This window comes from Paramormyrops kingsleyae, chromosome 6 (genome assembly GCF_048594095.1).
Source record: "Paramormyrops kingsleyae isolate MSU_618 chromosome 6, PKINGS_0.4, whole genome shotgun sequence".
NCBI classification, from domain to species: Eukaryota; Metazoa; Chordata; class Actinopteri; order Osteoglossiformes; family Mormyridae; genus Paramormyrops; species Paramormyrops kingsleyae.
In genome coordinates, this window is record NC_132802.1 from 8,456,579 (window position 1) to 8,578,474 (window position 121,896).

Below are 121,896 nucleotides of genomic sequence, written 5' to 3' on the forward strand. Positions count from 1 at the left end.
GTACATGGAGCAGAGCTTGGAATCAGCAGGAAGAGGTACAGCTCACACTGCATCACTTGTCAGGACACCTGTTTTCAGTCAGCTATCCAGTACTTTAATTAACATACTAGGCTGGAATCATCTGGTAGCTTCTGAACTCCTAACCCAGAATAAATAACAGATGTGATATGAAAGGGATAAGATTGGAAAAGAAACAGGTTATCCAGACAGACAATCCAGACTTGAAACATAAACCATCTTTTATTGCTTTAATACTGATGTAAATTAGCTCAATATTACTGCTGCAGGTTTAACTGAAAATGGTCTGCTCTGAGGTGAAGACTGAAACAGCTTCCAGAGACCTGTCACAGCCCTGTCACATCAGTGAATCCTACTTCTCAAACACTGCACCACCTGCTGGCTCAGTGAAACATTGCAAACTCAGGAATGAATAGAATAAAGTGGAGACAAACAAATATGTAGTGCATAACACGACACACAGTACATACAAGTAACCCTGACCCCCTATACAGTTACAATGATTAGCCTAAAGCAGAACCGATCCATTGATGGAACTGTCTTATCCTTCATGCCCGACTGAAATGTTACAAACCTGGCTCAAGACAATGCAATGTGAAAGTGGAGACCACATGTGTATTTAGACTTAACTAATAACACCATCCATCCATCTTCTGTAACCACTTGTTCAATTTAGGGTCACATGGGGTCCAGAGCCTATCCCAGATGCTATGGGCACAAGGAAGGGAACAATCCAGGATGGGATGCCAACACATCACAGAGCACATTCACAACTTGGTTATTACAATTAACCTCAGAATGCTTCTGGCCTTTGGGGGGAAACACTATAATGACACGGGGAGAAAATGCAAACTCCAGATACATGGAACACTGGAATAGACTTGAACCCAGGTCCTCAAGGTGCGAGGCAATAGGCTGACTACTGCGCCACCACGCTGCCCCATCAGCTTATAATGGTGATTGAAAAATAAAGTGAATAAGCAAGAAATTATTGTAAGTGGAAGGTCAAAGGAAAAGTTTCGGGAAATCAGTATATGCTAAAGGATCCAAAAGGTGCTGGTCAGGACGGGAGAAGCCCCACAAGAGCAGGCCAGAGCTCTTTATCTCCCCCTAGAGGCGTGGGCGGGTAATTAAGAGTACTCGCCTACACTTGCTTGAAATCTCCACCCTGCAAGAGAAACAGAAAACATGGAAAGGACCAGGCAGGGCTGTGACACCAGTAAATCTCTTCCCAGTGCAGTCTGGTGAAGGTTTGCTCTGTGTTCCTCTGCCCTGTGACTGCAACTCCTTAGAACAGGGGTGCAAAGGGCTGCTGTGTATGCGGGTTTTCACTGCAGCTCCCTAATTAGATTACTAATTGGAGGGCTGATTGGCTGAAAGAGTCCTCACACCTGGGTTTGAACAGCTGACCTACAGGTTATCCCAAAAACCCGCATACCCACCGGCCCTTTGCGGGTAAGATTGGCCACCCCTGCCTTACAAGTACAGAAACCCACATATCTGAGAGGCAGCATCCCAGCCATATGACACCCGGTGACTGACAGACAGTGGGCTGTGTGTCTGTCACATAAGAACAGATCTACTTTACAGGACAAAGGGAAGCAAATGAGGTCTATAACACGTACATCTACTGGGAAAAAGAAATCAATTAGCTTATCAGAGCTGGGTGGCCAGAAATTATAAGTAAATCTATATCGAAGTTTCATTTTGGATTCTAATATAATTGTAATAATAAATAATCCTGAGCACAGAATACTGAAAAATCCATACATAATATTACCTTGCTGCATACCTCACTTACCTGGGTGACTAACATCACCCCACGTTGCCCCCTAGTGGAATTGAGTGGAATGACTTTTCTGCATTGGAGATGCTGTGAGAGATGAGCTGGCGAGATTTCATAGTGTTGTTACTTAACTGGTTTCTTCCCTAGTTAAGTTAAAACAGGGCACACACGTTGCAAACTTTTCAGCATAGACACAACAGCACATTGCCTCCTAGTGGAAATGAGTGGGATGACTTTGCTATTTTGCACCTTGAGGCAAGGCTGAGCTAGAATTCTTCGAAGTGAAAATAGGTCACAGTCTTTATAAACACTTTTTTTTAACAGCCAAGAGGAGAAATTACAGTTTGATGTTTCTGACTGCAGAGAAAGAGGCAAATAATTAAACACACACACATACATACACACACACACACACACACACACACACAAGCATTAACATAACTGGAGCTGTTCTCTAGCTCCAGTGGTCCACTAGGGGGCCTCAGCGAGGACCAAGGGGGACCATGAAATTTATATGAATATTGTAGACAAAATGCCTTTGGATTGGGTGGTAGTCTATATCAGGTGTATTCAACTAAAATTTAAAGAGGTCCAGTTAGAGAAAAATTCTTAAAGCAAAGGTCCAGGAGATCATAATGTCTAACTATTTAAGAGTGTGATATATATTTAAGTAGCCTATTAGTTGCATCAACATTGTATGTAATCAGTACCTGACTGTCAAATCAAATTAATTCAGTACAATTCAAAAACATTTTGACATTATTTATTGTCACATGACAAAGAACTTCGGCCAGCTGGCTGGAGTGTGGCAACCCTGAAAACGTACATTTTTTGTTTCACATATAACAGATAACATTAATTTATACATATTTTAAAATGCAGAAACTTCAACGAACATGAAATCAACAATAAACTACGTCTATTTATCCAACGTGTTATATAATACATACTGTATTTGAAAACTTTTCAGCTTTACGATTTCAGGATAGCGCAGCCACTCTGTTAGGAACATTACGCTTTTTGTTTGCGGGTGTAATTAGCTTCGCTGCTATTATTAACACGAAAGGCACATTAGCGCAGACAAAGGGCTGCATACGCCGAACTATACGTCTTGCTTGGCGGTCAAAGGCGTTTGACGTTCATTGGCGTGGGAAACGGCGGTTCTACTGCTAAACCACTACCGAAAAGACTACAAACGCTGCGCCGGTTAAAATAAAAGCGCCCCGTCAGGTTTTAAATAATAACTAAATGTTTTGGCTGTCGGTCCGGGTCCGGAACCAGAAGCTGTCCCATACGGACCCAGACTGTGGTCCGCCTGTTAGTGACCGCTGGTCTATATCAAATAGACAGTATATTGATATATTTTCAAAAGGAGATACAGGGTGTTCCACCTTAACTTGTGCACTCTTAAACCACACACCTGCAAACAATCTAATTTGGTATAGTCGTCTATTTCACCTGAAACACATAAACAATTACCAGACTAATACTCTAAGTAGGTTGCCTAGCCTTAACTGTCTCATTCTTAAAGATAGAAGCCAAAAGACAGGCCATCATTGATCTTGCTCGTGCCGGGAGATCTCCTAAGCAGATTGCAAGTGCCTTAAACTTACACAGAAACACTGTAAACAATGTAAAAAAAATGTACAGAGAGTCAGGAGATGTGAAGAAAAGGTCTACTGGCTCACGTAGAAGTGTTCGAAGCAAAGACGTCATTAGGAAGGTGAAAAACCGAATAAACACCAACCCATGGCGCTCAATATGCAAGATGACAAAGGATGTGGGTGTGAGCACTACGTCAATGCATCGCATAGTGAAAGAAGACCTTGGTGCCACTTCTAGGGCCATCACCAGCACCCACCTAATAACTGAAGATTCCAGAAAGAAAAGGGTAGACAGGGCGAAACTTCTCTTGCATGATGTTAAACACTCATCTGGCAGAGTCATCCTCTTCAGTGATGAAAAATTGTTTTGTGTTGATCGGGGTCTCAACCGTAGAAACAACCGTTATATTTCATCGGATGCAGTGAAGGATGTCCCTGATTGTGTGAAACATGTTTCCAAGACAAAAAACCCTGCCAAAGTCATGGTACTAAGGGTTGTTGCATCCAATGGCAAAAAGTGTCCACCTGTGTCCATTCCACAAAATGAGAGGGTGAATGCTCATGCCTATATCAAGATGTTGACAAAGCATGTGCTACCTTGGATTCAAAGGACCTTTCCCGATGGAAGACCCAAGAATTTTTGCAGCAGAACATGACCAACTTCTGGGGTAAGGACATGTGGCCTCCCAACTCAATCCCCTGGACTATAGTATCTGGGCATACATGGAGCAGGAGGCCTGCAAGAAACCACATTCATCAGTGCAAGCTCTGAGGGCATCCATCACCAGAACTTGGAGCAAAATGGATGAGGCATATGTAAGAAAGACGTGCCAGAGTTTTCGTCATAGGCTAGAGAGTGTAATTGAAAAAACGGGTGGAATTATTGAATAACATGTGTTACATAACTATAAACAATAACCTGTAACATTAAAAGTGTGATTTCAATGTTTCTGTTGTTTTATTTACTCTTACTTTCTGAATAAAGTGGTTGCACAAGTTAAGGTGGAACACCCTGTAAACACCAACCCATGGCGCTCAATATGCAAGATGACAAAGGATGTGGGTGTGAGCACTACGTCAATGCATCGCATAGTGAAAGAAGACCTTGGTGCCACTTCTAGGGCCATCACCAGCACCCACCTAATAACTGAAGATTCCAGAAAGAAAAGGGTAGACAGGGCGAAACTTCTCTTGCATGATGTTAAACACTCATCTGGCAGAGTCATCCTCTTCAGTGATGAAAAATTGTTTTGTGTTGATCGGGGTCTCAACCGTAGAAACAACCGTTATATTTCATCGGATGCAGTGAAGGATGTCCCTGATTGTGTGAAACATGTTTCCAAGACAAAAAACCCTGCCAAAGTCATGGTACTAAGGGTTGTTGCATCCAATGGCAAAAAGTGTCCACCTGTGTCCATTCCACAAAATGAGAGGGTGAATGCTCATGCCTATATCAAGATGTTGACAAAGCATGTGCTACCTTGGATTCAAAGGACCTTTCCCGATGGAAGACCCAAGAATTTTTGCAGCAGAACATGACCAACTTCTGGGGTAAGGACATGTGGCCTCCCAACTCAATCCCCTGGACTATAGTATCTGGGCATACATGGAGCAGGAGGCCTGCAAGAAACCACATTCATCAGTGCAAGCTCTGAGGGCATCCATCACCAGAACTTGGAGCAAAATGGATGAGGCATATGTAAGAAAGACGTGCCAGAGTTTTCGTCATAGGCTAGAGAGTGTAATTGAAAAAACGGGTGGAATTATTGAATAACATGTGTTACATAACTATAAACAATAACCTGTAACATTAAAAGTGTGATTTCAATGTTTCTGTTGTTTTATTTACTCTTACTTTCTGAATAAAGTGGTTGCACAAGTTAAGGTGGAACACCCTGTATTCGGTTTTTCACCTTCCTAATGACGTCTTTGCTTCGAACACTTCTACGTGAGCCAGTAGACCTTTTCTTCACATCTCCTGACTCTCTGTACATTTTTTTTACATTGTTTACAGTGTTTCTGTGTAAGTTTAAGGCACTTGCAATCTGCTTAGGAGATCTCCCGGCACGAGCAAGATCAATGATGGCCTGTCTTTTGGCTTCTATCTTTAAGAATGAGACAGTTAAGGCTAGGCAACCTACTTAGAGTATTAGTCTGGTAATTGTTTATGTGTTTCAGGTGAAATAGACGACTATACCAAATTAGATTGTTTGCAGGTGTGTGGTTTAAGAGTGCACAAGTTAAGGTGGAACACCCTGTAAAATCAAACCATTGAGTTAGCCTCTCATGTGGAAGTTGATGGCTGTCCATCCATCCATTTTCTGCTGCTTATCTTTGACTGGGTAGTGGGGGCAGCAGTCTATATAGGCCCTCCTGCCAGTTGGACATGACCAGGGAGGCGCCCAGGAGGCATCCTAGATAGATGCCCAAACCACCTCAGCTGGCTCCTTTCAACAGCTCTACTTTGAGTTCCTCCCGAATGTCCGAGCTCCTCACTCTGTCACTAAGGCTGAGCCCAGACACCCTGAAGCTAGTGATTGATAGCCTTGGTGTCCGACTCAGCTCCCTCTTCACCACAACAGAATGGTACAGCGTCTGCGTAACCGCTGACGCTGCACTGATCGGCCTGTTGATCTCCAGCACCCGTCTTCTGGTACCTGCGAAGAACACCCCGAAAGGCCAAATTCCATGTTCCTAGAACCAGATCTGGTACCTGATGATCGGTCTGCCGAGGCCCCAGCCATCAACTTCCACCTGATCTACAATGCACCCGGTCCCAACGGGACTCCCTGCAAATGGTGGGCCCACAGGAGTGCGGACACGTTATGTTTTTGGGCCATGCCCAGCCGGGCCCCATGGGTAGAGCCACCAGCCACCAGCTGGTTGCCTAAGAGCACCCACCCAGGCCTGGCTCCAGGGCAAGGCCCCAGTCTCCCCAATTCAGCCAAGGTCACGTGGTTTATTATGTTACTTTAAATAGGGAATATCATCTGGCCACTGACCTAGGACCAGTTTGCCTACAAGGGACACATGCCCCTGACATCATAACTCCTTAGATTGCAGAGGTACACAAACCCCTCCAGCATGATAAGATGTAAATTCATGGAGATGATTAGATAGATAGATAGATGATAGATAGATAGATAGATAGATAGATAGATAGATAGATAGATAGATAGATAGATGTCTTTATTGTCACTATACAAGTACAGCGAGATAGCGTTGAAGCAAAGAAACCAGCAGATGCATATAAGAAAAACAACATTAGGGAAGAGAAAAACTAAGTCTAGTAATTAACTAAAATAAAGTAGGTATTTTAAAAGAATAAAATAGAATATAAATGGTAGAATCAAATAAAAATGAAATATAAAATAAAATATAGTGTAATGTAATAATAAAATAAATATAAAAAGTAGGTAAAGTTTGAGTAAGATAAAATATAAGTCCACAGAATATTCACAGTATGAGTAGTACAGATTAAAGTGCCATGTGGTGCAAGTGACAGATGCAATGACAGAAAGTGGCACAGTGGTAACAGGGGTATGTACAGTTGAGTAAAGTGCATGAGTACTGCACCACAATTATTACACGGGCTAGATGCTCAATGTGATAAAGAGCGTAAGAATATTGCACAACAATTATTATTGCACTGAGGTAGACAGCATCATGGCGGCGACTGTGAGCTTGTAGTGTGTGTGCATGAATGCGCTTCCACGGACATGTCCAGTAGGTATGGGTGTGTGTGCGTGTGCAAACTAGTCAAATTCAGTCCAGTGAGTGATGTGAGTTCAGCATTTTGATGGCGTTGGGGTAGAAGCTGTTTCTGAACCGGGTTGTGCGTGTGAGCAGAGTCCTGTAGCGCTTTCCAGATGGCAGCAGTGTAAAGGATGTGTGTGCAGGGTGAGCTACATCTGAGATGATGTTCTTCACTCTGCGTCTGCACCGGGTGAGGTGAATCTCCTCCAGAGTTGGGATCTGGGTGCCAGTGATGGGTGTCTTAATGATGCGCTGGAGGGTCTTTCTGTGTTCTGCGGTGCAGTTGAGGTACCATGCTGTAACGCAATATGCGATGACTGGCTCTATGGTGCACCTATAGAAATTGATGAGCAGTTTCTGGGGTAATTGAGCCTTCCTCAGTGTCCTCAGGAAGTATAGCCTCTGAAGCCCCTTCTTAGTCATTGCTGTCGTGTTAATAGTCCATGACAGGTCCTGGCTGATGTAGACGCCTAGCAATTTGAAGCTCTGGACTACCTCTACCGCCTCTCCTCCAATGCTGATGGGGTGGTAAATGGTGCTGATGGAGGGGTAAAACATTGTTAAAAATATATAATTTATAATATCGGTTTTATTTTCTTGAAGGCTAATAACTTAATAACTCCATGTCTTGCTGTATGGCTGTGCGACATGGACGCTATCCAGTGAGCTGAGCCGAAGACTGGACTCCTTCGGTACTGTGTCTCTTCGGAGAATCCTTGGGTACCGCTGGTTTGACTTTATGTCGCATGAGCGGTTGCTAGAGGAGTCCCGAATGAGGTGCATTACCTGCATTGTGAGGGAGCGTCAGTTACGGCACTACGACCACGTGGCGCGTTTCCCTGAGGGTGATCCGGCTCGCAGGATCCTCACTGCTGAGGCCCCGAGCGGCTGGACCAGGCTAAGGGGACGCCCACGTGACACCAGACTGCGGCAGATGGATGGCCATTTCCGGAGGGTGGGACTGGACCACATACCTGCCTGGGGGATCGCTGACTGGGATCCTGAGGAGTTTCACTGTGTGGTGGGTGCGGCAACACACTGCATCAGCACATGTTCCCCAACCTGACCTGACCTAATAACTTAAAATTAGGGTCTTTCCATTTGTTTAGCACACTTTTAATGGGTGTTGGGCTTCTGATTTGAGAGCCATTTAGATTTGTTCATAAACATTCACCATGTGTTTATAGAGCAATGTCATGAATTGAGACAACAAAGAACAGTGACAGTGACAGTGCCACCAGATGTGACCCCCTTGCGGTCCCCTTAGTTTCATGTCTTCTGAGTTTAGTTTATAATAAAGTTCCCTTTTGTTACAAAGCCTCACTCTGGATCATTCACTATGCCCCGCTGTGACAGTGACTGAATTAAAATATGTTTATATTATTCAATGCCAATATCTGTCATCATTGCAGAACGCATTCAACAGATACAATATAATATGTACATGTTTTCCTGAACATAGGGGGTCCTTGGTTTAAAATAAAAAGGGGGAGAACTGCTGCTCCAGTCACAGTCATGTTTGACATCCCTGCTAAATGTTTTAAATGTGTTAAAGTGACCTTCTGGTATGTTGGGATACTTCTTCGGTTATAGAGCTGGAATTACATGATAGAATTCAACACAGATGTGTAGTTTGAGCCTTTCAGACTAACATTGAATCAAAATTCTAGAAAATATATTTCCATTACTGTAAATTTTCACATAAATGGGGGCGTTATAAAAAGGCAGTGAGCTTCTTTGATCCATCTTTATTTAAATAATTAGCAAGGTAAAAGACACATTATGTCGACATGTTACATATTTGTGTGTAATATATATAGTATTTAGTTATGCAATGTGGACAACCTTGGCAAAATTGGACAAACTTTTTAAAAAGAACCATTTTACATGTGTCAGTTGCTTGTATGATATTGCTGTCCCACAAATGTCATGCATTTATCAAAAAAAAAAATCTGTCCATAGGTGTTAAGAAGGATACTTCCCACTGAGCAAAGATAAGTCCAAAATTCTGTCACAACTTGGACTCAGAGCAGATTAAATAAATTTATCAACCTTCATGGACAAGGTGTGTGACAGAAAAGCTCAGCTCATGCTGGCCATCTGTCTTGCCAGGTTTTCTGCACTTTGGTCCCTGAGACCAAAAGTGCCAACACTCCTGGAAACAGGGAACCAGTGGGACTTGGGCCACTGACTGGATGGACGGCTTTCAGGATGAATTGGAGCAGAAGACAGACTCATTCACAGAGGACTGAGAGCCCAGATCAGGGACCTGGAGACCCAAAAGGGGCAAAACCAGAAAGCAAAACCACAAAAAACCCCAAAGACACGACTTTACTGTTTTTTTTTGACTCACTACAGTTTAGAAAAACACAGATTAAATTCACCATCTGAAGAAAAGGATGCAGATTTGCAGAAGTGTGACTGATTTTCAGATATGATAGGAATTAGTACATTTCTCTTTCAGATCATACCACAGAGAACCATGGGTAAGTGTTACAAACAAACACATCTTACTTTCACAAGATGTGAACCAAAGGACTGTGCAAATCAGAAAAAAATCATTTTTATGAGTAATATCAGAGTAACCAACACACAGAGAACTTTTAGTTTCTAAATTTCTGCAGGGATATTTAAAGAAGAGGTACATCAATATGAAAGGGATATTACAGTAAAAAAGTCAGAAACAATTCCCTTCCAATGACGAATATCACTTCCATTTATAAACATGAAACATCAACTTGTTCAAACGTCTATAAATACTAGGTCTGGTCCTCTTGTTCTTTGTACACGTATAATGCAAGGAAACGGACACAGAAACGCACTTTAAAGGTTTCAAACATAAAATTATACCTAACTATCTACAATCATTATTATTTTTTAATTACTTAAATACCAATTATAAAAGTTTCTTACTTTGCTTATTTTTTCAGACAGTTGCAACACTGGACATATTTGAACGAACCAGTTGTCGAAACTGTATATTATTTGAACGTATTGAAAATAAATTTACATTAAGAGGTTTCATACAATAATGTTAGGCATACTATGTGTTTATTATCATGTATTTATGATATATATTAAAAAACAATAACGGACCCAGTCACAAAAATATGCGTCACCTCATTCAGCCAACCCCCAAAAGCCATAATTCAGATGTGCCATATTACTGCTGTCGCACTGCTGTCACACTGCTGTCACACTGCTGTCATACTGATACCTATCTTATGGAAATTTGCAGTGAATCTTGGGTCGATTTAACTGGAAGAACACAAGGAGGATGATGAAGTGCTGTGCACTGTGGGAGTCTATTGCCTGCTCAGCAGCTTTCCCACAGTCAGATACATCACCCCCCCCCAATAATTAGCTGCCTCGCTGGTGCTTCCAGACCCTCCAGGGACATGCCCAGGACTGTGGGTCACCCACTGGTAGGGCTGCTTGATTTGTTCCTTGTTTCTGAAACCTGCTTTAGGAAGGAAAATTCTCTTAAGCCCCCAGTATCCCAGTACTGGTAGGTTTGTAACTCCAGTAGGATTATGGATGACTGTGCAGTCTACCCTTGTGATCAGGTGTGGACAGGCCCGTCATGCGTAATTCCAGGGCCCAAGACAAAATTACTTCTCAAGAGCCCCCTGTCACCTTTGCGGATAAGGCGAGCTGGGAAGCAGGCGAGTGAACCGGACCGACAGGTAGAGGGGTTTTATTAAGGGCAGAACACCAAACATTGCAACAATACACATGACAGATCTGGGAGACAGTGGGAGACGCGGACTAATATACACCGGACAAGGCAAGAGAAACAGGAAACAGGTGATGACAATCGGGGATTGACACGAGGTAACGAGGGGGCGTGGCACACACGAGGATCGTACGGAACTGGGCGTGACACCCCCATGACATATTTCCCCTCCCATCTGGGCCCTCTCCTGGGACAGATTCCCCAGCTCACCCTGGTTGTGTACATTCTAGCACCTGCTGAACCAGAAACAAATCATTTGGGATGAAAATAAAGGGAAACGTTTTAAATAATTGTCTGAGCATCACCCAGCTATTGCCATTTCACGTAACACCACTGTGATAGCAAACTGTTTAGAATTTAGGCATATTCTTAACAACAATGCGGTAAAACACACAATTGCCTCAGTGATGAGGTAAATAAAGTTCATAAGTCATGACGCGAGAGGAATAGGGGCATGAGTTCACATGTGAAGTCTGTGCTCTCTGGCTTTGTGATAACTAGCAGGTGATAAATCAGAATGGCTCTTGATAGCGAAACAAGCCAAAGCTCATTTTCCATGTTCGAACCCGAAAAGATGTGAGCAGAGCAGAACTTGGAAGGAGCGTATTTATGAATATTTAAACTCATAAAAAATTGCAAAACAATGTGGTTTTAAAACCATTGAGATAGGTGAAATAACATTTGTTCGCAAATTTACGTGCCTCAAATATCAGGCATCACAGTCATTTTGTAAAAGTGTAGACTGGATGTTGCATTCTAAAGAAAAGCCTAAGTTAGACCTAACTTAGGTACAGTGTTCACACGCCTATGGCGGAAGTTACGAACCAGACCCATCAGCGATAGGTGAAAATCCGCGATATAGAAAAACCATATAAATAAACAATTTTTTATAGTTTAAGCCTTAAAAAACCCCTCTCACACACTTTAAAAGCGATAGCTGAAAAAATAGCAGTGGTGCAATAGGGGATTACTGTCTTGACAAAAATGACGAACTTGTGGTTAAGGCTGCACATTTTTTATGTGGGGTGGAACAACCAATAAAAAATCATGATAATACTGTAATAAACAAAACTCTTTAACTTCAAAACTGTATGTTTAAACTTAATATCAAGGACAAAAGTTGCAGGTGCCCAAGCAGATGTAAGTTTGACTTTAAATGCGACGTCAGGTAGCGCAACTACAATTCATATTACTACTAATCATAAATACAAAAAAACTGAATAAATTACAATGGCTGTTGTATTGAAGAGTATTAAATGGTTAATTTATGAAAGTTTTCATTTGGAAAAAAATAATTGTAAAATGTAATATTTTTTGCTTCCACCCCGTGATATTTTTCAGTTGGTGAAAACCATTATCATTAATCCAGGTCAAACTATGGAATGAAATTCTTCACTATCAGGCATCGGTTCTCGGGCTTTTGTGCAGGACGGGATGCTTTTGACTTTAAACATTTGCACGGCACGGTGCATTTGTGTCTGTCTTGTGTGACACACTGTGTACTCGTGTCGGTTTTCTTACAGGATGTGCAGTAAGCCACAAGATGCAAAGCAGAAGAAGAAGTCACTCTGTAAAGGTTCCATTTTACTGCTTTTGAATCCGTCATTGAACCTCATTCAAGGAGGGTAAATGACTTGTGGATTTCGCATTCGGAACTAGGTGCAGTGAATGAGTTTTGTAGTGCTTGGGTCTGTTTTGGTTACATACCTATCTGGTGCCAGGATATGATGGTGATAGACAAAAGGCTTATATTACACTATATGGACAAAAGTATTGGGACACCTGGCCATTACACCTACGGAAAAATTTTTGACATCCAATTCTGAATGCATAGGCATCAATATGGAGTCGGACCCCCTTTTGTACCTGTAACAGCTGCCATTCTTCTGGGAAGGCTTTCCACAAGATTTTGGAATATGTCTATGGGAATTTTTGCCCCTTAATCCAGAAGAGCATTTGTGAGGCACTGATGTTGGAAGTGAAGGCCTGGCTCGCAGTCTCCATTCCAGTTCATCACAAAGGGGCACAGTCTTGCTGGAACAGAAAAGGACATTCCCCAAACTATTACCACAAAGGGGGAAGCACAGAATTGTCCAAAATGTCTTGGTAAGTTGAAGCATTAAGAGTCCCTTCCCTGGAACTAAGGGGCCTAGCCTGACCCCTGAAAAACACCCCCATACCTTTATCCCTCCTCCACCAAACCTTACAATTGGCACAATGCAGTCAGGCAGGTAACGCTCTCCGGGCATCTACAAAACCCAGACTCATCTATCAGACTGTCAGGGAGAGAAGCGTGATTTGTCACTCCTCAGTGAGAGCCCAGTGGTGGTGTGCTTTACACCACGCCATCCAACGCTAGCATTGCGCTTGGTGATGTGAGGTTTGCTTGCATCTGCTCACCCGTGGAAGCCCATTCCATGAAGTTCCCAGCGCATATTTTTTTGTGCTGTAGTTAATGCCAGAGGAAGTTTGGAACTCTGCACTTACTGATCGAGTTAACAGAGCCTTGGTGACTTTTATGCACTATGCACCTTTAACTTTAACAGCTTTAACAGAGTCAACATCCGCAAAGCTGCCGGTCCAGATGGAATTTCGGGGCGTGTACTGAAGGTGTGCAGCGAGCAGCTGTCTGCCGTCTTCACAGACATTTTTAACACCTCCCTGCAAAGCTCAACTGTCCCCATCTGCTTTAAAAACACCACCATTGTCCCAGTTCCCAAGAAGAACAAAGCCAGCTGCCTTAATGACTTTCGGCCTGTTGCACTAACCTCCATCACAATGAAATGCTTTGAAAGGCTGGTAATGAGGCACATCTTGAGCTCCATTCTGACCAGTCTGGACCCCCTCCAATTTGCATATCGTCACAATAGATCCACTGACGACGCCATTTCACACACCATCCACACCACCCTGGCTCACCTGGACAATAAGAACTGCTATGCCAGACTGTTGTTTGTGGACTTCAGCTCTGCATTCAACACAGTTATTCCCTCCAAGCTGATCCAGAAGCTGCGGGCGCTGGGACTCAGTGCTACTCTGTGCAACTGGGTTCTGGACTTTCTCACCAACAGACCACAGCATGTGAGGATCGGCAAAAACACCTCCACCACAATGATCCTCAACACTGGCACACCACAGGGAAGCGTTTTGAGCCCAATACTGTACTCCCTGTTTACACACGACTGTGTGTCCAGACACAGCTCCAACACTATCATCAAGTTTGCTGATGATACCACTGTTGTCGGCCTGATCAGCAACAATGACGAGACAGCCTACAGAGAGGAGGTGAGACTCTTGCCAGAGTGGTGTCAGGAGAACAACCTCTCTCTCAACGTCAGCAAAACCAAGGAGATGGTTTTGGATTTTAGGAGGCAGGATGCAGCTCATCCCCCTATCTACATCGGAGGAGGTGCCGTGGAAAGGGTCAGCAGCTTCAGGCTCCTTGGGGTCACCCTCAGTGCCAACCTCAAGTCCTCAGACCATACAGCAGCGGTCACCAAAAAAGCCCATCAACGACTTCACTGCCTCAGACGCCTAAAGAAGGCTGGGGTGTCCACCTCTGTCCTCACCAGCTTTTACAGGTGCACTGTGGAGTCCATCCTCACAGGGAGTATTGCGTCCTGGTACGGCAGCTGCACTGCTCAAGACAAGAAAGCTTTGCAGAGGGTGGTGAAAACAGCTCAGAAGATCACAGGCACACCACTCCCTGCAATAACGGACATCTATAGCACGCGCTGTCTCAGGAAAACCAAGAACATCCTGAAAGACCCCAGCCACCCTGCATTGGCACTTTTTACTTTCCTGCCATCAGGCAAGAGACTCAGGACAATTCACTCACGCACGACTCGATTCAGGAACAGTTTCTACCCCCCAGTGCCATCAGGCTATTCAACAATCAGTAATTGTGGTAAAATCCCTTACTGTGCAACTTCCTCCACACTATGCACTGTCACTGTATATTATGCACACTCAAACTATGCAACTTAGACTATTTATTATTATTTATTGCTGCTACACCACTTTGTCTTTGTCTTCTATGTCTTGTGTGAATCTTGTCTTATGTTCTGTCTGTGGGGGGGGGGGGGGGGGGGGGATTCTCAAGTAAGAATTTCATTGTGCTCTGTACGCTGTACTTGGTACACATGACAATAAACTTCAACTTCAACTTCAACTTCAACCTCTGTACTCCACTGTACATGGTCCACCACTTTGTGGCTGAGTTACTCTTGTTCCTAAACATCAGATCCCTAAAAAATATACCATGATGTGAAAGACAAAGGGGTGGGTTTTGTTTCGGGAAGTATGATGTCACGCAAGCACTTCCCACAGGCTGACGGAGAATTTTAATTGTGCTTGGAGAGAATGGCCAGATTACATTAGACTGCAGTGATCGCCAACCTTTTGTACAGCGCGAGCTTCTTTTACAAGCAAAATAATCCTGGGAGCTACCAAGCAGGGGTGATTCTGGGGGGGGAGCATGGGGGGGGGGGCAGTGTGACAACCCCCCTAAATATGTAAATATGTGGGCCCCCTAAATATGTATGCTACTTGGGTCTGAAATTAATGTATCATTATTGTTATTATAATTATTATTATTTACATTTATATATGTGGGCTTACATTTTCTGCACTGGGAACAGGCGAAACACAAACGTAAGCACATTTTCTTGACCGCCTATTAACATGGATGCGCTGGGGGGGTCGTGTCGCTTCAGCTGGAGAAAAGCGAAGTTAACAACAGAAAAAATAATGAAGCTTGTGGAAGCAAGTCGGTATAAAGGAGATATCAGAGTTACACATCTCTAAAAACTGAAGAAGGTGACTACAAAGCATTAAATACTGTAAATAACAGTTCTCAAAATTGCCTGTTGCTTCTTAATTCTTTGCCCCAGTTTGGCCCCCCACTTGAAATGATCTAGAATCAGCATTTCTTTTGATGAAGGGGGGGGGGGGTGTCCTCCTCAGCTAATAATTTTGTATGATTTAAGCAAAGGTGGGGGTGGAGGGTGTTGGACAATTGCAGTAGAAAGTGTCATAATGACAGAGACAATCCATCTATCGCTCCTTTCATCCATCTTTTATCCGTTTACACCAGAGGTCACCAACCTTTTTGAAACTGAGAGCTACTTCACGGGTACTGAGCCATACGAAGGGTCACCAGTTTGAAACGCCCTCCTAAACTTATCTAAACTTCATGTATAATAAACATGTTTTAAATGCTTTTTTTTTTTAGATTTTGTCATTTTCAAATATATTTATATGTAAATGTGATTAAAGAAGAATAGCAACAGGATAAAATTAAATTTTAGACGCTGCTCACTGGTAAGTTGTGCTATTTTTAGAACAGGTCTGCAGGCGACTCATGTGGTCTTTGGGGGCACCCTGGTGCCCGCGGACACCATGTTGGTTTACACTAACCAGCGTTGTGGAGCAGCCTGTACCATATCCCAGGTAGGAGGGCACAAATCATCCCTTGTTGAGGTAAGAGGAGGGCGGAAAGTTCCATGCATTTAAACAGTACTTTTTTACAAGTACAAAAGACATTAGCTATCTGGAGGTGCTTACGGACCATAGAGTCCAGGCACTAACTGCAAATGTAACACCCTGAATAAAGGGGAAATATAAATGAACACTCAAACACGATGCTTCCTCTGTGGTAGCATTACTGAGAATGAGGCAACGCGCCGAAAGTTTCCCCTTTCCGCCTTCCGCAGACCTAATCAATCAATCCGTTATGAGCGGAAGGGCTCAACAGGTAGATCGCAAATTAAATATAGATTAAATCGTTTTTTTTTGTTTTTTTTAAGCTTTTTACAGAGCTTTGGCATATTAACCTTTTTCAAGTAAACCTTTGTTTTTATCAGACATTATATGTTTATAATTATGAATTTATTATTTATTAAAATAACTTTTTTTCCAAAACTACTGTGTCACAGTTTCCTAATAAAATTAATATATCACACACTCCCCGACAAAATCAGATGTCGTTCCGACATCTCAAAATGTATGACTTCAAGGATTCCCAACCTGATATGTTCTAGTCATCTTAACTACGTCTTTGGGAGACTACCAATGTACTCCTCTATGCAGCATGGGTTGATACTGGTAAGTCATTTCATTTGCATGTGCTACATTATAGCATGTTGGGGTCCCAAGCTGGTCATAGGTGAATATTTTAGGGGCTCGCCTCTCTCTCTTAGGTAAGTCACGTACTTGCGCTGTGTCACCTTCACCTAAATCTGGATGCGGGGATACTGGGATCTCATCAGACTCATTCTGTGCTTCTTCAACTAGCTGAGCATCCTCACTCTGATCATCTTCCTGCAACACATTCTCCTGCTGTATCTCAGACTCATTCATGGTTGTCATGGATGTTTCTGCAATCACTGGTCTGTTATCACTCAGCACTGGTGTCCCTTGATCACTATCCTCTGGTATGCTGGAATGCTCAGTAGTCCTTCCCTCAGTGGTTGCTTGAGGCTGTACTACTGGCTTGTAGAAGTACACACATCCATCTCCGTCGGTTTCCTCTTCTCGGTCTGCATTCTCGGCATCTGTCTCAGTCTTTCTTTACCTTTGCTTTGATGCTGCTTTTGCCTGGGTCTCCAGGGGTAAGTGATCACATGGTAGCAACAGGTTGCGATGTATGGTTCTTGATCTTCCTCTCCCCTGCTCAGGCTTGATTTCATAAACTGGAGTGTCCTTTCCGACTTGGTGGATTACAACATGGATATTCTGTTCCCAGTGATTGCGAAGCTTTCCAGTGCCCCCTCTAGATGTCAAATTTCTAACAAGGACACGATCACTGAGCTTTTCATTTTCTCATCGTAATATATTTTATTTCTCTCTGTTGACTTCTTTGCATTCTCTTGTACTATGTCATATGCTTCCTGCATTTCTCGTTTCCATCTTGTCTGCCTCAGACGCCTGTCCCAATACTTTTGTCCTTATAGTGTAATATAAGCCTTTTGTCTATCACCATCATATCCTGGCACCAGATAGGTATGTAACCAGACGCTTGTCTGTTGTCTTTCTGTGGAGAATGCCATTTTCATCATCATGAAGTCTTTCCCACTCACGCAGTAGACACTTACTTTGCTTGCTGAGGGCATCAAGTCCATGTCCTGATGGCTTATTGTCCTTCACCTTACATTGTATTACTGGACCAATGTCCTTGTCATCTTGTTGTGCCTGTCGAATCTCAGCAACTGAGAATGGTTTACATGTCTCTTCACTCTCTGCTGTACATTGGAAGGAGGTAAGTATTGGGTAGACCGATGGTGAGCTGTAGTCTTGAGTCTCAACAGCTTGGGTTGTTGCTGCCACACAATCTGATGTAAACTCTTCAGTACACTGTCCAATCATCTCTTCCACATTTACAGGCATTCTTGACAGACTGTCAGCATCCACGTTTTCTTTACCGGGACGGTAACGGATCGTAAAATGGAAGTCTGCAAGCTCTGCTACCCACCTGCATCCGGTTGTGTTGAGCTTGGCACTTGACAGGACATATGTGAGCGGATTATTATCGCTGAATACCGTGAATGTAGGCGCATAATACAGGTAATCACAGAATTTTTCTGTGATCGCCCACTTCAAGGCAAGGAATTCCAATTTTCCCAAGTGAAGATGGTACTTACGTTCAGTGGCAGTCAATGTCCGGGAGCCATAAGCTATCACACGGAGTTTCCCATCTTGTCGTTGATATAAAACTGCCCCAAGACCTTGATTAGAGGCATCTGTATGGAGGATGAATGGTTGTGAGAAGTCTGGGAACCCGAGGACTGGTGGCTCAACCAGACAGTCTATTAGCCGTTCCAGAATGCATTGATGTTTTTCAGTCCACTCTATCGGTTTGTGTGACGGTACTCCTTTTCTCTTCCCTGTAAATCATCTTGTGTTTATCCTATTTTGGGGTACAATATCTTCTGTGGTCCCTTTCAGCAAGTCATAAAGTGGCCCCGCGATACGGGAGAAGTCCTGTATATACTGCCGGAAATAACTTAACAAGCCCAGGATTGCCCGTAGTTCTCCCACATTTCTTGGTTTCTTCTCCTTCAAAGCTCTCACTGCAAGGATGTCAGCTGGATCGATTTTGCTACCTTCAGGTGAAACAATCCTTCCCAGATAGTGGACCTCATGTTTAAATAATTCACACTTACTGGGTTTTAGTTTGATTCCATGCTTTCTCAACAGCTGAAGCACCTTCCTGACATGGTCCACATGGTCTTCAAATGACTGACTGTACACTAGAGTATCATTCAGGTAGGGGACACAGATGTTGTCTCGCACATCTTCCAAACACTCTTCCATACAGAATTCGAAGGTTGCCGGTGCGTTCATTAGCCCGAATGGAATCCTAATCCATTCATACAGGCCCCATGGTGTCACAAATGCAGTCAAAGGCCTGCTGCCTTCCTCCATAAAACCCTGGTGGTAGGCCTTCCCCTGATCTAGTAATGAAAACCATGAGTGGCTACCAAGACTGTCAAGGATGTCCTGTACCCGAGGAATCGGTTGTCAATCAGGATGGGTCTTCTTGTTTAGCTCTCGGTAGTCTACGCAGAGACGTAAGCTACCATCTTTTTTTCTTACGCAGACAACCGGTGAGGCATAAGATGAGTTGGACTTTTTAACCCATCTCTGTGCAATAAGGTTGTGCAGATAATCTTTCATTTCTTTATATAGAGGCTTGGGCACAGATAGGTAAGTACGCGCTACAGGATCCATATCCTTCAACGAGATTCTCAACTTCAGTTTCTCTATACATCCAATGTCATCATCTGATTTGGAGAAGGTGGAGCATTCCTTGCGAAGCATGTTCTGCACTACTTCTTTTTCAGATTCATTCAGATGGCTCAGGTCAATTGGTGGATCCCATGAAGGGTCAGTAACCTGCTCACTCTCTGCATTCACTTGACTCACTGAGGCGGGAAAGCGATGGTTGGGTTTCTCTAAAATGGTAGCTGGGTACACGGCCTGAACTTGCTGCATGGTACCCACCATAGTTTTTCCCAACAACTCAATATCGTGATCAGTGCGGTTTTGTACGTCGAGGGCAATATAAGATGGAACACCACTCCTGAGTTTTACTAAGGTCTCACAAAACTCAAGGCCCTCGGCCCACTGGGGATTTACATCAGGCTCAAAGAGAAGTGTAGTGTCCTTCTTTAGTGGTTGTGTTTGCACTTTACAATCAATCTGCACAGAGGTGTGTTTTGGTACAATGACTTTCCCTTTTGTTGTTTTCACGATATAGTCACATGACTGTTCAGCAGACACTAGATCAATGAAGGCAGCAACATTTTCTTCCTCAAGACTTGGGAAAGCCGCTCTTAATGTCTCATATAACTCCCGTCCTTCCATAGCATCCAGCTGTGCTGTAGTGATGGTCTTCACTATTCGCTCAATGACATTAAAGCCTAGGATGGGCTGTGAGAGTCTTCCACCCTTCATCACCAGCATGGGGACAACAAGTTCTTTGGGGTCAGCGTCATCTGCAGCCAATCCAAAAGTGACCTCAATGAAGCCAGTATAAGGCATGCTCTGCCCGTTAGCAGCCGTGATGTTCAAATAATCAGGTGCATCAAGTAACTCAGAGATATCCCTTAACTTCTCATTTGGCAGATGCCTCCCTTTCCATCTTTCATCAAGAATACACACTTGAGAACCTGTGTCCCATAAAGCTCGAGTTCTACAGCCTTGTATGTAGCACTCAACCATACACCGTTTCCCTACCAGAGCAACAAGACGAGACCGGCTGTCCTGTTTCTTGGGGCTGGTGGCATTCACCCTTACGTCAAAACTCTGGTTTACCTGTGAGTGAAGATGCCTGTTGCACTGATTTCTATGTATAAGCCAATGTTCAGCTTGACAGATTTTTAGAACAGTAGGCGTCTTTTTTACAGGAGGCACACCTCCCGAGTCTCTGGTCCCACCCAGGGATGCCACAGTGGGAGCAATGCTGCCGGGACATTCCACCATTGCTGGTTACTCCCTGTCCCGTGGGGGTAACTCTCTTCCATTTAAAGAATCCTCTTTATCTAGTCTGGATCCTCTTACCCTGCATCCTGCGAAGAAGTGCTCACTACTACCACAACTGTAGCAATGTGTGCAATATTCACTTCCACTCCGCTGGCAGCCGATGCATTTTATTAGGCGTGCACAGTTCAGGGCAGGATACTGACCCTGTGGTGCAAACCTTTGCTGATATTGGGCTGTGTCTCCTCTCCATCCTGGTCCTTGGGGAGGCCAGCAGTTTTGTGATGGATACTGGAACTGTGGAGGGGGAATGCACTCTTGTGCTACTGCTGGAGCCAAATATTGCGTCTGTGCTGGGTTAGGCTGTTGGATTGATTCTCTGACTTGTGCAACTTCAGCACCTAAAATTTTTCAATAATGCCATATCAGAATGCCATTTCTTTCAGTTCATTTAATACAGCAGACTGGGCTTTACTGGTATATTCCCAATGTGTGTTTTTACCTTTTTTATCTACCGGTGTGTCATCAGATTGAACTGAGTGCACAGTGGTTGGCCGTTTTTGGGTTTCTTTTTATTTTGCCTCTCTGCTTCATTTGCGCAGGAAATGTTAAGTTTCTCGAGGAGCAGCTCATCACTTCTTGTTTGTTGCAGGAATGGTTGGAGGTCGCTTCTAATGTTATCATTCTGCAGGCCTGTCAATACGGTATGGAGAAACATACTCTGTACAAGCACAGGATCATACTTTAAACCCGATTCTGCTTCTTGGGAAGCAAACAGGATTTTTTGTCTCAAATCTAGGACGCGGATCAAAAAGTTTTGTGGTGTTTCCTTACCAGAGATGGGGACAAGTCGCATATGATCAAGTCCAAGCAAGTTTCAAGTGTTAACCATCAAGTCTCGAGTCAAGTCTCAAGTCACAGTTAAGACAAATCAAGCAAATCAAGTCAAGTCAAGGGTTCACCCTAAGCAAGTCAAGTCGAGTCCTGATAAGTTTCAAGCCAAGTCAAGTCAAGTTGCAGTACTAAAACAAACAGAGGTTAAATTTTCGATACATGTTTATTTTTGCACAGAAAATTTTACAGAAAAGATTAACTTATATACATATATTATGTATCTTATTTGCATTGCTATATTTAAATTATATGCATATCTGTGCTACATTAATATAGCCCAGTGATGAAGTTATGAAGCTTAATCGTCATCTCTGCGGTGGACGCGCAATATACACGTTTCATACATAATATATAATCTGATATATTTGTTTTCTATTTGAACTGGTTTCATTGTTATACAGCACACAACATTTTGTTGTTATTGTGAGTGTACACAAAAAAATTATAGACACTTAACGTAACCGATTCGAACGATGAAATTATTCTTGTCTGTATGACCAAAAAGTTTTGAACGAGTTATTGAAGTGATTGCACCGACGCTTTCATCTTAGATTTTCATGCAGTATAATGTTACACGAGCTGCCATTCAACTAACCACACGCAGTCAGTCCATACAAACGCTTGAAAATGCGCACATTTAATATAGACATTATAGTTTACATGTAATATCGAGAAGCCCTTTCATTTCAAGTTGCACTCAACATTGAAATGTGGCTACGCCACTGGTAACTGGTAACCCAAATTACACATTCCCAAGAATCTTTACATCTCAAGGAATCGTACTGTGTTGTGATGAGTTGGTAGAACAGATGATAACCTGGGTCAAGCCTGCACGTAACGAGGCAGTATGTAACTGGCGGTCATTTGTGAAAATATCTAGCATGATCCTAAAATGCGGTATCTGGCTGGCGGGGCTGACTAAGTCTACGTGCAGCTTTGTCGCGTAGTCATCAAACGCTCCACTTTGCGTTAACATGAGAAACACAAGCCTGAGCACTATACGGCGATCACGTAAAGGCATAAACTAAGAGGTATAACTCAGAAAAATAACAATACAGACAACTTTTAAACGGCACAAACTATTGCGATCGGTTTGGTCGAAATCAGACGCAAATGGGGGGCTAACTTCACGCTGGTGTCACGTGACCATGTAAACAAACATTAATATCTCGGAAACTAAAGCAGCACAAACCAGCACAAACGCAGCACACACGATTGCGATCGGTCTGGTGGAAATCTGACGCAAATGGGGGGCCAACTTCACGCTGATGACGTCACCATGTAAACACATTTATATCTCAGAAACTAAAACAGCACAAACAAAAATTTTAACGGCACAATCCGGCACAAACGCGGCACATACGATTGAGACCAGTTTGGTTGAAATCTGAAACATATGGGGGGCCAACTTCACTCAGGTTCTCTACCTTCCCCTGTTCATCCTACCTGCTGTGTTCTGCCCTGCTGTTTCATCTACCCTGCCCGCTTCTCGTCCATCTTCGACCTGCCCGATCCCGTCCGACCTGCCCTTCTGCCCTGGCGATCCAACCCCGCTTCCTTCGTCATTTCCCCGTCCCGTCTCTCCGTGTAGGACTGACTCTCCTGTTTATCGACATCGGCCCGTTTTACGACTACCCGTTTGGATTCTCCCTTTGGCTCTGATCGTACCCGGCTTTCCAAATAAACCTGTCTCCTGCATTACGGGGCTCGCCTGTTCCTTGGCTGTACAGCGTAACTTCCGGGAAGTTGCGATTGGCTTAAATAGGTAACGGATCATCCTGCTGATTAAGCTGCGATTGTCTACCATTGTGTCGCCCTGCCCCAGTGGGCGTGACAGTAACGTTATAGCGTTTTATTTATGAGATGATCATCACATTTCTGATAAAAAAAACATGCAACCCAGGCCAAATTATGACAAACAGAAAAGATTAATTTAATTAATTAGTAATCGTTTTATTAAATTGACTATAAAGAATTCGACTTTCTTACCTTTCCTTGTGGTTTTTGAAATGCCGGATGAAATTTGATGTTGTGGTTGTCGTGTCTGATACTCTCGCGTTGCATTCTTTACATCTGGCAAATCTTTTTTTGTTAGTACGGTCTAGTTCAAAGTCCTTATAGCCAAACGTGACTATATGAGGAGCTCGACTATTGTCTGCCATGTTTGGCGCGGTTTGAGTTGTGCAGCGTTCTTCTTCTTGGTAACGTTAAGAGTTGTGCAGCGTTAAGGGCGCGGGCGCCAATTATGGTGCTGCTGAGTCATAATAATTTTATTAAATTATTTTACTTTATTAAACGAATTATATTTAAAAGTTCAAGTCATTGTCGAGTCTTCCACTTTAAGTCAAGTCAAGTCTCAAGTCACTTACTCTCAAGTCAAAGTCAAGTCAAGTCATTTTCTTACTTCAATCAAGCAAGTCTCAAGTCCTGAAAATTGTGACTCGAGTCTGACTCGAGTCAAGTCATGTGACTCGAGTCCCCCACCTCTGTTCCTTACTGCCTTGCACCTCTGAGGTGAGCTGCTTATACAGTTCTGTTGCACCTTTTTCTTGATAATGAAACCTGAGAATCCTCCTCAAAGTAGGTAATGTGAGGTTAGTCTTGCCTTCTAGGTAGCTGCGTAGTTGTAAGCCTGGTGCTATTGCCCGAATCACTGCATCAATAATTTCCAGTTCAGGAACTCCCTTGCTAATGCCCTGCTCAATTTGGTGAGCTAGACTGGAAAAGTTGAGCTTGTCCTTTTGGCCTGGGTCACCGATCTGGCCCGATATTTTGAATTCTCTGCCCCACTGTAAGGGGAGACAATGTTGGGGGGTCTGCTGAGCAGAGACACGGCCTGGGCTTGCACAATTATTTTCCCCACTCACTGACCTCGTGGCTGCATGGGTCTGATTTACTTTATCCTGTAGTGAAAGTGCTAATGCTAATTGTAGTGCCTCTATCTCTTTTTTTAATCGCTCTTCTTTTGAGGGCTGAGTGACCTGCTCTTGCACCAAATCTCTTTGTTTTGCACCTGAGGTTGCATGTTCTCGTGTACTATTTTGAGAACCCTGTTGCAACTCATTAACTTTATCATTCAACATCAATAACTCTGCCATGCCCTGATCCTCCAATTCACTTACCCCTTCTCTCTCTAAATATCTTGTAATATGTACAATGAGGGAAGAGCGGCTTTTGTCTGATACATTTTCAAATGCTGGACCATCACAAACTTCAATGTGTACAAAGCACCACCAACTTGTAGCTTCAAGTCCTCTAACTCAGGAACTTCCATTTCATTCTCTGACTCACGGACAGTGTCAGTGTGATGCACAACTATCTCTTTGCAGAATAGATGATGTAGCTCTCCTGGTGCCAGTGGTTAGCCTCAGATTGCATACAAGTCTCTCTCTACGCAGCAGTTGAGCCACCACACCCTACCGCCCACCCTGGTTATCAATGTATAGAGGGGTGAATGATGATCGGGGACGTCTATCTGGGGTAGCTGGTCCCCACCACATTCATCCCCGCGGACACCATGTTGGTTTACACTAACCAGCAGCCTGTACCATATCCCAGGTAGGAGGGCACAAATCATCCCTTGTTGAGGTAAGAGGAGGGCGGAAAGTTCCATGCATTTAAACAGTACTTTTTTTACAAATAAAATCCAGGTTATGCTCCTTAAAGATAAATCATTGGAATGTTAATGCCTTAACCTGTACACCAACTAATGTTCAGACTAATTAACATGAGCTGAAATGAAGTCATCGTAGTTAGTGAAATGGTGGGCGTACAAGTACAAAAGACATTAACTATCTGGAGGTGCTTACGGACCATAGAGTCCAGGCACTGACTGCAAATGTAACACCCTGAATAAAGGGGAAATATAAATGAACACTCAAACACGATGCTTCCTCTGTGGTAGCATTACTGAGAATGAGGCATCGTGCCGAAAGTTTCCCCTTTCCGCCTTCCACAGACCTAATCAATCAATCCGTTATGAGCGGAAAGGCTCAACAGGTAGATCGCAAATTAAATATAGATGAAATCTTTTTTTTTTAAGCTTTTTACAGAGCTTTGGCATATTAACCTTTTTCAAGTAAACCTTTGTTTTTATCAGACATTATATGTTTATAATTATGAATTTATTATTTATTAAAATAACTTTTTTTCCAAAACTACTGTGTCACAGTTTCCTAATAAAATTAACCTATCACACAAAGGCTTTCTAACCAAATAGGAACTTTCCAGCCTCAGTCTGATCTTCAACATGAATGTCTAACTGGATTGGGGTCAGGTGACTGACTTCGAATCAAGAACATTCCACTTTTTCAGACACAAAAAAATGTAAATATAATAAGCAGTTTGGATTTAGTAATCGCTGTATTCTATACTCCTAAAACAAAAACATATTACAATTTCAAGCAAGAAACATACCATCAAACATACATGACTTTTGAAAACAAAATAAGACAGTGCACAAAAAATGAACAATATAAACATTATGTTTTCCCTCTAAACACTAGACAATGTAAATCTTTCCATTGAAATCAAGGTAGCAATAGCTTAAATGTATCAATAAGAATAATATAATAATAATAATAATAATAATAACAGAAAGGGTCAATATGAAAAGCTGGCCATCACCATCAGGCAAACATTTTATATAAATCCATCAATATGTGATTTGTCTTCTTCGAGATCAAATCTAAGCAGGTTGTCTGTCAGGATTATTAATAATAACTATTCTGGTTAGCTGATCCAGAGATTCCCTCGCTCTTTTTCTGATTTTTCTAAAATGCACATGGACATCATCATAACAATTTAGATACATGAGTGGAATGATGGCAGGGTTCAAATACGCAAGGCCACGACACACCTGGTAAGCTATGTAGATTTTCCCAAAACTTTTGTAGCAAAGTCTTTCGTTTTGCAAGACCCTAGTTTGTAGGTTGAGGTTACGAAACACGTGAAAAGGGATATAACAAACAGCGTGCAAAAGAGTTATAGTTACCACAAGTCTCAGGCACTGTTCTTTCAGAGTAACATCGATGTCATTTCTTCTAGAAAGCACCACTGCCACATGTCCATAACACCCTAAAAAAACCAGCAGAGGGATGCCGAATCCAGTGACCGTCCACCAAATGCTGTACGACAGATACTCTTTGACGTGTTCATTCACTGTGGTGTCGAAGCAGAATCTTAGGATGTGCTTCGGTGTCTTCTCAAAGTATAAGTCAGGAATAATCTGAAGACAGACCATGCACCAGACAAAGACACTAAGAGCCACAGAATGTTTCTGAGTAATTTGTCCTTTCACTCTCATGGTGTGGACGATGCCCAGGTATCTGTAAACGCTGATGCAGGTGAGGAAACCGATGCTGCTATATAAATTCAAGTTAAAGCAAAATCTGGTGATTTTGCAGAAGGCTTGTCCAAAAATCCAGGATTTTTTCATTTCAGCATAGGCCAAAAAAGGCAAGGTGAAGATGTACAGCATGTCTGAAATTCCAAGGTTAAGGATAAAAATCTGAATATTCCCAATTTTTTTCCAGGTTTTAGACAAACATTTTAAACCCCAAGCATTTGCAAGCAGACCAACAACAAACCCCAGTCCATATATCGTTGGCAGGTAGACTTTTGTAAAGGATTTGTCAATTTTACAAGTGCCATTCTTCATCCCTTTCATTGTTATGTTCATGGTGAAGATGACAGTTTGAAGGATAGTGTCAAAGAACACTGGTACTGAAAAATGTGTCGCTTCTGTGCTTATGTAGAGTCTGCTGAATAGCAGGAAGTGTTTTTTTTTCATACTGCCCCGCTGTGGTTTGGTTTGGGTGCAGTGCTTTGTATCGTTTCTGTGTGCAGGATCTTTAGATTGACAGGAAGTGAGAATGTCTAATAAGGGAAAAACAAACTTAAAATTCTACATGTTTTACCAAAAATTAGATGGCAGCATGTTCAAACTGATGTACAGTACGCACAAATTTTAGCCTTTACTTCACAGTGGACTATACTGTAGTACCTATTTCACCAGGGACTCTAGCCTTTACCTCACAGGGGACTCTAGCCCCACATAAGGGGCTTTAGCCCTTACCTCAGAAGAGACGCTAGCCTCTATCATACTGGGTACTGTAGCCCTTACCTCACAGGGGACTCTAGCCCCACATAAGGGGCTTTAGCCCTTACCTCAGAAGAGACGCTAGCCTCTATCATACTGGGTACTGTAGCCCTTACCTCACAGGGGACTCTAGCCCCACATAAGGGGCTTTAACCCTTACCTCAGAAGAGACGCTAGCCTCTATCATACTGGGTACTGTAGCCCTTACCTCACAGGGGACTCTAGCCCCACATAAGGGGCTTTAGCCCTTACCTCAGAAGAGACGCTAGCCTCTATCATACTGGGTACTGTAGTCCTTACCTCACAGGGGACTCTAGCCCCACACAAGGGGCTTTAGCCCTTACCTCAGAAGAGACGCTAGCCTCTATCATACTGGGTACTGTAGCCCTTACCTCACAGGGGACTCTAGCCCCACATAAGGGGCTTTAGCCCTTACCTCAGAAGAGACGCTAGCCTCTATCATACTGGGTACTGTAGCCTTTACCTCACAGGGGACTCTAGCCCTACATAAGGGGCTTTAGCCCTTACCTCAGAAGAGACGCTAGCCTCTATCATACTGGGTACTGTAGCCCTTACCTCACAGGGGACTCTAGCCCCTACCACATAGGGGACTTTAACCGTTACCTCACAGGAAACTTTGCATCTGAAATTGGTGTTGGGTCACCATGAGTCAGCGAAACAGGGTCACTGCACCTTGAAATTGATTCTTTAAGTGTATTGAGGGATGTGACACCATCTGTCTATATTGAATTAAATGTGCCTCAAGAATCACCTCACTCTCAAAGTCAGGTCTTCCCTTCTTTTCTTAACGTCATAGCAATGGGCCACTGGACCTACCTGGTATTTTTTATACATTATTAAAAGTATTGCTCAAGAACCACACCTGTGTGGACTAGGGGTGCAACGGTACACTGGACCCATGGTTCGGTACGTATTGCGGTTTTTGTGTCACGGTTATGGTACGTTACAGTATTTATAGTATCCATTTATTTTAGACAAAATATGCTATCATTCCTTGAACTCTATATTTTTTATTTAAACATATAAAACTTTCCATTTACAAAAAAAAAAAAAAACCCGGTCTGGGGTGGGCATACTTATAGTACATTGGGGTTTACCGCAGTGGACGAGAGGGTAGCCTCCCTTCGCCTTTGGGTTGGGGGACGGGTCCTGACTGTTGTTGCGAACAGCCCCCCCGATCTGAGCCCGAGTTGTTGTTGGACTTCTGTGCTCGTCATGGATTGTCCATAATGAACACCATGTTCAAGCATAAGGGTGTCCATATGTGCACTTGGCACCAGGACACCCTGTCAGCCGGTCAGACCTGGCAGACCCAAGCGTATAGTACGGGTCTGCTGGGAACGTCTGGTGGAATCCCCTGTCAGAGGGAGTTTCAACTCCTACCTCCGGCAGAACTTCGCCCATGTGCCGGGGGAGGCGGGGAACATCGAGTCCGAATGGGCCATGTTCCGCGCCTCCATTGTGGAGGCGGCTGACTGGTGCTGTGGCCGTAAGATGGTCGGTGCTTGTCGCGGCGGCAATCCCCGAACCCGCTGGTGGACACCGGCGGTGAGGGATGCCGTCAAGCTGAAGAAGGAGTCCTATTGGGCCTTTTTAGCCTGTGGGACTGCGGAAGCAGCTGATGAGTATCGGCAGGCCAAGTGGAACCCGGCTTCGGCGGTCGCTGAGGCAAAAACTCGGGTATGGGAGGAGTTTGGCGAGGCCGTGGAGAACGACTTCCGGATGGCTTCGAGGAGATTCTGGTCCACCATCCAGCGTCTCAGGGCGGGAAAGCAGTGCAGCATCAACACTGTTTATGGTCAGATCTGGACGTTGAGTGTCGGTGGAAGGAATACTTCGAAGATCTCCTCAACCCCACCGACACAGCTTCCAATGAGGAAGCAGAGTCTGGGGACTTGGGGGTGGACTCGCCTATCTCTGGGGCAGAGGTTGCTGAGGTGGTTAAAAAGCTCCTCGGTGGCCGGGCCCCAGGGGTGGATGAGATCCGCCTGGAGTTCCTCAAGGCTCTGGATGTTGCGGGGCTGTCTTGGTTGACACGCATCTGAGGCATCGCGTGGACATCGGGAGCGGTGCCTCTGGATTGGCAGACCGGGGTGGTGGTCCCCCTCTTCAAGAAGGGGGACCGGAGGGTGTGTTCCAACTATTGGGGGATCACACTCCTCAGCCTCCCTGGTAAGGTCAATTCGGGGGTGCTGGAGAGGAGGGTCCATCGGATAGTCGAACCTCGGATTCAGAAGGAGCGGTGTGGTTTTTGCACTGGGCGTGGAACAGTGGACCAGCTCTATACTCTCGGCAGGGTCCTGGAGGGTGCGTGGGAGTTTGTCCAACCAGTCTACATGTGCTTTGTGCACTTGGAGAAGGCATTTGACCGCGTCCCTCGGGGAGTCCTATGGGGAGTGCTCCAGGAGTATGGCCTTATAAGGAATGAAAATCAGCACCTCCAAATCCGAGACCGTGGTCCTCAGCCGGAAAAGGGTGGAGTGCTCTCTCCGGGTTGGAGAGGAGGTCCTTCCCCAAGTGGAGGAGTTTATGTATCTCGGGGTCTTGTTCACGAGTGAGGGAAGGATGGAGCGGGAGATCGACAGGCGGATTGGTGCGGCATCTGCAGTGATGTGGGCGCTGCATTGGTCTGTCATGGTGAAATTTATGCTGATATTTATGCTCCACAATTTCTTTTATAAGATTATTATAATCATATAAGATCACACCAGTCTTCATTTAGGAATGGCAGTGATTTAAACCTTGGATCAAGGGCTGTAGCTTTGTGAAGGTACTCAGGAAGATCTGGTTCTTTGTATCTTTTTTCCAAGTCCTGTGTAATGGCTGCCTTGGCCTCCATGATGGTTCACTGTTCTCAGGAGCTGATGTTATAGATTTAAGAATCTTTGTCTTTAAAGGGAGAATCATTGATAGCGTTGGACGTTTCTTGTATTATCTGTAATGACTGGTATTGTGATATTTGGTCTCTCTAGCTTCCACTCAGTCGCAGCATTAATTCATTCTTGAGATAATTGTGCGCTTGTATGACTCTCATACAGGTGACGAGTTTGCAGCACGTAGCTCTTCATCTCCCAATCGTCACCGTAAGGTAACTTTCAGTTGCTCTGGAGGTCCAGCTATCAGTGGAGAGAGCCAGATACGGTGCCTGTGCTGATTCGGTTTCAATTTCCCTCCGCAATGTTTCATAGAGCCTGGGAATCACTGTGCTGCTGAAATGGGGAAGTTATAATGCGGTTCAATTGTTTTGATAAGGTGACGAAATCCCAAGTCATTAACTACTGAAAAGGGCTGCAAATCTTTCGCTATGAACAATCCCACTGCTTTCGTTATTTCTTTATGTCTAACTGAATTTGTGGCTAATTGTTGGTGGAAGGCAGCAGCGAGAGTTGGTGGATGTTGCGCTTTCACTAGTGAGTGCACTCTCCTAGCTAGTGAAACGGCTGGGTGGTGGCGACGTAAATGAAACATCATGTTAGAAGTGTTTCCATTTGAGTAGCCAACTCTTGCCAAACAATGCTTGCAGAATGTCTTTTGCTTGTTTACAGTCCTCTTACCCTCGTCATCGTACTGAACACTAAATCCAAAGTGTTCCCACACAGCGGATTTGAAACTTTGTGGTGCCCCTTCGTATTTGTTTCTCTCAGTCTCGCTACCGCTCGCCATAGTTGTGTCGAAGCTTAAATAATATTTGTTTTGGTTGTCCATCAGTTCTCGGGCTTGTATTTGCATGCAAAATGCTGATAGGCTGATCTTGGGGCTTGTACTTACATACAGAGCTCTGATAGGCTGTAACAAAATTATGCATACCGAAATGTCTCGGTTCACCTGCGCATACTGAACTGTTCAATATAATACCGTGTACCGTTGGACGCCTAGTGTGGACATAGCAGTATACTGTGACACCACAGGGCAGTCGTCAAGGACATTTTGTATTACTAACATGATTGAGTTGCTCCGCAAAGTCATGTACGTGTACTAGTCTTATAATATACAGTGTGTGTAATTATGTATTATTCAACCAGTTAATCAATTCAACCTCTACACTATAACAAGAAACAAATGGGATAACATTGTTCTTCATTACTTTTACAAAAACCTCCTAGAATTCTATATTAAATCCAGCTATTATTACGTTAAGGGCAGACAGAACCACCAAGAGAAGGCACACCACTTTGAGGGTCTTATCTAATTTAATGGTGTGCCTTCTGGCGTTGCAATGGGATCTGCCACATCACAGTATCTATTCCAGTGGTTTTGGGACAGGAAGCCTAATCTACCTTAATGACAACCCTAGTGACAGTGATGGGGGAAGCCTAAGAACAGTAAATGTACAGTAGCATACATTAGTAAATAATGAGCAATTAGTAAGTAATTTAAAATGTCTAAAATATACTTGGCCTAACTGGAGTCAGATTAGGTGAGACTTCATGATACAATATCTTTAGCATCAATGAGATAATATCATGGATGGTGCAGTGCTTGTCACTGTTGCCTCACACCTTTGGGACCCAGGTTTGAGTCTCCATGTGTGTGGAGATTGCATGTTCTCCCTGTGTCATTGCGGGGTTTCTTCCAGGTGCTCTGGTTCCCTCCCCCACCATGGTGCAAAAAAATCCTAAGGTGAAGTTACCGAATTGCCTGTAGGTGTGAATGGTATGTGTGCCCTGTGATGGGTTGGTGACCATCCTCAGTTGTACCCTGCCTTACACCTGTAACCTCCAGGATAGACTCTGGACCCCCTATGGCACAGGTGTCAAACTCCAGTCCTGGGGGGCCGGAGTCCTGCACATTTTTGGGTTTCCCCTCATTTAACACACCTGATTCAACTCCTTGTGCTAATTACCACACATCTCTTGAGCCGAATCATTTGTGGTGGAACAGGGAAAGAACTAAGCTACACAGGGCTCTGGCCCCCCAGGACTGGAGTTTGACACCCCTGCCCTACGGGATGGGTGGGTACAGAAGATTGGTCGGTGGGAAGTAATTTCACATAATATTAGAAATGTAAATTCAGAGATTTAAATTATGATTGATAGAGATATATCAACAGGGAAAAATGTCTCGGCTCACAAAAGCACAACCACAATCCACGCAAAAGTAAAATGTGCATACTTTTATTACACAAGGGGTAGAAAACATGAAAAGTACTAAACATTCATATAACAGGAGCAAGTCATTTAGAGACATTGTCATTTTTGTCATTGAGAAACAACTTTGATCGGGTATATTTCTTTAATGTACAAGGTGGCTGTATTATTTCAGCAATTACAGCGATTCCTATTTTATTTCTATTTTATTTTATGTATTATTTCAGTGAATGTTTTAGTGATTCCTATTTTAATGAATGTTCCACATCTGTTCAGTTCAATTTCAGATGCAAAACATAAGATATCATAACTTTAAAACTTTTCAAAACAGTGAAAAACAGTATCAAAGACTGAAACTTACAGTCAGACAAGGTAGTTTTGGATAATAGACCTAAAAGGGCAGCTGTTACTTCAAATGCATGCATGGATGGGTGTCCCTCGATGAATCGCCACCTTATTGTGGTGTTGGGGGGGGAGGGGGGGGCAGGGGAAATGCCCCTGGCAAGGACTCCCAAGGCAAATTGGTCCTAGGTGAGTGACCAGACTAGGTGCAGTTCAGACGAACCCCCATGAAGGAAAAGATTAGGAGCCCATGATTTACAATGGCAATTCGTGGTATGGTAAGTTAGTGACATGCTTTTCTTTTTCATCTGAAGGCTAAACCAGTGGAAAGGCTCATTTACACATTGGATACTAGATTCCATACATCCTTTTCTGTAGATTAGCAATTATGTAGCATTTTTGGGATCTCAGTGGCAGAAGTTATGGCCAGGGATTCAGTGATATATGATTAGCCCATAGTACAGGACTGGGCTGGCCATCTGGCATACTGGGCATTTTCCTGATGGGTCAATGGGGTTATGGGCCACCAAAATCTGCTCCTCAGACCAACAAATTCTACAACACAAGTTCTATTTGGCGTATCTATTTAGGTGATAAGTTCTATTTAGGTTTTCTATTTAATTTCAGGTACATTTAAATTTTTTGCTTTAGAAATATTGCTCTAAAGTGCATGTGTAGGTAGGTATAGGCCTGTATGGGCAAAAGCAACAGGGCTGATTTTTAATCCCAGTCCAGTCCTGCTGGAACATTACAAGGGAAGTTACTTCCAAGGACATGGATAGCAGATAAGGGTATGTAGGCATGTAGTGGGATTAAAATATGGAAAAGAGATGAATATGGGCACTTATAACTGGAATAACTGGAATATGGTGCGGATAGGCTCAGGCCTCCTGGGGGCAGTGTTGAGCAGCTGGGGACAGTGGTAGTGACAGGAACAGGAGTCGATGGCCATGACGGGATGGCTCAGCAGGCGACCTCGCGGGCAGCGGAACATCACCCAGACTGTGCGGGTGCGGTTCGGAGTGCAGCAGCGACCATCGGAGCAGATCCCACAGTACCGGGGGAGGTAGAGTCGTACGCTGTGACAGCCCAGGTACTCTAGCCGTACCAGCTGCGCAGACCTGTAGCTGGGCTCACAGCGCTTCGGCTGCTGGAACATGCAGAACACACTGCATTGAAACCTGTGTTGCAATGCTCAAGCCAATTAAAGTCAAGACTGTTTTCCAAATTGACGAGCAGATTTCCCAAACCCCCTCAGTCTACTTCTTTTTGTTGGTGTTTCGGAGATGAGACTACCAGTGACCTAAACTCAGGCTTCCTCATCATATGTTACAGTACTGGGAACCAAAACTCACTCAGTTGGAGTAAGTCAACAGGTGCCTGGGGGGGGGGGGGGGCTATGTGGTCTCCGGCTTATTATCCATCTTGAGTTAATGAAACTAGCCTAGCTTTTACTGCATAGTAAATAGTCACATGACACATGCAGTTAGAAGGTACAATGTGTAATGTTTACAAAACATACGGCTTGCCCTAACTTTAGGTCGGGGTCAGGTGGATATCATGGTTCCATTTTCCGGATGTGAACATTTGGAACACGGTTTCGGTTTCACCATTAGAATTCGATTCTAGTGCTTTCATTAACGCGGGGTTCCCCTGATGACATCTCTGTGACCTGGCCAGCTTTCCAAAACTTAGCCACTATTGTGAACCATTTACAATAATTATTTGTTCTTTCTGCTGTGAAAAAAGTTGTTCTCTGTGACTGTTTTTTTTTTTTCGACCACTTCACTTTCATGTGAATGCGAGCAAAAATAAATAGGCAAAGTCCAAGCTTTTAGTTGTTAGCCACCATCCTATCCAGAGTGTACTCCAGCCTCGTCACCTGTTCTGTACAGGATAGGCTCCAGAGACCCTAGCAACCCTGACCAGCATAAGAGGTTTACCTTTAACAAATTCCAGGGACAATTGACCAGGGACAATTGTGGAACAGAGTCAGTTGTTCAAAGGCATTCAATCATCTTCCCGCATGACCTAGATTCCCCCAAAGACCACTGTTGTTTAGCAAAGTAGTACAACTTTACTTTGAAAGGGAAAAAATGTTTTTCCAATGCGTCATTCTACTACATTTCATATAAAACTGAAAAGAGAATAAATTTAATTGTTATCAGTCTCCACTATTAAACTTCTTTTGTGGTACAGACTGCATGTGACCAAAGGACCAAATAGGGAATGGTAGGCAATGGAGGCCAAGGGAACTGGGGGGGCACCCACCTTAGAGACCCTGAGGGGAGCCCCCTGGCAGGGTCGCAGCTGGCACAGCCGACTACGCAGCTCCAAACGACAAGCCCGGTTCTGGTTGGAAACACGGGTGGATATTCCTGGGCCGCAGGTTTGGGAGCAGGGGCTCCACGCTGTGCTCTGCTCGATGCAGTTGGAAATAGGGATCCGGCTCTGACTGGAGACGTCCATCCTTGTGCCATTTAGCCTGTAGGCTAAATAAAAACTACTCATGTTTCGACTGCAACAAGCTCCTTTCCAAAAACATCCATTTTCATCAGATATAAGAATGCCTGGTTCTCAGTAACCCTTGGAGCCGCTGTCTGTCTGGGAAGTACAAGATTCCCAGCCCATTATCTCAAGCGTTATGCAAAACATTTTAAAGAAAGTGTTGGAATGCAAGATCAGCTCAAATCAGAGCAATGAACATGAAGGGAATAATATTCTTGACTTTCAGAGTCAGCCATTGTGCATTTTATGAGAAGTTTTTTTACTAAAATATATATTTCAGTTTTAAGCAGTTCTGTTATTTTGGATGTGGTCATTAGTTAAATCATCATTAAGTATTGTTACAAAGCAAGCATTAACACAGGTGTATTCCTGTTGCCTGTGTATTTCCTGTTTTCTCCCTTCCATAACTGTACATTTTAATATAACTAGAACTGATGAAGCTTCATCAGATTGTTTTTCTTTTCTCTTGCAGAATCACCTTGATCAATTTCTCACTGAAAAGTAACACTAACTCTAGGAATTATTTGGGCCCCAATTCAAAGCTTTAAAGAGTCAGCGTTTCCTTGGCCTTGCTCCTGCCTCAAATAAGCAGAGCCACCCTGCTTAAAGTAAACATCTCTGCAGGATGTTCAGTTTGACCGAAATGTGATGGGCAGCATCGTTTGACACCCAGTGTCATTTTTTTAAGGCAGCAGATTTTGAAGCTGCTCATCAGGCCTATTTGTGAGTCCTTGATCTTTGAGTCTTCGGCCAGACATTCATGACTCGTCTCCTGACTCATGGAAATCATGAAGCTCTGTGGTGAGATGTTCCCAAGGCTTTCCTCTGTCAGATGTTTTCTTACAGCCACTGTAAGGAGGTTTTTTTTTTTCCTTTTCATTATAGTAAGTAAACATCAGACCCATTGCCACAGGTGTATAAAACTCACCTAGCCATACAGTCAGTTTTACAAACATTTGTGAAACAATGGAGCTCATTGAATTCAAGTGTGTTACTGTCATAGGATGCTACCTTCCTGGTCAGTTCATGAAATTTCTTCCTTGCCAGATATTCCACAGTCAACTATAAGTGGAACTATTGCAAAGTGGAAACGTTTAGGAACAACAGAAACTTGCAGAGTGAGGAGGCGCATAATGTGTAAAAGGCACCAATGCCCTGGTGCTTGATGGTTAGGGATGCGCACTTGTAATCGAAAGATTGCAGGTTCGAATCCCCAACCAGCAAGGCACCACTGAGGTACCCTGAGCAAGGTTCCGCCCCCAAGCACTGCTCCCCGGGTGCTGAATTAGCTGCCCCCTGCTATGTCACAAAAGTCACATATGGGTTAAATGTAGAGGACACATTTTGTTGTTGTGCACTGTGTGCTGTGGTGTGGTGTGTTAACAATGACCGCTGATCACCTAATTCTAATTCTGTTGACTGCAAACTTCCTCTGGCATTAACTACAGCACAGGAACTGTGCCTGTGCCCTGGGATCTTCATGGAATGGGCTTCCATGGCCGAGCAGCTGCATGCAAGCCTCACATCCCCAAGCACAATGTCAAGCGTTGGATGGAGTGGTGCAAAGCACACTGCCACTGGACTCCTATTTTGTGGAGTGACAAATCATGCTTCTCTGTTTGCCAGTCTGATGGTTGAGTCTGGGTTTGGCAGATGCCAGGAGAACGTTACTTGCCTGATTGCATTGTGCCAACTGTAAAGTTTGGTGGACAAGGGATTTTGGTATGGGGGTGTTTGTCAGGGACTGGGCTAGACCCCTTTGTTCCAGTGAAGGGAATGCTTAATGCTTCAGACTTGGACATTGGAGAATTCTATGCTCCCAGCTTTGTGGTAACAGCTTGGGGAAGGTCATTTTCTGTTCCAGCAAGGTCCATAGAGACATGGTTGGGTGAGTTTGGTGAGGAAGAACTTGACTGGTCCACACAAAGCCCTGACCTCAACCCCGTCAAACACCTTTGAAATGAACTAGAATAGAGATTGCGAGCCAGAAATGCTCTTCTGGGTGAATGGGCAAAAATTCCCACAGACACACTCCAAAATCTTATGGAAAGTTTTCTCAGGAGAGTGGCAGCTGTTATAAATGCAAAGTGGGAGGGGGGGCAACTACATATTGATGCCTGTGGATTTAGAATGGGATGGGAAAGTCCCTGCAGGTGACTGTAATGGCTTGGTGTTCCAGTACTTATGTTCATATAGTATAGTTAACAAAAATTTGAAAGGACAAATGAAACAAAGCTCTTGTGATTAGCATGATGTGAGGGTGTGGATGGAGCTGGCGTACCTGGCAGGGTCTTCTGGAGGACGCTGTTGTCCCTGTTCTCACAGACCCATTCCTTACAGCACTTCCCTGGCAGCTGGATGTGCTGGGGATGTGGGCAGTCTGCACTGGGCAGCTGCACTTCGTCACTGCACAGGGGCACACAGGTCACACCCCCCCCGGCACAGCGGCACTGCAGGCCACATGACGGCTGGAACACCTGGCCCTCCTGGTACGTCTCTCCATTGAGCTCACAGCCCAATTCCTCCTGACCTGCGGTCCACAGGGGAAGATGGAAGCACCGGGAGATGATGCTCTGCTCGCTAGCTACACCAGAAGTCATGTGACACTTCGGGAAGCCTGGTTTTTACAGCGATGTCGGCATTGGCTCTGTCATCAATCACCTTGCCAGAAGGGCTTTAGGAGAAATATGTCAACACTTGCCATGGATACAAAAATTGTGATGTTTGCACAGCTCAAGATGCTGTAAAGGCCACATTCTTCCCAGACTCTACTTGGCGTGTCAACCTGGTGGAGCACCGGGTAAGGATGCCATCTCCTTTTTGGATCTTGGCTCTGGCATGGGACACTCGAGATCCCGCAGGTACTCACTGACACACTCTCCTGGACCGCCTGGAAAGCTAGCACTGTAGTCACACTGCAGTCCCCGTTGGGCATCGCACAGGAATTTGTCGTCACACGTCTGGCCTTGCTGCCTGGCACAGACCCGGCAGCAGCGGCAGCCGTCCAGGACCAGGGGGACACCGGCAGGGCAATGGGGCGGAGACCTGGGACAGTAGCAAGGGCCTCCACACATTTGGCAGCATACCTGACACAGAGGTGACAAAGTCAGCACCTCACCCCTCATTGGCTCACAGACCATCTTAGGCAGCTTGGTGATTGGCTATTTGAAGGGAACTAGAGGATTCCATTTCCAAAACTGACACTATGCTCATCCGGTACACTAATCAAATACTTTGACAAATATCTTGTGTCGGCAACACATTTTACGGTCTATTTGTGCTCAGATGTTTTATAGACATTGAATACAATCACAGCATGAGAATGTTACAAGACCTGAGACCCACATCCTTGGAATCTTATTTACAGACTAAACCTGTTTCCAGTTATTTTGGAGTACTCGAGCCAAACCTGCACACAAAAATTGTCGAGCTGAACTATTGCTATTCATTTTGGGAGATCAGATCACTTGCCAAGCCTTTTGTTTTTTTTTCTGGTAAGGGGGGTTGACAGATTGAACACTGTGTCCCTCATTTGCTCAAACATCAAAACACATAAAAATGTCATTGATCCATACTTCTGCTACGGTCACCATTGATAAGCCCAACTACTAGAGTCATCTATGAGCGATATTATTGTTGGACAGTAACTGTTGCTGATTCAAGCTGCCACAATTTTAATGTCCCTGCAATAAATTGCCAAGAAAATGACTTAACATGGATAAAATGTGTCATTCGTGGACTCTGGCAGTGAGATGTGCCTGGGATAGGCTTAGGAATGTTAATAGCTTAGCAGTAAACTAACCTATAGTTCATAGAGAACTATGAAAACACTATACATCACATCGTTATTGTTACATTTAGCAATATGTAGTATTAGTATTGTGATGTTATTAATATTGCATTATCATCCCACATTTACTTAGGGAACTTCTAATACATTTTATTATTCATGTCAATTTTTGTACTTTAATGTTAGACGCCATCTAGGATAAATCCCTACTGAAGATAATGTCTGGGATTCTAACTTGTTCCTAATCTGTCTGGTTCCTTAACCACACCTCCCCCTGCTGGCTGTAACCCGCAAAGCAGATTTTCAGGCTCACCTGTGAGAGTGCGCAGAAGAGCAGAATCCAGGATGGCACAGCGTGCCGCTGCATCGCGTCCCCCCTCCGGCTGGCCGACGAGTAGCTCTTCCGTCCTCCCAGAGTTCGCTGCTGCCGCTGTTCCTGCTGGTGTTTCCACTGACGTTTATAAAGGCCGGCCTCTGATGTCACGGACAGACTGCACTGTAAACAGCCACTGGATAGCGATCAGAAATGTTTTGAATTCCTCATCTCTCTTAGTCATTTCCACTCACTTCCAGCCAGCTCCCCCCCCCCCCCCCCCACAGTGTTTCATTCTGTTGAGATGAACTAAAACATTACATACACATTGTTGCCTGTTAGTATCTTTCAAAATAGGGGGTAAAATTATTTTAGATCATTGAATTGACTTGATTCACTAAAATGATTTGATTTTAATCATTTGCACTATCAATCATTACACTTAAAATTGAAGTACAAAACATTTCTGGAATACTTACTGATTTTTTATTTTTGAATGTCTTTTTCCATCCTCATTCTTGTAGCCTGTTGGGTTGGAGGCTTTGGTTCAGGCACCAAAGGTAGCTTTGGCTTCCTGGCACGCCGTGAGGGACAGAGCTGGTGTCTGAAGGTCCTCCAGGATGGCACCCCGTGGAAGCAGTGGGCAGAATTGTTTATTATGTTCTCCAGTCCTGTTTGCCGAAATTGCTTCCAGAGGGTCAAAGGTCATTTCTATGATGGAGCTGAGCTTCCTAATGAGTTTGTTTAGATATCTGGTATCATCTGAACTTAGCTGGCAGACCATAATATAGAGAGGTATACTGGCCAGTATGTCCAGCCACTTGATGCACATGTCAAGAGATCTGAGCCAACTCAGAATGTAGCGTCTGCTCTGGCTATTCTTGCATGGTGCCTCTGTGTTGGGTGTTCAGTCTAGCCCACTGTTCAGGTGGACCCCCAGGCACTGATTTCTGATGGAATCAACTGTTTGGTGTTGAAGACGCCTGCCAGCCAGCTCTGTGGGGTCTTTCAGTACCTGTTCTCCCACACCCTGAGTCTGCAGAAGGAACCCCTGCTCTGGAAGACATCTTGTGTGGTCTAAGGGTGTTCCAGCTCAATAAGGACATCAGACCACCATCTACATGCACTTTACGTATCTTGCTGCCCCATGCAACAGAATTCCAACCTGGGATCAATAAAGTCCATCTTTTGTTATTATCTTATCCTGCCCTAGAAACCACCAGCAACTCCTTTGTGTAGCGAATGTTGAGTAGCAGTTGGTTCTCCCTGCACCATAAGACAAAGTCCTTTATTAGACTCCTGTAGTCAGTAGCCTGTAATAGAAGAGTCATCAAAGAACTTTTGTCAGTAGCAGGAGTTTGGAGTTGATAGTGTCGCGGCGAAGTCTGGGAGCCTCCACACCTGCCATCTGTTAGTTGAATTCCCCTGAGCTTGATCCCAAGTTGGAGAGGCTGAATGGTATAGAATGTACCAGGCTTGTAGGTAGACATAAAGTCTGGGGGCGGGGGGTGGTATGTGTTGTTCCCCTCAGTAGATTTTGCGGAATCGGGGAAGGGGATTTTACTAACTGGCTACTTCTCTGGTAGGGAGCAAACAAATTTTGGGGAGTGGGAGGGGTGGTTCAAACCTGTTTCCTACAGTACATGGCTGTGTGTTTGGAATACACTCCAGTCGAAGCACATGGTTCTGACAATGGTACTGGCTTTGCCCAGATGTGAGTAGGCTGTATGGAGAGTATAGATCAGAAGAACATCCTCATCTATGTGTGCCTGTTAGCCAAGCTAGGTGGTCTGTGACCAGAATTTCTTCAGGACCAGCTTCTTCTCAAAAGGTCTTCATTATGCGTGAAGTGAGAGCAACTGTTCTGAAGTCCACATGGGTGCTGCAGTAACCCTGTTTTTGGCCCTCCAGTCACATAGGGTGTCATCTAGAGCCTTGGAGAGAATAGTTCCTGAATAGTTCCTGATGGGCCCCATACATCTTCAGCTGATTCTGTCTGATCCCACAGCCTTGCCTGTTTGGGGTTTCCCTAGCTCACTCCTCACCTGTGGAAGAGTCACTGGATCATTCCTCCAGAGTGAGGAATTTGCAGGGGGGTGTGAAGATAGTGGAGTCAATGTAGAGCCAGCAACACTTACAACCGACACACTGTGGCTGTTGGTGTTGGGAGGGGCCTGACTGGAGAGTGACAGTCATATCTACATATCTACTGCTGAAGAGACTGAGATATAGATACAGCCTTGTCTGTGCTCCCCTCCACCACGACGTTTCCAGCCAGCCTGTAAGCGGTGATGCTCCTCATCCCATTCCATGCTTCCTGCATGCTGTTCCACTTTAGCTTGTGCTCCAGCTTGTCACTGTAGCAGATTTTTCCCTCGCAGGGCTGCTTCATCAGTTCCACCTGCACACTCTCAATCTCCCTCTTGTCTCCAGACCTGAAGACCATCTTCTTCTTGTCGAGTAGGTCCTTTGGGTCTTTTGTGATCCACAGCTTATCATAAAAACAGTGAACGGTCTTGGTGGGGCGTGTGACGGAATTGGATGTCGTCCGTTAACAATGTGTCAGGTGTGTCCAGGTGTGGGATCCAGTCTTGCTGGATGCAGTTACAATGACATTTACTGATCTTTGGCTCAGAGTTCACTGGAGGAATTATACATGACGGTCAAGACAGGATTACTGACATTTTTGTTACACAATAAATGAAGAAACAAAGACAGTGATGAGGTGGGGGTGGGACAACATGAACAGCAGATGTGTGGTTCGGTCAATTAGGCATCAGTGCTTGTTTGAATCCCAGCCTTGGCGAAACAGTCACATATCTGTTGGGTCCTTGAGCAAGGCCCTTACTTTGGGTGTCATGCGAAACAATCAAGGACAATCATGACAATATAACTAGAAAGGGCATTTCCTGAAGAAAACGTTTGATTGCTGTGCACATAAAAGTAGAAGAAAGACACTGAGAAAGAAAGGATGAAGGAATAACACTTTTAATTAGCTGTTGAGTCTATATACAAAGTTTGATTGTTGTAGCTTTAAACCCATGAGGATGGATGGATGAATAAGGGTGAAATTGATGAGTGCCAACGATATGAAAGGCAAATTAAAGTCAATGGGAGGAAAACAGGTGAAAAAGAAGGAATGAATGAGGGCTAAGTGGATGGAAGTTAGTTGAATACTTTTGAGCTGCACACTAGATGTCTTCAGCAAGTTTGGAGGTTTTATGCTGAAGATTTACTGAATGTATGGAAAAAAATGATGGAAAGAGGGATGAAAAAGAGGGATGCAAGTGAAATATTGAATAGAAAAACACAAGCACACTTCTCCTTAATGGGTAGAACGTTTGATGGGTGGAGTGGCGTTTCTTGACTGTAGGATGACATAAGGTGCTAACATTTCGAGGAGGAAAAAGTAAAAAAATAAAAAAGTCAAATAATAACAATATATGATAGAACACAGTGATTGATATGCATGCACACAGAAATCATAGATTAATTATGTACATAAAAATAAAATAATGTAATGTGCTTAGTGCAAATAATGTGCATGGTGCAATGTAGCAGGAGCTTGGTGAGATGACTGAGAGAGTGGGACAGGTTACTGGCTGTTGATGTAGCCCACTGTCGCTGGGAAAGAACTATATATGTGTGTTTTTGTTCTTGATAGACCTCAACACCTTTCTAGAGAACTTTACCACACAGTGGTGTTTGTAAAGGTGATGTTTGTTGCTGTGCTGACATCCTGAAGCTATAACGTTTGACCTCCTTTTGTTGTTATGCCCTTTATTTTTTATCATTGCTAATTTCGCAATTTCTATCTTGTGGCTTTTGGCCTTTCACATAGAAACTGATCTTGCCAGCAAAGCAGTTACACCAGCACCTTATCATGTCGTTTCAGTGCAGAAGCCTGGTTGCCACAATTGTTTCTGATGCAGCTCGTAAACAGAGAAACCTCAGGAAGCTGAAAATACACTGAGACCTTTAGCCAGAGAAGTGTTTGTCACGACAGCAGTGGACAGAAGCAGCTGGGGGAGAGTGAAACTGTGTTACCAGGGAAATGAAGCCCATCAGCATGCCTGCCATGCTGAATCTAAGCTGTCGTTCAATTTGCGTGACTTTCCAGCAAACCAACAAAAACATGCTGTTATATTTGCAAGTTTAAAATATAACATATCATTTTAAATATAAATTAAATATACCAACATCAATTCAATGAGAAAACAAAATTATGTTTTTAAAGTCACAAAATACAGATACAAATAATACACATGAAAAGTTCACATTATTAACATACCGAGTTAGAGGACTGTCTCATTTCCTGGTGTTTAAATCAGTTACAGGGGAAGTGATCATTATTGAACCCCTTCTCACACAGCAAGATCCAGAGTATAGGAACAGGTTAGGACTGTTGCACCTTTTTTGGTAACTTTACTTGAGGGGACATGCATAATGTAGTACTACACTCTTACGTAATGCATTAATTAACCAGTAACTAAGAGTTAGTTATGTACTGACATGAATCTTCTAAATCAGGGGTGGCCAATCTTATTCGCAAAGGGCCGGTGTGTATGCAGGTTTTTGGGATAACCTTTAGGTCAGCTGTTCAAACCCAGGTGTGAGGACTCTTCAGCCAATCAGTCCTTTAATTGGTGACCTAATTAGGGAGTTACAGCGAAAACCTGCATACACACCAGCCCTTTGCGGATAAGATTGGCCACCCCTGTTCTAGATTCAGGTCTTCTCAAGTAAAGTGAGACCCCTTTTTTAATTACTTTGTTTCCTTCCATACACAGTCCCATGCAGTATTAATTAAACAGTGTTTTGGATTTCTCAAATAATGGTTAATGGGTGTGTCAGTTTGATGGTGAGGAGATTGACATAGCAGTTAGTATAGGTGTTTGTAGCTAACATGAAGAACTGAAACATGTGATTTCATGGCCTATTTTAATGATCAAATGGAGACGTGCAGAGGTGGGAGCTGAGATGAGCACCAATCACTTTTCATTCACTGATCATCCTGTGCAAAATATTATCACAGATAGGTTGAATCCATTTACTGCAGTGGAAGGAAACGCACCAAGCTCTATTTTCTTCTCACAATACTCATCTACTGTTTAATAATTATTACTCCTATACAGCACCTCAGACATTCCTTTCTGAAGCATTTGTTTTGTCTCATCTCTTCTAGAACATTCCAATCAAATGCAGTCGGCCATCTTTTCTTGGTGCGGCAAGCAGTGTTACTCTTTGCCGGTGGGTCCTTTGATTTATTTCAAAGCAAAAGAGACTTAAATATGTTTGTGAAGGTGGAGCCAAAGACTCCCCAATAATACATTCTACAAAACAGCATTTGCTGCATACAGAACATTCCAAAAAGGAACATCAAATGTAATTCTTAATTGGTCCTTGAGGTTTACCGCACTTCTTCCCTAAATCAACAGCTACATTTTTTTTGGGCAATTACATGTCAAGACTGCCAAGTCTCCTCTTATATCGAGGGTCTTTAAAGACATGCCTCATAATCTTTGATTGATGAGCATACATGTTGATGACTCTGGGCAGTAACTGCAGCATTACAAGATTATGGTCATTATTAGACTATTCATTTCATAACACTTTTTCATACAGAGACTTTTTTCTAAAATGAAGTTTCTGCTGCCCACTCTAAGTGACTCATTATCCCAGTAATGCACACTGGGTTGAGTTGCTGCCAAACTGCCAAGACTGCTGGCCAATGACTCAATGGTTCCAACTTCTGGCCTCCAGACAGAGGCTCTTTGATTTCAGAATGGTTCCTCCTGTCTTCCATACAAGTGAAAGCAGATGATTAATGACAACTGAGTTGTGCTTTTTCAGTTTAGCCACAGTCTTTGCGTTGATAGCCTTCAGCTCACTTTATTATGAACACTATGCTGTTCTTCAATTAAATGCCCTTGCCGATTCAATATTGCAATACTGATGGATACAATCGGGGCAATACCACTGTCTTGGGAGTCAGCCACACTCACGAGATGCACCTTTAATAACTTTATCTCTAGTAATTGGAAGTTGTTTCCCTCTGAGCTTTGAAGCTTGCAGTATTCTTCAGACTTAAAGTATTTTCCTGTGGGCAAAAACACAGAATCACAAGAGTTTTTATATTGAAACTGAAATGGATCTTTCGGGACTGTTGCTACAACCTTGTTGCATTGTTACAGATAATTTCCTCTCCGCTTTTCAATGTCAAAGGCCCAATCCCAATACCCCCCCTTAGCCCTACCCCTTAGCCCTACCCCTCCGTTTTGTGCGTACCCGCATAGGGTAGTGTTGTGCCATTTCTTTTTAGCAGTGAGGGGTAGTGGTGTTCAGCCCTCAAGACAGCCCTCGAAATGGAGATTTTTCAGATGCCGACTCGATACCGAGTGGAAGAAGAAAATTCCCACAATGCATTGCAATACACAACAAGAAAAGAAAAGATGGCTAGCGGTGTGGGGAAAGAAGCTCATAAATGTAATACATCTTTATAAATACGCTTGCAAAAAAATCAAATGTTTAGCGGAATATCTTAGTTTAATGTAAGTGAAATGGAGTATTAGGTTGAATTTTTCAAAAACAATTTTCTGAAAAGCGCTAATTCTGTGCGTAGAGACAGAGCAGTATCTCTGTAGTATTTAGTATGTATAGAGAAAGAACCGAGCAGGGGTGAGTTTCACAAAACCGTTGAGAATTAAGAACGTATTTATTCAGAGAGAGAGAGCATTCAAAGTCCTTTTTATGTAGTTTTTTTGGCTACGACACTTTTGGGAAACCGATTGTTGATACACATTACTTAACTTGAAAGTCCTCTTTCATTAAAGCTACCTAAATGGTATCAGAGCAAACAAATGATTTTACCTTTAAAATGTTCCATGTGTTCATGCATACAGGGCAATAAAACAAATAATCTGCACACATATAGCACATGTACTTTTAAAAAGTTATATTGTACCGCATGAGTCTGCATGGTAGTGCAGTGGTTAGCACTGTTGCCTCACACCTCTGGGACCTTATGAACATTGTGACACAGGTAAAGCGACAGGTAAAACTTTAGCCAGGCACTCTACCTGACACTAACACCAGTCGTTTTTAAACGATATCTCATAAAAATCCACAAGCATTAACGGGCGTCGCAGACGTCTTCTGCGAGTATTCATCAAGCGGAGTATGATGATTAAAATGCACGCAGTCGATAACGCCATACCTTGAGCCGGTGCTCTGTCGATATATGCTGCCTTGTCGAAAAATGCTACCGTAGTGCTAATCGATAGCCCTAACCCTAACCCCCCAAAACCCCTAAAACCATTACCTTAACCCTAACCCTAATCCCTAAAACCTAACCCTAATCCCAAGACGGTGGAACTGCACATGCGCAGAAAGGCTCGATAGCACGTCTCGATAGGTAGTATTTTATGACAGAACACCGGCATTGTTACAAACAAATGAAAAGTGTGAAACGTATGTGCAATGATCGACTGCTGATGACATAAGCAAGTGGTGTCCCGATTCCTAGCTAAAGATTTCAAGCCCTACTCCTTGTGGCTACGAACTGTGAAGTCAACATCGGAAGGGAGGGCCCTCGAAATCTAGTGGTAGGGCTAAGGGAGGAGAAATGGGATTGGGCCAAAGTGTCTGCAAAGGCTAACAAGTGAACCAGACAGGTCTGAAGGCCATGGACAAGATTGACAGAGCAAGTGTGAGACCTCCTGGAATTATCTTCCTAAATACATCACCCTAAGCAGCCCATATTCCCTCCTCAGTGTAACCTTGATGTTTGCAATAGGCAAGGTGGACAAATTTGAGTAAATGTCATGTTTATAAGGTTAGGAAAGGAGTATGTGCTGATTACAACACATTACCATACCCACCACAGGACAAACCACCTCAGGGATGAGAACCCCAGTGCAGCCATGATACCTCATCACCACACAAGTCTGAAAGGTACAGTGGGAGTCTTTTCTGGGGCTAGAGTGGCAAATCTCCTGCAAGTTGGAGGACCTGCTTGCAGGGCTGGATGTAGATTAACATCATACTCAGAACAAAGCAATTGCAGTTTAAGGGCCTTGCTCAAGGGCTCAAAAGAGTATAATCACTCCAGGAAATTATGGGATTTAAACCAACAACAACCTTCCAGTTGCTGGCACAGATCCCTAGCCTCAGAGCCACCACTCCATCCTGTCATGTTTGTAACAGTAAAATTTTTACACCCATGTTAGAATCCTCACTCACCCAGCAAGTCAGGCACCTCATCACAAGTTATCTACCACTTCTACCCTTCATGAAAAAGTTTGGCTGCGGTGGAGAAGGATTTTGTGGAATTACACTGTACAACAAAGGTTTTGCTTCTTGAACACGGTCGAGTTTTCCTTATAGATTTTTGACTGCTGATCACGAAAATCACATCCAAATTTGCCCATCACGTACCGTTTCATCGAAATCTTAAGTTTTGTCATGTATTTTTCTCATATTTGTGTCCAAAAATTTACATTTCTATAAGAGACCTATCAACAATGTTTTGTACAGTCTGAGAATGGAATCAGGCCAGGCTGGAAGCTGCTCTGTGGAAGTTTGTAGCCTAGGTGTGCCTGGACAGGCCGGAGCCAGCTTGACACTGCCTCAGCAGGCTATAAAAGTGGCCTGCATACACAGATGCTGCTCATTGGGTTAATATAGAACTGATAGTGTGTATGTATTGTTTCAGAATATAGCATTGCCTCAGTAGCAATGTAACAAGTAAATTAGATGCTATAGACATTTGCAGGATGATTGGTGTCGGTCGATATGTTTCGTCAATGTCTTAACAGCCGCAATACATTCTGCTATATTTGTTGCGAATATGCGCTTGCGCCTCACAGATGCTCATTGACTGCTCTCATGAAGAAAGCATATCATCTGTACAGCTGTAAAATCAGTGATCAAGACAAGTAATGGGTGCCTCACATTTGTTGTGCGACATGTGCTGTCTGTCTGAGACCCTGCCTCAGAGGCACTTGAAAGACAATGTCGTTTGCTGTCCCGATGATATGGCAAGAACAGAAAGACCATGTGACGGACTGTTACTTCTGTTTCTCTGCCAAAAACAAGTAGTTAATTGAATACCCTAATATACCTTCAGCAATGAGACCCCTGCCACATGACCACAGTCTTCCAATTCCCAAACCAGAGGAATGTACCTTAGACAAGCCAGATGAAGAAAATGTAATGCAGGGAACTGGCAGGGACATTGATCCGGATTTTGAACCGTGGTCCTCTGGTGATCCACATCTCATAACACAGTCAGAATTAAACAATCTGGTCAGAGATTTGGGTCTGTCAAAAGCAAAAGCACAATTGTTGGGTTCGAGACTGTTGGAATGGCATTTGATGTCACCAGGTACGAATATTTTTGCTGACTACTGTTTAACACGGTAACGTGATGTACCTGACATTGAATACAAATGAAAATCAAGAGCTAAACACTTCTAATTATGTTGAATTTAATAGTGTGTGAGAAACATGAACGCGATTAAATACGTTATTGCTGGTAAAGAGTAGAGTAGAGTTCCTACGTGATGCAGCAAAACCAAAATTATATTTGTGCATACCCAACAGGTACCTGTCTCAATCAGCAAAAGTTTTCAAAAAAATTGTCGTGCAGTGTTTCCAGATGTGTAAGCCTGGGAAAATGCATTATTAATTATAGATTGACTCAAAGACTGTACATGCTAGAAAGAAAGAGGAAGTCAGATTTGAATTCAGCAGCAAAAACCCCTTTAGAAACACCACTTTTTATTTCAGAAGCAGAAAAAAAGTTTAAATTTGTTGCCCACTGTTAGACCACTAGAATTCTTCTGTCTCTCACTGCCACGTGTGATATCCTCCTGAGACCCCACCCATTCATTTATGTCCATTGTAGTGGACATTTTGTTTTTGCATCTATCTTTTCACTGATGTAAGGAAACGTATTTATTCCTGCTGTACACTAAAGAGGACATGCTGTGAAATTAAAAATAAAAATAAATTTGAAAAAATCTAAATTGTAAGATGTCTTATTTCCTCCAAAGACAAATAACCTACACTTTTTTCCTTGGGTCTCAGGAGGATATTTGACTCATTTAGCTTGGTCAGTGGTCAGCATCATGCTTGCATGCACGGAACTTCTCCAGTGTTAGTATCACATGGTAAAGTTGCATATTCGATGCATGCTAAGAGTATGGTTGATGAGTGAGGCACTTGATGTCAAATACATACTTGTCTTCAATTCAAAGTGTTATGTCATTTAAAGCAAGATGTTGCTTCTCCAAGCATCTTAGCTTCTCAGTGATTGAGGCTTAGAGGACATCAGCTTTAGAGCCAGGCTGACAAATTTGTATTTTCATCATCAATGAAAATACAGTTGTGAAACTGCCAGGTGTCACTGGCTGCTATGGCTATTTGTGTTGCGGCTGGAAGGAGGAACTGCTCTTTTTCTCCTGCATGTTGCATCAGCAACCATCACGCTGCTGCAGCCTGAGTGGTGGGATATAGATTAATATAAATATTGCAGAACAGACCAAGTGCAAATAGTGCAAACAGGTAGACAGGGTGCAAACTATACTCTACACAAACAGATCATCCTTAAAAACAATACTAAGGAAATAAATAAATATAAATTATATAAAATACAAATAAATGAACGGAAGGTATATGTGCAATTACATGCACAAAAAGGGTAGCACTCTCTCTCTGTCTCTCTCTCTCTCTCTCTCTCTCACAGACACACACACACATATAGTCAAATACACCCACACACAGATCCACACACACAGTCAAATACATACACAGATACACACAAACACACACAGAAATACAGTCACAGAATTTCAAATAAAAAAAGTGTCTTTGTAGCACAATAATAGCGAAAGAGGCTATGGAATTTTTACAAAACACTGTTTACAGCTGAATCCCAGCTGCTACCACAATGTACCGGGCTATGTGGACTCAGGACTGTCCGACATGGAGCCCCACAACAGCCAAGAGGGAAAATGACACCTAGATTCTCAGCATTCCATCTGGATGTGTGAGAATCCCTTGGGAATCCTGGGGTACTCAATAAGGACACTATCATAATCTGAGGTGAGGGGAATGACGTATGATCGGAGCTGTGTACGCAAGCAGTGAAATATCAACTGCAGTCAGGAAACCCGACTTCCGCAAACTCCACCACTGTGTTAACAGGCGTGTAAAAATGTAGAGGCTTAAAAACTCAATATCACCTTTATTTTTGCCCAAGTTTTAAGGATCTGTGTTTACCGTCTCTGACATCAGCATTCTTAAGCAGAAGAAAGTGAGCGTCCGCTGAGATTAGTAAATAAAGTAATTATGCTATAATCTTAGAAGCTTATAGAAACTTGTCACTTTCTATGGATAAAAAAATGTCAGAATTGTTTCAATGCAAATGTCAAGAAATATTACACCAGGGGTTATGTTCCGATATTAATATTAATATGGTAGCACTGTTGTTCTGGGTGGAAGGAGTTTCAGTGCTTTCCCTGTGTTCCCCAGGTACTCTAATTTTCTCACACAGTCCAAGGGCATGCAGTTACGTTAAGTGGTGTCTCTAAATTGCACACAAAATATGTTTGTATTTATGTGAGCGTGGGTCCTGTGATGGACTGGCATCCCATCTACGGTGCATGCGACAGCTTGCACCCATGCTGCATTTGGCTGAGGATGTGGGTGGTTGCGGTCGGAGCATGCGTACGGCGGTGATATTCCACCAGGCCAGCAGAGGGCAGCTGGATTACGACAAACAGAAATACAAGCAGTGTTGTGAAACGGGTAAGCTTTTATAAACAGTTTTAAAGTTATTAGTCTAGGCTTGGGCAGTACTGCAGTATATTTTAATCTTTGTGACAAAATTTGCCCGCCTGGCACATTTTATCACAAAGATTTCAAAATGCCACAATTCTGCTGGTTATTAAAATACTGTGTACTTCAGTGTAATGTATAGACAGTATGAAAAATTAGATATGGATGTTACCTCCAACCCTCCTCATACAGCTAGAGCAGGGGTGTCAAACTGCAGTCCTGGGGGGCCGGAGCCCTGTGTAGCTTAGTTCTTTCCCTGTTCCTCCACAAATTACTCAGCTCAAGAGATGTGTGGTAATTAGCACAAGGAGTTGAATCAAGTGTGTTAAATGAGGGGAAACCCAAAAATGCGCAGGGCTCTGGCCCCCAGGACTGGATTTTGACACCCGTGAGCTAGAGGGTGTAACACAAAGCAGTATTTCTTGGTTAGCTAGGCTAAGTTGGAAGTCACGATAATCCAATAAAAGCGTAGGTAAGGAGCATTCCTCTGGACTGTGAATGTCCGCACTGCCACCTACTACAAATACTCGACAGCTACACACGGACCAACCACAGTCAGCCCCTGATAATGAACTTTACGTCACATACCCTCGTCGCAAGCACGTTGAGATCCAGTAACAGCCGTGTTTAAGTTTAATATAAAAAAGATAGTTTTGGGAAATAATGGCAATGTGCATTTCATAACCTGAGCATGAGAATGCCATTGCTTGCGAATTTTATGAATCACATCCTACTGTGTCCGGGATATTGCGTTTATTGCTTGAGGTGTTAATGGATGAGAGGTGATTTTGGTTCCTAATTTTAATACTTTGTTATTATAGAAATAAATACCTTAAATGATAAGCTGTTCCCTTTATCAGCTTATCTGCCTGTTTCCTGCTCCCACGCTCCCCCCCCCCCCCTTGCCCTCCTCACCCACCACAAAAGCAAATGGGGTTTGATCCTCTGTTGTTCAAATTTATATGCAGTCAATGGATTTCGGCAATACCTAATCCAAAGTGAGTAGGTGGGTGATGGGGAAGGAGTAAGCTGGAGTGCCAATGTCCAGAAAGCTAAAGGTTGTGTCTTAATAGTGTTTTGTTTCCTCCCGTGTCTGTTTCAAAAGCTCATTGTTGTCCTCTTGAAAGTTCACAGAGGAGATGAGGGAGGGAGTCTGAAATATTGGGACCGACCCCACAGTGCATGCTCACATGATGTTTGTGACTCAGTGGTCACTGGGAGCATGCAGCCACTTGAGGTGAAAGTTCAGTGATTACCAATATTGTTAGAATAGTTTATTATATGTGTACACCGTGAAAATTTCAAATGACTGGCACAATTTTTGCATGTGGCATGGTATCTGTGGTCATTTTTTGTGATAGCACAGTGCATTAGGCTGACGCTGACAAGCAAGCTTCTATATCAAACATTCACTTGGCTGTCAACAACGTATATAGATAAATGTGTTGTGATTTTTTTTATGTATAAGCCCCTAAGTGTTTTTTTTTTTTTTTTTCCTTTTGCCAAATAATTACTGCCTCTGTAGCTTATTTACTTTCATTCTTACATTTCGGCCATTTTTGTAACATTTATTTTGAGTATATACATTTTTGGCTGATGAGTTGTCTAGTTTTTTTGATAGGGTTGCGATTCTGGTGTAATGCACAATTAATAACTTTGGGTATTCAATGAATTAAAATGCATCCTAAACTACTCGTGCACCACCCATTTCTTGTAACTCGTCGAAAATATTAAAACCAAAGCAAACAAACAAACACAAGAACCCGATTAATCTGTATAACCACTTCCTCTGAAGAAGCTGCGAGTCAAAATCAGACTGTTCACTCTCTCTACATAAATAGACTCACTGAGTCCTTGACAGATGTGACATTTTAAATATTTTTCTGCTGGCCCAAAAGATAAAACAGTAGTAAATGGTTTTTCAAATGGGCTGTGTTATTCGATGACATCAGATTAGCAGAATATTAGTTTAGCTAACTATTTAGAGTTCTGTATGCTTTCCCAGAATAATCAAGCTCATTTTACGTCAATAATGTGCTATATGAGTTTTAATATAAGTTTAGATTAATCTTGTAACATAAGGCTGCAAAGTTTTAACATAATAGGGTCTCTCTCACAGCACAAAACAGCTCCCAGGTTGGCCAAATTTGCCCAGGGGAACGCCCCACCCTGGTTGGCAACATTATTTACCCTAATCCAGGCACATCTGCCCCTTACAAAGTCTTTGCATGGCACTATTTGACAATATCACAAACCACATTACTTTTACAATATGAGTAAATGGGATTACTCCATCACTCCAAATCTTCTGTGGTGAATCCAGTTTATTACCCAGAAAATGTTATTTAAAAAATCTTAAAAATCCAGGTATGATTTGAGTGATCAAATAAATGGGTTAAACTATTAATTATTTATATTATGTGACTTTGGATGTGAGTCACTCCAAAATGAAAGGCTGACTGTAGAAAAATAGTAGACTTACAGCAATGGGTTCCCAAACCTTTCAGCCTGACCTCCAATATAATGGGGGGGGGGGGGGTCCTTGATTAATTTGTCATACTTGACTGGTTGTGATTACAATAGATTTTTTTTTTTTTTAAAACCTTTTTTCCAATTCCTTATTGCGACGCAGCTCCAACTTTCAGAACCCCTGGACTAGGTCGTTGTTTTAAAAGGAGGTCAGAGATTATCACAGGTTGACCTCTAGTGGGGAAAAACTGAAAATACAGTGTCTTGCAAAAATGTTGAACTCATTAAAATGATCAGAATTGCCTGAACTACAAATGATTCATACGCAAAATCTTCCTGTCAGTATTTTTTTGTGTTGTAGTCAAGACCGCCTAAACCGAGACCAAGACATTGCCGAGACAGGAGGGTATCAAGACCAAGACACTGTCGAGACTTGAGGTTACCAAGACCAAGACCAAGACTGGTTAAGACCAAGACCAAGACCGAAAACAGACTAGGGCTAGAATCGACATCACATTACTCAGATCAACTGTAGAGAAAAAAGGCATTGCTGTAAAGTGTCATTCCTCGTTAAATCAAATTCATGTTATCTTTTCAATTATATTGTCCATATGTCCATATGTCTCTCATTTAAAATCTCCCAGATTTGTCATAGTTACGAGGCCTGATGGAAAATAATATTCTCAGCAATCCTCTCCTATAACCATTTTATCAGACCTCGTCAAGGGAAAGAGATGGGATGTACCAGAAAGATGTTCATATTAAGTCTCTTATACCAGGGAGAGAGGCCTCGGGTAAGCTACAGTATGAATACGGCTATGTAATGATCCTCTGCTTTGAATTGAAGAGAATGAGCCTCCAGATTGACTTGCACCTCCAAGACTGTGCTTTCTAATGAATGTAAAATACCTAATTTATTTGAATTATAACTATGCTATTAGTGCTGGGCGATAAAACGATCTCGATTTTTTATCGTTAAAAAATAAGGACGATCACGATGATACACACAGACTATAAAACTCGATCAACCAAATTTGTTCCTTTATAGGGAATGCGCTGAGACAGACAACTCGATGGCCTATCGAGCAGAGGTTTACTGAACGCCAGCACAACAGCCAATCACTGACGACGGTTTAATTTTGCCCATCCTCCCTTAAAGAAGCAATGGGTGGGCGGCTGCAGGGGTGGAGTATAAACTGACTGCAGCCAAGTCGGACAACTTCTACTCAGTGTTGCCAACTTAGCAACTTTGTCGCTATATTTAGCGAGTTTTTAGACCTCTCTGGCGACTCGTTTTCAAAAAAGCAACTAGCGACAAATCTAGCGACTTTTTCTAGTGTTATTGGAGCCCAGCTGCAGTCAGAGCAGGAGATGTTCACCTTTCCGCTTCCAGACTACAAATGAATTGCGCATGCGCGAAGCCACCACTGGCTGATCCTGCCCTGGCTTACTGCCAAAAACTCCGCCAAGTATGACAGTGTTTAAGAATAAGTAATTCCCCCAGAGTGTCTCTTTGGGGTCACTTTTGCCGGTCCCAAGCCCGGATATAGGAAGAGGGTTGGAATTATGATATAAAAAAACAAGAATCGACAGAAGAAAGTTCATTTGTAGTTCTAAACGTATTTAGGGTGTTTTTTAACCACCTTTTGTCTCTCCCACGACATTATTCCTCTCTCCTACAGCGTCCATTATAATTACATGCACATTATGCAAATTAGGCGATGGCGTCATTTAGCGACTTCAAGCGACATTCCTTGCTGAGGAGTTGACAACAGTGCTTCTACTCCTCGTAGTCTGTGAAACCGGACTGCAATGGCAGCATTGCCATAAGGGTGTAGATAAATCTATACAAATATCACCTGCATGCCTTCACAGATTGGACGATTAAACAACAACATTACAGTAACTAACAATAAATAAACCACTAACTTTCGTGTACTGTTAGAGCATTAATGTAATTTATTTAAAATTTATTTTACCAGGTAAATGAACTGAAACCAGTTCTCACTGCTTTACGTGCTTTTCGGGAGAAATAGCAGATAACGCATTGGAACTTCCTGGGATACAAACGTCATGCGTGTGACTAAAATCTTCAGCCAATAAGGGCAAAGTTGTGTCGTCACGGAGGCGGTTCCAGTTTGTGCTGCACGGTCTGTCTCGAGTCGTCTTGCTCTTCGCGAGGATTTTGTACCATGTGATATGGTGAAGCGTGACGTTTTGGTCAGACAAAAAAAATCTAAACATGATTTAGCATTTTTTTGAATAACTGTTTTTTGTTTGGTTTAGATACTTTTCTACCTCAGAATTTTAAAAAGTTTTTTTTTTTTTTTTTTTGCATGTTTTCTCATGTCATAGTAGGGTTGTTCCCTGCCTTGTGCACATAGCCGCCGGGACACCCTCGGGACACGCTTGGGAAACGCTCTGGACCGAGCCCCCCCCCCGGTGACCCTGAATAGAAGTTACAGAATACAAACTGAGGGATAATGATAAAACATTTGAATGTTTTTTTCAAGTTTAGAGGTTAGAGTCAACATCTGCAACTAGACATACTGAATGTTTGATCAGCATGAAACTCACAATTTTTTCTCTCTTTCACCATGTCTGTCTTTACTATAGTACCCAGAACAGTTCAACCCAGACTGGTGAGGAAGTCTTAAGTCAATTTCTGTAGTGCCAAGAACATTGAGGAAATCTATAGCATTTCTACCAAGATCAGTCATGCAGTGTTTGGCATTTTTATTTTTTTTTTCCCTCCTCCACCCCCCCTCTGCGGAGGACTACTTTATTTGTATTTTTATTTATTTATTTATTTATTTTATTTTATTTATTTATTTATTTTTTTAAATTTAATTTTCTAAGTTTTTTTTTTTTTTTTTTTTTTTTTTTTGGTTCCTCAAAAGAAGGAGAGGGAGGGGGGGAGGGAACAAAGGAGAAGAAGGGGGGAAGAGAGAGAGAGGGATAGAGAGGAAAAGAAAAAAGAAAGAAAAAAGGAGAGAAAAGGAAAAAAAAAACAAAACAGATAATCTGCTTCCATGTCTGCTGAAAAGAGAAAGACAACATACAACACCTGTACTAACCACAACAACCATCAAACGTTAAATGTTATTGAACAGTACACACAACCCGCATTACAACACATGCCCAGAAGCGACAGCCGGTCAAGACAGTGTGTGTCCGTGAGCACGTGTCTGTGAGCACCTGTGTGCACACCTGTGTGTGTCAGCGCGCTGGTGTTCCTAAGGTTTCTCCATGTAACTGTCTAGTAGTGTGTGTGGGGAGCCACAGCCCCGCCCACCCAGGACATGAAGCCGACATGGAGGAGACCCGGGCCCCAGACATCCAGAGGCCCCTCAGGGCACGGGAACACCAGGAGGACCACCGCAGGGACGATTGCAGCCCCCACCCAGAAAAAGGCAGAGGAGCGCTCCGGAGGGGGGCCATCCGGCAGCCACATCGCAGGAGCCCCAGGGGGCCGTGGCGACGAGCACGCAGGCCCCACCGGCAGCCGGCCACACCAGGACAGACCGGACCCCGGGCCCAGAGGACCAAGGGCCCCCCCACCCCCCAGCTGGGACCCGACAGAGCCGGAAGGACCAGGCCCCGACAGGCAACCGCCGAGAGTGAGTCAGCACACACCAGAGCATCCAGCCCCGGACATCGAGAACCACCAACGCATCGGCAGCCGGGGGCCCCATCCACCAGCAGGGAGTGTGGTGGGGGGCAATAGAGCCTGAGATGTTATTTCAGGTGGAGTCTAAGACCCAACCTGACACCTGCGTAAAGACAAACAGGCGCACACATACACAAGCATACGTTCCCACCCTCATGCACACATAATCAAATATTCACCCATTCGCCCAACATAAAGACACACAGAAATGAACGCCGTACACACACTCACACTCCCCATATATACTCTATACTCCGAGATCCAGGCACCACCACCCCCAGAGGGGCAATCCGTCACCAGACCTCGGAGATGGATCCCTTTTTTCCTCTGGCATGGGGACAATAAGACCACCCCGGACCCCACAGCAGCCGAGAAGCACCAGCCCAGACCCCGACCGGACGGCCAGCCCCCCCCAGCCCCCGGCTCCAGATGGCGAACAGAGAACGGGGGTGTGAAAAGACCCCATGCTTCCCTCCGCCCTCTCATATGTGGTGTTGGTGCGTGTTGTTCTAAAGTGTTTTAAAACAGGGGAAGGGCATGGTGCTAACCACCCTCTGCCAATCAGCAGCTGGTGTCAGCTCGGCCACTCCCCAGAACCCTCAATGTCTATGTGCAACTTAAAATTGAGAAGTGGGCACTGGCACCAGAGGTAAAGCTGAATGAACAGACCGCCCTCTGGACGCCATTCCGTGTGCCCACCCCCAAGGCCCTAAATGTATGTGTCATGAGAGAGTAAGTAATGAGAGTGTCTAAGTTGTGATATGTGATTGAGACACAGGTGGTCACGGGGGGACAGAGGAGGAATACCTCCCCTGCATCCCAGCGACGCACCTGCACCTCAGAGCCCTACGTGTGTGTTGGGGTGACAGAGCGGGAGGAGGGAAGCATTTAGGGATGGGGAGGAAAGGATCGGGGGGGGCAGAGGACCCCCCCTTCTGGAGCCAGCTCCCCCGCTGACCCCCATAAGCACCTCCGTTCTCCTGAAATTCACCCAGGGCGGGAGGGCCCAGGCCTATCCAATCCGGGGCCCAGAGCAGCGGCACCGCCGGGCACCATAGAGCCCGGGGCAGCCAACCAGACCCCATCACAGAGGAAAAACTACACCCACCCCAGAATTTTAAAAAGTTTTAAGAGACCAAAAATAGAGGAAGATACTTGTTGCAGTCAGTTCTGTCCTGCTTTATTTTATGTTTGCCCTTTAACATATTTGCAATATTATACAGTTTTGCACATTGTTACATTATTATATGGTTTTGTTCATTTGAGCTATGTTTCTTTGAATACTTGAAAATCAATAACCTTTTATAATTTTAAGGGAATTTTGTATGTAAACAGTAAAATTTGTAGGAAAATAAGTATTTGTTTACTAATATTGTTTATTTCAATGTATTCATTCTATTTGTCAGAATAAGGTTATTTTTATTATTATTTTGATTATTACATTATTACATGGAACAGCATTGTGAAACTATAATAAGAACATAAGAACTATACAAACGAGAGGAGGCCATTCGGCCCATCGAGCTCGCTTGGGGAGAACTTAACTAATAGCTCAGAGTTGTTAAAATCGTATTAAAGGAACCCAAGGATTCAGCTTGCACTACGTTATCAGGAAGACTATTCCATACTCTGACTACACGCTGTGTAAAGAAGTGCTTCCTTAAATCCAGTTTGAAATGTTCTCCCGCTAATTTCCACCTATGGCCACGAGTTCTTGTATTTGAACTAATGCTGAAGTAACTATTCGGTTGAACAGCATCCAAACCTGTTAGAATCTTATAGACCTGGATCATGTCCCCCCTCAGTCTCCTTTGCTTGAGGCTGAACAGATTTAGCTCAAATAACCTTTCCTCGTATGACATTCCTCTAAGACCAGGAATCATTCTTGTGGCCCTACGCTGCACCTTTTCTAAGGCCGCTATGTCCTTTTTAAGATATGGTGACCAAACCTGTACACAATATTCTAGGTGAGGTCTCACCAAGGAATTGTATAATCTTAGCATTACCTCCCTTGACTTAAACTCCACACACCTGGAGATATACCCCAACATCCTATTGGCCTTTTTTATTGCTTCCCCGCACTGGCGAGAATGAGACATGGAAGCATCAACATACACACCAAGGTCTTTCTCATAATCAGCTACCTTTATTTCAGTAGGTCCCATAAAATACCTGTACTTTATATTTCTGTTCCCTACATGGAGTACCTTACATTTGTCTATGTTAAATTTCATCTGGCAGGTGTCAGCCCAGTCACTAATTAAATTAAGATCCCGCTGTAGCTGCTGAGCCGCTAGTTCAGTATCTGCTACACCACCCACCTTGGTGTCATCTGCAAATTTCACCAGTTTACTGTATATATTGGTGTCTATATCATTTATGTAAATTAGGAACAAAAGTGGTCCTAAAATTGAACCCTGCGGTACCCCACTATGAACGCAGGCCCACTGTGACATTGAGCCTCTTATAACTACTCGCTGCTTCCTATCCGTTAACCAGTTATCAATCCAGGTCGCTACAGTTCCTAAAATACCTGTCGCTTTGAGTTTAAGTGAGAGCCTCATGTGGGGAACAACATCAAAAGCCTTTTGGAAATCTAAGTAGATGACATCATAGGCCTTCTTATCATCAACTTCTTTGTAGCTTCCTCAAAAAACTCCAACAGATTTGTTAAACAGGATCTACCTCTCCTAAATCCATGCTGGCTATCCCTCAAAATGTTATTTGAGTCCAGGTAATCTACCATTTTCTCTTTACCGGTTATACAAGTTAGACTGATTGGCCTATAGTTTGACAAATTACTTCTATCCCCTTTTTTGAAAATGGGCGTTATGTTGGCATGCTTCCAATCAGAAGGTACCACACCTTCAGATAAGGATTTTTGAAACAGTAATGTTAAGGGTCGGCAAATAATATCCCTCATCTCTTTTAACACTATAGGTAAGATGCTATCAGGGCCCTGTGATTTATTTATTTTGAGCTTTGCTAGGCTTTGCAAAACATCAGCTTCAGTTATATATATATTAGTTATAGACGATGTTGGATTAGTAATAAGAACTGGTAAGTTACTAGTGTCCTCAACTGTGAATACCCGTGCAAAACTATCATTGAACTCATTTACTATGTCAATGTCGTTTTCAATTATAAGACCCTTACTATCCTGCAGATTAGTAATTTCAGCTTTTAGAGCTCTTTTAGAGTTAAAATACTGGAAGAAACTTTTAACGTCATCCTTAGCTTCCAATGCGATCTTCCTTTCGACATATAATATTGATAATTATCGATATCGGTCAATACAGGAAAAAATATCGTAATAATTTTATTTGCATATCGCCCAGCTCTATATGCTATAGACTTCGCAGACATTTTTGAACATTTCTTTGCCGACTTCACTATGATGCGATGTGTATGATGTGTGTGGACTGTGAAGCACTGGCAGTGTCCGTTGAGAAAATGTATACAATGTAACGTTTTTTAAAGTAGATGCATCTGACTGGTTGCATTTGAATTGAGGTGCGTAATAAATAATGATACTGTTCTGTGAGGATGTGCTGTTTTCTCTTTTTTTCCCCATCCCATCGAGACCGCTATGTCAGAGACCAAGACAAGACCGAGACCAAATAGAGTTGAGACCAAGACAAGTCTATCACTGTAAATTTTCCAAATTTTTAAATTATATGTCAGCACGTTTTAAAAAGAAATAAAAAACTGAAAAATGCAACGTGCATTTATAAGTAATTGCAGTTGTGTTTTCCAGAATCACAATGTGAGATTGGGCGTTTCTCAATACCAAGAACCCAAAGATCATACTTGTGGTTTTGGCAAGACCGATGTGATGTTCTCGCTAACCTGCCTCTTAACTTAAAATCATGTGATTGGTCTTATTTGGCTTGTTTGGCTAGGATGCTGTCACTACAGGATCGGAATTAACTGTGGATGCCTGAGCTGAAAGCCAAATGCTAAAGCAATAAAAACTAACTAAAACTGGCTAAAAAAAATAGCAAAAACATTATTTGTACGTCCAGTTGCTGTGAGGAGCTTTGCCAGTGTCAATACAAACAAAAGTTATCAGCCATTTTATGAACACGAATGCAAATAAATGAGATGGACCTTAACTTTCCATTACTGTTAAGGGTGCAGGTTTGGCAGATGACTGACAGTCCTTTATTAGTTGAATGGTTTAATCTTTTAATAGTTTAGCACGCTTGATTCAGATCGGCAACGCATGTATGACGACTCCATGGTTGACTGAGATCTTACTGTACTCTGTAGTTCTGTTCTTAGTGTTGGAGCTGGGGTTGGGCAATGGAAAATGATGTAGAATGGGTACATGAGATTACAAGTATGGTCAAGTATGCATTTCGAGAAAGACCTATTGTGAACATCTATAATCAGAGTTTCGGTTTCTCTGTGAAGGTATTTTAGAAGCCCATGTAGATTATGTGGTGTGATATGTTGGGAATGTGGTGCTCACTGTGGTTGTATCACATAAATTGTGATGTTTCTGAGAACCTGTATAACCCAGGGGTGCCACCACAATTCATGGACACCCAGTCATTGACCAAAAATACCTCATATAGCGACACCATTCCAAAGGTTTGTTTTGGTCTGTTTGATAGGGAAAATATAATCCTACATTGTAATGTCATTTCCAATTGTTTGAATACAATGATAATTGATTATTTGCTCTACAGTATAATAGCTTATTCTATTAGTTATTACACAATACTGTAAACCTTCAGTTTTTACATAAAATTATAGTTTTAAAATGTATTGTAAAATGTATCCTGTACTTGTACACTTAAACCACCCTAGTTATTAAAAATACAGAAATGTTAGTGTGCAATAATACTTTTACTATTACAGTTTCCATCAATTACATCATCTAAATTTAATGAGTCATCTCTGCATCAGTGAAAAGAATAAAATTTAAATAATCTAGCTGCTCCTCTTCATAAAATTGTATATGGACAACTTAAGCAAAAAGCAGTGGTTACCAAAAGTGTTTATAAAACTTTTTGGAATTCGCCCTCTAGTGGTTCGGACGCATACGTCCGAGTTTTCAATAACAAAGAAAAATGATGTTCAATAAAAGAAACAAATGTGTAAAAAATCAACCAAAAACGGCTTGTTACAGTACAAGAAACCTTTATTATAATATATGTACAAAGTTGCACAATTTTTGTGCCATGGTTATTTTGTAACAAGTTAAAACAAAATGACCATGGCAACCATCTTTAAACGGGTCGAGTGTCCGGAAGTGAAATATAAGTGTTAATAAAATGAAAACTAAGCATTATCATCTCTTTTTATTAATCAATTATAGCACTGACTGAATATGAAAGTGTTATTAACGCACATAAACAAAAGGCTCAGCGGGGTCACTATCAGTTCAGAAAAATCATATGAGCCACATCTCCTCAAAACAGCCACATAATGTGTAAAATATTACATTTATTTTTCATTGTTTTAAAAGGTAGATTTTTATTCTTTTGTAATAAGGACAGAAACCTGAGGAAATATAAATTGCTGGAGTTTACAGTATATTTCCAGAAACTATAGTACTCAGCTTGTCAGATACTCCCTCTGATCCTTTTGTCAATGACCTTTTTTCATATGACATTCCGGATCATTTAGCACTCAGAGAGAAATGGCTGATGGGAATTATATTTGCTATCAGTTGCCAAGGGACACACCACAAAAGGGTTATCAACAGTACTCTTGTTTCATGCACTCGTGCATTTTAACGGCTCATACTTCCATGGAACACTGATACAGTATACACAATATAGGTAATGTACTTCCTCTTTAATATTTTCTTAGAATTAAGTGTAGCCCCCATAGCTCTGCTATAATGGCACTGGCCCAGTCTTATCATAAATCTCACCAAGTAGGCAAATATTTAACCTAGTATTCTGTTTTAATATCCCAGCTGTGGAAAAATTCAGAGAGCACTCTATATTTTTAAACAAATCTGCAATTTTAAATCCCGGTTTAATGGTGGTTCTGCTGGCAGAAGGCTACGCTGAGCAGCAGGTTGCTTCCAGGTTCAAAATTTCTAAGACAGCAGTACAGAAGAACAAGGTGAAGCAGGAGACACTGGGAACGACGAGAAACAAGTCAGGTAAAGGGTGGAAGCGACTTTCTAATGCCAGAGATGACCGTCAGCTCATCCGACAATTTCTCATGAATCATAGGATGACATCAAGTGACCTTCAAGAACCCATCGCAACCTTCTCACAAACTCTTTGCTCATCTGGTAAGGGGTTCTGTGGCCTCACAGTCAGCAGAGTGAGGCTTATAAACAGCTTTTTTCCTGAGACACTTCAACTGCTGAACAGTCTGACACTGAATAACTGTGGACTCATTACTCTGAAACGGTGGTTACCGGCATTTCTTGTTTATGTCTTACAACATCATTTTTATTTTATGTTTACACACTACATGGACAAAAGTATTGGGACACCTGACCATTACACCTACAGGAATTTTTATGACATCCCATTATAAATGCCTAGGCATCAATATGGAGTTGGTCCCCCCTTTGCAGCTACAACAGCTGCCACCTTTCTGGGAAGCCTTTCTGCAAGATTTTGGAGCATGTTTGTGGGAATTTTTGCCCATTCATCCAGAAGAGCATTTGTGAGGTGAGACACTGATGTTGGAAGTGAAGGCCTGGCTCACAATCTCCATTCTAGTTCATCTCAAAGGTGTTTGATGGGGTTGAGGTCAGGGCTCTGTGAAGGCCAATCAAGTTCTTCTACATCAAATTCACCCAACCATGTCTTTATGGACCTTGCTTTGTGCGGCGGGGCACAGTCATGCTGGAACATAAAAGGAACAGAACCTTCCCCAAACTGTTACCACAAAGGGGGAAGCACAGAATTGTCCAAAATGTCTTGGTAAGCTGAAGCATTAAGAGTTCCCTTCACTGGTACCAGGGGACCTAACACAACCCCTGAAAAACAACCACTTACCATTGTCCCTCCTCCACCGAACTTTACAGATGGCATAATGCCTTCAGGTAGGTAACGTTCTCCAGGCATCTCCCAAACCCAAAATCGTCCATCAGACTGCCAGACAGAGAAGCGTGATTCATCACTACACAGAATACATTTCTACTGCTCCATAGTTCAGCAGTGACATGTTTTACACCACTCCATTCGACGCTTGGCATTGCGTTCGGTAACGTGAGACTTGCATGCAGCTGCTTGGCCATGGAAGCCCATTGCATGAAGCTCCCAGCTCACAGTTTTGTGCTGAGGATAATGGCAGAGGGAGAATGGAACTCTGTAGTTGTCGAGTCATCAGATTGCTGGCAACTTCTTTGCATCAGCACTCAGTGACCCCACTCTGTTACTTTACATGGTCTGCCACTTCATAGCAGTTTCTGTTGTTCCTAAACGCTTCCACTTTGCAATAATACTACTTACAGTTGAGTGTGGAATAGGTAGCAGGGAAGACATTTCATAAACTGACTTATTGTAAAGGTGGCGTCCTATGACAGTAACATGCCTGAATTCACTGAGCTTTTCAGAATGACCCATTCTTTCACAGATGATTGTAAACCTGACTGCATGGCTAGGTGCTTGATTTTATACACCTGTGGCAAAGGGCCTGAATGAAACACTGGAATTCAGTGACTAAGACGTGTGTCACAATAGTCACAATAGTCTCAATATGTATTTAGCACCTGTGGGATTTGCATATTCCAGCATGCTCGTGGGCAACTGTATTTAGCCCCTTGTAGTGTTACTGTTAATTCTTGTTGTACTCTCCTCTTATGGCATGTATGTTTGCCTGTGCCTTATATGAACCGTGTCCGATCCTCATATGTCTTTAGGTTTGCATAAATCTCCCACCGTGTGTGTACCACAGAGTTTGGCATCTGACCTTCCTGTGTTTCCCTAATGTGTTTGTTGGATGCTAATTATAGTCCTGTTAATGACTAAATATAAGAATGTGTTCTCCCCAGCAAGCAGGTCTCCTCATCATATAAATATGATATTTTAACTTTTTTTATTGTCAGTTATTGTGAATCTGTTATCACCATACTGCTTTGCCTGTAGGAATGGGGTATCCAAACGGGGAAAGGAAACTTTTACAGTACAATTATACAATCCCAAGTCTAACATCATGTAATTTAGGTAATGTAAGCCACGATCACAGCATGAATTAAACTTTGCTGTTGTCTGTATCCTATAGTGACACCTCCAGGTCATACTGTGGTCCGACTGACAAAAACAGTCTCAACGCGGGCACCCAAAACTTTATTTCCATACAAAGAGAGTGTTATAAGAGAAATGTACTGGAAACACAAAATAAACTAAACCATGCAGAAGAAGTTAGAACAGCTCGTAAAACTACACATGATTTCATGCTCCTTAGGGAAACACGTTTTACTCGCAGACAAAGAATGGTACCATCGTCGTATAGTACCATCTTGTTTCGCAAAAGGAATAATGAGATTAAGATTAAATCGTTTAGGACATATGGCTTAAACCAGCCGAAGTAGTACGGCGAGTTTCTTCGTTAAACGCTTATCTGCGACGTACTTTGGTTATACAGTTTGTTATACAGTTTCAGAGGCGGGATATGTGGTTAGATATATGTAGGAAGGCATACCGATCGGGTGTGTATGACCTGTAACAAATCGGACTCGGCGACTCGCCTTTCAGCCTGTTCACTGATCTAACGTCTGTTTTACAAGTTCTATTATGGATAAGCAATGCAAAAGAGATACGTTTAACAAGGCCAAGGTAAGAAAAGCTGAAACGTATCAAGTTAAAACGTGCAAGATCATGCAGTAACTTATTCTTGTGTCGAAGTAGTTGCCGTAATAAATTTTATAAAACGATCACGCATGTCTCAGGTTCATGAATCTGCAGGCTGTTGTTAACGATTCCTCTCATCAGACATCTGAATTAAATATTCATAAAGTAACTTGTAAGTTTGAAGTGCAGAATTATCCTCATAAAATAAATATACTTTAAAAAAAACTTCACTACAGTTAAAAACTAGTTGTCCTAGTTTTCTCACTGCAAATTTTGTCAAAATGTGGCGGTTGCTTCTTGTAGTTCTGTTGTTCTCATTTTTGTTTTACAATAATAACCGTTTGGCTGCTAATGCTCCAGCAAGAGAAGACAATAGGTTTAACTTCATTTGCATGAAGGGTAACGGTAATAGCCTAGTGGTGTGGCGCTCCGGAGTCTCCTTAAAACACATACTAAACGTGTGAATAGTACAGCCCTTGTAGATGTGTGTTTTTAAAAGATCCATATATAGCAAAGAGTATTATTTTACTTCCGTCTTCCTCCTGTGTGTTTAGCCGTTGTCTGTGCTGTCTGTTTGGTGCCTCAAGACCCCATATACAGAATAGTAAGATTGACGATTAGTTGAAGGCTAATTGCATTAAATTGAAGAATGTTGCTTTAAATTAACATCAGTGATTACACCTTTTTTAATTTTTTTTACAAGCAGTTCACCTGTGACAGTTGCATTCGTAGTGCTACCGTAGCCTACTCCATCTACTAGGCACTCATATTTTTACTGATGTTTATGAATGGCTGAAGGGTGTAAAAAATATCAGTCTATCAGTGGAGCTGCAGTCTGCTGCGTCCCAACAAAGACCCAAAATCAGCTAATGTTAACGATCATAAAATGACTAACGCACGACAATTACATACATATATAGGCCTATGCATAATGCAGTTTGAGAAGGTTTTTTCCACCGGTATCAAAGTAAACGAATATATGAGAAATATATTACACTACGTTTAGGATTTGTTTATGAGCGAGCAAATAATACAGTCTTCTGCTGCATAACGACATTTCGGCCAATGACGGACCGCATATACGACGCTATAGTCTCATTTAGCTTGCATTTAGCATTTTGCACTTTATCAACTTGCACAGTCTACAAAAGAGCGGTTCAGGATGCATTTCACTACGTGTATAACGATGTGTGTGACAATTAAAGAATCTTGAATAAGATTATAAAGGATCTGAAAAATTCGCGTCGTTTAGGGACGTTACAGCTGTCGTGACGTCATAACGCAGCGTGTTCCTCACGTGTTTGTGGTGTAACACCGGTGTAAACAAACCTACTTATCATATTATTCCTGTTTTTACTATACGTTTTAATGTTTTGATAGTGGTGATTGTATACACAATACGTAAGGCAGTGGAACTAGAGTTTGTTGCCAGCACCTGTCCAAGCACATCTGTGAAGGGTAAATATTCTCCTCTGGCTTTTAGATACACCAAACTTCTTCAGGCTGCTGTTGTTAAACTCCATCCCCTGTTGTGAAGGATAAGTTGTTGGACAGTGCAAAAAAAAAAGCAGGAAGTCAAGAAGTCCATACCATGTCGGAGGCTAGTGCACATTACAACAGCCTATAGTGTCTTCAGAGAAAGATCACAGAGTTGACCTTTGGAGGCACAAAACACTTAGTATGCCAGAAAACTGATATCTGATAGGTCGTTATCTCGTGATAGGCTTCCTAACCAGAGAGAGAACACGTTGACTTCCCAAATGCTTACATTATGACATTATGCTGACTGCAACAGTGGGGAAGTTATCTACAGTGATGTGTAAATGGGTGATCTTATCAGCTTCCACTTGGTTTAGTTCTTTAGACACGTTTTTTTTTATGACTAAAATGTAATAATAGTGGCATTTTCAGTTTGGGTCATTAAAACTAAATATTAATGTTTACATTATGCTTACATATTGCTCATGTTGCAAAGGATCTATAGTCATGTTTACTAAATAATTTTTTTTTTGATAATTTGATCATTTTGAAATAAACATGTATGTTTGGCATTTCAAAACAATGGAATAATTATTGAAATGACTGTATTTAAAACTTTTGTACTTTTACAGCTTTTAATGCATTCTGCAAAATGAACAAATTCAATGGACTGCATTTATATAGTGCTTTTCTACTCAAAGTGCTTTACAACTCATGCCTCACATTCACCCATCCACACACCGGTGGCGGAGGCTGCCATGAGGCACCAACCAGCTCACCGGGAGCAATTTGGGGTTCAGTGTCTTGCTCAAGGACACTTTGATGGGGTCAGGAGGAACCAGGGCTCGAACCGGCAACCCGCCAGTTGCCGAACGATAGCACTGCCTCCTGTGCCACCATCTTCCACCATGAAGTGCTAGAAGTACATTTGACATTTTTAGTTCGCAAAATTGTTTTAGAAAGAAAGAAAGAAAAAGAAACTTTATTAATCCTGAAGGAAATTGCAGTCTGGCATCTCGTGGATTTTTAAAATCTCAGTGTCAATTTTGAAAGAAAATAATGTTACAAGATGTATAATGTTCCCGTTAGAGGGGAGTTCCACCAAAAATTATTTCCTCTTTTCTTCAGTCTTTCTTCAGTTTTGTGTTCATCACACGTGGTATTTTGCAGTTTCGTAAAGTTCCCAGTAAGCATTTCAACATCCTGGAGTATACTTCCTGATTTTCATAGCACAAAGTAGTAGGCAACCAAAAAATAACAGAGCAGCATTAGGCCAAAAGCGGATATTTAAGTGTACTTAATAAAATTCAGAACCTTCTTTTGAGGATACTAACAGTTTAGGAAATAAGGGATCTTCCGCCATTCCCTTTTTTCATTTCGACATCATTAAAAGCTTCAGCGGAGGCCTTTCCCCCATTTCACAATGCAGATTCATGCCCAGCATTCATGATGTTCAGTTCAGAATTAGGTGTTGGCAGGCAACACGGTTTGTATTAAGATGATGGTTTAGAACGTTTCTGTAGTGAAAACTCAGTGCTTGGAGTTCCTGCGTCAAAAGCTGTTGTGCTCATTCATTGGATGGATAGGTTAGGATAGGTTTACCATATTTATGTATTACTGTATTGTACTTGTACTCCATAGTAAATATTTTGACCTGAGGGTAGAAACTTGATTAGAATCTTTGTTGCAATTTATTGCATAAGTTTTTTATTGCACTTTTTGACTGCGTAAAAAAGTTGGTAATGTATTCCGATACATTACCAACATTTCATGCCTGATAAAAACTAGTGTGGTTTATTTATGTATATTGATTATTTCTATATTTGGTTTTATAGTCTCTTCTCAAAGGCAGTTCCTCCATAAATACCCCTGTCTACCTTATGTAGTGTACAGTTCAACAATGCAGTTGCACGTTTACAGCGTTTATGGGTTTACTTTATGATGATGCACAGGTCAGAGGTCAAGGAGAGTCTTCTTAAATAAAAATGAAACTAGGACCTGCCCTTGCCAATCCCACTAAACCAGATGTGCATATTTTATTTATGTTTGCCATAGATTGTCACTTTATTTACTCAGAGTTTGAATGTAAAATTAAGAATTGTAACTTAATTATTTCCTGAGTCAGATTACTGCGTTATTGCATAGCTAATTTGAAAAGTCTCTATGGAGGGTTATTTGTATAATAAAGTATTTTTTACTGTTGTGGAATTGGATTCCATCGTATATTTAAAACAGATGTTCTTCTAAATGATTGTTTTGTTTAGTGGTCTCTTTCTGGTGCTTTTGTTTTCCACAATGTGCTGGGCCTTTTAGTCAGCTTGTGTAGTGTATAATCAGGCATGCAGAAAGCAATTGCTTGTCACATGGACATCGTGGATCTGTCCCAAACCTTTTGTGGGTTTTAGTCATCTGCTTTGTAAAAAGGAAAAATCTATGTTTGACGCCTTGTGATCAGGCCTGGATTAATGGTCAGATTTGCCTAGGCTACAGCCTAGGGGCCCAGAGAGATCAGGGGCCTCTATTGGCCTTCTAGATTTTTTTATTATTATTATTATTATTATTATTAGAAGTGATCAGTTATTGATGGTTGAATTGTTTGGGAGATGGTGATTGGTTCACACTGAATGGGGAGACCAATTCTAAATGTATCTCTCTTTTAGTGCTCTTTTTATACCGTGTGCTTTTTCTGGTGTAGGTGTAGTCTAGTCTGTTTCTGTGGCACAGGTCTGTCTTTATCAAAAATGCATGTATTCTAATAGTAAGAAATTGTTTTATATTCTCTTGGAATTTGCCCCACTTTGTATAGGGTCTATGCTGTGTATGGTAAATGTGTTTTGAGAGCACACTGTGGATGCAGTTGACATGCACTGGATCAGAGTGAAATGTGTTAAGGTTGCCGCTATTGAGACGTGTTTTTTAATGGGGTCTCTGTTGGGCTTATTCTGGTTGCTGCATATGACTGATGTGAAAGTGGAAGCTTGCCAGTTGGTTGTTCTTTTAATGTGACTGTTGTCCTTTGATACAGTCTCACATCCTCTTTGACTTTGTTATAATTATTTTATAGCTAATAATATTTAATAGTTTGATACTTAATTGTTATATTAGAGGAGCCTGCTGAGAGTGTAGCCTGAGGGCCCCTGAACCCGTTAATCCGCTACTGCTTGTCATGCTTCAGCCACCTGTGTCTCGCCTCCTTTGTCGCTGTTGTCTTGGAGTCTGTATCAAGAAGCAGGATTTCTTACATAGCCGGATAACTTGTTGGATTTAAGGTAGTCTGGGCTAAATGTAAGTGAACAATGATAAAGTCCATTGAGCTGGGTTACCCACTGCTGCCTAAAGACATTCATGATGAATTGCCCATGGTGTGCTCCATGATAGTCTGGTTTCCCGAACACAACCTTTTTCATTGGCCTGGAAGGTGTGTAAATGCTTATCTCATCAATAAGCAGCCATAGAGAGCATTTACAATGAATCAGATAAAATTACAGCAATGGGTACATGTGACTATTGCTCAACTAGCCCTTATCCAAAAAGAAAAAAAAACTGAAATTGAAAAACTCCCATACAGGCAGGTTATATAAAACGGTGGTAAACGAAACATAAATAGCTTCTTTTTTTCTTTATTAAACAGTTGTTTACTGAACAAAGTATGACTGTCTTTCTTAAATAGAAAGACTGTCAATACTGCTGTCACCTACTAATAAAAAACTAAAATTTACCTAAGAGTAAATCAAAACAAATATTCTCTCTAATAAATAAAAATAAAACAAATATCCATTAAGGTACACGTTTAAAAAATTAACTGCACCTGATCTGTATTGTATTCATATTAGAAGCTTTCAGCTTTATATTAGAACTGCAACACAAATCAGCATCTAAAAACTACCTGTGCCGTACTTGTATTCATGTTAACAGCTTACAGCTTCACATTGGGACGTTCGCGCACATGAATAATGCTGCGGCTTCAACCGCCCCTTTGAGAATGTTGCTCAGGGGAAACACAGAAACACACAAAAGTTCCGCATTTGCTGCATTCCTTTGGTACATATGCATACCGAGCTGAAAGATCCATACCGAAAAGGTTCAGTACGAATATGTGTACCGTTACACCACTCTGACAGAGCATATATATTATTTGACCCGATCCCGATCAGCCTCTCTGTGAACCAAAAAAACTCACATCAACACAGAAACAGGCAAGAGTTCTTGTCCAGATCAGCTGTTTTAAATGTATTAATAGGTGAAAATCTTTCAGCTCCGTCTGTACAAAAGTGGTCTGCATTTGAAGGGTCTGATGTTGAACAAACCAAACACAGCTAAGCAAGTCAAGCATTTTTAACAAACCAAAAATGGCACCGTGGCAAAATAATTCCAGCACACGTATTAGAAAAAGCCCATGAGATGAGAGCAATATGTGAAAGTATCGGAAGAAAATTGTCGCAAACATTGAAATTGGGAAACATCGATCAGTTTGAAGAAAAGATTAAATGAATAATTATTGTTCTTAAACTGTACTATATGAATGTCTTTGTCACTTTCAGCTTATTACAAACATCCCCCAGCTGTTGTGTGAGGGAAGAACATTATTTGGCTGGGACATCTGTTCATCTGTCATACTAACTCACATACGAGAGCACAGTCTTGGCTATTATCTTCTCACGCAACCTCTTATGGCATCCCCACCCATTTCATTGGCTGGTATTCAGTCATGTGGGTCCCATGCTAGATGGGACCAGATGGAGGTCTTACACAACATCACCACAAACTTTCAGACCTCTCTTCTGGAAGCTCCATAGCCAGGAAGACTTTTATGCTTGGAAATCATGTTTGCAAAAGCGTTTTAAAAACAGTCTCCCGCGTTTGATTAAATCCAGGCCCTTCCTGAAATCTAGACATTATTATCAGTTATATAGTAGTATTGTGATGATCTATGTTTATAAGAACCAGGAGTATGATTTACAGGCATAAATATTTGTTTAATTTTTATTGATAATATTTGTTTCAATTTAATTTATTGCAGTGTGTGTTTTGCCAGCTCGTGATATGTGTATGTATGCAGTTAGAAGGCATTTAGACAAGTGTTGCATACCAATGTGTCTTTTGTTTGTGCTTGGCTTGCATCCTGAGACTTATCTCACACCAGCTGTGAGGCAACCCGCCAGCCCACAACTGAAACGTTTTGTGTGATTGTTCTGTGGCTCTTTATCCCACCAGGTTGAGTTACATGTACACCTAGATGGTGCCTTCAAGTTGTCCACCATTTTGGATGTGGCAAAGTAAGTGGAAAATGTTGCTCGCACAACTTAGAGCACCAATTCTTTCAACATATTATCATGCTTGAATAAGAATCTTCTTTATAGTGCAATTCCAGCATTATGGATGTAACATTTAGACTCATGTTGGCAAACAAAAAATGCCTTAGCGATTATTGTCAATGAGTCACTTTGCATATCTTTTAATGTAAACTCTTAGGTTGAATATGGACAAATCATCAAACTCAAATATATATTTGCATGTTAGAAATGCATAGCATTTTATTGCATTATGGGTGTGACATCAAATAGACCTTTGCGTGGAATTGCCTTATATATTAAAATCCATAAATGTGTAGATATGCATGTGTAGATATGCATGTGTAGATATGCATTGGTGTTGTTAAAAATGAGATGCTCTGAAAAAATAAGCTGTAGAGTCTTAGAGGGTCCTGTTTTCTCTTCCTCATTTGACCACCATCCATCCCAACGGCCCCCATCGTAGAAGACGGGGCATCACCCTCCCCGCCACCGAGGATGAGTTTCGGATAGTGTGCACGATGAGCGAGCCTTCCTCGCTCACCAACTTCCTGTCCAAGTTCGAGCAGTACATGCATGTCATCGCGTGAGTCTCTCGCTTGCTCTCCTGACCCTTGCAGACCACGGGCTTCCGCACAACTGGAAACTGGAGCAGCAGGCGGTCCAGGTCAAGCTTCAGAAATGATTGCAGTAGCTGCGTTAGCAGCAGTTACTGTCCAGTATGTCCAGCACTGCTGTGAAATTCAAACTGGCAAAATGCCAGTTTTACATTACATTACATTACATTCCTAATGGAGCAAACAATGCTGAAATATTTTTGGGGAGGGCCTGTATTTTTCTTTTTTTCCAGCCAATTTTTTATGCTTTCTGAGTTGTGCAAGCTTGATCTAGATTAGCTAGGTTTGGTGCTGTCTTATCTGGAAGTTTTTGACAGACGATGCAGGTTCGTCATGCTTAGTGACTGAGTGCTGTAGATAATAGTATACTTCCGTGCTGGGAGGAAGCTATGTTCCTGTTTTCTGTTGCATCAAAGCAAGAAAGCTCATTTTTGTTATCGCGGCTGGCTGAAATGCACACTATCGTTTGAACCGTTTCTACTTTCAGAATCTCAGATGATAGACGTGTTTTGGGTTTTGTTGGTATGTGTTGCATCTTCGGATCAGTTCTCCTGAAGCTACAGTGTAAAGGCTAGTCATCCCCACGTGCTGAGCACTAAAATCCTCATGCTAATTCATTGGAGCTTTTTATTTCGCTCCAGATGCTAAGCGTGCTTAACTCGCATCGCCCCAATGTGCTGGCGTTTGCTTTGGGTCATGGTGGGTTAAGTGTGTAATACTGGCCTCTTGCAGCAGGCTGCCACTCTGAAGACAATGTCGTTGTGTTCAGGTTCTGTCAGTTTGATTAGCCCTCCATTCAGAAATGAATTTCAGGTCAGCAGCAGTGGTCTTTACTGGGACCGTTTTTAGTGTGGCTTAGGCATCCCAAGACTATGGAACATGGATATATGTCGGTAACACAATAATTGGTCAATGGACTAAACTTGTTGGGATACATTATTCAGCTTTTTCAAAACCTTTAACAAAATACTAAAGCTAGTTGTATTGTATTTGTTCTCTTTATATTATAAATGTCATTGATTAGTTCAGCAGCTGGAGTATTTTTAGTAAATATTCCTCATCAGTTCATCCATCCGTCTCCCAAGGTAATTGGCGGGTGGAGATGTGGAGCACCCTGGACAGGAGCCCATTGCACACTTATAACGTTTGCCGGTTTTAATCTTTATAGGAGCTGATGTTTTATTAAGGAATATGGATTTGTGAGTGATTCCTTAACCCGTTTCTACCCCTACAGTGGAGACAGGGAAGCCATTAAAAGAGTAGCATATGAGTTTGTGGAGACAAAAGCCAAGGAGGGTGTGGTTTATGTGGAGGTGAGGTACAGCCCCCACCTCCTGGCCAACTCTGTGGAACCAATACCGTGGAAGCAGGAGAAGTAAGTGGTCTGTGTACAATGTACGAATGAGCAACCCTGCGTCCTTTCCCCAGGGAAATAATAATAATAATAATGTAATAATATCCTTAGTTTTTTTGTATACAAATTCAGATTCCCCCCCCCCCAGTAATATTTAAAGAAAGCAAAAATGTTAATGTAGGCATTATGAGAGAAATCCCCTGATTGAGTAAATGAATTTATTTATTTATTTATTTTAATACTGACTGTGATTTTACAGAAAGTCAGTCAGTGTGTAAGGCACTGCCTCATTACCTCAGGGTAAACGCCGCGATCTGCACACAGCTTCCACTGACGGCTGGCCTTGTGCTTCCGCTTGCAGGGGGGACCTGACGCCCGATGAAGTTGTCCGTCTAGTTAACCAGGGCCTCAAAGAGGGGGAGAAGGCCTTCGGGATCAAAGCCAGGTCCATTCTGTGCTGTATGCGGCACATGCCAAGTAATGCCCAGCTACCTACCCCCTCCCATCTGCATCATCTGTTAATCATTTAAGACCCCCTCCTCACCATCTGTCCTGGCTGTCAGTTAGATAAGGACGGCGTTATATCTCTTCTGCCCCTCTAGGTAACACCCACTCCATAAGTGTCACAAACATCTAAAGCCAAGATGGACACACAGCTGTCTGCGATTGTAGCTCCAAACATCCAAATATGGTTAAATTCTTGTTAATTTGATGGATGGCACAGTTACCCTTCACTGTTGGGCATCTCCTGGTTTCATTCACACCTCATATTCTCATAGCGGTTGACTTTTGAGCTCCTCACTGCCTGTAGGCATAGACTTTTCTTTCTTCTGTTGCCTTTAGTGAATGGGGTATTTTGTTTGGTACAAATCACTGGCTCGCTTGTTTTTAAGTTCTTTTCATGCTACACACTCCCTTTTGCTCTCAAGGCTCTGGGGGCCTTTACTGGTGCTTTTTTGTGTATTTAAATTGCATCATTTTCTTCTGTGCTTTACTTCAACTTCAGCAGAATGAACATTTTGGCCGAGAGTTTTGACAAAGATGTATTAAGACCAGGAATGCAGAGTTAAACAGGAGACCAGAAAATAAATGTAGAGCTTTTTTCCATGTAGTGAGTTACAGTTTTTCTCGATTGCTCTGTCACGTTTCTCAAATGACAGTCAACATTTGCAAAACAGCTAATGTGATCTCCACACCATAATGTCACTTCTGCACAGCAGAACGTCCCTCTCTCATTGTTTCACACACATTTCTAAAAGTTTCAGTACATGTACGCAAATGGTCTTGTACAATTCATCATTCTTCAGTTGCTTTAATCTTGTTAGTCAAAATGGATTATGTAGTTTCCCATTGTAATAAATTTACGCCCATAACTGTACATCTATGTGATCATTGTGTTAGCCATGATGTGCAAAACTGCTAACCAAGCTTTCAAAGATATATTCCTTAAAGTGCAGTGATGCACTGTTGTTGTATTTATGGTTTCCACAATACATGATTGTGTTGCTGTTCTGTGTTCATATTACATACTGTAATATGGAGCTGAGCAAGGAGGAAATTAGTGTCTTCGCCATGAATAAGTATCAATTTGCTAAAGGAGAATGATCAGTCAGTGACAATAAGAAAGTGGGAACTGATTATCATTCGGAATTGTGGAGCTCAGGAACATACTTACTAGGGTTGTGACGATGAGGAAATTTCCCCACCGGTTAATGGACATGTGACAACACGTACCGGTAATACCGGTATCACCGTGGGGGTGGGGGTTTCCTCTTTTCCTCTTTTTTTCCTGCTTTTAAATAGCTTATAAATGCGTGCGTATTATACTTTCACTTTTAATTTTGCGGGAATTGGCAATTCGGCGTCAATTGTTTGAATGGACGACAACGAAACTACAACAAAAACAAAATCACTGATATTAAACAGAACTTTTATTAACATACTGTAACACAACAAAAAACACAACAATGCTACAGGCTGAAAAAACTGTGGAAGTTGGAACCAAACAAATAACAACCATAGAACGTTTATTACGTAGCCTATGTTAGAACGTTTTTAAAACGAATAAGAAAATAAAATAGAAAGATAAATAAATAAAGTATAAATAAGATTAAACGAATGAACAAGAAACGAATATAAAAGAAAAACTTCCAAAATGACATTAGGCTACAAAAATGACAAGTCAGCAGTCTTTAAAAAAAATAAATAAATGTGGGGACGGTATCACGGTGGAAAAGTGATGTCACCGGTGTTGCGTCTTAAAACCGGTAACACCGTCAACACCGTCTATCGTGGCAAGCCTAATACTTACACTCACATTTTGGAAATACAGTAGTACCTCGGAACTCGAACTTTATCTGTTCAGAACTCCGGATCGAATCCTAAAAAGTTCAAGATCTGATCCAATTTTCCCCATAAGAAATAATGGAAAACCAATTAATTGGTTCCTGGGCCCAAAAAATACACTTTATTATTTTTTTTTTTTAGCATTTAAACACAAAATGAGCCGGATAAAACAAGAAGAACATATACTGGACTAAACACATCTAAACACATTTATCAAAACAATAATTTGTAAAGTAAGAAAGTATATGTATCCAAACAATGTGTCCTGCCCCGATCGTGCGCTCCTTCTGTGTGCCACGCCCCCTCGTTAACCTCGTGTGGAATCCCCGTGTGATCATTTGTTTCTGGTTGTTGTCATTAGTCCTCTGTATGTAGTCCGCGTTTCAGTTTGTTCCCCCAGTCCAGTCATTGTATTTTTCGTCTGCGTTTTGCCTGCCTTACCTGTAATTAAACCCCGTATTCCCCGATACCCTGACGTCTGCGCCTTTGTCTCCATTCCGTCCCAGCTCAGCACGACAATATTATTATAATTAAATGTATTAATGGTTTATTATTAATATTAAAATAATGAATAAGAAATATTTATTTTTAAATGTATTTTATTATATAATAATATTCACTGTTACTGTCTATCATTGTCTAAATGTATTTTTACTGTGTAAATATATGTATTCAGCTAGTGTAAACATGCAGGATGCTATCACAGCTAATGCAAGGCTGAGACTGAAGCGATACCCTGTGTTTCCGCTGAGAGACGTGCCGCGTGACTCATTTCCCCGCACATACAAGTTATCTTAGGTCGGCGTTCGCGGTTTGACTTCTGAGATTCAGATTGAGCTCTAGGTAATTTTTTTTCGAACTGGTTGGTTCGACTTTTAAGAAATTCGAGTTCTAATGAGTTTGAGAACTGAGGTACCACTGTATATCTAAGTATTTTGTCTCTCATGGTTAAAACAATGCTGATCGTACTTTTCATTTTGGTGGCACTGACTAATTAAATGGTGGAATCATTTGCTTTTGAGACATTAGTTAATTGTTTTGGGTAGGTCACAGGCTTTTGCAGCTAAACCATAGTGTTGTGCTGTATGCATGAACTGTTTTGAGAAATGCTCTTAGAATCATGAGAATGTTAAATATGTTTCATGAAATGTGCCAAAGCAATCAAAAAAACTGTAAAAATTTAGAGTTACAAAAATTTAAAGTGCTGCTGAACTTTATATTAAATTTATAATTTTAAATATTATAAGGAGAAATTTAGGCAGAAGTGCTGAATGTGAATTTGTCTGCTGCCTGTGATCATGACTTCCTGCTGGCTCTTTATGGATTTGTGATTGCAGATTGGTCCATGGAAGTGATTGAGATGTGTAAGAAGTACCGCAATGACGGAGTGGTAGCAATTGACCTGGCTGGTGATGAGTCCTTGAACTGTGTGGCCAACCCAGGGCACAGGAAGGCATATGAGGTAAGAATAGCTCAGCTAAAGATACTTTCCTAGCTTCTGCATTGCACTCCATCTGTCTGTTTGTCTATTTATCTATTTATCTGTCTATCTAATCTATTTAATTTTATTTTATTTACCGTGACTCTCTAGGGGTCCCCAGGGACTGGCATCGGGAAACACTGGCCTAGGATAGTCTATGCATTAATTCATGCCTCTCTGGAGATAATTTTAATGTAATTGACATCATTATAATTACTACATTATTTTCTCCCAAATCCATTAATTTTAGCAGCCAGTCATTTCCAGATTTGCAAAAGGGTAAAAATGTAACAATGTCAATTGACCGACACCTGGGATGGAGAACAGAAATGTCCATATTTATTGAGATGAGTATTTATGTTGGTTAAAATAATTGCCAGGGAGTACATGTGTTACAGTTTTAACTATAATAAATCCATTATTACCCTTTTTCTTGACTGCTTTGGCACATTTAAATGAAACATACGTAACATTCTCACGGCTATAAAACATTAACAGAAAAACATTTATCAAAACGGTTTATGCATTATGGTTTAGTTGCGCAGGGCTGTAAATCACCAAAAACAATTAAATAATGTCTCAAAAGCAAATAATTCTATCAATGAACTAGTCAGTGCTGCCAAAATGAAAATTACCTTCAGCATTTGAGATTCAAAATGCTTAGATATATTGTCAAACTACAGTATCAGGGTAAGTCTGCTCCTGAGCTCCAATACTCTGAATAATTGTTTCCTACTTTCTCAATGTCCCTGAACTAAAAGTTTTCTTTAGGAAACTGATACTTACTCATATCAGAGACACCAGTTTCAGCATTGCGAGGCTCTACATTATACTGTGTGAAGTTCACTGGGAAGCTTTTGCAGATCTCAAGACACAGTTCAATAGCAAACAAAAAAGTCACACAGCAAAAACACAAAAACAGCAAAATGGCAACACAAGAATAACAAAATTACAACAAAACCAGGTACTTTGGGAACCAAAAAAAAAATATAGCAATGCCTCACTTTAGTTTTAGGCTTAAAATTATTACTGTAGGAAATTACATAATCTATTTGATCAACAAGACTAACGCAGCTGAAAACTGTGCCAAATGATGACTGTTACGTGTGTGCAGGCAGGCAAGGAGAGCCGGTAATACGGACAAACAGGGTTTATTTACTGGACAGGAGGCACACCAGGCAAAACGAGCACTAAACATCACAAATGACAGATCTAGGGAAACTCACGCAGATGCGGACTAAATACACAAGACAGGTTGAACTGAACAAGCAACAGGTGATTACAATCGGGGTAGTACACGTAGGTAATGAGGGGCGTGGCACACACGAGGATCATACGAGCCGGGCGTGACAATGACAATTATACAGAAAAACTTGCATAGACATGCTAATACATTTGGGAATTTGTGTGAAGCAATAAGAAATGATGTTCTGCTGTGCAGAAGTGACATTATGGTGTGGGGATTACACTTGTTGTTTGCCCCCCGTTAATTACCGTTAATGTTAATTGTCATTTGAGAAGTGTGCCAAAGCAAATGAGAAATACTATAATACGTCATCATTTTCAGGATTGAGTAGGTTGAAAGCTGGCGTTTTCATACAGTCATTTTGACCTTTTGAATGTTGACTTTTTCCAGTGTTGAGAGCTTCTTCCATTTATGGTGGTGTTTGCGAAGGGCGTGGGTGTAGATGACTGTTAGGCAATGAAGAGGTTGCTGGTCGGTCGGTCTGAACCACAGACTGGCTGATCGGAAGGGAAGCGCTCTAACCTGGAAGCCATGATGGGATCTGGCGCTCCATCGTAATTGAAGGGGCCTGGCTGCACTTTCGGGAAGGTCAGCCGGAACAATAGGGGATTAGGTCCTGGAGCAGGGTTTCCATGGAGATAATTCTTAAGATGAGGCAAATTCTTTGCATGCTGAATCGAAATGTTCCAGCCTGTCGTGTCGGTGATGCCAGGGTCACTGAAGTTGGGGGGACTTGCTGATGCAAGGATCAGATTCTTCATTGACATTGTTTTATATTTACCTCACAAATCAAATCTGTCCAATGTCCAATGAACAGGGTTAAGGTCAGAGGTCAGAATGGAATGCCGCGCATAGGTGAGGCATCATTCATACCTTTCTCAGATAACTAGGTAAAAGTACAGCACTTGACTGATCTTAATCACCTCAATTATGGGAATACTGAGTCAATGTAAAATGAATTTATTATCAGCTTAATTATTTATTATGTGGCTGTCAGCGACCTATTGCACTGAGATTCAGGGTTATTTTGAGGCTAAAACCAAGGCATCTACAGGACACTTGCCAGTGGCCATAGTTATCTGAGCTACTCATCAGGCTATTGAAAGCTTCTGGTACACTGAGGGAAGCCACACTGCTTTCAAACACAGAAAGACACAGAAAACTGTCTGAGAAAGCGCCAGTAGAATTCAGTTTAATCTATTTTCCTGTAGCGTCTTTCATAACCGGGTCACCTCAAGGCATTTGCCCAGAATGCACGGCAGCCTGCTACTACAAAATGGTGTGTGAAAGCAGAAGGATGCCAGAAGACCACGGAGGGGAGGAACCAAAAACTTGGCAGAAACCAAAAAAAGTTGGGAGGAAAAAAACTTCTGTGGCTCCATGGTCAACTGGCAGCTCAGTGCCCCCCCCAACCCCCCTGGCAGGCTAACATTATACAATATAGAGAAAGTGAGCCTGTTTTATTAAAAGCAAGGGGCGATGTGGTCATAGCCCATCTGAGAGCCAAATCTCCAAGCAAATATATAAAGTTGAAATTGAAATGCTTAGAAATGTCAAAGATTAATATAATAAGCATATTATGGTGTTTCAGGGAGGTGTCCAATACAGGAATGCTGCGCTGTATAACACAAGATACAACTGCTGGACCAAATATGACTTCAGGCAAGCCAGAGCTGGTTTTATCAGGGCTTATAAAACACCCATAAGCATCTGAGAAATGTTCGAAACCGCAGGGACACACCAAAGCGTCAGCGTAAGGGTAATACATAGTCTCAGTCATTTACTTAGAAGTGTCCCTGGGCTGACATTGGCCGTTTTCCACACCAAGATGTTTATAGGTATTGCATACGTCTCAGGAGAGAACATCCACACATAAACTCTGATTTGCCAGGCAACTGCCTTTATTTAGAGAATTCTGCACACAGATGTGTAACATCTGCTTGAATCGTTTGCAAAATGAACGCCAAGAAAAACAGTTTGTCTGTCTCCGTCACCTCCTTCCATGGCTCAGACAGACCGCCGAGTTACTGATTCTTTTACAACTTTACATAGAACTTAGTTATGCTGCATCTTTCCATTCTAATCAACCAAACACCACTGAGAGAAAGAAGCTTGATTTCATTAAATTATGTAATTGAATTAGATCAGATGAGTATGAAAGCAGATGCACCTCTGCCCTCCGGTGTGGACTGCACAGCCTACGACTGACGGATCAAAGCTATGCTGTCCTTTTTCCAAATGGAATTTCACTGTATAACCTTTTATGTTTTTTAAATAATACACACCCAATCTACTGACCTGTTGATCTGAAGTTCAAGTCTGTAAATAAGGCAAATGGCTTCTCATATTAAAAATATTTATAGCTTGATTGAAATAAGTATATTTTTGACAGACCCTTCGAAATAGTATCCAGCCTATCTAGTATCCAGTCTATCCCCTGCTAATTCTAAATTATGGTTTCATGGTAGTTTCAGGAATCTAGGTTTGTAATGAATTGCTCAGGCTATATGTGCTGTGGTCTGTGAAGCTGGGCTTCTGAGGAGTTCAGTCAGGCCTTCAGTTAAACTGACTGGGCGGTTCCTGTTGCTTTCGGATATTTGTGGTGTTTAGCGTCCCGATTTGACCTAGCCATTTGTGAAAACAAGTCCCGCAAAGACTAGGAAATGAACAGTAAACAATAGCCACAGGATTATAAAAGAATATGGTCAGGCTTGAAAAGAAGAGTCACTCGCTCCCATTTGTCCGTCGTTTTCATACGAAACCCCGGGTCCTATGAGGCCTGCTTTTGCTGTCAACATGCTGCTTCCACAAATCAACATGTTTTTGCGGACTTGCTGTGCACAGGAAGCTGTCAGAAGCAATATTCACCGCACTGTCCATGCAGGAGAAGCGGGTCCAGCCAGTGTAGTGAGGGAGGTAAGTTCTCAGAGTCTTCAGTCTTGTTTTATACCTTAGGTCAACACGTTTACCCAGAGCACTGCTGCTGAAGCCTTTAGCACATTAGGTAGCAATGTACAATGGAGGAGCAGCATCAATAGATTACCAGCAAATACACAGCAGATTCATTGTAAACGAATGTTAGGAAGGGACTGGGTTAGAATGATGCTGAGCTACAATAAACGCCTAACAAAAGGCTCAAGCAGCACTGAGGCTCTCAGATGACCTTTTGTCTTACTGTCCTGCTCTGGACGGCGTCCTCGGACTATGCCGTTTCTCAGTGAGACAAATTACCGTGTCGAACGCTAAAGGTCCTGAGAGAGTACTGTATGCCTACAGTCATTGCTTAATCTCCCTTTACTTACACCCAGGCTGTAGAAGTCCTGAAAGCAGAACGGATAGGACATGGTTATAACACAGTCAACGATCAGCAATTGTATAAAAAACTTCTGGAGGAGAAAATGCATTTTGAGGTGAGTGTGATTGTTTGCAAATGTAATTAACTGTGCATTATTAACATATCTTTTTGCTACACTGCATCCATCCAACACTCAACCAGTACCGGGACACTGAGGCAGACACAGCATCTACTCTATATTTTTAGACATAATCAGAGAACTCCACCCATAGACAGTCATTCAAACCCGCAGCCCTGGAGATGGAAGGCTGCAATGTTACCACTGAGCCACCATACCAAAATAACGCCGTCCACTATGACTGTGATGAGTTCACCGATCACAAAAAACAGGCAGCAGCTATTGTGGTGGCGAAGGACATGGATGGTAACCAGCCCCACAAAAGTATAAACGCAAGCTTAATATAAATAGAGGGCAGATCTGAAATTTACAATAGCAGTATATTAAATAAAACAGTGAGTAACTACGCAAAGCTGGTTAGCAGCTGTAACAGATGAGTAAATAGCTCCCTCTGGTGGACAGGGTCAATGTAGCTGAGCAACATTTTTTGCATACTTTTCTGGTTTTATCATTGATAGTGCCAGCGTGTCCCTGTACATTCTAATGGCGTACAGTCATCCTTACTGTTTTAATCTGACAGCTTTGAGTTGCCCTAGATTTACAAGATTGTTACACTTGTCTAAATATTCTTGAAACACCATAATGGATACCTTTAAGCACAGAAAACCGTGAAACCGAGTACCTAAGAAATGAACAAACCTCTTTTATGGTTACTGGATGGATTCATAATTTTCTAACATGCATGTTTTCCCCAAAGATTGCATTTTTTTTTGCAGTGAGTGCTTTTATGGTGTATGTTTCAGACACGTGAATGTGTTTTGTCCTTAGATGTGCCCTTACTCTAGCAAGATAACAGGAGCATGTGATCCAGACTTCACAAAGCATCCTCTCAACAGGTAGGTTACCAAGTTAAAATTCTACTTTTTATTATCATTATTATTGTTATTAAAATTATTTGACTGATACAAAACAAATGAGGCAACCATATCTCCCAGCTGATTTTGATGGTGAAAAGACATCGCAATGGATTCTGAGCCGATGCTGATTGCTTTTTGTGTTCCATTAAAAGGTTTAAGAAAGATAATGCCAATTTCTCTCTGAACACGGATGACCCTTTAATATTCGACTCGTCCTTGGAAACTGACTATCAGATCGCAAAGGAATACATGTCTTTTACCGAAGAAGACTTTAAGAGAGTGGTAAGTAGACATGCTCGATTGTGCATTGTGCGTGTCTTTGGATCACAGACATTGTACACAACTTTCAGGGAATCTTAAGACATGAAGACCTGTTTCCATTTTTATTCCAGAATATAAATGCTGCCAAATCCTGTTTCTTGCCAGAAAAGGAGAAGAAGGAGCTGCTTCATCTCTTGTACCAGGACTATGGAATGATTGAGAAGACTAGCTTTTGAACAGCAATTTAAAAAAAAAACCTTAAAAATACTTTCAAGATAACAGCCCACTGGCTGCTCCCACATAAAGCCCAAAACTGAAGGTTGGCCAGTGATGGAAATTGCGAGTGCAGCCTAGATTAATCTGCAACTCGTCACTAATTAATATATTAATCCAAATGTGTTATTTTAAGTGGACGATTTGACAATAATGCAGCTCGTCTGCATAATTGCAGCTGCAAAATGCTGCTTGATTTGACCAATATTTTTGGCACAACTTTAACTTTAGCTATTTAGAAAACGATCAATCAAAATCAGATCAGTTGGATTTTTGGCAATCTGTTGGTGATTAGGTAATTAGAACAAACACAAAAAAATCTAACGTAGGTCAGGTAGAACTTTTCACAGGATATTGTAAATGTGCATCTTAAAACAAGATCTAATATTATGTAAAGATGTCTGTACAATATGACAAACCATATTACATAAAGTTATCCATGGTCGTGGTGATGTAATACTATAGTATCATAATATTTTTAAAACGTATCATATTTTTGGCTGTGTATGTCTGTGCTAAAGCGTGCCTCATTACTGCTCATAATATAAATGATGGCATTAGGAAAGGTGAGGTGTTTGTGGGGGAATAGCTTTATTATGGTGATTAGTGGTTCATGACTCTAAGTCAGAATCACAAGGGGGCTTCAGTATATCCCAGGCAGCACAAGACACAAAACCTATATAATTACAGGCTTCCAGTCTGGTTTACACTTCAGTGGATAGTTCATCTGGGTAAATTCAGCTGCCATGACTTTCTAAGTCAGGCTCTTATTGTGTCAGAGCTGCACAGAATTTCCTCTTCGTTAAACAGGAGGAGAACAATTACATTCCTTACGGCCTGATGGCTGTTGTGATTTTTAACTTTTTTATATTAAAGCAATTGTACACAGAGACCATCTGCATCTCATTTCTCAGGTAAACAAGCCCTCCACTGTATACCCCCTCCCCCCCCTCCAACGGGGGGGGGGGGTATACACTCCACAGTGGTGCATCGCCACACCCCACCTGTGAAACTGGTGAAAGATGATGATTCTGACTAACTTGTTACTCACTAAATAAGAACTAATGAAATTTTGGCTGAATTGAAATGATCCTCCTATGAACATTTATGATTGTTGACAGGAATGTTAATGTTTAAAACATTTAAATACCAGCTGATAGAAGGACCATTTTGCGGTAAGAAAAGCAATATATTTCTGAAATAATCATCTTCGTTACAGTCCGCATAGCATTTAAATGGAAACCACATCAACAAATACAGATTAAAAAGATACCTGGGCAGTATACACACACACACACACAGATATACATGAAAACTGTAGGCTTAAATATGAATGATACATCAGGTTACAGTATGCCAAAGTGTTTTTATGTAGTACTTTACATCTACAGTAGGTGGCAATATTCTGTCACTTAAGATGTGAACTTTACAAAATAGATTACAGCTCCTCAAGTGGTCTTATAACTGAAGTCGGTGTCTTTTTAGGTAGATCTATGCACATATAATGTAATTTTTTTGTCTAATGCATTTATTTTGAGTTTGATTTATTCTTGAATGATTTGTTTACTGCTTGAAAAAGTTCCGCAATTATGAAGTACTTTGGTGCACCTGTGGATGTGAGCTACAATGCACTGTCATAAAATGATTTTTCATTATAAATTGTCGTGTTGTGTTGTTCTTATCAGAATTTTCACTTGATGTATAGTTTACTGTCCAAGGAAGGATTTAATGAAGGGCTAAATAAAGATTGGGATGGATGGATGGATAGATAGATAGATAGATAGATAGATAGATAGATAGATAGATAGATAGATAGATAGATAGATAGATAAATGATGGATGGATGGATGGATATAGAGAATTCAAACACTATTACTGAAAGTAAAATTTGTATGTTGAACAGTGCATCTGATAATAGTGTTCTGATAATATTAACTGCAGCTTGAAGAACACTTACCTGAACACAATTACTGGCTTTTTTATGGATCATGTACATGAAACATGCACCTCCAAAAGCAAACATGAAAACAATCTGAGAGCAACTCCATCCTTCTGCTAAATCCTGATATTATCTGACAAGGGCAGAGAAAATGACATGATCAAGAGGCTTCTATACGTCAGAAAGTGATTTTGTAAGACACACACCTTTGGACAGCTCTTGTAATCGGCCCTTTAGAGCCAAACTGGAGGAGTTCAGAACAATCTGGAATGCATCGGGTGGGGGGGGGGGGGGTTAATCTAAAATGCAGGGAATGAAAAACAAAGCTGTAGTTTGCTATGGGTGGGTAAATGTAAAGTGCTCCTCACACCTTCTGTAACGATTTCAGTTCCAGCGTAAGTTCTGATCTCTACACACGCACATCATGATCACCATCGCTAACACATGCTAATGTGTGTTTGCACCTCCAGCAGTGAAAGGCAGCATGAAGCAGACCAATCGTCCCCGCGCTCCTCCCAACATCTGTTGAAATCAAGGACTGAATCCAGTAGGGGTTTGTACTGCCTGACATGATATGGTCCCTGGCATAGGCAAAAGATGGATGGATGGATGGATCTGAAACGTGTGCCAGAGGCATCACTAGGATGTTATCCTGGGGTGGGCATGTTAGGTGTGTTGGTGGGCACCAGTGTTCAAATTGTGTCACAGGTCTTGGGGGGTCCTTTGGTGGGGAAGTGGCGATCCGTTGGGCGGGTGGATGATCCACTTGGGTGGGCATGACGGGTTGGCACTGCCCACCAGTAGCCCCACCCATGGAACAGTGGAGCAAAACGGAACAGCAGGGTAACCCAGATACTCCGGGACCAGAGGCAGGGATCAGTTTCTGAACACATTTTGAAGGGAGAGTCCCTGCCATTCATTCAATATGGCAGCAGGTGGGCTGGGCTATCAAGCCGCCGTCTTTTCGGGCCACGGCCTGAGCTGCTGTTGGTCTCGGTTTCCACTGAGCTCCTCACTTATTCACTCATTCGCTAAAACCATCCCCTGAATTAACAGTGCAGCTTAAATGTCAGTGAATTAGGAGCTTTTTTGGAGGATTTACTGTGAAACCAAACACATTTGTTGACTAGAAAAAGTGTTTGTCTTGTTAAAAATGCTTTTTTTTGTGTCATTCTTGTAAAATTCAAAACAAATTAGCACTGTCACCAATCTATATGCTCATAAATCATACACAGGTCTGAGAAATACAGACAGCATTACTTGCTAAATTTAAATTCAATTATTAAATTTACCATTTCAAGGAGAGCCTTCCTCGTCAATTAATACAGATTCAGCTTGATTTGACTAAGCAGTGCACTTCTCCTAACAGATTCCTGTTAAATCTGTAATTTGTTGGAGCAGTAGCCTATTTTGGTAATTAATAACCCAGCTAGAACAAAAGCCAGCGATGGTAAGAGCCTGGGCTAGAGTAGGATCAAACACAGCCGTCATGTTCTTGGCAAAGAATTACATCCACAGGAGCTTCAGTGCTGTCAAAAAGAACTTTTTGTTAAACATGGATGAAAACACGATTTGTAAAAAGGTAACAAAAGTATTTTGATCGGTAATCAAATCAACACTCCAACATACTTTGGACACACATCTACAAATTTTATTACTTAAAAACCTAATAGAAACATCTCTGGGAAAAGCTTAAAATAAATATCCCATACATGATTATCCCCAAATAATGGCCACCAACTTATACTGAAGCATAACAAGGTAAGATAGAAGGTGTGTATACATAAGGTACATACAAAATTGGGAATGATTCAAGTCTTTTTTGGTATCTGTGTGATTGATAGTGTTCAGTTCAATTAAGTTACACTCCTCGTGGGTGATGAATAGTTGGGAACTGGAGAGAAAAGAGCCGGCCTGTGTTTCTCAAAGGGTGATTAGAGCAGCCCATTTTTAATGCTGGGACCGTACTTGCTTGTTTTTTCTTTTAGCTTTTTCATTCGTTCTTTCCTTTCATCTTTTAAAGTGACTGAGTTGGCTTTTGTAGTGTTTCCAGGGACTTTTCATCTGCGTTCTAAGACTGTCGGACCAAAATAAATCCACAAGGGGGGGCTGTGTGTGGGCGGCATCCCAAAGCCTGCGGCCGCAGCGTGTATCCGGAGGAGAGGCGAAGGCTTGCTGGGGGTGGGCTTCAGAAGGCTTCGGGGGGTGTGTGTGCTGGGGGGGGCGGGGGGCAGATCTCCATCTAAGAGGGGTTCCCATCCGCTTGAGCTTCCTGGTTCCCAGGAGTGTCAGCCTGCGTGGGCGGGGCCTGAGCAGAGCCTTCCCCCTCTGAAAAACACGAATCAGCACACCCCTCTGAGAACACAGCAGTCTGCACAGCCTCACTGCTGATGTCTTAATGAGTCACAGACACAAGAATACATCCGCCAGCACAGTGAATAGGGAAACTGAGTCAGTGAAGAATTTACCCTTCAGTCTACAAAACATACATAAACACAGGGAGACGAATAAAGATTTTGGGCCCAATGAAATCATATCATATTGCCCCCCCAAACGAGACTAATCCAATTAACTTTTTTAGGCCCTCTGTCACTCCACTTTATGGCACCCCCCCCCCCCCCACATAAACAACATAATTATTAAAGATTAATTATGCAGTGGGATACTGAAGGGTCATAAGCAGCTCAAACGCAGAAATTCTGCGACGCTGGCGATGACTAAAACCTCAGCTAACCGGGGCTGCATCACATTTCTGCTTTGATATTCTGAACATTTCAAAGTTAGCATCTTTCTCCATGGTCAATCCATCCACCTTTTCAAAATCCATTAAGGTTCAGAGGTCCCCAGAGTTATCCAGATGAGACGTGTTGTTCTTTACGGAGGTGCCAAACTGAAACAAACCCCAAAGCGGGCAAACCGAAACCTCACAGACTCCACCACCGTAACACGTACGCTTTTCGGAACCGAATGAATGACAAACGTCTCTGTGGTCATTACTCTGGAGTTTCTTTGCTCTCTGCTCAAAAATGGAGATAATATGGGGAAAAAAACAGCATCAGCATAAATAGTAGATGATTCCTTTGGCCAAAGGCTTAGAGTTCAGCTGCTCAAATCATGCATTAAAATAACACAACTCACTCTCTAAACATGTTAAATGACCATGCTGGCTGTATTGAGAACTGATAATATAGTATATTTTTATAGTATTTTATAAAAATGCTATATTTTTGAGAAAAAAAAAATCAGCAAGTGTCATATAGTTGTCGATCATTTTTACTTCCATTTTGTGCAAAGTGTAAATAGAGCAGAAAAAGCCTTTCCGTCCCCCTACCAGTCTTTCCATTTCTGATGTGACTCTCTATCATAGATAAGAGCAGCTAGCAACAGTGCTAAACCTCATAGCATGATGAAGGAACACGCACCGAAAAAACAGTAAAAATGACCATTCTCTCACTGAACACTCCTCAAAACCCCTTCAGTGAATAAATGCTTTTTTCTCTGTGACCACTGCAAGAACAGAGGAGCATCAGCTCACAAACCAGGACCTTTCAGACCATTTCAGGTATGTACATTTTCATCCTTCAGCACTCACTATACAACTTCACCACGTAATGAGAACAGAGAAGGGCCCTCTAGTATGATTAATGAACTACTTCACTCGTCACTTACATAACCGTACCATATGGTGACTCATAGTCGAGGGACATGCCTATGTATTGTTGACACAATGAGCGGCCAGGGTGCAGCGCCGCCCTAGAGGCTGGTACGCACATTGACGCACTTACCTTCTGACTTCAGGTTCATCTCAGACATGTCTTTGGTTAGCTCGCCCGTGCCCACGGTAACGCCCTCTCCTTTAATGTCAGGCACCGCGTTCCTGCGGCCTGTCCGATCGCAGGTAATGAAATCCGAATATGACGTCTCCACATCCATCATCTGTCCATGGCCAAAGCTCTCATTACATCTGGATGGGGGGGGTGGGGTGGGTGGGGGTAGGTAAAGAAGATGCACAGGTGAGTCAGGAACCTTCAGGAGGAATACACTTGTTATTGTGCTGCACTTGAAACAAGAGGTAAATGGATCCCCCCCAGAAGGTTCAGTGGGAGGCTCATGGAATCAAATTACAAGCATGAAATGAATACAGTATATACAGATTGGCTGGTGACTGGACCCAGAAGAACTAGATTAGAGTCTCAGTTCCCTTCTAGGGCCCCATATGTAAGAGACCCATCTCAGAGGCCCAGGGAAGGAAGCAGGTCAAGCTCTGACCCCTTTATAGCCTCATGGTGGGACACTGTCGCAGAGCTTTGTTCCGTGAGGAACATCATGTACAGTCTAAACTAGCTATTTTTGGGAAAGAATGAAGATCCAAATGATGGCATATTTGACAATGAACACAAAAAGCTGGGGCTTAAGAAGTGCTTCACGATATAAGTGCACATATACTTACACATATACATATACTTACACATATACATATACTTACACATATACATATACTTCAGTGCACATACACTTACGCGCATTTCAGTTACAATGTTCACGGTTCCTGTACAGGCTAAATTCAACAACCTTTAATTTAATATCCTTTAGATGTGGCGTTGATATTTCTAATGTTGCAGCAAATCCAATCTTTGGATGAAAACGTGTTATTTTAAGAGCAAAGACCATTATCTCTGAGTGTAATAAACCCAGTCATACAGAAAGAAGATCCCACACAAGCAATACACCCTTTATCAGCAAAATAATCATAATCAGCTTCAATCAGCCTAAACAATGAACCATTTAAATTTAATGAACCTTAGTCTGCTTGTCATCCTTTGCTAAGTTGCTGGTTTTAGCTAAGAAACGTGAAAAAGTGTGCAATGGCTGGGAATATTTTGTGAAAGAAAGAGTGAGAGATAAAGACAGAGAGGCAGAGCGGGAGAGAGAAAGACAGAGAGGCAAAGCAGGAGAGAGAAAGACAGAGAGGCAGAGCGGGAGAGAGAAAGACAGAGAGGCAGAGCGGGAGAGAGAAAGACAGAGAGGCAGAGCAGGAGAGAGAAAGACAGAGAGGCAGAGCGGGAGAGAGAAAGACAGAGAGGCAGAGCGGGAGAGAGAAAGACAGAGAGGCAGAGCGGGAGAGAGAAAGACAGAGAGGCAGAGCGGGAGAGAGAAAAGCCCAGTATTGAATCTATTGAGCTCACATTAGTACATTAGTCATTCATTCCCTTTTCGCCCTGCACTTTAAAGCTGGTATTTAACTGGGTCATGAATCCTGCCAACAAGAAAGGCACCATACAGCTGCAGAGGCTGGAAGAGGGGTTGAAAGAGAGAGAAAGAGAGAGAGAGAACAAAACACTAGATTGCTTGCAAAATGGAGAAGCTGGAGACCAGCTTCAGCTCCCACTCAGAGTCACACTGGGTGCCCACTGTGAGAGTCAAAGTAGCAATGTGGAAGACTCTGTCTAATGGCTCTTCTGTGCATTATCAATATAATACTTTTACATACAGTGGAAAGTTCTATGTGATGACTAGAAGAGCCTGTGGGAGGGGAATATATGCCTATAAAAAGGGGCGGGGCCACATGAGTGCTGGCCCTAGCTGAAACCTGATTGGCCCCCTGAGTGCCCCCTCCTCTGTCATTCAAATATCATTGGCTAATGATAAAGTTATCCCCTGAGTATGAATTATGACCCATGTAATGCCGCTCACCTTACATCCTGGAATCACCCCTACTATAGAATAAGACCAGAAAGCTGCCTTTGCAGTGACACCACAACCCAAGGCCATACTGGTTCCTAAACATTTGACACACATCCCTCAAACATCATAGCTCTCCAAACACAGCTCTAGTTTTCCTTTCATGCAATCAATGCCAAATGGAAACACTGTTCCCCAGACTCTATGGGAATCCGAGCTTTGCAAAAGCAGAAAGCAAGAACCCAGGAAATAAGAGTCAGGTCCCAGGGGTAGTGATACCATCAGACATCTCTCTTCTCCCCCTACTGGTGGGCCCCAGTATTGCACACCCAACAGCGTCTGTTTACCAGTTTCGGGGTGCTCTTTGTTGGTTTTCCAAACACAACCTGGCCACCATTGCTGTGGAGCCTACTCAGAAATTCCAGGTTTGAGAAGCTCTACTTGTGTCCTCCCATAGGCACAGCTTTTGGTTGGGTCAAGAAAATTTAGAACAGGGCATGACATATGGTCTGCCAACGTCCCGTAGATACTGACGTGGGATGTGGTCCCCGGATAACACAACCACAAACTCACTAGCTTGTTAACAGAAAACCACACCTCTGGCACAGAGCCACATGTCCCAGGAGTCTCTGAGATCATTTGCAGCCCCATGTCCATTCGGCCAACGTAGGAAGAGTGCAGCCCGAAGAGCTTGTGGTGGCACCAATGCTGGACGCGAGCTGCTTGGTGAAGCATGAAGCAGAGAGAGACTGATCTAGCTCAACACGCTTCGATTACAGCACCCCAATGTTCTACAAGGGATCCTTAATTCCATTCACGTGACCACCTAATGGGCAGCCACCGAAGCGTTTCTGTTTTTAAACCACGGCATCACGGTTATCCCACACGCGAATGTGCCCGGCATTTCTTGGCTCGATGCAGGAGAGGTCATACCAGGCGCGAATGAAAGATGGCATCGGTAAGAGGACAGCCTTGACCACCGGGTGACTCGTAGGCGTCCGGGAAAAGGGTGAGGCTACGGACAGCTGGGCCAGAGGGGACTGAAAGCTCGGCTAATTATACATCGATGCGCTTTTAGAGGCAGCAGACGAAATGAGGCGGCAGGCGGTTCCGTCAATCGGCTACATGCCGGACTTGCAGCACGTCAGGATATCAGAGCGGGCTGTAATGGCGGAAAAAACCCTGAGATGCTTCGCCCCCGCACTGCTCTGAACCCGTCTCCCCTCCGGTGCAGTCATTTCCTTGGAATGTCTCACCTGGGGATTGTATTTTCCGCACCGTACTAGTCAGAAATGAAAGCCTAGATAGGTTTCATTTTGAAAGCAGTGCATACCAATTTAAGGGAAGACTGCGTAGCACCAGTGCGGATTCAAGCTGGACAGGCTACAAGGCTGATAAGGACATTTCGAAAGTATGGCACCGCTAGAGAATTTGGGCCCCACGAAAGCATATCATATTGGGCCCCCAATCCAGACCAATCCAATTATGTTACAAATCGTTTTAGGGCCCCTATCACTCAGGGGCCTTGGAATTGTCCTAAATAAACCCCCTTTACGGCCCCCTGCTTGCTTCAAAGTGCAAGTGGGGAATCACATGCACGGAAATTTAATTTGTTCCCACGAGTAACTTCATTGATTCCCACCGGGTTATAGCAAGGAGCTATTGACCACTCGCGGCAACTCTACCTACCACGGCTTTCGGACACATTTCTTTCATCTGTATGACTCAATATAATGAAACACAACCATTTCCTGATCAAATGAGAATACAATAACTGGATATAATGATTTACGAGCACATCGTAGGAAGGATTGGAATTTCTTTTTGGCATCTAAATTTCCTAGGCAGCATAAAAATGTTTCTCAGAAGCCCTTGATGTGTTTGTCCATCCATGCAATTTGAGGCAAATGGATGTGCGGGCACAGACAAGGCTTTTACAGCAATTTGGTGGGGAAATTCCATAGTGCAATCTTATGATATTATCACAAAAAGCTCTGTTAACTGAAAATAGCAGTTTTATTTATGTAATGGCTATCTTTCATTGAAAGACAGTGTTCAGCAAGGTAGGGAAAAAATACAAGGCACAAAACCTTTCACATCCCACTCGTAAAACTGCCCTTAAGGACTTAACTGTATATGAGTCACACCGTAACACTGTTGTTTTTCAGAGAAAGCTCGTTAGGCTTCATTCTCTGCTCATTAATTAGGCCTTCTCCAGCTGCGTTGCCAGCAGACTCGGATAAACAAAGCGGCACAGGAATGGGCCTCGGGTTAATAAGCACGTTTCCACATAAAGAAGGTCCTAATTGCTCGTGGTTACGGCACAGTGGGAACTGCAGACAAGTTGAGAGGAAACGACTTATGCATTCAGAGATCTGACTAAAGTAAAACACACCAACAAAAAAAACCTACAAATTTATTTACAAACTGTTTAGCGAAGGGGAAATTTGCTGATTATGTAGGCTCATGCTTCAACAGCATGAAAGTAAATGAATAGTTTTGTGTATCATGTTCCTCTCTGTATAATAATACACTACTATGTACAGTCATATTCAAAAAAGACTATTACAGTTCAGTGTAAACACAACCTCTCACATCTCAAGCTGAAATTTTCAAGTTGAACTGTGACTAGACTAACCTTTGCGTGGTTTGAAAGTAACAGGCTGTGAATGCACCTTTTTGGTGTTCTCTTACCTTCCCTCTCGGCCAGTTTTCCTTCGCTCTGCAATGAAGTGATACTGGAAGCTCGGTGCCAAATGCCCCGCGAGAAGAAGCGAATGGGAAGGGAAACTCTACACAGCTGCCGTCGTGCCAGGTGCACACGCTCTTACCCATGATGCACCACCGCAAGCTCTACATTCCTGTGGACACGGAACCAGGCTACACCATCCTGATGGGGGGGGGCAACCTTATTGTGGGCAGGTTGTTTAGTCTTCTGTGGCCTAAATACCAAACACACCTGCACATTTATCCAGATGCACATTTGCACATTTCGGTAGAATTCTGAGTGTCAAGGTTCATTTTCTCAGAACTTAATCTCTGTTCCCTTAACTGCTACACATCCTGCTTGTAGCCCAACTGGCCTGCCCTCTTTTAATTTAAGGATCATATTCACACTTACATGATACCATACGTTCATACTTGCTAGTCAGTGTCTTTACCATTGTTTATCTTATCTTAAAATGAACTAATCCAGGCCAAATAAAATCCTGGATGAATAAAAAGAGTGAATTAGCAGGTAGGAAGTGAGTAGCAGAGGCCAGAGGAAGGGACTGACTTCAGCAGAGACATAAAAATTTATGTAACTCGATGATTCAAATGACTGTAAAGATTCCCAGGAAGGACTGCCAAGAGATCAACAATGGAAGTGCATAAACATGCATGCATCTGGCAAGCAAAAGCGACTTTTACAGCTGACACACTGGGGACTTTCCAGTATCCTCCTCTCTGGATTTGCATCCCACTCTTCTCTGCTGAAACTCACCCGGATTTTGAGGATTGATAGGCAAAAATGTGAGTCCACCGCAGTCCCTTCATTTCCTCGCTGCTTAAGCTGCCACAGCTGATGACCAGGCAGCCAAATGTTGCCTTAGTTACGTTAGGTCCAGAGTTTCATTGTTCATGTGCAATGACAATAAAGATCTATTCTATTCTATTCTATTCTATTATTCTGGACAAAGCTCTGTGTTTAGCTTGACATTTGCCATTGTTTTTAACTCAACATGCGTGACCAGCCAAACCTGATACGTAAATCACTGTACTGTATTAAAGGTGGAAAGATGAGTTGCGTATTAAAAAGCTCCCAAATCCACTTGAATTCTTAATAGAAAAGGCAGGCTGCCTTAAAACTATGTAAAGCCTCCTCAACATTCCATAAATTCAAAACTAAAAACAACATAAGTCAAGCAGTTTTCTTTATAATCCATTTCTTTCGTCAGGTACTCAGTCTGCCAATTTTTTCAGTACATCCATCAGTCTTTGTCAGTCCATCAAGCCTCTTGTCTTGGTCAGAGTCACGAGAAACCCAAACGCAATGCAGGAAGCAAAGGGCACAAGGCTGGGGTACCCGGGCACGTACTCACAGGGCACAAGGCTGGGGTACCCGGGCACGTACTCACAGGGCACAAGGCTGGGGTACCCGGGCACATACTCACAGGGCACAAGGCTGGGGTACCCGGGCACGTACTCACAGGGCACAAGGCTGGGGTACCCGGGCACGTACTCACAGGGCACAAGGCTGGGGTACCCGGGCACGTACTCACAGGGCACAAGGCTGGGGTACTCGGGCACGTACTCACAGGGCACAAGGCTGGGGTACCCGGGCACGTACTCACAGGGCACAAGGCTGGGGTACCCGGGCACGTACTCACAGGGCACAAGGCTGGGGTACCCGGACACGTACTCACAGGGCACAAGGCTGGGGTACCCGGGCATGTACTCACAGGGCACAAGGCTGGGGTACCCGGGCACGTACTCACAGGGCACAAGGCTGGGGTACCTGGACACGTACTCACAGGGCACATGCTCACAGGTCAGTCAGCATGTCTTTGGGCTGGGGAAGGAACCAGAGGAGGACATGCAAACACCACACACTCACAGAGGGGGCGCAAGTCAAACCCCATTCACTGGAGGCCACCGTGCCACTCATTTTGTCAATATTTTTCATAATAAGCTTCCAAGTCAATTTTCATTAACAGCTTCCCCAGATTATTTTGGGAAATTTTGATTATTACTGATTTTTTATTGGTCATTTATTCAATAACCCACTTTCCCTCCAATCATATTCCAGCTTTCGGCCTGTGAGTTACTCCCCTGTCAAGCAGATTACATTTTTTTAACACATCATGAGAGAACGTCACTGATTGGACAAGAGTCTCTCACCACTGGCTGCTGGAAGAGCTGCCTCCTGATAAGCAGCAGACCCTAGGAGGCTGTCAGTTATGCTGTGTTCACTTTCGGCTGATAGTGTAGCTGAGGCTCTGGCTGTGGCCTGGACTTTAAGACCCTTTTTGCCTCAACCCTTATTACTTTACACAAATCGCAGAATGTGTTCAAAGAGCGGCCCAGCAGGAGCTAATTAGCTAACCCATTTATGGAAGCCAGTAAATGCAACCAGTCCGTGCGCATATTTATATCGATGTCATTAAAATAGCCACCCTACAGTCTAAAAGCGAATGTAATTATACCCATCATTTAAACATACATTCAGTAGAAGTCTCATTACCTCCATTAGAATTAATTTGTAACAGTGAAATATAAAAATGTCACATATTACCCAGTTCATTCAGAAAGAACTTTAAAACATTAGTTAACTGTCCGTTGTAAGAATATACTGGATATAAGAATTCTTGTGTTTTTGCATCATATACAGGTGAGAGTGAAGCCTGGGATCAGAGCGCAAGGTCAACAGCACTGGTGCAGTTGTTGGTGATGATGGTCTCAGTCACAGGCCGACACCCAGACCACACAGCCACAAACTGCCCCTATTCTCAGATAAAAACCCAGCACAGTTGCTTCAAAGGGCTGTACATAGATCATAAGGGGTGCAGAATTGTGGAGAACACAGCAATGAAGGACAACATTATTTCACCAGAACCACTGAGACACACACAGCTCACCCAGATGTGGACGGAAAAGCTCACTGGGACAAGACAGACGTCCCACTCTCAGCCCACAGAGACGAAGTACAGTCAGGTCAGGACTGCAGCTTCTCTGCTTCCAGACATACTGAAATCATTCCATCAACGCAAGGAGGACTGCAGCTTCTGCAGCCCAAACACACCCACAGACCCCCTCACTCAGAACGCCCCTCCATCACAGTTTTCGATTACATTACATAAGATAAGATAACATAAGAGCGCAGACGAACACACATTTAGTGCAAAACCGACAAAGTGCAAAGACAGTGCAGGAAGAGCAGACCAGTAAGTGACGGCTAATGGGGAAACAGAGCAGCGAGCTGGAGGGGAGGAAGAACAGAAAACACAGCAAAGCCAGGGAAGGACTCGGGAAGCCAGGATGTTTGCTGACGGACGCAGGGCTTTGACGCCCCATCGATTCCCTGCGGGGCTCAAAGTCTACCCAGTGCCCTTCGCTGTCTACAACTTCATTCGATTTTCATTTATTCAACCACATGACAGTTTTAAGTGGACATCACTATAAGAGCTGAAATAAATGGCCACAACAGCTAAATCATGCTGATCTCATTCAATGAGGTAAATGTATCCATCTACCCACAAGCAAGTCCATCAGCTCATTTTTACACTCCAGCTGCGGGCTGCGGGCAGCTCATATCATATTCTAATTGTAAAAGACAGTGCCGTATGAATAGGGTGTCCAGCCCTTTCTAGGGTCTGAACGGAAAGGAAATGTTGTTTTTGGTAACGATACAGATTTTAAGAAGCTTCTTATAACCAATAATACTGGCTATAATGTTATACGGTTAAAAAATTAAACAAGTTAAACAGTGGTTTGCTAACTGACTGTCAATCTGTCAAACTCAAACAACAGAAACTGACCGAAGTCTTATAAAACGATCCATTTTGTAACATCGTAACAACCTTAAAACGAGAATATAACATAAATGTCGAGTTATCAGACAAGCAAATTTGAAGTATATTGTCTGTACTATTTAATGAAAGCAGAAACTAACTCTGTTCATCCACCAAAAATATCACTTTAGGTCCTTTTGTGTTTGTGGTATAATATAATACTGCATTTCCAGTCAATTACTAACAACTAACTAACGTTGTGTATGACGGTGGACACCATTTTGGTCCCTATCGTACATTTATCTTTCACTGTCTGCTGGTTGTGCTACCTCCCATTTCAGTAGGACATGTTTGCTGTCTCTTTCACTCTTTCAGTGCCTCTTTCCGGGTTATGAGGTTTTTTAGTAATGCGTTATCCTAGAGAGAGCTGAGCCGGAAGGCAAAGCCATTGATGGCTGATCTACGTTCCTACCCTCACCTATGGTTATGAGTTTAGTGACTGAAAGAATTAGATCGCGGATACAAGCGGCAGAAATGAGCTTCCTCTGCAGGGTGTCTGGGTTCACCATTAGTGACAGAGTGAGGAGCTCAGACATTTGGGAGGAACTCAAAGTAGAGCCGTTGAAAGGAGTCAGCTGAGGTGGTTTGGGCATCTATCTAGGATGCCACCTAAAAGCCTTTTTGGGGAGGTCTTTTGGGCATGTCCAACTGGAAGGGAAACCAGGGGCAGACCCAGGACATGCCGGAGAGATTATACCTTTTGGTCGGCATGGAAACACCATTGGTATATAGCAGAGGAGAGGGAGGTTTGGGCATCTTGGCTTAGACTGATGCCCCCATGACCTGGCCCTGGATAGGCATCAGAAGATGGATGGATGGATGAAGCGCTTGTACGTTTAGACAGATGTGGGCTTTTGTTTGTTCACATCCAACACTAATTGTCAGTCACAATTGTCAGGCACATGTCTAACTATAATTGCTGAGAATAAAAATGTTACCATATACAGCTACACATCATTCTGTTAAGGCTAAACTCCAGGCTGAATCGTAAAACTTTGATTGATTGATTGATTGATTGATGAAACCCTTTATTGCTGTTGCAATACACCATGTCACTAGTCACAAGTACCAGCGAAAAAACTGGCCATCAACCTGACCATACATGTACTGTACAAACATCGCATACACAAACTTACTAATAACTGCGGGCTAGGAGTGCTAAGTTATAACACAGGAAGTAGCTTCTCAGAATTTTCTCCATCGAGAGCTGCTTTTCTTATCATAAATGTTTAAAGGGACATCGGTGTGGGTTTTCCATCCATGGTAATAAATTCGCAGGATCTGGTATGTGGGCTGAACCTCGTGCTTTCACTGCGCTCATGGCTCTGCTAGAGTCTCTCGTACGTCACCATCCTGCCCTTCACTTTGGGAACAAAAACATATTTTACATGCAGACTCAACATAAGACCCCATAAAGAGCAAAAATGGAATTTCTCAAATGTCAGAAAGCCGTACGTCTCTATACAACTTTTTCTTTATGGAACATACAGCGGTCTATGCTGCTCCTGAGAGCTGAAATGTGTCTTTTTCCATAGTAGATGGTTTCGACACGTCATCCCAAAAGCCAGACGCCCCCACACCCGTCCGGCGCTCCCGTACGTCAGTGCGCCTCGGGATGGGGGAGCGCCCTCGTATTTAAAAGCGAGACCAGCTGCGTTGCCTGTAACAGGAACCCAGGCCGCTATTATGAACAAAAGATATTGGGTCATTCTGGGAATCCGAGTCAGCAGGTTCCTTTTCAGCGAGCCATTAGGGTTGGAGGTAAATACACCCCCCTGGGGATTATCGATGCTTCTTTGCCTGTAATAAAAACATGGTAACAGCGCAGGTGGCTGCGGTCCCCCCCCCCCCCCCCCCCCCGCCCCGTGACAGAGCATCCATTAAGACTCTGGCTCAATTTGTTTTCATTAGCCCGCCCCTTTTTTTTCTTTTCTTGGTGCTGCTGATGACCGAAAACAAAATGTCCAGATGGCTGACTCAACATCTCTCAGGTAGTAAAGCGACGATGTGCTCAGCTGGCCACACGCGTGACGTCACACACGAGCACGTTTCCTGTGCTCCCATGCGGTCTCTCCACGTGACCCCCCGGCTACACGCCGTGCCTGACCTCCACCATAATCACATGTGCGTTTTTTTTTTTTAACGATTCACATTTATGATGCTGTCCACCATGTGCCGTACTCACATTCCGTAATAATGTGCATGGCGAGAAACTTATCGCAAAGCTACGCCAAGCCATTGATTAATCTGCATTAATGTATGAGAAGGCCAAATGCAGTCAGCGCAGGAAACAAGGCAACAAATTTTCCAAGGAATTTTTCCCAGGAAACATGACGACAAAAATCAAATATAGATAGAAGTTACGTGAAATTCAGGAAAACAATACGATAAACGTGCCAAGTGAAAGGGTGGTGGTGGGGGGGGGGCGGGGGGGGGGCTCTGATTACAATAGAAATGCACCATCAGGGATGAAAAAAAAAAACTTTCTAGGAACAAACAACAGATAGTATAGGATACGAGTCTCTTTTTACATTCCTCTTACGAAATGGGACTTAGTTCTCATCTCCAAACTGTGGTCATGACAACTATCTGCAGGCATCTCTGCAACAGCCCAGGAGCAAAAGGATCATATGATCTAATTTAAATAAAACACAATAGAGGAGCACTTTTACAGTCCCACTGCTGTCCATCACCATTCCACTGTAGCGTGGCAGGTCATGAGGATAAGAGAGGACAGACTATTCAAAAGACAGAAGATGGATTTTCCTTAATATTCAAAGCTGCCCTCAAAGTGTGAGCTTTAGGATTAAAAGACATATCATCTAAGTCAACGCGCCCATATTCGAGTTTACTGAGGAGGAACACAACGTTTCTTCTTACCAGACCCGCGACCACCAGCTCAGTCCGCATTGGGCCCAGCCCACGGGATCAGATCCTACAGAAGATGTGTGATGTGTGTCCACTTTCAGCTGCCCGTCTGGCAAGGTGGGCAGGCGGGTAGGCGGGCTACCTCTGGCGGGTCCGCTCGGCGCACTGTCGCTGCGCTGGCTTGCCGTGATGTCAGCACATGCTTGTCTGAATGCCAGCCCACTTCAAACATAAAGGGAGTTATGTTTCCGCCGGACCAATCAGCATTGCCAGCGATCTCCGGGCTCACTACTTAAAACAAACTGTATCCCCCAATCCAGCCAAAAATGGCGGCCCGTACGTGGACCTCCACCGTCCTTCATCTGCTACCTGACAGGGGGAGGCTGGGCAGGGGAGGGGGGTCCACATTCTAGTGTCACCTGGAGCACAGTGGAGCCACTAGGACATATCTGGTAGCCGACAGCATGAACATCCGCCAGAGTGCTCAGCATCTCCAGCTCTCATGCCGATACATTTAGGTGACCAGGGTGAGCAGATCCACGTAGGAGAAAAGAAGGACAAGAAGCCGATCCAGGACTCACACTGACAACCTTCCTCTGTGAAATGCTGCTAAAGGTTTCGAGTGAATAGTCCTGAATTAATTATGCGTTTTCCTCCAGAACAGAAGGATGACAAAAAGCCTTAAATATTTAATGTAATGAAATCCGTCCGTTTTGTTTCATAGCCAAAAGGGGTGTTCAGATAAAACTTAAAAGAAACATCTCACCACAGATTGCACTGGTGCCAAATTCCATCCTGCCAATCATATCTGTGGCAAACTGCCAAAGATTCTGCAGAGCTTGAGAAATGCACTCGAGTAGACTTTAACAGAAGCGAACCAATACTAATTTAGCAGAAGGCAATAAATCTTGTCCAACGACCACTGCCCAACTTTGTTGTAGTCAAACCGTGCACCTGAGATACTGGTGGCAGGTTTTTCATTGTAAACAGGAAACATCTGAGGGACCTTTCAGCCAATCCTGCTCGATGAGCAAAGAGTAAAGGAGCTTGATCAATTCTACTACCCCACGAGCTAAGAGGAGGACTGAAAAAGAGATCTTCTGTCAGCTTCTGAGGTTCTACTCTCCACCATCATCTCGGACTTGTAACCAGTGTGCAGGACATGTTGTGTTCAACACCTGCCTTCCACTGGGCACCAAAGCAATATGTTCATTTCCCACAAAACCATCAACAGACTGTTGATGTCATATGAAGACCATTTGGGATTTGGATTCATTTCACACTAGTTACATTTATTTCTTAATTGAAATATTGTATTGAAGAAATACTGTTTTTAGAGTAAGGCTACACGTGAAAGGCATAAGAACCGAAACAATTCCAACTTTATTACCTTGAAGACCCACCATGAAATCTGAGACGACTCCATGGATACAAAGTGCTCTTGTCAGGGATGCTGATTTAGTGCAATCGCTACAATCACCATACTGAGGTCTGTATAAGGTGGCACCACTGAGCAACAAAGCTCTGTCCCTCAGAAGCGCCCTATTCCCCAGAAAATGACTCAGCGTTTTCAGGAACCTTAGATGACCCCCCCCCCAGGCCTTTTTTTTTTCCAGATTAACTGCGGCTGAACTGATGGATGCATTCATCTCATCAGGTTTGTCTAAAAGGTCACCGAAGCTGCATTTTAGATGGCCAGGTGTAGCAGAAAGCAAAGTAGCCACGGTTAAGAGAAGCAGCTCTGATCCAAACATCAATAACAACTAGATGTTTATCACGCCCACCACCGGCTTCACTCAACTGGTTTTACAACAGCACCGTAAAAGGCAAGTGGGACATGGGCAGATTGGGAACCGTTTCCATAACAGTCTGAAATCTAGAGCGGCTTCATGAAATTCAGTTGCTGATCGCGACTTCCTACAACTGTGATTTAACCAACTAAGTTTATATGAAGAATTCAGCAGAACTCCATAGCATCTAAACATTCATCTGCTTAGCAGGCTTAGCATCTTCAGTGAAAGAAAACGCAAAGGCGAGAGGAATGTACCCATTCCTGCTCCACCCCACAACTGAGAAGTCAGAATCTGCGAGGCAGACTAACCATGTAATACTGCCTGTTACATATGTCAGTCACTAGATGTTGTGCAACACTGAGCTAAGCTCTGCTGCCAAGCTGCCGGAAAATTCTCAAGCTAAAAAAAACAGCAGCTACAAAGGGAATCCAAATTCCACACAATTCCTCATTATGGCACCAAATGAACGTTTAGCAAGTAATTAAATAAATACAAAATATTTAGCAATCTTTAAAGCATAAAGATCAGTACGCACCTCAAAGTTTGTGTGTGTGTGTGTGTGTGTGATTCTTCACGTGTACCCTGCACGGTACTGGTTTCCTTTGTGCACCATGATTTCATTCCACAGGCTAGCAGCCCTAAATTACCCAAGTGTGTGCGTGCAAGGACTGGCACTCCTTCCAGCACGTTCCCCTGCCTCATGCCCTGTGTTTCCTGAGATAGTGTCTGGCTCATTGTGACCCTGTACTGTATAAGTGGTTGGGTGATGAATGGATGAATCCAAAAATTTACAAACAGCCTTTTACTGCTGCGTTATCAACAAGAGGCAGGGCTGGGTCGTACACAACAGCATCTGCCAGATCTGCATTACATAATGTATTTACGCTGTGAGCCAATGCTGCGTCACTGAGCTACGCTGTGGGAATGGGGAATAGGAAGGGTGTTCCTTCATCACCCTGGGATAGCAGGTGACACACAAAGCGTGGCCCCAGTGGGTGAGCAGGGGTTATGTTTGGTACATGTGTGGAACTGTTTGTATTGTTTTGCACAGCCTGTATTGTTTTGCACTCTGCGTGTTGCACACGGCCAATGAAGATGATGGTGGCGATGAGGGGCTTTGGAGGGGCGTGGATGCGCTGGTAGATTCAGGGGGCCCAGCACTTGACTGGGGCCCTTGAATATGTAGAATTATATGTATAACTGGGCGGGAATGACTCAGAATTTCTAGGGACGCCTCTGATGGTAATGCATCCCCAGAAAGAGTCCTTGCTTGGCTCCTCACCCGAGCCTAATGTCATGCCCCCTCCCTGATCCTCAGCCAGCCTGGGTGACTGCGACAGGGAGAGCAGCCAAAGCAGCTCCCTGGCGAGAGGCGTGACTCCGTCCTGCAAGAGCGCAGTTCTGGGCTGCAGGCTTTTCTCCCAGGAAGGATGATTCTTCAGGTGTGTCAAGTGGCCTGGGTGGGGCGAGGCTGACTCAGCCACAGGCCAAGGAGGGTTGGGAAGCAGCCACCGCAAACGGGACGGCTGCAAGCGCAGCCGTGGGACATATAAAGGAGACGGGCGCGGCGGAGCAGATGGGAGTGTGGGAGCGCACGCAGAACACGCTTCCTCCATATTGCACTATCCACAAGGAAATGGGACGCAGGGCTTTTACATCCAAGCAGTGAAATACACTAGAGACCGTCTTGTAAGAAAGATGATAACCAAAGACAAGCCATATGAAGAGGAGCTAAAACAGACAGCAAGGGATTCGGCGGAGAGTAGGAGTAGTGTCTGTAGCCTGGATTGGAAATGCTGCCTGGTCAATGGCATAGGAGAGAGTTAGATTTTTATTTTTTTTTGGGGGGGGGGCACAGTTTAATAATTTAAATACAAAGGTTTATTTATTGAATCAAATGAATCAAAATCAAATATTGCAGGGGTACATATCCTCAGTAGGTGTTGGGGGGGGGGGGGTGTTCACTGGATTCAATAAATGGATGGTTGGATGGATCTGTCACTAAGAGAAAATTCTCTGCTTGTGTGGGGGGTTCGCAGGACAACAATATGGGAAATGCTTGGGGGGGGGGGGGGATTTCTGCACCGCTACTCTGTGCCACGACTGCACCTACATAGATGGCTGTAGCAAACACAGAGTGGTAATCACTAAGGGCGAAGCAGTGCAAACTTCACTGCATCGTCGAGCAAGGTAAGCAACATCAAGTGGTTCCTACACTCTCAACAACTTTCACGACGTCCTACTGCTGTGCTGTGGAGAAGATTTAATAACAAAAACTGGCCAGTTCAAATGTGACCACAGTGAAGACGCTGTGACACTTTTCCACTGACTCATGACTCATTCTGGGAAAAAACACCAAACAGAAAAGACAACCCCACCTCTGTTTATGGCAGTTTAATCTCTTGTTGATAAAATTTGTCTCTGTATCAGTCCACAGCACCGGAGCCGTCACATGTGGGTCAAGCCAGGCCTGGCCTGGGCCTGTCTCTGCTCTCATGCTACACAGCAGAGGAAATTCTTCCCAAACTGCCCATCTTCCAGCTTCTAGGTTAAACATTAGAGCTGAATAGGTGCATCAGCGCTGCTACGCACTGAACCTGTGGAGGACAAACAGGAAAAGGCACAGGCGGGGGCAATTCGAGGATTTTTTAAATGTGGGAGGCATAAGAGGGGTCATATTTCATACAGAGGGGCCAACGGCCAACCTTATCATTACCCACTGAAGGTTAATGCGGGGGGGGGGGGGGGGGGGGGGGTACTTTTGGGACCAATCAGCTTTCAGTTGGAGCTAGTTCCCCTGTAGCCCCGCCCCTTTACACACCCCTCGGAACACGGAGGATGAGCTACAGTCAGCAACATTAAATCTGACTCTTAGAAAATTGTTAAAGGTCTGACTATAGTAAAACTAAAAAGTAGGGCAAGTGTTAAACTGGCAGTTATCACCATTGGACACAGAGCTGCCATAAAACACAGAGGCCTCAGAAGTGAGCGTAGGGAATAAGAAACCCCAGTGACCCCTAACCACCCACATGCGGAGATACCTGCTACCTTTTTAACCCTCAGCTTCCTTGACCATTTACAAACAAAGAACTGCAAACGTCACCCATGAATCACCTTAAAGGGAAAGGTACCTGTCAAAACACCTTTTCAAAATCACCTTAAAGGGAATGGTACCGGTCAAATCACCTTTTTAAAATCACCTTAACGGGAAAGGTACCTTTCAAATCACCTTTTTAAAATCACCTTAAAGGGAAAGGTACCTTTCAAATCACCTTTTTAAAATCACCTTAACGGGAAAGGTACCTTTCAAATCACCTTTTTAAAATCACCTTAAAGGGAATGGTACCTGTCAAATCACCTTTTTAAAATCACCTTAAAGGGAATGGTACCGGTCAAATCACCTTTTTAAAATCACCTTAACGGGAAAGGTACCTTTCAAATCACCTTTTTAAAATCACCTTAAAGGGAAAGGTACCTTTCAAATCACCTTTTTAAAATCACCTTAACGGGAAAGGTACCTTTCAAATCACCTTTTTAAAATCACCTTAAAGGGAATGGTACCGGTCAAATCACCTTTTTAAAATCACCTTAACGGGAAAGGTACCTTTCAAATCACCTTTTTAAAATCACCTTAACGGGAAAGGTACCTGTCAAATCATCATAAAGTGTGATTATACTTTACAATAAGCAGGCAATTGAAAATAAATTATTAATATTCATGTTATATTTATGTGATTAAATTTTATAAACAAACAGGTCAAATAAAATGAGGATGTGATTAATAATAAATATTTTAATTAATATTTAATTTTAATTAAGTGTATAGAAATAAATCATGTACATTTGTAGCTTAAATTGTTGGTAATATTAATGTTCTAATCATTTCCATTAAAAGACCCTCTAAGGTGAACTTTAATAAATGTTTGACAAAGAGGTGTAAGTCTACAAAATTAGTTCAATTCATGTGCGATGAGACACAGATTCTGCTAAGCTAATAATATCATAAATGTTTAAAAATAGAATCAACTATAAAAAAAGCATAGAAAAAAATAGAAAAAAGTAGCTGTAAACACGAGGGGGCGCTGGAGAGATCACTGATTTTGTTGTTCAATCAGCATCTGATTTGACAGCATGTCATGTTCCACCTTCCTTTTTGGGTTCTTATGAGTTGGGCTTGGTACCACTAAGAGAACAAGCCTCCAGTGCAGAGAGCCTGGGTTCATACCAGAACCACTATGTACTGCAGTAATGGTGAGCTTAGTTCATTCCCACCTAAAAAGGAGGGCTGGTGTAAACCGTGGAGCCAGTGCTCTTCACTGTACTACACTGGAGCGCTGTGTTTGCAACCCCCCCCCCCCCCCGCCCTCCTTTGCGGCACACAGATCCAGTCACTCCTACGCAGCTGCTCCAGCACCTCTCTCCAGCCGGTCTGGAAAGATGTGGGTGTGAAAACAGAATCTGATTTGCCATGAGATGTGGAGGGGGGGGGGGGGAGAAGAATATTCCCTGGCAGGAAGTGTCGGAGGATGCAAGTGGTGGAAAACAGAAGGAAACAGACCTACCATTTCCCTGCAGGTGCGTCACTGCGCTGACAGCCCCTCCCCCCCTACAGTACAGACTCTGATAGCCCCTCCCCCCTAAAAGCCAGACTCGTCCCTCCCCCCTACAGTACAGAATCTGATAGCCCCTCCCCCCTACAAGCCAGACTCATCCCTCCCCCCTTCAGTACAGACTCTGATAGCCCCTCCCCTTACAGTACAGACTCTGATAGCCCCTCCCCCTACAGTACAGACTCTGAGAGCCCCTCCCCCCTACAGTACAGACTCTAAGAGCCCTGACCAATACACTCAGCATCCTGCTTTATGCCCACTCTCAGAATGCCCACATCGCAAAGCCCCTGCATTGAAGCCGTGAGTAAATACTTCCTGTTATCTGTGAAGGAGGACTATCCACAATAGCTGACAGGGAAGGGAAAGTCTTTGTCCAGCCGAAGTGCCATTACAGCACTTTTATAACAACCCACACAACTTTTATAGGAAGACTTAGCAGTGCCACCTGAAAGGCCAAGTCGCTCCCGGAGGTGTGAGTTATGAGTTTATGCCATGACAGTGACAGGTACATGGTACAAATGGCCTTAAATATGCGTGAAAGACAGAAAAGCAGCTCTGTTTAAGCAGAGGCCAGCAGACCATTAAAAACCTCTTTAGGATCCTTCAAACATCAGTTTGTGAAAAAACAACAGCTCCCGCCAGTTTCTCAGGACTAATACTCTGAAAACTCTGAAGAGACAAAACACCCGATCAATCAGCTGGTATAATGAGCCGGAAACACGGACGCCCGTTTAAGGGAGCCCTTGGCCAGCAGGCAAAGGTCTTCACTGAAAGCAATAATAAGCCGGATGTAAGCGCAGCCAGTTACAGCTACTTACAGAGGAAACCAAAGGCACTTAATGGATTGGAGGGAGACAGTCCCAGTCCTAGACAAGCATTCTGTGAAGCTTTAAAACTGATCTTTTTTTTGCAGAAAAAGCTCCTCTGATACACCTTTTTGGTCCTTTGTAATGGGGGGGGGGGGGGGGGGAGCATTAATAGGAACCTGAAATGTGTTAGTAGCTATAAATGAAGGCTGGCATCTCATTTTAAGGTTAATTTCACATGGACTGTAATTATGGAAAATAAATGCTGCAAAATAGTCATTCAATTTAATTAATCTGGTCAGTATGGGGGCCACAGCTGCTTATTGTTTAGTGCCATAGCCACACAGCCCCTCCCCCCCGGCATGGAGGTTGCCTGCTTTCCATATGTTCATGCGGCTGTCGTCTGGGTGTTCCAGTTTCCTGCCACAGTCCAGAAGTTTCCTCAGTGCGGTGACTTGTCATTTCCCAAGAGTGTGCATGACTGTGTGCGACCTGTGATAGATTAGCTTCTCGTCCAGGTCTTCCCCATACCTCCTGAGATGAGCACCAGCCTCGTCACAGTCCCACACTGAATAAGCGGTTAGGGAACATGGGCGGCTGTTTGGTCTGTAGGATAACCCAATGTTTTTTTTTTGGTGATCAGTGGTCATTGTTGACACACCACAGCACACAGTGCACAACAACTAAATATGTCCTCTGCATTTAACCCATATGTGTCATCGTGACATAGCAGGGGGCAGCTAATTCAGCGCCCGGGGAGCAGTGCTTGGGGGCGGTACCTTGCTCAGGGTACCTCAGTGGTGCCTTGCTGGTCGGGGATTTGAACCTGCAATCTTTCAATTACAAGTGCGCTTCCCTAACCATTAAGACCAATGGCTGTATACAGGTGCAGGACTACTGGTGCCCGCTGAAAGCTGATTGGCTCCCAGAGTCCCCACTCTCCTGTCACTCACCAATTCAAAACATATCATTGGCTAATGAGGACGTGCTCTCCCTTTGAGTCTGGTTACTCCTAAGGTTTCTAACTCCTAGGGAGTTTTTCCTTGCCACTAAATGAATTAATGATAAGGCCACCCCCTCTATATGAGTTATGGCCCCTCTTATGTCCCACCCTACCATTAAAAAATCCTGGAATCACCCCAGAAGGGCTGTTTACTGGCAAAGGGAGTCAATGACCAAGTAGGTGGGGTTCGAGAAAACGAAAAGCACAGGAAATACTGTCATAGAGGAAAATAGATGAACAAACAGCAAGTATGCTATTGCATAATGAAGGGGAACTCCATCTGAATTCTATAACTGAACTTGTTGTTCTTGCAGGCCACAGTGCAAGTGCCATGTGTTGTTAAATCATACAAGCCATAGCAATAGTGTGGTTCCATTAAATTCCCAGTAAACATTTCCCAGTACACTCACATAGAAAAGCCATCTAACACAGATTGTTATTATGTTGTTATTAATTGTTATCAGAACAATTGAGAGACTACGAACATTTTTCATCTCTTGCAAACTATAGCTGGTGGTTCTGGGAAGCAAAACATCCCTCATAATTGATCACTAGTAGCAGAACTTAAAAGTCTTCAGTTTTAAACATTAAAATCACAAAAGCTTGGTAGATTAATAAATCACAAAAACATCTATTATTCATCTGAATTGTATTTATCAGATGCCTTTATCCCAAGCAATGTACAATTGAGAGGACTGTGGACGGGCACTTTCTGGAGTAAGTGGTGTGAAGGGCCTTGCTCAAGGACCCATGTTGTTTTTTTTTAGAACTCCTTGGAATCGATCACATTAAAACACGGCGCTAACCACAGGAATTCAACTGGCGACCTTCCAATCACAGACATAGAATCCCAACCCACTGAGCCACAATCCACCCCCACAAAAAAAGTAAGGAACGCTTCATGAATTTGCATGTCATCCTTTCAGGAAGGTCACACTAATCTTCTCTGTATTGATCCAGGTTTTAATATATGAGCCGTGAGTATTTTCCATACTGCTCATTCAGTACAGTTGTAAAGATGATTCTTAATTATGCATTTTGTTATATATGCAGTGTGTTTATGACAAGCCAGTATAAATATACGTACAGGCTGATGTAAATATATGCATACTAAATGAATACTAAATTAGTGGAATTCTTCAACTACACCATTTCAACTAGAACTGCTTAGAAATGAGATTTCAGATGCATATGAAGAATGAACTTCAAGCACGTCATGTTCGCGTCCACCTCCCACACCTCGCTCGCTCGTTACCTTTAAAACAAATTGCATTCATTTGCATTGCATTTACATTTATTTAGAAGACGCTCCGTGTTCTCATCCCATTCGGTCAAAGTTGGTGAAAGTCAAAAGCCAGAATTGACAATGCAAAATGGGTCTGCAATGTAAAGCAAAGGAATAGTTTAAACAAAGGTTTTGGTGCAGAGTGTTACCAGTAGACTGTATTTGGATGCATGATAGTAAACTCTGTGTGTGAGCTGTACTGCCACAAAAGGAGAACATTATTTTTAGTTTACGATGGAGAAGTCAGGACGGTGGAGGACAAGAGAAGCACAAGCTACCTTAAACAACAGCATGAGCTAAGGAGTGGGAATGTTAGTAAAGAACTATGAGATTTTAAAGACCATCATCATCCTCCTGCAGATACACCCCAGGCATGAGGCTCAGGCGGTTAGGATGCTGTAATCAGAAGGTTGCGGGTTCAAATCCCAGGGTTGGCACAGATATTTCATCATTAGGCCCATAAGTATGGCCCTTAACCCTAAAGTGCTCCAGAAACAGTATTACAAAAAATATGTTGCTCTGGATAAATACAGGTAACTAAATTATGCCAAACCATGCTCATCAGAGTTCTGTCACCTGTGATGCTGCATTGGGCAAGCTGTCAAGGAAATGCCACATACAAGTAAAAATGACCCAAAAGGCACACAATGATGTGACATGTCAATGCGAAAGACTCATACTGTGGTTAGGCTTCCATTTGGCCAGTGACACTGGAAAGTATTGCTGGGAGTCTTCAGATGATAACTTCTGACCACTTACCCGGTACAGGTTCTCAGTGAGCCTGCAGCTTATCCCAGACAGCAGAGGGCGCGGGACGCCCCACCACGGCAAGGCAGAAAAACACACCAAGGGAAATTCAAAGACACTGATTTACTTAAGAGCATGTTTTTTTTTAGGCTGCAGGCCACAATACGGACAAACAGAGGGAGGATATGCAAAGCCCATATGGGCAAACCAGGGCTGGGATTCCACTCACCAAACCTACAACTGTGAGGCCATGGATAGGATCAGTTTAAGATTCCCAGTTTGTGTGAATTATGAGGTCATTTATTCTCTCCTAATAGTTTTCACAGTCTCACATCCATTCATGCACACCCTTTGCAAAGGGCACGACAGGTAAAATACACCTTCAGACCAAGCCTTCCCTGCTCCTGTACACCACAGTGTAAGTACACTCACAGGAATCGATCACAGCTCAAAGGAATCTTCAGAAACCTCAGATGATCTGCTTAAACACTTACATAACTTACACCTTATTTTTCCAGATTTTACTATGAAATCTGTCAATGACTACCTGAACAATACTACAGCGCAGTAGTTCTCCATCTTTGGGTCCGGAACACCCTCCCCCGAAAAACATTAGAAACATTTTAAAATATCCCTGCACAGTGGAGACAAACACTCCACAAAGCAGTTAAATCTTTGCGAGAGAGATGACAAGGCGCAGGGGTGTTCTAAGTGAAATGTCACGCATCAGTTGCGTCCCCCGTCATTCACTCCGCCATCACTCCAGAAAACGGAGTTGCTTCAGTTCAGCTTTTCAGAAATATAATAATAAAAAAAAAACGATACGTGGGTGAACGGCAATTAGCAGACGAGGCACGCACCGGTCTAAGCACCCTCTTCAGCTCCTGTGCGTCTGCACAACATCGCTTATCTCCAGTTTCCACCCACATCCCGGAGACAGGACGACCACAGTGACCTTAAATCGCCTTAAAGGGTCGAGCCAGCTGTCCATCCACAACCCGCCCATTAGTTCCAAGTGCAAGAAGAATTAAAGTTACCACGACACACATGCTTCCCATTATCCGCAATAGCAGTTATAAATAAATAATGCGTACATCACGACCAGCGTATTACTAAAAACGTCATAGCTTTTGTGGTCCCTATATGGTGCTATCGAGCATGCCGGCTATCAGAGCTACTGACTACCCCATGCTTTTCTAAATCATTCATAAAGGCATAGACATTGTTTTTTTTTAATCTTGAGAGTGTATAAAGTTGCTTTAAACATACGCAACTCGCAGTTCTCGGAAGTTGCGGATGTTGCGGCATGAAAGCGATCCATGCATGGACACCCCTAGCCGCAGCATCGCTATAGCATCTATCAGCGTTGAACCTTGTTAATGCTGAGCAAAAGAAAATAATAATAATCATACATTCAATCAAACGCAAAAGCAGGCACCGAAGACTCACGTCTACACTGTGGTTAAATAAGCTAAGACGGTTACGATCACACTTGCCACCGCGTAACCACAGCTTTTGCGCTAGTTTCATTTAGGAAATGTCGTTCGTGCGGCTGAAGTATTGGCAAACATCTCAAAAATCTACTCCAGATAAATGCCTCGGTCGACTGCCATACAGCCGAAGACAACGCACATCGTTACTCGGAGCACCGGCGCTGCCTGACTTTGCCCGAATGATCACACTGGAGATTAAAGACGACAAGCCCTGAAATGCATGGAATCGCCCCCCCCTCCAACATAAAACTGTCTTTCTTTCTAAAAATACCCCCAAGCCAAAAGCTGCGCTAGCTCGCCCGAAATGGAGGAAAACATGCACGCTGCCCGATGTACCCATTTCACGGAGGTTCGCGGCAGGTTCCGCTTCTCTACGCGTTTACCAGCCAATCCGCGCATGTAACATTTTTAACGGCGACTTACTTTGATGAGCAGGAATCTACTGTTTAACTCGGCGGCTCCTAGCAGAAGCGATGGCTGAAAAGTTCCCTGTGTTTTTTTCTGGGCAACATCTGGGAGGGATCGGCGTTTGTTTCAGCCGACGTTTATACTGGACAGTGAAAAGCCATCCTTTAAAGGCGGAGTGCAAGCTCAGGACAAGCCCAGTAAACAACAAGCTCGGGGCTTTGCTGTCAAAATAAGCACTATTTCAGCGACTACCTCCCTCTCACAACCAATACACTTTTAGTATTTATTACTATTATTTTAACATTTATTTATAACATGAATGTATCAAATTTTACTCATGTTTCTGTTTCCAAAATTACATATCGCTGTTATTGTATATTTACAAGATTAACACATATTCATAATCACAGTAGATTATTCAAACTATTGCTGTGAAATTAAAACATTTTCTGGTTTTGCGTTGAATGAACAGTCTGGGAAGGTTTTGCAGAAATTGCAGCTTCATTGCAATATGTACCTCAGAAGACATCCACAAAACTTCGGGACCTGCTGCAGATTCAGACTCAGATGAAGCAAGCAAATTTTTGGTTTACATCCAGACCTGAGAGATCGACACTGCCCATATATATATAGGGAGCTTTTAAATTAATAGTTTAATTTTTGTTGCACTTTGGGTGCGTGTGGTGGAACTTGGGGCTGACATATCTATTTAGGTCTTTTATATAGCATCTGTAAAATTTAGTAAAATGAACAAAATATGCAGCATCGCACTCTTAAAATGTAGCAATGAACATCATATTTTTATTTAAAGAAGCTGAACGTCAGGGTCTACACTCATTTTATTTAAGATTTGTAAATTTGTGTCCTGACGCTCAAAACATTCCGGTCTGCAATGAACTGAAGACATGATTCAACTCTCAAGGTATCGTGGGAAGGTGGAGGACAACTATGAACAGAGCAGAGATGAGAATGAAGAGCAGGAAGCAGGAAGCTTCAGCAGAACTGGATATTATGTGGGTTGTAAATTTCTATGGTAGCTCATGACAGCCAGTACTGGCCCGTAGTCCTCCTAGACAGAGCATCTTCAGAGCAGATCTTGTTTACCATCATCTGGATGTTCTTGTCCCTCTCTGTTCATCCTCCTTTGATTCACCCAACAGAATACCGCTATCCCTTCTTTGTAAATGCAGTAAAATCATACGTTTGAGTAGTCTGCTTTTCATTCGTTTAGCTCAGTTGGTGAAGACAAAATTCTGAACTAATTTTTAGGGGATTGCGGGCATGTGAGATGTCCATTGGATGTAAAGGCTTTGTTTTCGGTTGAATCTCCTGATCATCCCCTTGTAGTAAGAAGTTATTTGTGCGGGATGAGAGTGCCCCCTGTTGGATGTAACGGTCATACACCATTTCATTCTCATTTTTACGTAAAAGGTTCTCTATTTAATTTCCACCCTTTTGAACTAGCCGTTTTCAAGTATTATTTCGAATAACTGCCCTGATTATAAAGATTAGTAAGGATACCATAGTAAATATTAAATTATTAATATTTATGTTTTTAATGTTGCACTAAGGCATGAATGAGGAATTGTGAAATACCGTAACAATACAAAAAGTCAGTTAGACGAGTCATGAAAATTGGAATTTAGGACATAATAATCTAGCCTTAGCTGATTACATTGTGACCCACATATCTCTTGTCATAGGGGGGTAACTGCAAAGCTGAAAAAAAGTTCACAATAAAATATCTTGCACTACTGAGTATCTTTGGGATTTTCCTAAACCTAATCGAAGAGCTTAACAATGCGGTTGCAGTGTTACCGGGCCAGCATTCGAGGGGGATGTGTTGCGGCACACGCATGCATAATACCAATCTAGAACTGACTCAGTAAAACTATCCAGCTGCAGAAATGAGCAAAATGTCAGATACATTGACATTAAAGCAGAGGAAGTAAATGCAAACAGATAAATTAATTCTTACAAAAGGTTATGGATATATTTTTTCAGTGGTTTATTACATGCTTACCCTTGTGTTACCTGACACACTGCTTCAAATATCATTGTACTGCAATCATGAATCAATTTACATAATTATAGAATAATATAACATGAATAATATAAAATGGAGCACAATTTAAAAATACAACAGAAAACATCAAATTAAAATTTGACCTGGCATAATGAAATAAACCATTTCACCTATATATACACAAGTATCTACAGATTTTAAAACAATGTTTGACTTTCAAATTCATTTTGGCAAAAACTGACATATATTAGTGTATATATGGATACTTAAATCTTCATACACCATCACCTCACTGTGACTATACTTTTGATCTGGGTTTTGATCTTTTGGATATTTCTTATGATACATCTAATAACCTAATCAGACCTGAAACTTCAATCTTAAGTATTTCTACTTAACTACATTTATTCTAAGTAAAAGCTCTCAAGATCAATAAGATGGAACAGGTACACAAAATGCTATATAAAGCAACAATGGCCGTATGGATACTTCTAACAAAAAAATAAGAACTTCACAGTACTTAAGGTGGTAACTGATTAAGTAACGTTAGTAACCAGGCTTCATATTCATATTTCAAACTTAAAACTATTATTTGGCATTTTGGCATTGATATGACCAAACAAACTGTTTTTTTAACTGAGGAGTCCATTTATCAGGAAGAGTAACGGACAGGAAGAGTAACGGACAGGAAGAGTAGAGTAACTGTGACAGTAAAATTATTACAAAAAAAAGCAAATTAAGATCCAACTCCTGTGATACGAGTTAAGAAATTACACTTCCATGTGACACATCCTGAGGATAAATAGTAAAATACTATTGCTCCAGGTTTGTGCTACTGTTTATGGTACGAGAAACTTGACCTGCCCTTTCTGACCTGCAGTACATGTGACAGCAGGAGAACAAGCAGATCATAACTATTTGAACTAAAATTTATTTTACAGCTGTTGGGAGAACATGTCTCAGGAACAATTAAAAAAAAAACTCTGTAAATGTTTTGCAGGGAATGGAATGCGGCTCCATTGCACAGTTATGGCTCTCCTTTGTAGTGTACTAACCCTAGCACAGTTTGAAAACAGCAGGCTGACGTTATTGCTTGCGAGTATTATTCTGAGACATTCTGGGCCGTGTTTCTCCCAGGCTGGGTGGCTACATCACAAGAGACTATATCCCTACCATCCCCAAAAAAGAAACGCAGCAGAGTAAGAGGTACAGCCAGAGTTCTCTTCCCTGCAGAATATCTTCGATGACCTTGAGATCTGCCTTGAGATCTGGAGGGCGCCAAGGAGCTTTCACTGTTCCCAGACCACATTACAGGCCAGTATTAACACTACATGTGTGTCAGAGAATTAACTAACGGAAGGCAATCAAAGGAGCTACAGTGTCCTTTAAAATATTGATATGAATATGAATATCGTCCAGCTGGCTGAATTAAAAAGACGCAACATCTCAAGAAGAAGCAGTACCACTCTTCGTACTCCGGGTCAGTAGCAGTAGTAGAGTTGGGAGCGAAGGCCTCTATAGGTGTCCTCACACTGGGTAGTGCCTTGTTCCCCCTCAAACAGCATGGAGTCCGGGAGAACGACGCCCTCTAGAGGATCGGGCTGGCAGAACTCCACCACAAATTCCACCTCGGCGTCCAGCAGAGTTTTGGACCACAAGGAGGCGTCGAAGTGGCCGGACGCGCCGCCGTACTCCTCAGGAAGCACGGAGCTTGGGATGTTCCGGTGCAAGGAGTTCAGGTCCGAACCGTGAAGTATGAACTGCATGGACATATTTATAAGGAGTTACACATCTGGGACTAGCAAGGAATCTGGGCCCAGCCAAGTACAGCCCCCGACACAGGGCCAAATGGTAGAAATTACTTTATTTACAGAAAGAGGTTACATTCTCATGGCCAACTTTATGTGCAAGAAATATTTATTTTCCACTTTCTCTCAGAAATATCCCTGAGAACAGCACCACCCCATACTCAGTGATTCTGACCTTGGGGACCCCCAAACAGTCCACATATCTGCTCCCCCCAGCTCCCAGCACACTTAGGAGTTATTCCACAATAACCCTGCACCCTAACCCACCAAGCCACATGCTGCCCTCGATGGAGATCCGCACCTTCAAGCAGCAGTATACCTGCTAATATGTAGCCGGAGATAGCCACTCACCCTTTCTGCCATCTTCTCCTTCAGGAACGGCTTAATGATGGCAAAGATTCCCTTGAAAATCCGGGGCTCATTGATTATGTTGACCGCTTTTATTCGAATCGGAAATCCATCCTGGGGCAGAAATATACGCCTATATTGCCACGTCTGCAGGCATTAATGCATCAATATTTAACATCTTTGCTAATATGTAGCAATAAGTGCATGAGGAATGTGGAGCACAGAGTAGACGAGCAGATGTGACCTGTACCCCTACCTGAAGAATGCCCACGATCTTCTTGGCAAGCAGGGGGCCAATACTGGAGGCATGAGATAGTCCCACTCCACTGTAGTCTGCCAGGATGACCACCCCATTGACCTGGGTCTCCTCAGCCTGGATCAGTTTCTCCAGCGTCAGGTAGATGGCGCGGATATTGTCGACAAAGGGGTAGTCATTTGGCTTCCATTTTCCTTAGTAAAAAAAATATACATTTATAATAAACCACACTGCTAATAGCAGCCAATCGAGCTGCTATTAGATGAACGCTACAGGCTCATTCTTATGAATTATATGCTTTTTATTCTAATTTGAGCTCTACATTCTTTAAAGTAACTTTTATTTTAGCAACCACAATAACTGACTTTATGGTTAATTATTATATATATATATATATATATATATATATATATATATATATATATATATATATATATATATATATATATATATATATATAAATTGATATGTACAAAATCTCTGGAGTCTGGACCATTTCTTAATGCAGATGCTCCTCGATGTACGACGGGGGGGCATGTTCCGATGAATCCATTGTAAGTCAAAAATATCGTAAGTTGAATATGAGTATATGATATGAAAAATAAGAACTACTGACACTGAGTAAGTAAATAAACAATTACGGTAACGATTTAAATATGATATGTTGCTAAACACTGTATGAGATGTTTATGCACGCGATCACATGATTGGGTGGATGCTGTCATCACCCCCTGCGTCATTTGAAAGCATCGTCCGGCATATCACTAGCCTGGGAGCAAAATTCAAAGTTTGATGACTACTGAATGTGCGTCACTATCGCACCATTGCAAAGCCGAAATACCCCAAGTCGACCCATCGTAATGTGAGAAGCATCAGTATTTCCATATGAAACAAATTCTTGTGTTACTAATTTGGAAAATCCAACCCCAGTTCTGAGAAGGTGAATGAACTGACCGGGTCGGATGCAGAGGATGTAGCGGCCATGGGGGTCTGGGTGAGGAAGAACAGTGAGGAAGCCTCGGTCCAGCACATGCTTGATGGTGGAAGGTCGGAGGTCGTGGAAGACCTCAGGCCAAGCCCGGCGACTCATGTGATAGTTCAGGAGCAGCTGCAGCGCCCGGTCATAGTCGAACTTCCGGGCACGGAGGAAGCGAAGGAGAAAAGCGTCATCCAGCCGGGTTCTGAGGTTGGGCTGGTCCTTGAGGACCATGTCCCTCAGGGCCTGGACGTCACGAAGACGCCATTCGGGCTTCTCTTGCAGCTCTTCCCGCGCCTTAGCCACCAGGTCAGGGGTCAGTGTGCAGGTGTAGATGGGCGGCGGCGCTAAGGGAAACCCGCCTCCTTCCTGCGTTTCCTTGGGAGACCCCGTGTCGATGACGTCATTTTCTTCTGCCATTAGCTAGTTATGCAGCGCTGAAACAACAGACTCTTCGTCACAAAATGTCATTCCTTAAAAGCACACCATTGCAACATGAGCAAGTGAAACCAAACACTGACTTTATTTAGCTAATAAAAGAACAAACTATATGGTAATTGCTAGTATAGTAGTGTTTTTGCAGCATTAATAATACTAGCTGTTGCAGAAATACTCGTGGCATTAAAGCAGCAGTACTGGCAGTATTTTACATGCTGTTTACTTTGTTTAAAATATAAAAGGCAATTGCGGGCAATAGTTTTAATAAGATGGCAATACAAGAACCAACTGCACATAGTAGTATTGTAACTGACACTAACTATAGTACTAATAGCTATTTTAATGATGTTGGCAGTAAACATATCACTATCTGCAATTTTGTTCTTGATGTTAATGTACTTTGGGGGTTCATTCGCACACAGATCACGAATATAACAAATAGCAGATGCTACTCGATGAGTCAGACAAGCCCCAAAATTACACGAGGGGAATGCAGAGAAGCTAATTTACAGTTTCTCACTGTCTAGATGTGCGACGTTTTAAGGCTGATCGTTTGTGTACCGGGAAGAAAAAAAACGTCTGACCAAACAAAACTGTTAATGTAATTTAATGTAACGACATGTAGCGTTTTAATTTGCTATGCACATAGAATTCTACGTAGTTTTCAGTTTGGCCTTCAAATGTATGGCTATATATATCGCCGCCGTTGTAGCTAGTTGGCACTGACGATCTGTAAATTAATATCTAAGTAGAGAATCGGAAACATCCAAATAGCTATACGAAGTCACAACTGCTAACGCTTTGAGTCGTACTCCTCCTGTAATACCAGGCATGGTATATTTCTTCTAGTGTCTTATCATTTTTACTATTTTCAGTTTTGGGGTCTTTGTATTGGACATTGAGACCTAGACTGCCGGGATTTTTGCTGCAGTGTTTGCTTTTATTACCTTCCCTACCTGCCTTACCAGCTCGACTGGTGTTTTCGAGCCCGTCGCTATTTCCTTACTGCTTTCATTCCGGCAATCATAGTAAATCGCGACAAAATCGTGCGGTTTTTTTTTTTTTAAATATCCAAAACACAACCAAGAGACAAACTGGAAATATCTTTAAGGGAACAATAAAACAGCAATAAACTAACCTGCCCCAGCGCCCTGCAGTTCCGGGTAGGCGTGCGCGAAAGCGACCTTTCTATGGTTACACAGTAGCATGTGATAACACGTCATCTGCATTTATTTAATTATTTTTTATTTGTTTATTTATTTATTTCGGTGTCACACGAGAGCTAAATGCAGACTTTATTTGCATTTCTCCTAGCGATTATGCATACGGAATTGAAAACAGGCCGACACGTACATCGCAGTAATTCCAAATCATATTACACTTTCTATTACGTGACCCACGCAGCACATAAATCATCCACACAAGCAATAATTGCAGATAACTTTTTAACAAGAGCGTTAGCAGAGACTAAGGTATCTGAGAGCAATCTTAA

General features: G+C 42.7%; 5 protein-coding genes and 1 non-coding gene across 8 annotated transcripts; 1 reads left to right on the plus strand and 5 right to left on the minus strand.

Moving 5' to 3' along the window:
- Nucleotides 1-25,877: 25,877 nt before the first annotated feature.
- LOC111855788 (P2Y purinoceptor 1) lies at nucleotides 25,878-27,513 on the minus strand. The gene has a single exon (XM_023835172.2). It carries the CDS (start codon nucleotides 27,453-27,455, stop codon nucleotides 26,463-26,465), a length of 993 nt encoding a protein of 330 aa, XP_023690940.1. The 5' UTR covers nucleotides 27,456-27,513; the 3' UTR covers nucleotides 25,878-26,462.
- Nucleotides 27,514-32,994: 5,481 nt separating this feature from the next.
- On the minus strand, nucleotides 32,995-40,068 carry ccn5 (cellular communication network factor 5). 2 transcript variants are annotated; one of them, XM_023834899.2, is made up of 5 exons: nucleotides 39,937-40,068; nucleotides 38,703-38,919; nucleotides 38,115-38,363; nucleotides 35,597-35,817; nucleotides 32,995-34,472 (listed from the first exon to the last, which is right to left on the minus strand). In XM_023834899.2, exons 1-5 carry the CDS (start codon nucleotides 39,988-39,990, stop codon nucleotides 34,170-34,172), a joined length of 1,044 nt encoding a protein of 347 aa, XP_023690667.2. In that variant the 5' UTR covers nucleotides 39,991-40,068; the 3' UTR covers nucleotides 32,995-34,169. The 2 variants fall into 2 exon arrangements, with proteins under 2 accessions (XP_023690667.2, XP_023690666.2); XM_023834898.2 differs by having other exon boundaries at nucleotides 32,995-34,475.
- A 26,156-nt stretch (nucleotides 40,069-66,224) lies between these two features.
- ada (adenosine deaminase) lies at nucleotides 66,225-87,026 on the plus strand. The gene is made up of 11 exons (XM_023835088.2): nucleotides 66,225-66,675; nucleotides 73,384-73,445; nucleotides 73,927-74,046; nucleotides 75,312-75,452; nucleotides 75,793-75,908; nucleotides 79,115-79,239; nucleotides 83,348-83,419; nucleotides 83,812-83,913; nucleotides 84,745-84,812; nucleotides 84,986-85,115; nucleotides 85,226-87,026. Exons 1-11 carry the CDS (start codon nucleotides 66,634-66,636, stop codon nucleotides 85,328-85,330), a joined length of 1,083 nt encoding a protein of 360 aa, XP_023690856.1. The 5' UTR covers nucleotides 66,225-66,633; the 3' UTR covers nucleotides 85,331-87,026.
- Nucleotides 87,027-88,935: 1,909 nt separating this feature from the next.
- On the minus strand, nucleotides 88,936-114,726 carry pkig (protein kinase (cAMP-dependent, catalytic) inhibitor gamma). 2 transcript variants are annotated; one of them, XM_023835215.2, is made up of 3 exons: nucleotides 114,568-114,726; nucleotides 91,092-91,270; nucleotides 88,936-89,634 (listed from the first exon to the last, which is right to left on the minus strand). In XM_023835215.2, exons 2-3 carry the CDS (start codon nucleotides 91,240-91,242, stop codon nucleotides 89,549-89,551), a joined length of 237 nt encoding a protein of 78 aa, XP_023690983.1. In that variant the 5' UTR covers nucleotides 91,243-91,270; nucleotides 114,568-114,726; the 3' UTR covers nucleotides 88,936-89,548. The 2 variants fall into 2 exon arrangements, with proteins under 2 accessions (XP_023690983.1, XP_023690984.1); XM_023835216.2 differs by lacking the exon at nucleotides 114,568-114,726 and adding an exon at nucleotides 95,683-95,803.
- On the minus strand, nucleotides 111,503-111,608 carry LOC111855879 (U6 spliceosomal RNA). The gene has a single exon (XR_002840989.1). It is a non-coding gene; the product is annotated as a U6 spliceosomal RNA (small nuclear RNA).
- A 1,810-nt stretch (nucleotides 114,727-116,536) lies between the features above and the next one.
- On the minus strand, nucleotides 116,537-121,623 carry ttpal (tocopherol (alpha) transfer protein-like). The gene is made up of 5 exons (XM_023834851.1): nucleotides 121,543-121,623; nucleotides 119,945-120,403; nucleotides 118,991-119,184; nucleotides 118,738-118,848; nucleotides 116,537-118,338 (listed from the first exon to the last, which is right to left on the minus strand). Exons 2-5 carry the CDS (start codon nucleotides 120,384-120,386, stop codon nucleotides 118,060-118,062), a joined length of 1,026 nt encoding a protein of 341 aa, XP_023690619.1. The 5' UTR covers nucleotides 120,387-120,403; nucleotides 121,543-121,623; the 3' UTR covers nucleotides 116,537-118,059.
- Between the last annotated feature and the right edge of the window lie 273 nt (nucleotides 121,624-121,896).

Bases quoted from the DNA above. Each gene is read 5' to 3' on its own strand.
- LOC111855788 (XM_023835172.2), bottom strand. From the start codon at position 27,455: ATGAACATAACAATGAAAGGGATGAAGAATGGCACTTGTAAAATTGAC.
- ccn5 (XM_023834898.2), bottom strand. From the start codon at position 39,990: ATGCAGCGGCACGCTGTGCCATCCTGGATTCTGCTCTTCTGCGCACTC. The intron at 38,920-39,936 runs GTGAGCCTGAAA...CCTCTGTGTCAG, and splicing joins TCTTCTGCGCACTCTCACAG to GTATGCTGCCAAATGTGTGG. The intron at 38,364-38,702 runs GTGAGTACCTGC...TGTGGACCGCAG, and splicing joins CGGTCCAGGAGAGTGTGTCA to GTCAGGAGGAATTGGGCTGT.
- ada (XM_023835088.2), top strand. From the start codon at position 66,634: ATGGATAAGCAATGCAAAAGAGATACGTTTAACAAGGCCAAG. The intron at 75,909-79,114 runs GTAATGCCCAGC...TTGTGATTGCAG, and splicing joins CTGTATGCGGCACATGCCAA to ATTGGTCCATGGAAGTGATT. The intron at 79,240-83,347 runs GTAAGAATAGCT...TGCTGTGCACAG, and splicing joins GGCACAGGAAGGCATATGAG to GAAGCTGTCAGAAGCAATAT.
- pkig (XM_023835215.2), bottom strand. From the start codon at position 91,242: ATGATGGATGTGGAGACGTCATATTCGGATTTCATTACCTGCGATCGG. The intron at 89,635-91,091 runs GTAAGTGCGTCA...CGTGTTTTTCAG, and splicing joins GATGAACCTGAAGTCAGAAG to AGGGGGAAGGCTCTGCTCAG.
- ttpal (XM_023834851.1), bottom strand. From the start codon at position 120,386: ATGGCAGAAGAAAATGACGTCATCGACACGGGGTCTCCCAAGGAAACG. The intron at 118,849-118,990 runs GTAGGGGTACAG...TTTCTGCCCCAG, and splicing joins AGATCGTGGGCATTCTTCAG to GATGGATTTCCGATTCGAAT. The intron at 118,339-118,737 runs GTGAGTGGCTAT...ATGTCCATGCAG, and splicing joins AGGAGAAGATGGCAGAAAGG to TTCATACTTCACGGTTCGGA.